Source organism: Theobroma cacao, chromosome 9, assembly GCF_053813885.1.
Source record: "Theobroma cacao isolate CCN51 chromosome 9, ASM5381388v1, whole genome shotgun sequence".
In the NCBI taxonomy this organism is placed as follows: Eukaryota; Viridiplantae; Streptophyta; class Magnoliopsida; order Malvales; family Malvaceae; genus Theobroma; species Theobroma cacao.
In genome coordinates, this window is record NC_142647.1 from 49,623,399 (window position 1) to 49,761,403 (window position 138,005).

Sequence of the window (138,005 nt, forward strand, 5' to 3'; positions counted from 1 at the left end):
TACGATTTAATGACTTATAAAACAAAAGCTGTGGTTCCGAGGCTGACATAGAAATATATGTGAAGGAAGAAGCTGGGTCGGGGTTTGGTGGGAGGTGGGGGGAGGGGAGGAAGTGTCACGTGGGAAGCACGGTGGTTCCCATGGTGAAAACTGAGGAAGGGGCATGGAAACCGTACGGAAGGGGCCACCACTCCACGTGACAATGGGGGCTGCTGGCTGGTGGAAGGTGACAGCGTGCCGACGACGACGACAGTCTCTGTCTTGGTCCCTTTCACGTATTCCCTCCCCCTTTGGCCCTTTGCTTTTTCATACACCATTGAGGTTGAACTTGGAACAAACTTGGCCAAGTTTTCTTTCTTTTTCTTTTTTCTTTTTAATTTAAAGAAAAGATGAGCTATTTTTGTCATTAAAGTTTCTTAATTTGCTGGTGGAAAAGGAGATGGGCAATCTATATATATATATATATATATGTGTGTGTGAATGCGAGGTAAGGCAAAGTGTAGCATTTAAAACCTTTGAAAAGGATGGTGCATAGATTTGTTGACTTTTCCAAATTCTAAGCTATACCAATTGTGGATGTCATCGTCTTGTCAAAGAGCAAATGAGTGGTACTTGGTCCCATTCATCAATCTTTTGTACCCATCATCATCACCAAGCCAAAGCCAATAAGAGACTCAAATATTTATGTAGATGCTATCTACTCCTCCAGAAGGTGTAATACTTCAATTTTCCCTTAAAATAATAAATAAAGTTGACCAGATTGTAATAAAAATTAAAAATAATAGAAATTGATTTATTTCAATCAGAATTATGTCAATTTAAATTAAAGTATTTTTTAGATATAGTTTTAAAAAAATTAATTATCGATTTTTTAATTGATTTAGTCAAAAAAATTTTATACCAAAAAAATTAATTGAAATAATCATATCAATTATCCCTTTTAATCTATTCATACCAAAATAAAAAAAAATCAATTCGAATTAACCGAATTCAATTAATTTTGATCAATTTTTTTATTTTGAATCTATTAATTCTCATTCTTACTCTATTCCTATACATACATAATATATATCCTCTCCCAAAAGTAATATATATCTATATATATTATAGAGATAATTAGATTTAAAGAATATATTACTTAATTAGGAAATCATCATATAATAAATCGCCCATGCACTAAAAAATAAAAGGTGAACCGATTTGGGATTGGTCAATGAACAAGCATTTAATCGATCCCACATGCTACGCTTGGTGTGTGTATATATATATATATTCTTGCCTGATCAATCCCCTCCTTTTGGATTTTATGGTGCAGATGAAGACGCAAATTATTTATAATATTACTTGGAAACTACAAAGGACGGTGACTATTTAGTAGCAAATTATGTAAAGAATCAAAAGAATGAGTTTTATATTAGAAAGCATACACAATATAGACAAACTTCTTGCCTACACTAGTTTAATCCCTTTCATTCTCCTAATCCCAGGTGCCATAATTTATGAATCCTATACGTGACAGGAGGTTGGGTGAAAGTTGCTAAAGTTTTTAATGGATTGGCACCTATAGCCAGCTATAGGAGCCTGATAGTCTGACCATTTGACTGCAGTTCAGGCAGCCAGATAGCCCATATCCAGGGTGAGGGGGTGGATATTGGCTGTAGGTGCCTCATAGTCTGACCATTTGCTTGCAGTTCAGGCAGCCAGATAGCCCATATCCAGGGTGAGGATGAGGGTCAGTTGGTCAACATTTATGCGCTCCTGCTGCTGTTGGTTTTCTGACAAATCATCTGTTTCAAGCTCTGACACCCTGAAATGCATGAGGAATAGAAGTCCCTACCATGTTCCCAACAACACAAGTTGAGATCTTCTTTGTTTTCTGTATAGCAACTTGTACAGTGTAAGCATTCAAAAATTTTCTTGGGATATTATTTGATCATCGTAGGCTTCCAAAAGGAGGCATTCGACCTGGAAACCAGTTCGAAGGCAGAAGACAATGCATGTATATCATTCTTGGATTGTGGAATCAAACAATGGTGGGAGATTGGGAAATCATCAAACCTCAAAAATGGGATGTCAATGGTCAATTAAAATCATTAAATGCATATGTTGACAACAAAAAAATAAATAAAGAAAAACCTTGCAAATTTTTTACTTTTAAAAATCTATATCTTTATATATGAGGTTCTCTTATAATATCACATGGACACATCAATAATAAAATATTTTAAATCAAAATAAGTGAACATATTTTTTACGTAAAATCATAAAAAAAATTATTACAAAATTTGATTTTAAACGAATCGCCATCATGACTTGGTGGGTCATCATCATTAGTAAGAGTTGCCAAGTAAAATTTTAGTAAATAAATAAAAAAAAATCTATGCACCAACAAATGTTGGCCATTCAGTGTTGCCCACGTGGCATCCTTTAGGTCACTCTTAAACAAAGCCGGAGCAAAGCCACGTGAAAGCCATTTTAAATGCATGGGCTGGACCCATGCTTGGGCTATGGTCACGTGCCCAACATTGGGAAAGCTAGGTCATTTGATCTTATTAGGTAATATTTTTATTGGCAATCAATTTAAAAATAGTCACAAAAAATAAATATTCGAACTCAATTTTTCCAGAAAAAAATAGCTTCACTTAATATAGAATCAAATGATTGAATATTCATGTACGACTAAATTTAATAAAACACGATTGTTATTAAAAGGTAAAATGAAATGATTTTTCTAAGTTATAGATTTATTTTTTATAATTAATATTTATATTAAAAAATAAAAATCAAAATTTATACATCAAAGAAACAATTTTTATATGTTGGCCACGTGTCGGAAGGGTAATGGATATACGTGGATTATTAAGATCCCTTAAAATGTGAAAAGGAGGTGGCAGACCTTTGTGTCAGCAAGAGGTACGTCAACTTGCAGCTTGTGCATGGCGGCCAAGGGGCATTTTGATCTTATGAAAGGGATATACAAAGCCCGCTTTTTGCTATGACTTATGACTCCTAAAGGCAGATTAAAGTCATTATTTTTGTGGGGATCAACCCCTTTTAATTGTCAAATTTATGGAATTCCCAACAATCCAAGAGTAATTTGAAACACGTTTTTTCAGTTTTTCTAGCTTTCAAGACCATAACACAAGCATACACGATGAACAAAGAAATCATACACCAATAAAAGTAAAAGCTAAAATATTGTATTTTACTCTTTTCATATTTAAATATTTGTTATTTTTATGAAAGTAAAAAAATATCATGTGATTATATAGTCATGTTATGTTATCATTTATTTGAATATATCAACACCATGCAGATAGTGACAAAATCAGAATTTCATGTTTGGAGAGATAAAAACAATATTTATAAAACAGTCATATTAAAAGTTCAATATTTATAAGAATATAATTATAAAATTTAAAAAAATATAAAGACAAAATTATAAATTTTTTTTAAAAAATGAGAATAAAACTATTGGGGAGACGATAGCCCCTACTAAACCCCTCCTTCCGTCTCTGCATGTAGCATAAAATGACAAATAGTGATTTGACTCAAATATTAATTATAAAAATTTATTTAATTTAAAATAAAAATGTAAAAACTTAATTAAATGCATTATAAAAATAAAGATTTTTAAGACATATAATTATTTTCGTTACCTTTGAAATCAACAACTTATACTTAATATTTCTTCACACAACATTTATACAGAATCCTAATTTGTTGATTTTCTTTATATAAATTCCTCATTATTATTTTTTAAATAAATATAAAAAATTAAACCAAACATATACTTAAAGAAGAACAAAATATTGACATAGAGGAAGAAGTAATTATCCATGCTTGGCAGGACAATGCTACCCTATGGGCATCAATTATTGAAGCATTTTTCACCCCAAAATAAAAACAGGACGAGTACATCTCAAACTTAGCTAGGGTTGGTAATTTACACCTTTTATATATATATATATATATATATGTACATATATAAAAACTTAAAATATAGAAGTCGGTCCACTGTATATCTTTGCTCAAATAATAATTGTACATGAAATTATGAAAGTGTGAACAATATCTCGTCTTGAATCGAGTGTGGGAATTACCAAATCCACCATGTGAACTATAGATAGTCTCCATTACCAAATATTTTTCATGGTTTTTAAGTTCTTGGCAAAGCAAGACATCAAATTTTTCTTGGGAATTCTACAAAATTGGCAAAGTCCATTGTCTCTCCTCCACTTGCTATGTACTTAATTCTTCTTTTAAATTTAATGACATGGGGATCTTAAGCAAATTCTTTGACCCATGCTTTGTTAGGAAATAGTGTTATTTTTGCTTTAGACTAATGCTCAATCTTTTAGGTTTGGACGGTCGTCGATTATGTATTTTTGTTTCAGCATATTATCTTCCGTTTATCTTTTTTAACTTTTATGAAAATTAAGATAAATATTTTGATTTTAATATATTTTTACATACAAAATATATATATTTTATTTAATTACATAATGTAGACGCATAAACAAAACAAAAATGTACTGAAAATAAGTTACTAGGACATATTACATGGGGATCTTAATTCTTTGATCCATGTTTTGATAAGAAGTAGTGCTGTTTTCTTTGAACTAATGCCAATTTTCCTTTTGGATGGTCACCGACTATATATATTAATCCGAATTTTCTAACCCATGGAAAAATTAATTTAAATAAAAATAAATAACTAAAAACCCTCATCTTCATGTAGCCTCACGCCCAATAAAAAAGAAACAAAAATTAATTGCCGGCTTCATTAAAATAATTAAACCTTAATTTGTTTCTTCCCACAACATTAGTTCACCCCTTTTCAAGCACATTGATAGAAGCAACAAATATATATATATATATATATTATTTGTTCAGTGTGAGGGACAGAATAAGAGACAAAAAATGAAAGTGTGATAATCGGAAAAGAGCGTGGCAATAGAGGAATTTAATTCCAGCCTTAATCTTATTATAATTCCTACCTATTTTAGGTGATTGCTAGATTAATATGGATTTTTTTATTAGATTCCAAAATGGACATGATTCTTGAACATTTACCCCATGGCTCATGCCATAAGCAATGGAATTTTTATTAATTGTAAATTGAATTAAAGACTTGATCTTATTAATATGTATATATATATATATATATGTATTTTCAGCTGCATGATAAGAAATGATCTTATTTTGTGTCCAATACATCCCATCTTATGTTTTTTAATATATTAAGTTTGAGTTTTCTATATTGAACTTTTAAATTTCCAAATTCAAGAGTACTCAGATAAATAAAAATGCTAAATATATATAAAAAAAAAACATGATCATACGTGCGACTAGAATAGTCTTTGGTTCGTAATTTAATATTTCATTCAATGATTAATTTATGATCCATTTGTTAAAAAATACGATTCAAATCTCTTCTTATTTAAATTGAAATGGTTGGGCCAAAGGAAGGTGGTGAAGTCCAGGTACGAACAAGCTAGCGGAAGCTGGGCTAACCTTAGGCCCAGATCCATCTGCAGTAGATTCGTGTTAAAAGCTGAACTAGCCAATCCGGGCTTGGACTCGTTGCCAGTCTTTCACACCTTTCTTAGGCTTGGGTTATATTTGGAGAAACGAGCTTGGGCTTCAGGGGCCTAAATAATATCTAAGGAGGACTAATCGGGGCCCACCATACTATTACCAATCAAATGACCAAAAACCCAAAATCACAAAAAAGGGAAATTTTTGTTTTTATTGTGTAGTTATCATCACATGCACCGCAACAAATTTAGATTTTAATTACACTTCTTTAAATAATATTTGATTTTTCTTAAAAAATTAATTAATTAAAATTTTAAATACATTTATATTACATTTAGTAATAATATCAAAAGTACAGTCCATATTAACATATACAAATCTTTTTTTCTATAATGCAATTAAACTTACAAAATATAAAATTATTTGAACTTGTTCCAAATTCGGATATAAGATACTAAAATCTTATATAATCGGGTTAGATGTTTGCGGAGGATACTTGTTACCATTTCTAAACATGACAAGAATTAAAAGAAAAAACACACCCAAAGTCAGAAAAATGCCCAATTTTGGTTTGATTATTAGTCATTTTCTAAGATTTGTAAGCAATGATTTTTACCTCTAATGCAATTATTTAATAACGGAGACCTTCATATTTAGCCCCAAGCCGAAAAAGGATAGAAACGTCAATTTCAGAAAAGACAGGGGCAATCACAAAGCCAAAAGGTATCATACAAAAACATTAAAACAAGTTCTGCATGGTCGTGCCTTGCTCTTGCAATTTTAAGCTCCTCCGCCCGGAATTCTTAGTTTATTCAGATCGTATACCCTTTAATCTCTCAATTTTTAATTCATTTATTTTTTTTTTAGAATTTTTCAAGGAAGGAAAGAAAAAGGTTATTAGTGCTAGTTATTATTGCTCTGTTTCCTCTGCTTCTTATTTTTATTTATTGATTCCTTTGTTTATTTATTTTGAATGCTTTATACATGGCAGATTCTCGTGGCGGATTCCCCCACCACTAGCTGGTCTCATAGTTTTTGGGTTCTTCTCCAACAAATACTTGTTTTTTCCCTTTTTCTTTCTTCTGGAAATTTTTTTCTCTTGTTCTCAGGGTAAGCCACACTCTTTCTATACATTTTATTTCTTTCTTCTTCTTTTCTCAACCTGGTTGCTTTGTATTTCTTATTTCTTGAATCCCATTTTGGGTTTTTTTGGGTTTTTTTTAAAATTATATTGAGCTGAATTTTATTTTCTTATAGGTTTTCAGTGAATTTTAGGGGTTTAAATTGTTGGGATTTTTTTTTAATGTGCTGCATTTGATTTAATCTGGGTTTGCTTTAATTTTGCAGGCAAGCTTGGTGAGAGTGAAGAATTATTCAGTTTTTTTTCTTGTAAAGTTTGGTTTTTAAAGGAGAGACGTGGTATTCGGAAGCTGGGGTTTTGGTGATTGAAGGGGATTGGGCCACAATTAAATCGGGTCAGTCTCTTGTTTACTGTTATTTGACAAATTAATTTCTCTGACTTTAATGTTGCTTTTATTTTCTGTAAGTAATTTTGTTTCTTCTTTTTTAGCTTTGTGTGGAACTTTAGCTTGTCTCTGTTGTTTCTTTTATTGCTTTAATTGAGTTGAATTCTTTGGGTTCGAATAAGGTATGTGGATTATGATGTGAAAAGCTTTGCATTGTACGCTTGGAAGAGATTTATGTTTTCATTGTTATGGTCGCTGCTGTTATAAAGATTAGATATTGCTATGAATTCTAGGGGTATTTGGTTGGAGAATGGCCCTAAGAGTGCGTGTGTGGGAGCTAGTTTATGAGTTGCTCAGAATTGTTGCTTCACAGAATTGTGGGGATATTGTTGCCCATCATGCTATGAAATTGAATAGGACAATTTCAATAGATTATATAAACAGTACCTTATTAGTCCCACTTTGGGGTTTTGGTTGATGCAACAGCCTCAACAGACGCCTCTGATAATGAAATCTTAAGTACAGTCCTATTATTTAGCTGCACAAAGTCTGGCAATGTGGCTGTGATCCTCACTTAATGCCAAAAGATATCTCTCTTGTTACATAGAAATAAAACCAGGATTTGTTTAAATCTGTTTAATTTATCAGAGAGCTCTTCCATCCAAAAACATTTCTTTCTAACATTTTAACATAAGACCTAATTTTGTTGCTTGTATGAAAAATCTTTGAAAGGATTATGAATTTTTTGTACCACTTTGTTGATGATTCCAACTTACAAGCCTTAAAGACAAATCTTTTCTGGATAAAGACTGGGCATCAATGAACAGACAAGGATATGCCTGTTAACAGTGAAGGCATTTTATTTCACAGGTGACCCTGTAAAATGCATTTGAATGTCATACATTTTAATAAATAAGAAGATTCATCTTTGTGATTGTTATCCTTGTCATGTTGCCTGTGGGCAATTTAAAGATGGTTTTACTCATACTCTCTAAATGATTCTTCTTTGAATTTCTCAGACAACTTAAGCTACGTTGCTTGTTCTTGATGTTTTAGTTGAATGGCTTTTGCTCATGCTAGTGATAAAGGCTCTTCTGATTATAATATCTATACCATCACATATGATTCCTCTATCCTCCCCCCTCCTTACTATGAACTGGGACATAGTCTAAGCTTTTTAGCACATTTCTGCTGGTCTTAATGAACTATGCCTTAGTTTTTGTTTTTCCATTTTCGCAGCATCTGTTTTCCCACTTTATCCCATTTTCTGCTGGTCTTAATAAACTATGCCTTAGTTTTTGTTTTTCCATTTTCGCAGCATCTGTTTTCCCACTTTATCCCATTTTCTGCTGGTCTTAATGAACTATGCCTTAGTTTTTGTTTTTCCATTTTCGCAGCATCTGTTTTCCCACTTTCTCCTGTAGTCATCTGAGTTCACATGCTCCATTCACTTACAAGGTGGCCCAGCTGCATTTTGCTGTCTTTTGCACTTGATATGTACAATAGGACAATTTTTTGAGTTTTCTGATTGCTGTGTAGTTTAATTGATGATCTGCATTTTCAGGCTGGCTTGACTACTAATATTTATTTTTCATGAAGAATGAAACCAAAGCTAATTGGTGCTCAAAGAATATTGGATTCTCAGATTTAGATGTGAAGACACTTCTTTGGGAATCCATCAATGAGAATTGTGGTTATCAGATTATGCACTATCCATGTGCTGTTCTCAAATGAAGACTTTGGGACTACTTTTTGGATCTGAGTCTGTGGGGCTAAAACACAAATAAGTTAGATGTTTTCAGATCCACAATAATCAAACATGCTAGTAGCGATTGTAGATTATTTGCATTTTGCATATTGAACTCTGTTGGAGACGGAATGTGTTTTGTAGCCTTTTAGGAAGCAATTCAATACTGAAGATAAGCTTAAAGCGTCATCTTATCATTCTTTGACTGCAAAGAAATGGGGTTTAGTTGGTCTGTGGCAAACTTTCATTTGGATGATAATGTTTTAGTATTGCTCATTCTAGTTTGACTAAGGCTTTCTTGAATTCTGTTTCGTTGCTTTTTTTATTTGTAACATCACAAGTGTTTGTATTTTTCTTTAATTGTTAAAGTTACATGTTCATGTTGCTTGCTTAAACTTTGAAATGCTTACAGTAGAAAAAAATTGCTTTGTTTCAGGCTCACTTGTGTTATAATTTTGCTTTGTTTATGATTTAGCTCTGTTGGCCTCTTGTGTCACTTCTCAGTATGAACAACCAATTCGGTGAAGATCAAGTAAGTCATGGAATATTGGTTATTATTTGGACCATTGAAATTTTGCAGAGTTTACACATGCAGTCTTTTGTGCAGGATGAAGCAACTGTTATGGGGTTTGAAGTACCAAAATCACCTGATTCAAGTTATAATAATGTGTACCCTGGGAATGAAGATGATGCACGTGACCCGCCAGTTGTCCCTGCACACCTGCATCGTACCTTGCTTAGCTACCCCACAAGCATGAATGCTTCTGGGAATCTTCCTTTGCCAGAAAATGTGATTCTAAATCATCTTTACATTGAAAACCGAGAGGCACCAAGATCTGTAGTGGCACTTGGGTTCACTCACCGCTTCCGTTCGAAGTATGTTACTGTTGTGCTATACAAACCAGTTCCAAGAAGGGGTAGTGCCAGTACGTAAAGCATATGAATAGAGAATATACCTTCACTTTGGGTTGGTTGGTTTGCACTTGTGAGGGAATTAGTTTCTATAGACTCAAATACGGAATTAGCAGAAATGATATTTATTTGTTTCACAACAGTTGATGACTTGGGGGGTTGCTTATTGAACCCGAAAGTTAACATTTGACTTGAAATATCAGTTATGTTATGAGGGGTAGAGTTGCTATACATATAAAGCTTTCTCGTTATTCTTTTTAATCAGTATTTGTGGCATCTTGAGCTTGTTTGCTTCCTAGGTACTGTAAACCAAACTTAAAGCTCTTGTATTTGTTGGCATTGGATCGTTTCATTTTGATGGGCATGCCTGGCATCAGGTAGCTTTATGTTATGTTTAACTACCTAGAGAAGACTTTTGTGTTGCTAACCCCTCAATCATCCAAAAACCAGCTATCCACCTGTGTTGATTGAAACAGGTTCTTTGCCCGGTACCATCTAGCTTATCTTCATTGGGCAACTCCTTTTTTGTATTCTGAGATTGCTCAAAATATATGAACTCTGCTTGTTTATTAGGTGATATATGCAAAGAATTAGTTGGGTGAATGAATTCTTAGAAATATTTCAAACAAATGTACTTTGTGTACGGTCGGTACTTATGTTCCTAAGGCAAACGAAAGCATTCAAACAATGGTTTGTTTTTTTCATATATTTTAAGAATGTCAATTAGTCAATGCTATCCCTGCATGGTAATATACAATTCATAGTTCATGCTTTCTGGCCGCTCGAGATAATGTTGAGCTGGACTCTTATGGTTTGTTGCATACTTGGCTTGGCTACCTAGCTTGATGAAATTACCACTTAATTATTTTTAATGCTTAGTTGACTGAAGCCAAGCAATCCCATTTTCCAAATTTGCTCAATTTTAGTAAGGCATTTCTCTTATTCCCAATTTTTATTCGAATTTAAATTACATAAGGAGAGATAATTCTCATTTTTTAAAACTTTTTTTCGAAATACATTTATAAATTATGCGAGTAAATTATAAGTTTCATATGAATTTATGTGCCTTTTTCTAGATCGGTTTTAGCACCAGGTTTTGGAGAAATTAAGTAATATATTAGCCTTAATCAAATTGTAATTAAACCTTAAATTTTAGTCAATAAGGGCTTCATCTATTTTAAATCCTTCCATGACTCCACTCCCAGTGTATGTATGTGTGTATATATATATATATATATATATGAGTTGACATAAAAGGAAATAGGAAATTTTTTAACTTTTAAGAGTGAACTGCTGCACATTTTTTTCTTTTAAAAGCTGGCAATCTTTATCCATTTCCAACTAAGCAATCTGATCAATTAAACATCTTATAATGGACATTTCTCCTCTATATATCTTATCCTACTAAGCAATGATCAGCAAAGGGTCTTATGATGAATGAAAGTATTTTATTTTCTTTTAAGATGCTCGAATCTTTTCATTGTGCTCTTGTTGTATATTTATTCATTGTCAATTAATTTTAAGTTGAACATGCGTTTTAAAAATTTAATAATATATTCAAATTCAACTTCAGCCTTTAAAAAACAAAAATTGCAAACAAATCCCAAGTCATTTCCATTATATCAAGCTCTTAAACAATGCAAGAAAAGTTTTTCAACTAGTGTTACTTCTCCAGCTAATTCATCTCCAACAAATCCGGCCAGAAACCAAGTCATCCTGTCCATATATTCTTCTGAAAATAATACTTTCCAGACGGAAACTCTCAGAGCCTGTGAAAGGGTAAGGATGAGCTATATCATATCATTTCTGTCTTCATCAGTGAATTGGTAAGCAGAATTATGAGGAGAAAAGGAAACTCCAGTCGTCCAGCTTATGCATTAAAGAAAAAGATGTACCATTTGACCTAAGCAGAAGTATGAGATTGTAGGCCATTTTTTTTAATATTTCAAGTAGCAAACGTGACATGTTACCCTTAATGGGAAATGGTTTGAATTGGAAGATTGCAATTGACAAGGCTTTATTATTCCCAAAATTATTTGCCCCCAGTTGACTTGCAAATTGCCAAGGCACTTTGAATTTTGCTGAAGCTAACCAGGGTTTGAGCTTTGCCAAGCTAAGGTCTGCTCAGCTAGTGCTGGGCATATCCTTTTTGCATTATTTTTTTTATTAAGCATTATTGCTCCTGTTTCAAGAATTTAAGCACGTAACTACTTTGTTTATGTATATCCCTTAAGATATTTAAAAACAATAATAAATTAACTTATTATTAAATGAACATATATACCGTCTACTTGTAAAGTTTATAAACTCTACAGTTGATATACAGAGGGCGAAGAATTTTCATATTCTGAAAACTATTGTATAATGATGAACATCAAATGCATTTTTTTCGATATATGTAATCAAATATTTATTCATGATATATGTGATCTAAGGAAATAAAAAAGTCAGAAACAAACGCAGCAAAGATTTACCCAACATGGAGGAGATGAGGTAAGCATGCATGCATACTTCCACTTATTCCAGGAAACAGTGGGGCTGCTATTAGGATTTGGCAAAGCTGTTGCCTCAGGATGATGTATCTGATCTGCCGCAATATCAGCGGAATGATCTTGGTGGGTTAAAACCTATGGTCGACATGTTCAAATCTTCTGAAAGTAAGGCCTGGTGGACCATTTTTCCATTGGAAGATGCCAAGGATCATACACTTCCTTTGTTGTTCTTTTTTTCCTATTTGACAGGAACTCGAAGTTCAGTAGATGTAATGGACAGATCATTTGAAGATACTCTAGCTTTAAAACATACAAAATCTCTTTACATTTTGCAAAGAAACCTTCATTAATCAAGGCTATACTTTTCCTAGTTCATTAGGTTAAACATTGGCATCAGGACCGCAAAACTTTCTTCAATATTTCTTAATTAATTCTGTCTATACTCTGCCCTCGAGTCGGTAGCACTCTACCTCTTCCAGGGCAAATGTTAATGCCCTGCAATGCCCTTAATCTCCGGTGTACATAGAGTCATAAACATCCCATTAAGAATTTGGAAAATGTTAATGATCGTTGATTAGTGCTGATAATCTGAGGTCAGTGTGATAATTAAACAGCTAGTGGGCCCTTTCTACAGAGTTTATTGATCCTTTGGGATATACGACGAGACTTTTTCCTGTTCACAGCCAGATGCGGCGAAGTGGATTCTTTTACATTACTTTTATATTTTCTTAACCGTTGGGAATCTCCATTAGCTCTTTAAACAGCTTCCAATGTCAACGGGAATCCTATATAAATACCAGGCAACTTTCCTTTAGCCTAAACAACAATTGGATACTTTTTCCACTTTCTTTAGAGAGAAAAAAGGAGCAAGCTTCAGAAAAAGAAAGGTAGAAAAATGAGCGACATTGAGGGATCCCCAGGAAGCTCCATGCATGGAGTCACTGGAAGGGAACCAGCTTTTGCCTTATCAGTTGCATCACCGATGGTCCCAACTGATACAACAGCTAACTTTGACCTGCCTGTGGATTCTGAGCACAAAGCCAAGGTTTTCAAGCTTTTCTCTTTTGCTAACCCCCACATGAGAACCTTTCACTTATCCTGGATCTCCTTCTTCACTTGCTTCGTCTCCACCTTTGCTGCCGCACCCCTTGTCCCCATCATCCGTGACAACCTCAATTTAACGAAACAAGATATTGGGAATGCTGGGGTTGCTTCTGTTTCCGGAAGTATATTCTCAAGGCTTGTAATGGGTGCTGTTTGCGACCTTTTGGGGCCCCGTTATGGATGCGCATTTTTGATCATGTTGTCAGCTCCAACTGTCTTTTGCATGTCATTTGTTGCGGATGCTGGAGGTTACATCGCTGTCCGGTTTATGATCGGATTCTCCCTTGCTACGTTCGTGTCTTGCCAGTACTGGATGAGCACAATGTTTAACAGCAAGATTATCGGTCTTGTCAATGGAACTGCAGCCGGATGGGGAAACATGGGAGGAGGTGCTACTCAACTTTTGATGCCCTTAGTTTATGACATTATTCGACGAGCTGGATCAACTCCATTTACTGCCTGGAGAATTGCTTTCTTCATCCCTGGATCGCTCCATGTCATCATGGGGATCATGGTCTTAACCCTTGGCCAGGACTTGCCTGATGGGAACCTTAGCACTCTACAAAAGAAGGGTGATGTTGCCAAAGATAAATTCGGCAAGGTAAGTGATCAAATATATTTTTTGATTTCCCTCTTAGCGACCAAAGCAAATTTCCATGATGTCAATTCTTTACTAACAAAAGATATTATTGTTTCAGGTGCTATGGTATGCCGTCACAAATTACAGGACCTGGATCTTTGTCCTTCTCTATGGCTACTCCATGGGAGTTGAATTGTCAACAGATAATGTCATTGCTGAATATTTCTACGACAGGTGAGTTTTCCTAATTGCAAATAGTTAAAAAAAAAAAACTATCTTTATTTTTTTCTTAAAGAAAACAAACAAACAATAAATTCTACTGTAATCAACAGGTTCAATCTCAAACTCCACACAGCTGGAATAATTGCTGCTACTTTTGGTATGGCAAACCTTGTTGCTCGCCCCTTCGGTGGTTTCGCTTCTGATAGAGCAGCCCGTTTGTTTGGCATGAGAGGCAGGCTATGGGTTCTATGGATCCTGCAAACCTTAGGAGGTGTCTTCTGTATCTGGCTAGGCCGTGCCAACACGCTTCCTATTGCTATCTTGGCAATGATCCTCTTCTCCATTGGAGCTCAAGCTGCATGCGGAGCTACTTTTGGCATCATTCCATTCATTTCACGACGATCTTTGGGAATCATTTCAGGTCTAACAGGGGCAGGTGGGAACTTCGGGTCCGGATTGACACAGCTAATTTTCTTCTCAACCTCAAGATTTTCCACAGCAGCAGGTCTTTCATGGATGGGAGTCATGATTGTGGCTTGCACTCTTCCTGTGACTCTGGTGCATTTCCCACAATGGGGTAGCATGTTCCTTCCACCTTCGAAAGATGTAACAACATCCACCGAAGAACATTACTATTCCTCAGAGTACAACGAGGACGAAAAGAAAAAGGGCATGCACTCAGCAAGTCTCAAGTTTGCCGAGAACAGCCGGTCAGAGCGTGGCAGGCGTGTGGCCTCAGCACCAACCCCGCCAAATACAACACCATCCCATGTTTAGTCCATCAAAAGGCAAGATCACAAAAAAATAGCGTGTCTTGTTGAATAATGACAAGGGTTGTGCTCTCTCTTATGTTTGTATCGTCCTGTTTTCTTCCTTTTTCATCTTCCCTTAAGAAACCTTCTTGTTCACTTTTAACGTTAAGCTTAGTTGTTTAGGTGCAACTTGGATGTAATAATATCCATAAACAGGATTTTCAGATTCATTTTGGTAATTAAGAAAAGAATCAAAACTGGGAATTGTTTATTGATGCCCATACTGAATCATCCACGTAGATCTCAATATATACTGATACTGGATCAGGCTTCATTCTGGGATGGAATGACCCATTGCATGGCAGTTTGTAATTCGATTAATTGGAATTGTAAATTTTTATTATTTATACCGTGGAGGATCTCAATTATTAGCTGGGATTTAATGGAAAAGTTGACTTGTCTTTGATTTTGAAACACAACTAGTATTAAATCCAAGCATACATAAGCAAAAAAAATTGAAAATAGAATACATTTTCAATACCTTATTTGGCATATTACATCAGCAGAAGAATACATTCTCTCTGTTAAGATTTGGTGCAGAAGCCATCCCTTCATCTTTGGAATTAGGTACGACAGTCCTTGGCCGCATTCTGACGTCTCAGCTCCCAAAAGTTCAAAATCCGGGTTGCCACTTGGGAGACCTGAGAGAAATTTTTAGAACATTATAGTATTCAAAGTATACATTGAATAATTGTTTTTGCCTTTTTGTTTAGATTTTGCGAATTGTTTTGTTGTCCATCTTTGGAAGTAAATGACGATCACATCCCCAACTTTTTCATTTATTTTTATTTTAATATAAGACCTTGAAAATCAATGGTAAGGGTAGAATTAAGTGTCATGCTATATCTCCTTGAGTTATATTAATCTTGTACCATGGTTTACATAGAGTTAACTGATGATTTTATCAGACAAATCCTTACATCATAAACTGATGACTCAACCCTTTTGAGATTAGCCATAAAAAGAGATTGAAAACCACCATTTACTGCACCCAAATTCCAAGTTCTTTGGACGGTAAATAATATTTTGAAATGATTGTGTGTGTGTGTGTGTGTGTGTGTGTGTGTGTGTGTGAGAGAGAGAGAGAGAGAGAGAGAGAGAGAGAGAGAGAGAGAGAGAGAGAGGCTGAGATAGAATAAGTAATTTTATATATTGTACAGAAAGGAAATAAAGATAGAATACGATTCAACAAAGCTGACAGTCATGAATGAGAGAAACAATATGCAAGAAGGTGGTAAAAGAATTATTAGTTAGTCTTAACTCTTTCAAAATTTTTTAATTTCTTTTAATTACTAGGCATGTATTTCTAAAAGCAAATTAACAGGTATGCAGCTTCATCCAATGATGAGAATATTTCTGAATTAATGTCCTTAGTCATAGACAAAGAGACAACCTGCTTTCTTGACAATCTTAACTACTAGTTATCATTGGCTTTGTTACAACAGCATTCAAAAACTCGATGCATATTCGAAGTTATGAAAAGAAATTCAGAGTTGGATCAAACTATTTCAATGACAAAGCAAGTTATATGTTTATAATCTTTCCATTCTAAAGAACTGACTATTCCCTCAGATTCTGAATATCAATTTATGATGTAATATTTCTTATAGTTACAATTTCGTTTCTAACTTACCAGCATATCTGTGCTTGCAAACCTTACTTTCCACGTTACCCCTAAGATTAGTTGTGCATAAATATCAGAAAACTAGCTTTTTATATATCAACAGATGATTTCTGAATTGATATGAACAGTATTGCACCCTTCTAGTTCAAGTCATGGCCCTCAGTTTGTTCGTCTTGGTTCCAAAAAATGTCTGCTGCTGCTATAATAACTTATATGGTCCTTCCATATAAATCAAATGGCAATGAGGATAGTCAAATTCCTCCACCAATTTAGATATTATCAGGCAATGCATATGTTATTACCTTGCCTTGTGTCCTTATTGGACCACAGATTGATAGTCAAACATGCTTATAATAAAAATACTTAAAAAAAAAAACATGCTTATAATGACCATCTAACAACAGCAGAATAGTGGGAACGCTGTTTCATTAGAAAAATCATAAAATTAAGGTTGGTCTTAGTAGTTTACAAGTTTGAAGGGCCATGATGAAAGGGCAACGTGATCCTTTGGGATCTACGATGAGGCCTTCCCCCCCACCAAGGTCATGTCTAACTGGATGAGGGGTGAGGGGTTTCTTTTGTTTATTCAAATTTCAAGTATCACAATGGCTAGGAATCTCCACTGGCTCCCTCGGCGTTTTGACAATTGCAATCGACCAACTCCATTACAAACTCTATAGTTCTGATCTCTTGTTACACAACACAAACACTTCCTCCCAAACATATCTACCTCCATTCCTATCACAAACCAATCTCTTTCAAGAGACACAGAAATGGCTGATATTGAAGGTTCACCAGGAAGCTCCATGCATGGAGTGACTGGCAGAGAACCAGTTCTAGCCCTCTCAGTTGCTTCACCAATCGTCCCACCTGATACAACAGCAAAGTTTGATTTACCTGTAGATTTAGAGCATAAGGCAAAAGTTTTCAAGCTTTTCTCTTTTTCCAATCCTCACATGAGAACCTTTCACTTATCTTGGATCTCCTTCTTCACTTGCTTTATCTCCACGTTTGCTGCTGCACCCCTTTGTTCCTACAATTCGTGACAATTTGAACTTAAAGAGACAAGATATCGGTAACGCTGGGGTTTCTGGTGGTATATTTTCTTGGCTTGTAAAGGGTGCAGTTTGTGACCTACTGGGGCCTCGTTACAGAGACGCGTTTCTGATTATGTTATCAGCTCCAACTGTCTTCTGCATGTCATTTGTTTCAGATGCTGGAGGTTACATTGCTGTCCTGTTTATGATTGGATTCTCGCTTGCTACATTTGTCTCTTGCCAGTATTGGATGAGCAGAATGTTTAAATGCAAGATTATTGGCCTTGTCAATGGAACTGCAGCAGCATGGGGTAACATGGGAGGAGGTGCCACTCAACTTCTGATGCCCTTAGTTTTTGACATTATTCGACAAGCTGGAGCTACTCCATTCACTGCCTGGAGAATTGCCTTCTTCGTACCAGGGTGGTTTCACGTCATCAGGGGCATCTTGGTCCTTTAGTACCCTGCAGAAGAAGGTTGATGTTGCAAAAGATAAATTCTCCAAGGTAAGTTTCTTTAGACACTTTAATTTTATCTTTCTCATAATGCTGAAACATCTGATATGTCAATTCCTTACTAAAAATAATGCCAAAACATTATTCAGGTGATGTGGTTTGCCATCACAAATTACCGGACCTGGATCTTTGTCCTCCTCTATGATTACTCCATGGGAGTTGAATTGTCCACTGATAATGTTGTTGCCGAGTACTTCTATGATAAGTGAGTTTCTCTCTAGCATTAATTAGTCATCAAAGTCATTGAACCTCTTATAACATAAAACAGGAGTGTCCAGAAACAAAACATTATTTTCTATTGTAACCACAGGGTTGATCTTAAACTCCGCACCGCGGGAACAATCGCTGCTACCTTTGGAATGGCAAATCTTCTTGCTCGTCCCTTTGGTGGCTTTGCTTCTGATAGAGCAGCTCGATATTTTGGCATGAGGGGCAGACTGTGGGTCTTGTGGATCCTCCAAACCTTAGGAGGTGTATTCTGTATCTGGCTCGGCCGTGCCAATACACTTCCCATTGCTATCTTGGCAATGATCCTCCTCTCCATTGGAGCTCAGGCTGCATGTGGAGCCACTTTTGGCATCATCCCATTCATTTCTCGGCGATCTTTGGGAATCATTTCAGGCCTAACAGGAGCAAGAGGGGACTTTGGGTCCGGATTGACGGAGCTGATAGTCTTCTCTACTACAACATTCTCCACAGCGCAGGGTCTTACTTGGATGGGGGTCATGATTGTGGCTTGCACCCTTCCCGTGACATTGGTTCACTTTCCACAGTGGGGTAGTATGTTCCTTCCTCCTTCAAAGGATGTGATAAAAGGTACTGAGGAGCACTACTATGGTTCTGAATGGAACGAGGAGGAGAAGCAGAAAGGGTTGCGTCAGGGAAGTCTCAAATTTGCAGAGAACAGTCGGTCCGAACGGGGCAGGAAGGTTGCCTCATCTCCTACTCCACCAAATTCCACACCAGTCCACGTTTAGGCATTGTATAAGATTAAAGCCATGTAATTTGGATTTCAGAATATGATCAGTTCTTTACCTTAATGATGAATTAGAAGCTCACTCTATCCAGGAGAATGATTCTGGGTCCTGTTGTTAATGAGGAATCTCAAGCATATAGAATAATTCAAGCCTAGTATCTCCATGGAAAACAGATTTTTTTTATCATTATTTTACTAATTTCAGCTCCATTATTGGTTGACTCGTGTAGATTAATGAATAGTATATATAGTTGTCAAACTTCAACTTAGCAAAGAACAATACGGAGATGGCATTATCAGATTGGGTGGAAATTAAAAGTTTGATTTAATATTAAGGGAATCCTCAATTATTTTCCTGAGATTCAGGAGACGTTAGACTTAACCTTGCCAAATCAAAGAAAGAACCAAACAAAAATCAATAAACAAAGTGTTGCTTAGTTTTTTTCTTTCCAGAGAATTTCTTGGGCCTTAGCATCACCTAACTAAAGGAGTTCTACATGGGCCAATCAAGCTCATTGGATAGCCTCAGATCCAACTACTTCCACCACCAGGCTCAACATCAGGTCCTGGGCTAGTCTAGATCCTAGAACATACATCTCCAGGCCTCAGCATGGTCATGGTAAAGGTTAGGTGACAAGCCCACAATCCCTGTCTCAGATCAGTCCAACCTATCTAGTTCTATTTGCTGCCTTGCAAAAATTCTCACCCAAATCTATGTTGCTCCAACTTTTTGTTTTTCTTAAAAGTAGGTATATGTTCCATGTATCTAAACCATTTGATTTGCACATCTAATTGTGGGATATGATCCCTTCAATATAAAGATAAACTTTAGAAGAACTGAATATCCTTGTTTTGGATGCCTTTTCCATGTTTGACTTTAGAACTTGAGATAACAGCAGTTAAACGGTATTCATAAACCGGGTCCAGTAGGTTAACATCTTTTAAAGTCAAATTCAGCCTACTCGAATCCCTTCGTTTTAATTCCATTTATATTAAAAAAAAGTTATTCAAAATCTAATTCGAATCGGGTAATACTTATAAGCTTAGCAGACTACTTGACCGTGGATAGATCTAGAAGCGACATAGTTTGCTATCATTTTTCCACTGTTGTCTTCGGAAATTTGTAGGAAGCCTGCCCAAGGGTGCCATGTTTGTTATATCTTTGCATTAGATTGTGAGAAAAAATGGTTATAGGAATTAAGAAACAAGAGAAGGCTACTTGGTGTCATGAACTCCAAAACTTGAGTTCATGCCCATCAAAACAAGCAAAAGGATTCCATTCTGTCTTCTTTATAAACTTGGATAAATTCTGAGGTATTGTCAAATCTGATCCTAGCTGTCAAAAAAGAAAGGTGGAGACAAAAAGCAGCAAGTCAAGCCTTGCAAAGATTTCAATATGATGAAGAAGGATAAATCAAAATAGATCAAGGAGATCCATGTCATAATGACGTTGGTCAAGAATCCATGGTAGCAACTTGCCATGTGAAAATATGAGGATGAATATAGCAAAAATTAAAATAGTTTCAACTTGGCCATGTTTAATTAATGATGAGAAAAGATTTTTTTAAATTAAGTAAAAAATATTATTATTATTATTATAATTACAAAACCCATCAAACGATTATGTTCCTCAACTAAAACAGAAAAATTTTATTCATCTAATTTAATGATATAAATAAGATTGATCATAAAATTTACATAACAGACATATATAGTACTATGTTGATTTTAATCAATCTGATTAAAAAATCGATATAAAAACTTTATTAAACCAAGAAATGAAAACCCAAATAAAAACAACTCTTCTCTTATTCATTATCCCATGAAAATTGAGCTATGAAAACATCATTATCTCCACCCTCCAATATGCATGGAAATAAAGCAATCTTGCTTTTGAACCAAAAACACAAAGGAACTTTCCTCCAAGAGTAGTAGTTGATGTGTCTCCTTATTGTCATCACACTAAGGTTAATGGAAAAACAAACAAATATGTTGTTTTCCTTTTCTTTTGTGCATTAAAATAATGGTCGAAGTCATTGTCTCATAGGCTTGCTTGCGTGCAAGAAGGAAGACGACAACCACTAATAAACAAAAGAAAAGAAGAGAAGTCGTGATCAGTCCGGTTATATATAATAAATGTACGGTCACTTTTACAGTAACTTGTAATCATTTTTAATATTATTTTCTAAATCTTAGGTGAATAGAATATACTAAATTTTATTATTTTTGTTTTTGTTTTTTCTTTTTAATATATATATTAATGGGGGGGAAGCTAGAGAAATTGTTTATAGGTTTAGCCCACGGTGGGCGTACGTGATGCACGGCGCAATCCAATGGGCAAAGTCAGCTGGTAAGAAGGCACTGTCTCTCCATGGCCGAATCGCAGCCAAAACCAAACTTGATTTGCTGCTTCTTTTTTCCTTCTTCTTCGTTCTTTGTTTAGTTTATTCAGCATGTCATAGCTTTCTTTAAGTCATAGTTTCGATCTTTTTACGCATTTCATGATAAATTTTTTTATATACCTTACAAATGACAAGTTATGTTACTTTTGAAAATAACACTCGTAAGAATTTATTTATTGATTAAGTATAGAACGATGTTATAAAAATTGATTCATTAATATTTAAATATATTGATTTAATTTAATTTTAAATATGCATGTAAAAATGGTTTTCCTCATATAATATGCACGTTACGACTCAAATACAAACATCTTTTCTTGATATAGTCTGGATATATCAATTAATCTATTATTAATTATAGTTACATAAAATTTTATATCACGTATGTTTTTGTTTTTCAAAAAATATTTGGAACATTGGATCGATAATCCAAAATTCATCATTAACACACATAAATTATATTGAAAAAACAAAAAGGATGACAAAAGCAGTTGAGTTTGATGAGATGATCATGGTAATTAAGAGTACAAAGTACAATTCAACGGCTGATAAAATTTGAAAGTGACACATGAAATTATATATATTAATTTAATTTGTTGTTAAACATGTAAAAATGTTTACGTAACTAGACATAATTTCGACCTTTACTCAATTCCTAATAAATTTTTATATATTTCACGAATGAAATGTTACATTCAAAAACGAAATTCATAAAACTATATTTTGTTGATGTAGTTATTGATTAGGTACACATCCTTAGAAATTAATATCGATTTAACCAATTATTAACAATATATAGAAATGTTTCTCATTACGTAATATGCATGAATTAAATATAGTTACATAAATCTTCATATCATGTACCTTCTTGTCCAAGAAATGTTCAGGGCATTGGATCGATAACCCAAAAATTCATCCATGAACACATTAAAATATATGGGGAAAGGCAGAAAGGTCGAGGAAGGTGGTTGAGTTTGATGAGATCATTGAAATGAAGGGTACACCGTACGTATATAGTACATATTCAACAGCTGATGGAGAGGCCGCACCAAACTTAGAAGAAAAATAATGTCATTGACTGGTGAGTAGTTGGGAATCTTCATCAGAATAATCCAGGTTTTCGTTTTTCCAAGTCTATTGTCAACGGTTTGTGTGTGTGTGTATATATATATATATAAAATAAGAACATTTAATTTGACTGACAATGGGCAGCCATTGTGCAAAGGTTAGAAATTGCATTGTTTGACTTTGCCATGTATCTTCACATGTCTGGTTTGTTTGATCCTTTTCATCGTCTTGCATTATATTTTGGAGTCAGTTTTCTCCATTTTTAAGTTGACCGTATACCTGGCAATCTCCCATTATTTTGTTCTTATCTGACTGCTATGTATTGACTTGTTTTTATGACTCTGATATGACGCACTATCATTTTCTTTTTTGTATATCTCATTTCCTCTGCCAATCCCTTGTCAGATATAGAAAATATATGGAGTACCCAAAGCTTCAAAACCTTTTCCATTTGATGGTAGTGTGTCTAAAAGTTCATTAATTCCCTTCCTTGGAAATAGGAATCATCAGTTCTAAATAACCCCAAAACATGTTTGATTCTTTAGGAAGTATCAGTTTTGGTATTAAAACTTCATATTTCCTTCCATGCAGGTCAAGGAAATTCATATCATATATGAAAAAAAGATAAATTTATTATATTTTTCGGATTGTTAATGAGTTGATTAATGATCTTATTAAAACATATTGTACACATAAATTTTTTGTCAAATATTTTAGACTTGAAAAATTACATAGAGTTTATAATCTCTGGTATTCTTTTACATTAAAGAATTTCCTCTGATTAATTTCTTCAATCTTCTTTTTGTATTTTGATTCAAGGGTTTTTTGACTTGTTCATGAGCTTTGAACAATATGGAGATTTCGCTTCAAGAGTACTTGATCTTGAATTAGCTTCAAGGGTTCACGACTTGATCTCGACTATCGACCTCAAGGGTCCATGATTTGATATCGACCCCTCCACCTTAAAAGTCTTATGACTTAATATTAACCCCTCAACCTCAAAGGTCTTATGTTTTGATCTTAAATTAATGGTCCATGACTCGACATCGACCTCATGGCCTTAAGGGTCTTATGACTTGATATCGACCTTGACCTCAAGGTTTTTATGACTCAACCTCGAGCTTGAGGGTCTTAGACTGTAGATTGGAAATTTGGAAAGGCTTTGTTTTTCAGAAGAGGATTTGATTTTCAGAATCTTCCTTTGATCTTTGTAATCTTAGGCTTTGTGGAACTTTGGAGGTTTTGATCTTCATAATCTTGCCTTCCTTCGATCTTCATAATCTTGCTTCAAGGCTTTGTGGAACTTTAGAGGCTTCGATTTTTAGAATCTTTCTTTCGAGGCATTGTGGAATTTTGGAGCCTTTAATCTTCAATATCTTTCTTTGATACTTAGAATCTTCCTTTCAAGGTTTTGTGAAACTTTGGAGGTGGGTCTTATGACTTGCTATCGACTTCAACCTCAAGGGTCTTATGACTTGATATTGACCTTGACCATGTATGACTTCGCTTCAAAGATCTCTGACTTAATCTTGAAAACAAACAATTTGGATCACTTGGACTTGTACATTGGAAATCTAGAAAGGCTTTGTTCTTCAAAAAAGGATTTGATTTTCAAGTATTTGATTTTCAGAATCTTCCTTCGAGGCTTTGTGAAACTTTGGATGCTTTGATCTTCATTGCCTTCCTTCGATCTTCATAATCTTGCCTTCCTTCAATCTTCATAATCTTGTCTCGAGGCTTGAACTTTGCAGGTTTTGATCTTCAAAATCTTCCTTCAATCCTCAGAATCTTTCTTTCAAGGTTTTGTGGAACTTTGGAAGATTGATGGAACTTTAGAGATTTTGATCTTTAAAATCTTCCTTCAAGGTTTTATGGAACTTTGGAGGCCTTAATCTTCCAGAATCTTCCTTCGAGGCTTTGATCTTTAGAGTCATTGATCTTCTAAAGTGTTTCAAAATCTTCCAGAATTTAGGCTTTGGAGACCTCGATCTTCCAGAATCTTCCTTCGAGGCTTTGATCTTAGGCTTTAAAGGGGCTTTGATCTTTAGAATCTTCCGTTGATCTTCAGAATCTTCATCTTTCTCCTTTGTTCTCATGTGGTTCATCAAATGGCTTGGATTTCTCTCTAAATTATTTTAATTTAATTAAAGATTAATAATGATGACTCACAAATGATGTTTTGATTGGCCAAACTTTGAGTTTTTGAGTTTTAATTGGTCGAATTTGAGTATTATCTCTAAATTATTTTAATTTATTTGGAGATAAATTAGATTATCAAATTTGAATTTTATCTCTATATTATCTTGATTTATTTAGAGATAAATTAGATAACCAATAAGTGAATTTTAATTGATCAAATTTAAATATTATCTCTAAATTGTTTTCATTTATTTAGTGATAACTTGGATGATTAATAGCTGAATTTTTATTGGTTCAATTAATATATTATCTCTAAATTATCTCAAAAGATAAATACATGACACATAAGAAAATTTTAATTGATCCAATTATATGTGTTCAAGATAATTAGCCCATAAATTAATTATTTTGTAATTAATTAAATGGCTGTTTTGATTGATGTCTTCGAATCTACACACATATACTTTTAATCTGTTGAGAAAATATAGAAATTTTCTAATGATATACTTTTACTTACTTTAAGATGATGATCTAAGAATGTATTGTCCTCAAGTGAACTGCCTTACATCAATAATTTTCCTAGTCCATTTAGTTCTTTGTCTTAATCTTTTTACACTTTTGTCTGATTTTAACAGCCATAGAACCTTTTTAAGGACACTGTCGGTTTCTTGCCTATTCATATATACATGGGTCGCATTCAAGCAGGTGGGTGCTTAAGTCAGCCATTTGCAAAATTGATTCGAAAGTAGATGATCTCAAAATGAAAATAGATCATTAATTACTTCAAAGTAAAAGAATCGGGATGCGTGTTTGACCGTGATTAAAGAAATTAATTAAGAAATTATATTTAATGCGTGTTAATTGATCAGAGTTTTATTTCAATGATAATCTAATGCATCAATTATAAACCCGATCAACGCTTTTTAAAACTTACCAGTTAAAAGAATATTATATTACAAACGTTTTCTATACATTTTGTCAAAAAAGAAACGTTATGATGCATATAATCAATTTTTGGTTGAAATGATGAACTTGTGATTTTATTAATAAATATTTTATTCATTTCATTGTTATTTTAAGTGTATATTCTAATCCACCAATGCCACACCATGTGCAGGGTCCTTGGGCAGTTCAACTATAAATAATCATACCACCCCACCATCGATAGAGCAACAGCAAGGGACTTTCTATTATTTTCGTTGCGTACTTTTGTAAAACAGTCCTCTTCTAAAACATAGAAAAATGGCTGACAATGAAGGTTCCTTTGGGACTTCCATGCATGGAGTAACAGGTAGAGAACAAACCTTTGCCCTCTCAGCTGCATCAGCTGATATCCCAACTGATACCACGGCAAAATTTGCTCTTCCTGTTGATTCAGAGCACAGAGCCCAAGTTTTCAAAGTCTTTTCCTTCGCTAAACCTCACATGAGAACATTTCACCTAGCTTGGATCTCATTTTTCACCTGTTTCATCTCTACTTTTGCTGCGGCACCCCTTGTTCCTATCATCCGTGATAATCTTGATTTAAAACAAGCCGATATAGGCAATGCCGGGGTTGCTTCTGTGTCTGGAAGCATATTCTCCAGGCTAGTGATGGGTGCAGTTTGTGACCTAATTGGTCCAAGATATGGGACTGCATTTCTTCTAATGCTGTCTGCCCCAACTGTGTTCTGCATGTCTTTTGTGTCTGATGCCCAGGGCTACTTAGCCGTCCGATTCATGATCGGATTTTGCCTTGCAACCTTTGTGTCATGCCAGTACTGGACGACAATAATGTTCAATGGCAAGATTATAGGGCTTGTTAATGGATGTGCAGGTGGGTGGGGTGACATGGGTGGTGGAGTCACTCAACTCTTGATGCCCTTAGCTTATCATTTAATCAGGCTAGCCGGTGCAACTCCCTTCACTGCCTGGAGGATTGCCTTTTTCATTCCGGGTTGGTTTCATGTCATTATGGGCATCTTGGTTCTAACTCTTGGCCAAGACTTGCCTGATGGAAACCTTAGAACCCTACAGAAGAAGGGTGAGGTGGCCAAAGATAAGTTCTCCAAGGTAAGGTTTTCTGAATACCATTTTTTCTCTTACTAACTTGAGCTTGCTATGACTATGATCCAACAAATATGGGGCTGATTTGCTTTTCTTGTTCAGGTTTTTCGGTATGCAGTCACCAACTACCGAACATGGATATTTTTCCTCCTTTACGGGTTTTCTATGGGCATTGAATTGACTATCAACAATGTCATCTCAGGATATTTTTATGACAGGTACTATCCCGACCATCTTCTGGCCCTTTTATGTCACAAAATGATGAACCAACCATAACCATACGAATTATTATGTGTGCAACAGATTTAATCTTAAACTCCACACTGCTGGGACTATAGCTGCTAGCTTCGGCATGGCCAACTTCTTTGCTCGTCCCTTTGGCGGTTATGCATCTGATGTAGCAGCAAGATTGTTGGGCATGAGAGGCAGGCTATGGATCCTTTGGCTCTTCCAAACGCTAGGGGGTGTCTTCTGTATCTGGCTTGGTCTGGCTGATTCACTTCCAATTGCTGTCTTGGCAATGATCCTTTTCTCTCTCGGGACCCAAGCTGCATGTGGAGCAACTTTTGGGGTAGTCCCATTTGTTTCACGACGATCCCTGGGATTGATATCGGGCCTAACTGGCGCAGGAGGGAACTTCGGTTCCGGACTGACACAGCTTGTATTTTTCTCAGGCTCAAGATTCTCTACAGCCACAGGTCTTTCTTTGATGGGTGCTACGGCTGTGGTTTGCACAATTCCTGTAGCCCTGTTGCACTTCCCACAGTGGGGAAGCATGTTCTTTCCTCCTTCTAAAGACCCTGTTAAATCTACTGAAGAATACTATTACATGTCGGAATGGACAGAGGACGAGAAACAGCAGGGTTTGCATGAAGGAAGCGTCAAGTTTGCTGAGAACAGCCGGTCCGAACGTGGCAAACGGGTTGGCAATGAGGTTTCCTCCACTGCAACCCCTCCAACTTCCACACCAGCCCATGTTTAATCAGTGTACAAGTTATTAGTTAAAATCAACATAATTTTTGGCTGGAATTGAGGGAAAAGAGCTGCTTGTGTATGGTATATATATATTAACCACAAATTCATTCTCTCAATTTCCTCCAAATTACTTTTTACTGTGTATTGCAAGTTATCTGCAGTAGCAGATGAGTTATGATGGAAGTAGAAACCTATACCAGCAAGCCAGTGAATACTAATAATTGGCTCTTTTGTACTTTGATTGCTAATGAAGAATACACTTGCATCTGCACTGAAATTTTGGTTTCTCTCAGAAAAATTGGGAGGATGAGTCTTCCTGAATACGAATTCGGCTTTCTGTACCTTGATTGCTACTCTAGAATAGACACGTATCTGCATTGAAAACTTGGTTCTCTCTCAATAAAAATGGGAGGATGAGATCTTGTTGATGATTGCTTATGCATTAGTTGACCCCTGAAACAAGAAAAGATAACGTGACAAAACAACAAAATACTGTGAACTTGAGCATTTGCCGGAGAAGTTGACTTAATTTATGATAAGCTATATCAGTTCAAACGAAAGGCACACTTTCTTCTTTCCGTACAGATGTACCAAAATGATAAGTGACCTGGCTTCCTGTAAGCAAAATTATAAAGAATTTGACTCTAACCCTGCTTTTCCTTGTGGTTGAAGGGATATAGAGTTCTCCCCACACCAAGATTAAAGAAAGGCAACTGTTAGTCTTTGCTGGTTTAACTACTTAACTATCAGAAAACAAAAAAAATAGGAAGGCTAATATAATAAGAGCAACTAGTATTATGTAAAATGCCCATCAAACAGCTAAATTTGCAGACTTTCTTGAGTTTAAAGAAGGAAAAATTGGAGCTATGGAGAAAAGTTTAACATCTCAGATTAAGTAAAACATTGATGACAGGGAAAACTACTTTAAGCTTAGTACTAAGAAGAAACTAATTTTAAATAGTGCTAGTAATGTGTTTCTTCAATTATCAACTATATGAGATATATACTGTAATACCCCTCACAAAATATTTATTATAAAAACATTTAGACTTATTAAGCTATGATTTTATAAAGATAATAAGTAGATATTATTTTAGCATTTTATATATTTACAATTATAACCTTTGGTGTCTTAATAATTAGAAAATAAAAGAAAGGTTTTTAAGTAAATGAAGAAGTTTTATTAAAGTCAGTTTACTTATCACGTTTAAGTTAGTAGAGTTAAGGTCAGTTTATTATTACGTTTAAGTTAGTAGGGTTAGGTAGTTTATAAGTTTTAAAAGAACAGACAATAACTTACGTTAGTTTATTAAGGTATATTTGGGATTATATTTTCATAGTTTGGGTACAAAAACCCTAAATTAGTTACATTTTTTATTTTTTATTTAAATCTGGTACTTTTTCGATGACTTTCCGGTGGCATGATGGGTACCAATGGAAAGGTCTTGAAAAGATCTTTCCAATGGTTTTCGTAGCATCCTGTTTGGCCTTGTGGTTAGAAAGATGTGAATTTTTAAAGTTAATTAGAAATCTATTTTTCAACAGTTTTGACAGCCCGACTTTGGGTCACCGGAACTCCATATTCCGGCAACGTTTTTGGTCGTTTCTTTGAGGACTTTTGTAGTATGAAATTAGATGTTTAATTTGGAGTCAATGGCTCAGTTAGAAGCTTCCTGTGTTAAGAGAATTGAAGCCTCAAAATAGGCTCGTTGGTACTAAAAACCCATAAAGTTGGGTATTTTTGTGACGATTTTGAAAAATTTGACTTTCGAAACTTGAGAACTTTGTGTTCTTTTTAATCGAAACAAATTTTGGTATTGTAGTATGATATGAATACTTCATATTGGTATTGATTTCATAACTGGAAAATTTTCGAGTTAAAAGTTACAAGTTCATAAATTAGGCCAAATGGCCATCTGGATTCTGAAAATTCAAAAAAAAAAATTCTTTTAATCTTTTTATTTTTTTTTTCGATGTTAATTAATATATGATAAATTCTGTTGAAAACTTAAAAAAATACTAGATATGTGATTTCTATATCTAAAAATATATATATTTACATTTTTATAAATTTATTTCTTAAATTAGTAAATTTTATAAAAATATCAAAAATTTATGAAAAATTATAAATATGATTTTTTACAAGTGAAATTAGTGTTATTTCTCTCTCTGAAATTAAAATCCTTATTGATTTTATAATTTAAGTTTAATTCTCAACCTTATTGAAAATTTTGTTTAATTCAAAAATATATATAATATAATATATTATCTTATTAACCAAAAATATTTCTAAATTGTAATAGAAGTCGCTACACACCCTAAGTACTTAGAATGGTCAACAAAAAGTCATCTTGTAAGATCTATTTGCAAACTCAGTTCTGATTTTTGTATGTATGTGTTTCTCGAAATGTTATGCTACTAAGAGGATTTTCAGATTTGCTACTTGAAAGTGAAATTAACGAGATCAAGTAAGTGACTGATATCCCTTCGGTGTTATCACACCTTAAAAATTAGCTTCAATCTGAATTTGTACATGAGATATAATATTCTATCCTATGATTTATTAAAATCGGGTTGAGCATGCAAAATGTATATGTATATGAGAGTATATGTTGGATTTAGAATGTGGTTTATGCAAAATATGATTTCTGATTTTGAAATTTGTTCATGACTTTATATAATGTATGCGTATATGATTTCGCAAATATAAACACAAATATTTAGTCTGAAACAAATATACTTTTGTGGTGTATGAGATATGCTTGAGAAATTTGATATACTGTTTTATGAACTTTGGATAATTTAAAAATATATATTTTTGTTTTGTCTCCTAGTATGGCTATGTTCTGACCCTGCCAATGGGGGTTAAATGTTGGCCATGTCGACATGTATTCTGTTATTAGAGATCGATCTCCCAATTGCACCACCGGTTACAGAATAGTGGTATTTGTGATATCTGTTCAGTACAGCCAATAATTACTTTTGATATGCTTCTGACCCGTGCCATCGGGGTTAATTGTGATTTTATTTCTGACCTATGCCACAGGGGTTAAGTGTGGTCGTAGCATGTTATGGGAGACCATTAAAAGTTAAATATTGTGAATATATTTGTTCTGTTATTTAAATGTGTAAATTTTGAAATATATGATTCCAAATAAGATTACCCAATATTTTGTCTCGGCATTTGTAAATGATATTTTGGCCTAAATGTTTTAAGCATGCTTAATCCGGCTGAAGGGATGTTAGTTACTTGCTGAGTAGTTGGACTCACTCCTTCCTTCAATTTTTTTTTTCAAGTTGTGATTTGGTCAATCATGCGAAAATTTTGGGGAATGATGTTTAATCTAGTAGTATTTAAATTGTCTAGGATTTATTTAAATATTATGAATATCGAACTATCTTAATTAGTATTCAGATTTTTATCTTGACTTAGTAGCTTTGTGGTTTTGGAGATTTAATTTTGAATATTGTCGAGTTATGATATTTGGAAAGTCTATCGACAAATATAGTTTATAAATTACTAAATTCTTCAGGTATATCAGTCTTTTTTAGTAATGGTTTAAGATATATATTTTAGAACCTTGCATGTCTGTAGGATTATACCTTACAGGTATGCGGACTCTGTCATGTCTCGGGTCTGGGGCGTGACATATACATTTCTTGAAATGATGGGACATGCTGCTTGAATTCTACGAATTCACCAGATGCAAGTCTTCATGCAACTCGGCCTAGCTAATAATGTGAATATTCGGATTTAAAATGCTGAACATGACTTGTTTAGCAAACAAGTCCTATACCAGATGTCTGTGAACCTACCTGATGATCAATTCATAAGTTTCAGAGAAGTCGAAGTTCCAAATTCGAAAGATTGGGGGTGAAGCTCATATATATATATCTCTTTCTGTATCTATGTATCTTCTCAGTCCACACCCAAGGCTCTAGGTTCTGTTTAGAAACCTCTTGAATCTTAACCAAAGTAGTTAAAAACTTTCACTGGTGGCTCTGAACATTCATCAACATTTTTCATATGAAAATGACATACAAATTTAAAAGAGTTGGTGAGCAACTCATCAGGCCCTTATCCAGAATCTTTGAATTTTTTTTTTCTCTCTAGAACTTGTTTCTTTATTAAAAGTGTCTCTGGCATTTCTGATTAATCTATAACATCCTATGTTAGTTCATAAGTCTACCAGCAGCTTCTTTTTCTGTCCTTGAAACTATGAGGTCCATTTAACCCTCAAAATGCATAATAGAGGACTCTTGCATAAACCTGTAAAATTAAGAACATATCGATCCATTCTGGTGTGAGATGGAACAGAAAATTATATTTATGGTAACAAAATTTCACTTAATTTTCAGTTTAAGTGCACGAAGCAAGGCATATATGATCTTTGAAAGAGACAATATTATTTATATCATCCATCAATTTATAGACATATAAAAGAGTCAGCTCACTCATAATCTTAGGCAAAATTTGATACTATCCTTCCATGGAGCAGCAAAATTGTGGGCAAGAACAACATTGTCTGAAGCAGCAAAATGGTTAGTAGCTTAACTTTCCACTGCCTCCACAAGTACTACAAGACCGGGAAGAAGAACACCTCGTGCAATAGCTCCATTTCTTGGGAAGCCTGAAATGATTAAGAGCAAATGCTCAACAGAACATCTAGGAAGGCCAATATATAATATAGACATAGATAACGAATGGCAGGGGAAGAAAGAATGAGGGACATTCACTGAGGAAATATACCCAGCTGTGTATCGAGTGGCCATGTTCTTTGCAGTCATTCTTGCCTTTTCTGCACTATCTTCTGACATTTTCTTCAATACAAAGCCTTCACCTTTACACTCTGAACATATCCCAGAACCCTCACAATCTTCACATGGTCTCAAGGGAACCTTCAAATTTTTGAAAGGGAAAAATGCAGCTAGGTTGATGGTCTAGGAGGGGAAATATTGTATTGAGGCATTTTTTATGTAATGGAAATAAAACTAAGTAGTAGTACATGCTTTGACATAATGTTCCCAAAAAAATTATTTCTAATTTAAGAATGAAATAGGAAGAGAGATGTTTTAGGAAATATTCTTGGAAATTTTATGGAATCCAACTACTTTTTTTAAGTTTGAATGATGGCATCAATACTGTGGTGAGTTAAGGCAACCATAAAATCTATCCCATCTCAAATATATACTTGCAGAATCATAAAGAAACATCTTAAGAAATTAAATGTATTCTTTTCATCTTTCGGACTACGATTCAATCGAAACAGAGAAGGAGATTGATCAAGAATTAAAGGAGGTGGGGGGGGGGGGGGGGGGGGGGGGGGAGGGTGGGGAGGGAAAGAAGCACTCACCTCAGTTGCATCAGAAGATTTAGTTCTCCTAACAAGGAATGTAGCAGCTGCACCCACAACTGTTGCAGCAATTGCCACAGAAGCAGCTGTTTCTGGCAGTGCAGAAGATAGTATGGATAATTTTCTCCTATGTTCTTTTGATTTCGCATCAACCAAAGAACAGACTCTATAGTCTAGCACACTCTGGACTTTTGGCCAGGAGTCTCCAAATGCTTCACAACATCAAAAAGAAAAGATCAGAAAAGCACCTTCCAAGTCAACAAGACTGTAACATCATCTATAAATTGCTTAAGGATTATGTGGCCTTTGAAGTGGTTGGCCGAAGCCTTTTTGCTTTCTAACATTCAGATGTTTATTAGTCTAACCAATATCATCATCCAGCATAACTCTCCAACAAAACAGGTAAACTGCCTTTGTGTGAGATAATATAAAATGAAAATAATGCTTTGATCAAAGATTTATAATCAAAACATAAATCCAATTTTAGAAAACAGGAGCAGACAGGAAACCAGAACCCAATACGCAGTGAAAATGAAACTTGTTTCCAGCTAACTCAAAGCAATTAAGAACCTCAATTTTTCCAGCAGCGAGTTAAAATGACAATGAATTCAGTGTTACAAAAGCAATATGTGAAAAGGAGTTGGGGCATATCAAAGGGTTTTAGCTTATTTTGCTTTTAATAATCCATTAAGATATCAAGTGACGTTAGTTTTTAACAAAACTAATCTATTTTAGCTTCAATAATGAAAGTAGTCAGAATGGAACAGAAGATTCCATAACAAGGCTAAACTGAGAGCATAATAAACTTGTCTAGTAGGCAATAGCCCAGAATTAGTTGATCACAATCCAATTCCAACAAAGGGTCTGAATTCTAACCTGATAATAACCACAATCAGCAAAGCTGCAACAAGGAAATCCTTATCCCTAACAAACAGAATGGGTTTTACACTTTCCAATTCAAAGTCAAATCCTAAACCCAAAATCTTACTTTGCTGCTCACATTCCACCATGCATTCCAACAGAAGATTTGCCATTAACCAGAGATATAAAATTCTGAACCACCCAAGGACCAGAAAAAATTAATTTTCAGAAAGATTCAAACCAAAGCATTCACTCCACCCATCCAATAGCAGAACTCTCATTGAAACCATAATCTTCAACTAACATTAACTCTAGTGTTCCCCCCCATTGTTATGGTTCCCTTCACCAGCCACAACCATCATCAGCTTGGAGAAAACAGGTGCAAGCAACCATCTTTACCTTAAGTAATTGCACCATTAAATAACAAACCTTTCTTCATAAAGATTACAATGAATGGCCAGTGGAGGTTTCATTAAAAGAAAAACAAGAAACCCACCAGCAGCTGGCCTTTTACAAATTCATACACTCAGATAAAACAACCAGCCGGTAGAGATCCAGGCCTAAACTTTAATGGCAATTTGCCATTACAGGGATTTTCATTGTTTCAAAATTTATGTGCATCTACAACAACTAGAACTACTTTCTAGTTAGTTTCATAAAGCTTGGGAGCTTGGGTGGTTATGTTCATAATTAAATTCTATCTCAAATTCTATGTATATCAAATAAATGAGAGTTTTAGAGTTCGTTGAGACTTACTCTTGGAGTAGGATGCAAACGTTAAAGAGTGAACTGAGAGCTCCATTCTGAAAAGGGTCTTTCGTAGCTAAACAGAATTAGCTGTTTCTTTTCCTAGTCTCATGTCCCTTATCTTCGCTGTCGGGTAAAATTTCAAGTTAGCCCTCAATCATCAATACAATTTCATAAGTGCCATTGAGTGTGCACCTATAGTTCACAGAAGATATCCAGCAACAACAGCAATTAATCATCCAGACCTCAACCTGCTGACTGTTCTTTTCCATGTTATGGCTAATTTAACTAATTCTCAAAGATTTTTGTTCATGAATTTCTTATGTTAATCACAGCTGTGTCATCTTTAAGGCATGATAAAACCCAAATTTTACCAACACTTGAAAGGATATGAAACCCCATAGCCTAGAGAGTTTAGTATATATGTAATTTGCCTTCTGTCTAACAATGGTTCTCGAATTTGGGTTCATAATGGCAGCAATAAAAAACTACAAAAGGTTTGTTTTTTTGTTTTTTACTGCATATAATTTTTTATATTACTATACCAATGGTTTCAAATCTTGATGAGCATTTATTTTGAAGGGCCACAAAATTCTGGATGGCTATTCAATGTTTATTGGCACGACGCTTAAAGATGCATAGACAAAACGTGAAACGAGTCTCTCCCAATTTGCACCGTGGGAAAATTACAGGACTGGTTGGAGCTATTACTCCACAATATTCAATGCATATCTAAATAAATGTCAACACCTCCAAAACATAAATGGTTTTAAATTTTGATATTAAACACCCTCTTCTTCTCACACTTATTTTGTTAGGAAACTTGCCAACCAGCCTCCATAGATAACCCAGTTTTACAGGGGACACAGTTGAGTTATTGCTACATTGGTTGGAGCCAATGAAGATTGTCATGAAATGAAGGGGACAGGTGGGATTATGATCTTCAGAACTTTAGGAGAACAACCCTTTTGCGTAGGTCAGCTTGGATTTACCTATCAACTACATTTGACAAGTTGCCTACATTTGGTAGAGCAAGAAAGATATTTGAAGTTGACTTCAGAAAGTTCTTTCTTTGGAGTTTTTCAGCTTTTCCTAAAAGGTCTGTTTAGACGACTTGAGAAAGCAACACAGTCAAGCTTTACGTCTACATCTCCTCTCTCAGCTTTGCAGCCCTTTGAGATTCAATGCTTGTCATGGTACGTATTTGAGCATTACCATCACACGTTTGGGTGAGGCTTTATTTGATGTTTCAATTCCATAGCAAAATTGATCAAATCGCTTTTTCTTGTAAATTCGAGCCAGGGATGGAGGGACAGGATTGATAAATGCCCTGACAAATATTAAACAACTGGTGTATAAATGGATCTAAATGGTGCTTAATAATGACATTTAACAACATGAAGATGCAATAATCAATATTAGAAGTTGGTAAGAAACTTTAGCTTAGCTCTAAACTATCGATCTGTTTTTGAAATATTGATAATATAAGATACCGAATATAACGTCAAAATTATAAAATAGAACATCAAGTAAGTATTAAACGAAATAAAAAATTTTATTCTATTAATAGTTGTTTATCAGTAATTGTGTACAATTAACAGACCAAATCAACTTTGATCAAAGCTCTATTGTAGTCCCAAATCAAAATTAAACTCTTAATGAACATACATCCAATGAGCTATATCTTTGGTTTTTCTTATAATCTGTCAACACAATGTTGATTAGTACTGCAAACATTATTTTAAGGAGTTTTTCCCAAATATTTTACTATTCCAAGAAAGCGGTCGCCATGGAGATTCAAAAAAATTTTAGGTAAAGAAGTTGCCATGGATGTGGAGCTGCATTTGAAGCAAGGGATTTTGATTTGATTGCGTAATAAAAGAAGCTCACGGGCATTTCAATAGCTTCCACAGTGGGAAAAAGAACAGTACAAAGGAAAGGGCACCCACCTCACCCTTCGAAAACTAATGCTATAGCATTTTCGGCCTACTCACGAGCCTATTTAAGACCACCCCCTTTGGCACTTTCCTTTCGCCACCCTCTTTAAAAACCCTCACCCTCCCTAAAAACCCTTTCAAAAACCTCTATCCATTCACAAGGAAACCAACCATTACCAAAGGAAGAGAAGAAGAAGAAACAGGTGGAAACCCTCCTCCTAAAAATTATGTCTGCCACAGTATATTGCATTATTTCCATATATCTCCTCCTCTTGTTTTCATCTTCTCCACATGTTGCCATGGCCGGTCGGGAAATCCCATCCAGTGTTCCTAGCACGATGAGGCCTGCGTCCGTGGATTACGTGAAGATGAACCCGCAAGTGATGAACCATAAGCACAAGGCTTTCAATGAGAAGGAAGCTAAGGGTTGCATGCCCAAAGGATCTACGCATTCATCAGCTCCAAGCCGCTACGTTAACTATCAAACTCTTGGTTCTTTTTGTGGGTCTAAAACGCACCCCGACAAAAAACCTTGATGCATATGCATGCATGCTCTTTTTTTGGTTGGCATTAGACAGAAATATGTGAGGTGCATGATGTATGTATGATAATATAAGAATTTCGACTATTTAATTGTTTTTTTCATTATTTTTTTTTTTTTTTGCTTCTTTTGGGGGCATAAGGCTATATGTCCTCCACCTTCAATGTATGGTTTCACCATCATGTTTTGGATTGTCGTATACTTTTGAATGAAGCTTATAAATTTTGATTGAAATGAATGTGTTTGTAGTTCTTGATTTATTATTATTTTTATAATTTTACATCACGTGTTTTATTAAAATAAGTAATTTTAAAAATAAGAGTAACCTTAACATAAAAAATTTATTAAAAGTGATCTTAAATTACAAAAAAAGTATGAAACAGATAACTTAATAGAGACAAAACATTTTTGTTCATGAGGAGGAGGTAATTTTCTTCTTATTATTGACATTACCCTGGCCAGTCCATTAGGAATTGATGAACTTTTAAGGTATGCCAAAATTTAGTATGATGCAGGGTTGGGGGGAATGGCCAATCGGAAAGAACCCCACAGGGATGGGGTCACGCGTCACACCACGCAGCAGGCACCAGGGATTCTCCAAAAGCATGTGAAACTAAGCAATGTAGTAGGGCCTACAACCCCATAGCCATTCAATGGGGAAAACATAGGCTAGAATGATGGGGCCAAACCTGACCCAGAACTTTTCCACACTAATCTAGTTTGGTAGCTATTTGCAACTCGATAATGCTTTACCGACTAACTTAAAACGTACGTATCACATATTGGTGGTAGCCAAAGAGATTAAAAGAGAAAAGACTTTTTAAGTTTGAAGTAATTATCCATGAAAAACATTAAAAAGTATAACTAGATTCAGGCTTAACGTGCCCAAATCCAAAATAAAAAAAGCAATAACCAGATATGAAAATTCAGTTGCTAAACCTACATAACCTAGCTATACAAATCATCCTCGTCTGCCCCAGCTGCGGAAGTTGAAAAAGGATCAGGAGCAGCCGTGGTTCCGGTCTCTGAAAATCTGAATTCAGATCCAAAACCCCTAGACTGCTGCAGAGTCTGGGCAAATGCCTGATATTTGCGAATATCGGCATCGCTGACGCTCCGACGAGCAAACTTCATGGACTCTTCAAAGTGTGCAGCGTTAATCTCTGCAACATCTTCTTCAACGTCCTCATCCATTGCTTCAGGATTCTCACTCCTCCTTCTTTCCCTCTCTATGTCCTGCAGATCATTCCAATTTAGGTTTACTGTTAAGTTATGGAGTTGTTTTAAAGAATTGAAGATGTCATTAAGTAGTAATTGGATTTTAAAAACTACAACAGGACTGCAATCAACCAGGAAACCCACAAAGCATGTAACCACATGAAAAATAAGCCAACAATAACATCGTAGATGAGATGATGAATATCAGGGAAAAGAGCCAGTTAGGAGCACCTCAATCATACATTTTAAAACGTGCAATATAAAATACAGGATTAACTTTCTAAACCATTAAATAATGTAGTTGATAGTACAAGCAGCAGAAGCGTACCTTTTCAATGTTCTCCCTGATGGCATACTTGCATGCTCGCTGGCAAATCTCAGTAATATCAGCACCACTAAAACCCTGGGTATACCTAGCCAGTGCCCTCAAATCAACATCTTTAGAGATGGGTGATTTTCTCAAACAGGCCTTGAAGATCTGATGACGGGATTCCTCATCCGGTAGAGGAATATAAATTAACTGATCAAGCCGGCCAGGCCTCAAAAGGGCTGGGTCAATAATGTCAGGTCTGTTGGTGGCCCCAATGATAAAAACAGTCTTTTTAGCTGACATGCCATCCATTTCAGTTAAAAGTTGGTTTAGAACCCTATCAGCTGCTCCACCTGCATCCCCAACACTGCTTCCTCTCTGCAACAATCACAACATGCCATCAAATGAGTAAAAATAACTATACGGTATTCACATCTTAATATATTACCAAAACAGATGCATATATTGATATTTAAAACATTGATGGAGCAAAAATAAAACCTGTGTAGCAATGGAATCAAGCTCATCAAAGAAAAGGACACAAGGTGCAGACTGCCGGGCTTTGTCAAATATTTCTCTAACATTGGCTTCACTCTCACCAAACCACATGGTGAGCAGCTCAGGGCCTTTGACGCTGATGAAGTTTGCTTGGCACTCATTTGCAATAGCCTTAGCAAGGAGAGTTTTGCCACATCCAGGAGGACCATAGAAAAGGACCCCTTTTGAAGGTGACATGCCAAATTTCTCGAACTTCTCTGGGTGCTCCACAGGATATTGAACAGTCTGCACAACCAAACAGAAACAAAAAGCTAGAAGTTTTAGCAACAAGCTTAAAACAAATTAAAAGCATTATGGCTATAAACTGGTCAAGTAATAACAATCACCTCTTGAAGTTCTCGCTTAACATTCTCAAGGCCTCCAATATCCTCCCAGCTAACATTAGGCACTTCAACCACCTGGATGACCAAGAAAAAAGCAAGCAATTTAAGACAATTGAGAAATATTCATTGATCTTTAGATAGAAATTGATCACATATGCACATCATGATGAAAGTTCAAAGGAAAGTAAATCACTTACTGTTTCACGCAGAGCAGATGGATTGCTAGTTCCAAGGGCAGTTTGGAAGTGCTCATTTGTAACTGCCATTGAATTAAGTATCTCTGCATCAATAGACTCATCCTCCAAGTCAATGACGTCCATCTTCTCTCTTATGCACTGCAGTGCAGCTTCAGTGCATAAAGCAGCAAGGTCAGCACCAACATAACCATGAGTGTCTTTTGAAATCCTTTCTAGATCAACCTGAAAAGAAAGAGAAAAGTTAACCAACAGTGAACATAAAAGAGAGCAAGACATGGAGACATTCAGACACAGAATGCAAGCTAATTTGAGGGCCAACATACAACCAAACTTGCAACCATCATTAAAGTTAGTGGCTTAAGTCGTTAAATCCATGGCCATGAATGTCATTAGCTAGATATTATAACTACCAAATAGAAGAATAAATAATGCAGATTTCAAACTCACATCATCAGAAAGCTTCATGTTCTTGGTATGGATGCGAAGGACTTCAAGGCGACCAACTTCATCCGGAACCCCAATGTCTATCTCCCTATCAAACCTCCCAAACCTTCTCAAAGCAGGATCAATAGTATTTGGACGATTAGTAGCCCCAATAACAATCACATGAGCCCTTGATTTCAGTCCATCCATGAGAGTCAAAAGCTGTGAAACAATCCTTCTCTCAACTTCACCATGGGTCTTCTCACGCTTAGGAGCAATTGAATCAATCTCATCAATAAATATGATAGATGGAGCATTCTTCTCGGCTTCTTCAAAAGCCTTCCTAAGATTGCTTTCACTCTCTCCAGCCAACTTGGACATAATCTCTGGTCCATTAATACAGAAGAAGAAAGCACCGGTTTCATTAGCAACAGCTCTGGCTATTAATGTCTTACCAGAACCCGGTGGTCCGTAAAGCAAAATTCCTTTGGGTGGTTTAACACCGATTGATTTGAAAAGTTGAGGATGCCTTAGTGGCAATTCCACCAACTCACGAATTTGAGCCATCTGCTTCCTAACACCACCTACATCATCATAACCAACTTCATCCAACCTATCCTCATCTTCCCTCCTCACAGGTTCCCCCTCGCAGAAAATTTCAGTATCTGGGGCAACTACACAATACTCCCCTGGGTCAGTCTCAATGACCTTGAACTCCACACTCCTCATCCCTCCTCTAACAAGGAATAGATCTCCTTTCCTCACAGGACGATAAGCCTCCAAGAAATAAGCTGCAGACAACAAACAAACATTAAAAAACACAATCCAACAACACCAAAACAAAAAAAAAATAACACAAAAAAGAAAGTCAAACCAACAAAAATAGATATTATCTACATGTTCAGAAAAAGCTAGCAAACAATTATTAACAATCAATTTAGAGGAGACAGATTAAAAAAACTTACGCTTCAAGTAAGCATCAAACAGATTCCCAGTAACACCTTCGATGGTATCATCAATGGGAAGAATGTGAACACGCTTCCCATACTTCACATCAGGGCACTGGTGCACAGACACAACATCTCCAAGTCGAACCCTCAGATTTGACCGAACAACTTTGTTCATCCTAATCTTCGCCGTCTCACATGTTTCATCAGCAAGAGCAATGCAGATTGTGTCCTTTCGCTTCTTTCCCTACGCCAACCAAACCCTCAAATAAGAACAACAGCATCGAAAACTTAAACAGAGGGAACCCTAAAACTTCAAAATTTAGCTTTTCAACCAATTTTCATCTAATCTCCAGTAATCATAGAATCTAAATCTTATCGCATCAGAATTGAAGCTCTAAAGCTTCGAAACACAGTCTTTGAACCCCGAAAATAAATTAAAAAAAAAAAACAAAATATAACCAAACCCTAGCATAAATATCCAAAATTTAACCTAAATAATTTAAAAACAAATCAAATTGGTTTCCTTTTACCTTGATGAGAATAGTATCACCGCGAAAGAGCTGCAACTTCTCCATTGTGTCTGGGTGCATAGACACAACGGAATTATCATCGTTGACCGTTTCGTCAACGACCAATCGATTTGGTGATTTTTTTCTTTCCAAAATCGCAGTTGAAAAGTCTTTTTTCCCCGATTTCCTGAATCAAAATGAGCAAACTTTTAAAATTGAACCGAACAACATGAAAGATCAAAAAATCGTAAAAACAAAAAAGAACGGAGCATGTAAACAAAAACCGAAGAGGAGTGACTCACGAGTCGGAAGATTCAGCAGAGTGACTCATGATTGGTAAACCGAAATAGAGAGAATAAAAGCAGAGAACAGAAGAGGAAAAAAAAATCAAACGGATTAATCAAAAGAAATTGTTGGTAAAAGGCTTCAATTGATATTTATAGTCTTTCATCTCTTTATTCATTTATCTTGCTCGACAAGAATACGTATTTCATTTTTAATTGGGGATTTCCAGTTTCAGTTTAAGTTAGAGTCTTTTTCTTTTTTTAATCAGATTTTTTTTTATCAATGAGACAAGTAAAATCAAAAATAAATTTTATTATTTGATAAATTTTGTAATATAATTTTAAATACTTTAAAATATTTTTGGTAAATTTTAATATGGGAAAAAATATTTTGATTTATAACAAAAATAATTAAAAATTCTTTCAATTTTAATTCTGGGCTTGGCAACATCCAAAAACAAGCAAAGGCCCACCCACTTAAACTAGTGTTTCCGGGCTCAAGGCACAATGGCCTAAAACTCTTCTAAAGTTGACGTCGAAAACAATCCTAATTTTAAAATATTCGTGTTTAAATTTAATTAAAATATTTAATATTTATATCTACTCGAATCTAATTAATAATATTTATTTAGTAAAAAACAATGTGAATACCAGTTACATAATTTGACCCGATTTGAATTCAATAATTAAAAAAAAAGAATTTCATTGTTTTTCAATATTATTAGTTAAAATTAAATTAATAAATTTAAAATAAAATTTATTGCTAGATAAATTATATATTTGAATGAACAATTTATTAATTATAGATGGTACATGCATTAAATTATATAAATATTAAACTAAATAGTAAAAAACTCATTATTTATAATAAAGTTCGAATAACGAATATTAATTCAAGACATATATCAATATTTACTCTATCTATTAAGCAAAGCACTTAAAACATGACAAGTCACTGGTGAACAAACTTGAAAATATCATTAACCAGTAATTGAAAACACCTCTCTAATGAGATGAATGATATCTCAATATGTAACTTTTATTTAATTTATGTTTGTTTACTAATTTATTTAATTTATTAATTAATTTTAATATTAAAAATAATTAATAATAGTATCATATTTAATTGTAATGTAATTTTGAATTGTGAATATAATATATAAATTATATATATTTGTGAGGATTGGTTAAGCCAATCTTTGCCAACTATTGAAATAATGAAATATTAAAGATTATGATTTTTTAAATATTACTTCATCTTTTTCTTTTTCCCCTTAAATTATATACACAAATTTATATATTTGATTTAATGATGAACTTTTATAATGGTGTGCCATGTTAATATGTATATGATTATATAAAATAATACAAAATCAATTATTTTACATAAATTTTGAGTAAGCAGCTATTTGGACATGAAATGTAAAAAAAAAAAAAATTCATACATTTGTTATGGACAAAAAAACAGCATACTTCTCGGCTATTCAAACCATAAGTTTTTCATGACAAAAACTCAATTCTTACATGATTTTTGTTTATAAAGCATGGATTTGAACTTTGAAAATGTATAAATCGTTACAAGCACGAGGTATTAGAGCAAATTAATCTGTCTATACAAATCATATTCTTCAACTCCGGCAGAAAAAGTTGAAAAGCAGTCTTTGAAAACCCGAATTAAACTCTAAAACCTTAGATTGCTACAAAGTCTAAGCAAATGCCTGATGAGAATAGTGTGAAGAGTTGCAACTTCTCTGTGGTCGGGGCTGCATACAAATGGCAGAGTTGTCATCGTTGATTGCCTCGTCAACTACTAACTGATTCGACAACTTTTTTTTTTTCAAAATCAAGAATCATTCTTTCTCGATTTCCTTAATCGAATTAAAATATTTAATATTCATATGTACTTGAATCTGATTAACAATATTTTTTAAAAAATTTATTAAAATTCAAACTTATTTATTTAGTTATAAACGATGTGATAACTTGCTACATAACTCGGTCCTATTCAAATTAAATAAAAAAATTAATCATTTTTCTATTTTATTAGTCAAACTTATATTAATAAATTTAAAGAGAATTTATATTTAGACAAATTATATATTAGTATAAATAATTTATCAATTACAAGTAAATTTATAAGTAACTCATGTACTAAATTAAAATAAATAGTAAAAATTTTACTATCTATAATCAAGTTAAAATAATAAATATCAATTAATTCTTTATCCAAAACTATTTATAAAATACAATAATCCTATTTAATTGAGCCGAATTATATCGGAAATCTTATTACATATCCAAAAGTGCAATACTTTAATAAATTAGAAGGTGGTTATGTTCTTGTGTAAGAGTAAAGACAAGATTAAAGTTTTTAGTTAAAATTAAAAAAAATATATGTGGTAAAAAATACCCTAAAACAGGCCAAGATTAGTTGTATCAAACAAGTTAATATCCTTCCTCTTTTGTTTTGCAATCATTGCATACGACGTTTGGAAATGAGGAGGGCCAGCAAAAAATGGCTATTTTTCTTATATCACAAGTCATATATAAAAAATGTGATTAATATTTTAAAATATAAAATTAAAAAATGACCGAAATAATATTTTGTTTATGTTCAATTTTTAATCATAATTTGATTGATTTTGATTAATTTTAAAAAATTAAAATTAATTAAATTTTTAAAATTTTTAAAATCAAATCGACCAAATATTTATCTCAATTTATTTAATTGAACCATGATAGGTCATTGGTGAACAAAGTCGAAGAGATCATTACCCAGGAGATCAATGATGCCACGATATTTAACTTCTATTTAGTTTATGTTTTTTTATTAATTTATTAATTAATTTTTATATTAAATATAATTAATAATAATATCAGATATAATTTTGAGCTGTGAATATAATATATAAATTAAACTATTGAAATAATGAAATATTAAAGATTATTATTTTTTAGATATTATTTCATCTCTTTTTTTTTCCTTCAATTAAACACACACTTATATATTTTATTGAATGATGAACTTTATAATGGTGTGCGATGTATTATATAAATAACACAAAATCAATTCTTTTACAAGTAACTATTCAAAAATGAAATGCAAAAAAAAGGAATCCATACATTTATTATTAACAAAAAGACAACATATTTTTCTGTTATTCAAACCATAAGATTTTCATGACAAAAAACTCAATTATTGCATGATTTTTGTTTATAAAGCATGGGTTTGACCTTTGAAAATGTAACTATGAAATATTGGAGCAAATCGTTATTGTAATATGATATTTTGAAAACTTTAGTGATTCAATTTCTTTTGTTTTATTTTTTAATGTATAAAATAAACATTACAAGGATGAGGTATTGGAGCAAATTAATCTAATTATACAAATCATTTTCATTGGATATGGGAGCGGAAGTTGAAAATATATCATGGTTTCAAACTCGCAAATTTCAAATTCAATTATAAAACCTTAGATTGTTGTAAAGTCTGAGCAAATGCCTAGCATCCGCGAGTATCAACGTCACTAACACTCCTTCGAGCAAACTTCATGACTCATCAAAATGAGTCGTCATCATCTTTGTGACTTCTTTCTCTTTGCTGCTGTGACTTTATTCTCAATCTAACGACTCATGATTCTCTATTCTCCTTCTTTATGATTATTAGTCTTTGGCCTTTGAATTTTAGCCTTTCGTTTTGGAATTTCAATTCTTCAATCATTTTTATTATTAAGTTTGATATTAGATTCTTTATGGTTAAGATTCTTTGCTTTTTAAATTTTACCCTTTAAATTTGTACTTTTAGCTTTGCATTTTGAGTTTTTCCATTATACATGTAACCTTCATAAGTTCGTTTGTTAATTTATTTAATTTATTAATTAATTTTTCATATTGAATATAATTAATAATATCATATTTAATTGTGACATAATTTTCAGTTATAAATATAATATATAATTATCATTTTTGAAATATTACTTTAAATATGTAATTATATAAATAATACAAAATCATAATATGTCATCGTAAAAATTATTTTATAATAAAATGCATACATTTATTATTGATTGAAAGACACCAAACTTAATCATATACTTCCCATGACCAAAAAATACAAATGATTTCATAACCAAAAAAGCTCAAATTACTGTTTAATTTTATTTTAAGCAAATAATTCATTTATTACATCTCGAATTATTACAATATTTTATAAAATATATATATATATATATATTTTTGTAAAGATTTATTTTTATTTTTTTGCATAAACCAAAGAAAATTCTATTGTGCTATTTATTAATACAAAATATTGCAAGTATATAACAAAAATAATTAAATTCTTCAATTTTATCTATGGGCTATGGCCCACTAAACTTCAATTTTGTGCCATCCAAAAACACTCAAAAAGCCCAATTAAACCAGTGGTTTGGGCTAGAAAACAATGGCCTACAACTCTTCTAAAACGTGTCCAGAATAAACTACGTTGATTTTGAAATATTTGTATTTAATTAAAATATTTACTATTTATATCTACTCGAGGGTGATTAACAATATTTTTTAAACACTTGATTAAAATCCGAACGTGTTTATTTAGTTAGAAACGATGTGGACACTCGCTACGTAACTCGACTCTATTCAAATTAAGTAAAAAAAATTCATCATTTTTCTATTTTATTAGTCAAAATTAAATTAATAAATTTATATTTAGACAAAATTATATATTAAAATAAATGATTTATCAATTATAAGTGAATTTATAAGTAACATATGCATTACTTTTTTTGTAAAAAAGTATTACATGTACTAAATCAAAATAAATATTAAAAAATTATTATTTATAATCGAATTCAAATAACAGATATCAATTAATATTTTATTTAAAATCATTTATAAAATATAATAATCCTACCCATATAAGTCGAAATATACTAAAAATTTAATTATGTATTTTCATCCCTACCCAATTATGCTGGAAGAAAAAAAAAAGTAAAAAAAGTGCAATCCTTTAAGAAATTAGTCTAAGAGTAAAAGACAAGATTAAATTGTTTTGGTCAAAATTAACAAATAAAGTATGCGGTAAAAATAACCCTAAACAGGTCAAGATTAGTTGTATCAAACAAGTTAACAGATATCCTTCATCATTATAGTCTTTTGTTTTGCAATCATTGCAAATTACATTTCTCAGTCAAATCATGAGGGGGCAGCCCACATCACTTTGTTATTCCTATTTCTTATATATCACAAGTCAATAAATATTTTATATATATTAAAAATATTATTAATATTTTAAAATTTAAAAATTAACCGAATCCATCGAAATAAATACAATCCTTTTATCTTTGAATTTTTATTATAATTTGATTGATTTTGATTATTTATAAAAGAATTTGATTAATTTGATTTTTTTAATTTTAAAATCGAATTAATTGATGGTTATCTATATTTATTATAATTTTGAATATTATGAAAAATATAGATAATAAATATTTTTTTGAATTTGTAATAAGTAATTATAATCACTTGCTGGAACCTATCAATTTTCCACATGGGAAAAAGCTGCCCAATGAATAATGCATTTATTTATGCTTGAACTACAAGTAATTCAATTCTTTTTATTTTTTTTAAAGTAAAAGTAATTCAATTTTTTAATTAAAAGCAACTTTCATTATTGTAAATAATGTACCATGGCATGGAGCTGATATCATGGTATACTCTCCAATTTAAATTTGGAGCTTCTAGATATGGATTTATACAATTGTTTTACATATTTAATAAACATTGGCTTAAATAAATAATTAAAATTACATTAATACTTAAAATCATTATATTTATTTTTAAATATTGTTTTTTTAGTTTTTTTTTTCATTATTAAATCAATAGTTTGGTAGGAAAATTGAAGATTTAGAGAAGAAAATAATTTATTCTATGAATTTTTTAAGAAAATGAATTAAGTTGTGGCAGGTAAAGATCGCCCTTTTTTTTTTTCCAGCAACTATTTATTACATCACCTACACCCTTATTACATTTTTCATCTTTGATAAATTTTTTAAAAGTTTAAAAATTTGGTTAATTTATAAAACTTGAAAAAACCATACATCCACGTGCTAAAACATTAATCGAAAATTCATTTGCGAATAAAAGCAAAATTACTATTATATTATTGACAAAATAACTCAAAAAATGATTATATCGTTAATTTCATCTTATAAAATTATTAAAATATCTACAATTTAAAGGATAATTTATTTGTTTCGATTCAAAGATTTTGATAATTTTATTATAAAAATAACTATGTAACTTTTTTTACAAACAAAACATTGAGAGTTAAATAGGGAAAAAACACACACATACACACGCGTTTAAAAAAAAAAAAAGCAACTATATAAAATTATAAATAAATGTTAGTACTAACCTTTAGTCAAATCCTAAATTAAGTTCAAAATCATATCTCTTTGTTTGGACATTTCTCAAACAAGTCTTTGGATGATTATTGGGTAAGGACAAAGGTCTCAAATGTTCACATGTGTGACCCACACGTTTTCAAATATTTTTTTTCCCTATCATATCAACCCTTACTAGTCAAGAAAAACACTAATGAATCATTGACACACAACCCATTGGCCTTCCAAAAAAGCAAACCCCAAATTTCCAAAATGATTGATGAAGTATGGAAGACAACAAAATAGAAATATGGCAACATCTCGTGGACATAAGTTTCTTCCCAAGGGATTACAGATTTTTCTACAAGGCAAGCCTTTTAGTATATATAATTAGAATGACATGTCATTATTATCATGACATGTAAGCATATAATGACAATGTCATGCATGTGGCATATAATGACAAACCACATTTTAATTAAGAATAATTAGTCAATCATTCGTCATTAAAGTTTATTTAATTCAAAATAAATGTATAAAATTTTGATTTAATTTTTTAATAATTTAGGGATTTTTTTATAATATTATTTAATTATTTTCCTTAGTTGCTAAATCAAGCATAGGTTATTTTGTTAATGTGACATAACAATAACTCATAGTGGTTTTGAAATTAAAATTTTTGATTTTGTTGTTATTAGAGATGCATTGTATTTAAAAATTAATGGGTTTTAATTAATTGCTATCTTCTTTTAAGAGGATTAAGGTTCAGGTTGGTTCAATAATTTTAATATTAAAATCTTCAATAATAAAAATGTGGGTTTTTTAGCCTATTTTGATAAATTTCTTTTAACAATTGAGTAATAATTTTTTTTTGTTTATAATACTAGCTTTATTGGTTGTGTTATGGAACATATTTGACCCACATTGATCAAAATAGAACAATAATAATAAATAATAAATAAATAAGAAAGAGAAGGGACAATAAATCATGCTAAAAGTAATGAAGAGGAAGCGCTTTTGCAATGGTGTGTTGGCAAACTAACATCATTACATTCTTCCTCAGAATAAATTAAAGTGACCCCTTGAAAAAGAGCAAGACCCAAAGACAAAAATTAAAAAAAATAAAATAAAATAAAAAGGGTTTAGTGTAGACACAGGGATGCCAAGCAACGAAGCAAAGCAAAGATGGTACTATCAACCAACAAAAGACACAGACCCGGTAAAAGCGGGTCAAATAATCCAACAACATTTGCCCAGTTTTAGATTCTTTGTATTGGTGAGGAGTGTGTTAAAACCCAAGGCCTTTCTTTCCTTCACTCACTTCACTACACTCTTTGCTTTCACATTCAACTCTCTCTCTCTCTCTCTCTCTCTCTCTCTTTGAAGTTTCTTTCTTAACTCAGATCCAGGTTTGTCTCTTCCTCACACTTCTGTTTAGCTTTTAATTCTTCTCCTTATTTTTTAGTTTAGTTTGTTTGACATGGGATCTTAGCTTGTTTTGTCTGCTGTTGGGCACTTGAGTTACTAAGACAAGACAAAAGAAGTTGAAGGTTTGAGGCTGTTGCTTGCTGGCTATTTATGTAACTCAGCTCAGCTTCCTTCAGATGAAAATTCAGTTCTTTTTACAAGAAATGATCGTTTCTGTTCAAAGTTTTCATTTTTGTAAACCAGTCAGAGTATGCGTTTCTTTTATTTACTAGAAAGTTCAGTTTTTTTATGTTGAAGTTTTCATTTTTTGAGTATTATCCTGATTTATTTTGTTTTGGTAATGAAATGGAGCATTGGGTAGTTTGAGTTGTGTATTAAGTAAACAGATAATATGTGGTCAGGAGGGAAGGTCAAATGGATTGGTTTTTTGCTTTGATATGCTGGAAAATAGATTAAATTTCTGTGGATTGGTGGATTATTGGTAATTTTGAGCTATTGGATTTTTTGTCTTTGAACTCGATCGTGTTAGATTTCAGTTATTATCTCCATGAAGTTGAGGTTCTCCAGCATTTGTTTGAAAGCATAGACAATCTTTTGTTTATGAATTCCATAATAATAATAATAATAATAATAAATACAGGATGAGTTTATTATTCTGAGGAAATTAAATTCAAATGCCTAATAGTTAGAATTCAAACACTTTAATTTTCTACAGTACCTTAGTACGAATTTCAGAATCATTTGTTAATTCTATTAAATTTCATTTAACAGGTGATATGATGTTTTATTAAGGGGTCGTGAGAGCATTGAAATAGTGGATGGTACAATCATCTGCAATTATAAATTAGTCTGATCCCTTAATTATTTAAGGGGGGTACTAGGAAGTTTCCCAATTCATTTCAAGTGCTGTTTTCTACTATTGGAACTTTTAGAGATCACGAGTGATAAATGGAAGAAATACAGTCTCAATCTGAGCATTATAGGTCTTCATCCTCTTCAGCCAGTAGTCCAGCAAGTAGGGTTCCCTCGAGTAACTTTTTCTATTTGCGGAAGCCTGGTTCTCTCAGACAACCTATCTCATTTGAGGATTCACCTGAGTGGGAGGACACAGATGTTGATGTCAGGGTGGAGGAAGGAGGTGACTCCATCAATGCTGCAACCACACCAGTCTCCCCATCGCTGTCAAAGCTCAATAGTGGGTCATTGCCATCACCACAGCTGCCAGAGGGTGCAGCTGTTGCAAGAAAAATTGCGGGTGCATCAGTCGTGTGGAAAGACTTGACTGTAACTATAAAGGGGAAAAGGAAATATTCTGATAAGGTTGTGAAGAGTTCAAATGGCTGTGCATTACCTGGCACAATGACAGTGATCATGGGTCCTGCAAAATCTGGGAAGTCCACACTTCTGAAGGCTATTGCAGGTCTTTTAACATGCCACCCATGTTGGCTACTTATTGAATAATGAGTCTTTAATGTTTGTTCCCTGTTTAATTGTAGATGTTTAAGACTAAAATCGTCTTTCCTCTTGAATTTAGGAAGATTACATCCTTCGGCCAAAATGTATGGTGAAGTATTCATAAATGGAGCAAAAACCCACATGCCTTATGGATCATATGTGAGTTTCAGTTACATTTTCACAAAGGATGAAACTTTTAGATGTTACTTTTGATTTTTCCTATGGTTCTTATGCTGATAGGGTTTTTCTCTGCTGGTAAAGTGATTACTTATTTATTTATTTTTGTGTGTGAGCAAATTGATGTACATTCTGTTTTTGCATTTTCTCCCATGTCTTTTTGGATTTGGCATCTTGCAATTATAATATATCCAGCTGACCTTATAGAAGTTGAGATATACTTGATATTGTCAACAAGAGTCTCGATCTAGTTTTGTATCCTAGATTATAGGAAAATCTCTGATGAGCAATCATCTTATCTAATGCTTAGACCCTTATTTCCTTTGTTTCTCTCATTATGTGAATCCTCCTAAGTGATTAGTCCTTTAGTACTGTGCCCACCTAGTTTTCCAATTTAGCAAGCATCATGGTTGGATTCTATGAGCTCCCTTATTTTAAACTGATAGTGTTTCTTATACCTTTCCTAACTCCATATTATTTATGTCCAAATCATGCTAATTTTTCTTATTGTCAAAATGCTAGTTTGAATCTTTTCCTTTTCAAAATAAATTAAATTTTAGTTAAACAGAAATTGCAAGGAAGCAAAGGAATCAGAACTTCAAGGTTGGTTTTTTGACTTTGAAGCATCCAATGTGCAGGGTTTTGTTGACAGGGAAACTACTTTAATCGGTTCACTCACAGTGCGAGAATATCTATACTACTCAGCTTTGCTCCAACTTCCTGGTTTTTTCTGTCAGAAAAAGAGTGTGGTAGAGGAAGCCATCCATGCCATGTCCTTGGGTGACTATGCAAACAAACTGATTGGTGGTCACTGCTATATGAAAGGCCTTCCTAGTGGTGAAAGAAGGCGTGTTAGCATTGCTCGGGAACTTGTGATGAGGCCACGTATCTTGTTTATAGACGAGCCTCTTTATCATCTGGACAGGTAGGTTATTTATTTGTTTTCCTTAATTTTATTCATAAAAGTTTTCTTATTCACTGTGTCTTGCATGCTCTACATTCCTGAGTGCTGACTGTATGATGGGTGTGCCATCTACTTTCCAGAGAATCAAGATGATTTATGATGCTATAGCTAAATTTTAATATTTTATTTTATTCAGTGTCTCTGCCCTTTTGATGATGGTAACATTGAAGAAACTTGCGAGCACAGGATGCACTCTTATTTTCACCATTTACCAGAGCAGTACAGAAGTGTTTGGTCTCTTTGATCGTATCTGTCTGCTTTCAAATGGAAACACCCTGTTTTTTGGGGAAACATTAGCTTGCTTGCAGGTAAGTGATAACATGAATACAATTCTTTTGCTACTCTTGTCTTTGTTTTAATTTTATTTGTAGTGACTTCATCATTTAAGCGTCATTTGATATGGAAGGAAAGAAGTTCCATTTAAAGATTTTGTGGTATGCTTACTTGGTTCCTGTAACGGAGAGCGAGGAAAAGAAAATTGAATTTATGTATAAAGATCCAAATTTCTTTTCTTTCCTTTTACCTTATGAGTACTTGGTTTGCCTTCTGGATATTCTAATTTCACCCTTTTCTTATGAAGCACTTCTCAAATGCTGGATTCCCTTGTCCAATTATGCAAAGTCCTTCTGATCACTTTCTACGTGCCATAAATACCGATTTTGACAGGATTATTGCGATGTGCAAAAATTGGCAGGTATTTAATCATTCTCATTCTGTATATTTTAGTTCAAAGCCTCAGTTGGTACTTGGAGAGAACAAAATGTCAAAAATAAAAGAGAAGGCAAAGAGCCTATAAAACATTTGAGTTGGATCTTACAAGCTACCGGATCATTTTGAATTGATGGTAAATTAAGAGGATTAAAGATGCTTATATAGTGCTTTAGGTTATTTTGTTCTATAACATAGTATATTTGGTGTTAAACCCCGCAAACTACAACTTGTCCAGCATTTTTGGCTGTGCCTTTTCTGTCTCTTAAATTACAAGAAATAGTCATTACCTAGTTATGATCCTACCAGAATGGAGGTCTTGTCAATCTAAACTGTTTCTATGTTTTAGCATTTTACCTTTGAACAATGGCTTCTACTCTTTAATGCTTGCTTCAATTTGAATAATTTAATTTATATGAACTGGGAAATTGTGACAGGATGACAATGGGGACTTTTCATCTGTGAATATGGATACTGCTGTTGCAATTCGTACTCTTGAGGCAACATATAAATCATCGGCTGATGCTGCTGCAGTTGAAACTATAATACTGAGACTCACAGAGAAGGCACGATATGTAATTTTATTTGTGTTGAACCATTTCTAATTTCTGGGCCTCTACCCCTAGGGTTATTGGAAGCTTTAATCACATGTATGATCGTGTATGACTGGTTCTTATACTGTTTGATTATACATTGCAAGGAATAGTATAATATATGTCACCTGTAAACATTAAGGGTTAGAATGAGCAATGGTAATTGGATGATAGGGTATACCTGGCTGTAATCTGTTTACCATATTAAGCATTTTTCTTGCATGACTTCCTCAAGACTTATGGTGGCAATAAGTCAGCCTTTGTAATTTTTGTTCACTTATGTTGCATTCTACAGGAAGGCCCACTTCTAAAAAGCAAGGGAAAGGCTAGCGATGCTACACGAATTGCAGTATTAACTTGGAGATCATTATTGATTATGTCAAGGGAATGGAAATACTACTGGCTTCGTCTTATTCTTTATATGCTTCTTACACTGTGTGTTGGTACGGTATTTTCAGGCTTGGGACATTCTTTGTCCTCTGTTGTGGTGAGTAAAACCATTTGTGCATGAGTTCAGATATACGTCTTTGCTCTTTTGTTTTTGGTGAATTTGACTTAATATGATCTCAACTGATTTGATAAGTATTTGGTACCAATATGATGCATATATCTGTAGTTGTTGTGGTTGTATCTTGTTTATTCTCTGTACAATATTGTTATTATGGAACATGTTTTGCTTACTGCTTCTATGGCGGTTTGTCATAGTCAGCATATGGTAATTTCATGATTTTATGGTATGTCACCAATGTTCTTTAGCTGCAACGGCTCACTTCTACTAGCTTTCTTTTGTGAATGTGAAATTTTCTCAAGTAACTAAATTACAAACTGTACCCCTATAGTACCAAACAATTTTTCTTGTATTTGCTTCATCCAATTGATAGTGATAGTCCTAGGATGCATTTCATGGGGATGTTTGCAGCAAATTTACAGTAGGACCTTGTTGTGATAAGCAAATAGAAAATGTAGTTTGATTAACACATATGCAATAGTTCATCATAGATTCCTGCTTCTTCCAGCCTGGTATAAGTGCTTGTTCTATCCTGCTTTTTGAAGTTTGACTTAATTTTTCAATTTTTATTTCTGAAGAATAACTGATAACACTCATGAAGCGTAGGTGTGTTTCTAACTTTTTATCTTTTCTCATTACAGACAAGAGTTGCAGCAATTTTTGTATTTGTATCATTTACTTCACTTTTAAGCATCGCTGGAGTACCCGCACTAATGAAAGAAATCAAGGTGATTATACTTGTTTTCTGGATTTTGCTTGATCAAATTTTGGGGTTTTTCCCCCCCCATTTGCAAAGTTGTATGATTGGTCCCTGTCTATCTTTCATGCTCAAAACTGCTTTTCTATTTTGCAGATATATGCCAGTGAGGAGTCAAACCAGCATTCAGGAGCTTTAGTCTTTTTGTTTGGGCAACTTCTCTCCAGCATTCCATTCCTGTTCCTCATCACCATATCATCAAGTCTTGTTTTCTATTTCTTGATAGGATTGCGAGATGAATTCAGCTTGCTGATGTACTTTGTGCTGAATTTCTTCATGTGCCTTTTAGTAAACGAAGGATTGATGCTGGCTGTTGCTTCTTTGTGGCAAAATGTTTTCTGGAGTGTCTTAACCCTTGTAACCATACATGTTAGTTCACTATCTACAAAACATGTTCTTGCTTCACCTGAAGCTAGTTGTTCTTAATTTCTCTTACTTTTTAAAATTACTTTCATTTCCAATCTTTACTTTTTACCTAGACTTTTGCTAATCTTATGATTAAAATGCATGATGTTTCAGGTGGTAATGATGCTTGCTGCAGGCTACTTCAGAATCAGAAATGAGTTGCCTGGACCTGTGTGGACATATCCATTATCTTACATTGCTTTCCACACTTATTCCATTCAGGTGTGTGCATCTTATAACATTAGTTTCCTTATATCAAACTGGATTGATCAGCATCTTGTTGTTTTCTCTATATCAAATTGTCGTTGCTCATATTGACTTTCTGTATGTATTGGAGAAACCATTTGTGGCAATTTTACCTTCGCTGAATGGATCTTTAATTTTGTGACCTGTGTTTTTTTCCATAGGGGCTTTTGGAGAATGAGTACCTAGGGACCAATTTTGCCGTTGGACAGGTGAGGACGATATCAGGGTTTCAGGCACTCCATAGTGCTTATGATATCTCACCTAGCAGTAACTCCAAGTGGGAGAATTTACTGGTATTGTTTCTCATGGCAGTTGGATATAGAATTCTTGTTTTCTTTTTGCTACATTTTCGTGTAAGGAAAAATGTATCCCTGCATAGACTTTGCCAGTGTAATCGCAATTCAACAACCTGAGATGAATGCAAAGTGGTACTATCTTGTCAGCCATTCAAATTGTATAATATCTTTCCTTCTAGCTTTGCTTGTGCAATCGAAAATTGTCGTTCATGAATTCGCCTTTGAATGTGATCCATGAAAGGAATGCCATACTTTTGATGCATCAGTCATTGGGAAAGATCTAATCTGAGCCTAATGCTAGATTGTCACACAAAAACCCAAAGTTTCTTAGTGCACATCTTGCTGTCTTAGAATCTCTGAGTAGGTCTGTTGAATTTCTATTTTTCCAAAGAAAGCAGCGGGAGCTCCTAAGTTTGTTTCAACCTTCAAATCTAATGTTATTTCATGGATGATGCTAAGTAACACTCACACATTACATTAGAAATTACAGCAGTCCTGGTTTCATGGTTTGAAACTGTGGAACATCAGCAACATGTTTGTATTTGAACAATGAGCACTGCAAAATCTATTGGGAGGAGATGGGTTTGATTTGAACCTTGGCCTTGAGTGCCTTGATGAACTGGTCCATGTTTTTCTCTGATGATCCATTGGGTGTCAGTGCATTTTCTAATGTTTCTTTCACCTCCTTGACCTTACTCCTATACTGATCCCCTGATTTTCCACTCATCAAACGGTTGATATTGTCGGAAACTTCCTCCCTGGTGATGGGATTTTTATTGCTCAAATTAATCCCAGCCTTCCAGTCATGAACTACTAATTTCCTGTTAGTGAATTGATCAGTTAGCAAAGGATAACTCAACAAGGGAACTCCACACCATGCACTCTCCAGTATTGAATTCCATCCACAATGAGTCAAGAACCCTCCTACCGCTGGGTGGGCCAGCACTGCAATTTGACAACACCAAGGTATGATCATCGCACGGTCACCAACCTCCTCCTTGAATCCAACGGGCAGCGGATCAGCATCATCGGAGCTCACAATGTCAGGCCGAAGCACCCAAAGAAAGTTTACTTTGCTAAGCAGAAGACCATCAGCTATCACTGTCAGGTCAGTTTTTCTAACATGGGCATAGCTACCAAAAGACACGTACAGAACCGAGCCATGAGGCTGTTTATCGAGCCATTGGGTGCAATCAGACTCGGACCAAAGGCTTGTAGCCACAATGCTCTTGGTGAACCCAGATGGGAAAATGGGTCCAATGGCATAAAACGGGACTGTGGCACGTAGAGCTGATATGGTCACAGGTTCAAGTTCTTGGACTGTGTTACATAGAACAAAATCTGCATTCTTAGCATCTTCAAATGCATTGAAAATTATTTGGTGGCACACTGTAGTTACATCAGTTTCTTGAAGGTAGGACATCAAATCCCTCGGTTCAATTGCTTGAACTCCCGGTATGTAATCTATGGAGTCTTCACGACAATCTGGTAAAAAAAATTCAATAAAAAATCATCTTTGTTTATTTTATAAATAAAATAAGAAGATGTGCATAAAATAAGCAAAACAACGTTTTTATAAATTCAAAATGCAAAAGCATGTGGAGACGTTTCAAGCACAGAAGTGTCCAAGGACATTCCAAACTAGATACACAGATCATGTATTACACTTACCTTGAAGACCAAAATGACCATTCATCCTAAGAAGATCCAGGTGATAGTACAATGTAAACACCAAAGCTGGTTCTGTCCAATAAGAGATATAAAGCAACCCAAACTTCTTGGCAATCTTTGAAGGCCACACGAAGAAAGTATCAGCAATCAGGCAATGAACCCTGTCCCCTGATTTTACTATTTGGCTCACCACCTCCTCTACGTGGGCGGAGAACACATGCAGCAAAGCTGCCATGAACTGGTCATGGTTCAATGACCGATCGAACCCAAGGGGTAGCCCGTCAGACACGGTGGTGTAACGTATGTCCAGCCCTGATTCACGTACCGAAGCGAAGATGTCAGGCCCTTTCCCAGGCTCGGCCTCGGAGGTCTGGTGGTGGATGGAGTGGGTGTTGATGAAGGTGATGGTGAAACCTTTCGATGCTAGCTTGATGGCTAGGTGCACGGATGGGATTACATGGCCTTGAAGAGGGTAAGGTATGAAGATTGCATGAGGCTTTTGGGCTGTGTCTGCCATTGTTGGGAGCAAGAGAGAGAGAGAGGGGTGGAGTTTTTTGAATGTTTTTCTCATCATTCATGGCTAACCCCAAACTTAGTCTATGACTGACCGACTTTGCCTCATCTGCGGATATGCATGGATGGATGGTAATTGTCTTCGTATTTTCTTTTGTCAATGGTAATTGGCAGAGAGACAATGATAAGCATTTTATACTGTGATGAAAGGTTCAATATCTTACCAGCAAAAATGGCAAGCGGTTCCTGTGTCTTTCCTTCCTCAAATCGTGGAGATTTAACAGCAGATAGCCCATGCAAATTTGGATTAAGCATAAGAGGAACTTTGCATTTGGTTAATGGCTCCAAAGTCATGACCTACTGTATTCACAGGAAAAATCGTCGGGTTTCAAGATCGTGACATAACACGAACATATTATTAATTTAAAAACTATGTTCAGAATAATATGTCATTTCTTGATATAACACGGTCATTTTAAACATAACACAACCATTTTATATGATTAAGACATCATTTATAGCATCATATCCTATACTTAATAGTTAACTACATCCCTACAAGCTAGTTTGCTCAAAGATTCCAGCTTTGTATTGATATTCTATCACAGACAATATTAAATTGATTTGATCATTAGTGATATTAGATTATTAAGTTACGATGATGAAATTTACTTTTTTAGATGATATTTAAATCACTTTGCAATGTAGTGATTTTATTAGTGATCTAAAATCACTATTATGAAAAATCTTCAAATTACTATCAAAGATGGATATTTAATCATCATGAATCAATTATTTAGATTAAATTTTAAATAATAGTATAATATTTTGGAAATCACTCTCCTTTGATAATAATTTTTTTTTAATGACATTTATATCATCTCGTGAAATAGTGATTTAATCATTTTCGATAATTTAAAATCAGTATCACAAAAGATCTTCAAATCACTACCAAACATGAAGATTTAATCACAGTGAATAATTCAGTGAGATTAAACACCAACCCTTTGTTGATTTTTTTTAGATGTCTCAAAATATTTTTTTAATATTTAATACTCTTACTTTTTTATATTATAAATTTATTTTTCATATTAAAAGTATTAAAAATTTATATTATACATTTTAAAAATTCAAATATAAAATACATTAAAATTCAAATATTTATCTTAATTTTTTTGTTAAGATAATAATAATAAGTAAGAAAATGTGTGAAAATGGACTAAAATAAAAACCATGGATTACTTATAAGAAAAAAAAAAGGGAATATTCTAAAAACGCGGGACCCATGGTGCAGGCGCCAAGTCCAACGAACTTCCGCGTCGACCCAAATCCCATGGGCAAATGCCACTGGATTTCCAAATTCTGATAAGTCAGAGATAATCCTTCCCGCGTAATATCCTCTGCCGATCACCATGGCGTTCTCGCCGTTGAAGGTGATGAACGGAGAAAGAGCCGTGGTTCTACTCTTCGTCTTCCGTGTTCTCTTCTCTCTACCCCTCTCTCTCCTCCCCCACGCCCTCTCCTTCTCTCTCCTCTCCCTCTTCTCTCTCTTCGTCGAGATCCGCGCCGACGATTCCGTCTCCCTCTTCAAAACCAGGTAAGTAAAGAAAATGAAAAATTGAAAAAAAAGGGACAAAATTTCATTTTCATTGGGAGAGTTAGGGTTTTAGAGAATCTCAATTCGTTAAATTCTGTTACTTTTTAATGTGAAATTTTGAAGTTTTCGTTTGTTTTAATAGGCCAGGTGCTTCATCGGGAATAATGTTGGGAGCAGTTACGTTGCCGACTGTAATGCTCTCGAAATTGATTCAGCTTTCAAGAGCTTTCTCTTTGCAACAAATTGAGCTTGGAGGTACTCATTTATATATTCAAAAATGAATTGAACAAAGAATTGTAGAGTTTATAAGAGAATTATGGATTTATGTTTGATGTTTGTGTGTTTCGAATTCTGTTGGTAGAGCTTGAACATATGACAATGCAATTTTGGGCCACATCGGCTTGTTGCTGTGGTGTGCTTATATTCCTCTCCATAGTTATGTGGTGCGCGGCCAACAATAAGAACCCCCATTTCTCCTGTAGTGTTTGGGATGCTAAGTTTAGCTTAAGCTGTGTCATCTTATATTCGGTGATTTGCTGTATATCGCTTGCTACAATATCTCATACTGGTAAGTCAGTTGTTCTGTTATTATTGTGTTGTTGTTTGTGGTTTCTTGCATTTAGTAAGCTTGAATATGAAAAATTAGCATTAGCTTCTTGTAACAGCATAATCAATAGTTTCATTTGTCTGCATACAGGCTTTAACACAGCTTTAAAGTTATTGTGGTTGCTATGTCATGGATTTGCAGCAGTGAAATTAATTCAACATCTTCTCAACACGTTTCCCTGTTGTGCTTCAGTTGGTTTGTTTTGTGCTACTGTTCCTACCTCAACTTTTATCACCCAAATATTTCTTACTGAGCAGTGAAAAGATTTTTTATTTCCCTCCTTTTTTGCAGGGGAAGCACTTTTGGTGACTTCAGGTCTTGTACTCTACTTTGGTGACATGTTGGCATGTACCATTTCAAAGGTTAGTGTTGCTTTTTCACGCCAGATACAGGCTGTTATGACAGAAAAATCCAGCAGAATTAGCATTTTAATGTTAATGTCATTTTTTTAACAGGTCTGTAGACTCTTGATCTCACCAGAGTTGGTGTCCATACGATATGGAATTAAAAGAAGTGAGATAGGTATCGTTATTCAGGTATGAATCTTCAAGTGATGAAATTCTTTGTAAATGGTCTAGCTGGATAGTGAAAGTTGTTCTCTTCTATGCAGGGTGTGCTGCTTGGCCTTCTTATTTTTTCAGCAGTCTTTAAATTTGTAATCCGCTTATGGGAATACTTCTGGGGAGCTGACAACTCTGAATCAAGAAAAAACAAAGAGATTGGGAGATCTCTTATATTCTTTACTTCCCTTGGATTCACCATGATTGCGGTTGCCCCATCTTGGATGATGATCGTCCTAGATTTTGATGTGCATCCTGTATTATGGTATATCTTTGCTCAAAGACATTTTCAATTTGACTTCTATTTATAATGATGTTTATCAGCATCTCTTTGCTTTGACTTTTATATACATTTGGTTTTGTAATCTAACCTGTTGTGGAGGTAAGTAGGTGTTTATCAAGAGGTTTAGTGACTTTAAAAGATTCAGCTCTTTGGTGATGGATATAGATATTATTGGTGTAATGGATGGCTTGCTTTCTCTAGTATTTGATAATCCTATGTTACTTCTCTGGTGTTGCTATTAGAATACTTATAGCTTAGGGTTGCAAGCTATTTTTGCTACAGTCCTTTTGTTGGGCATTCTGGAGATAAAAGTTGTGCAGCAGAGGAAAAACTGATTTATGTTTTCACGTGACTTCAAAGGCATTGTTTGTTACAGAAAATGATGGTTTTCTTCCTATGCTAGCATTATGTGGTTTTTCTCATGCTGTCCTCTGTTTTCCTCCTATTTTTTCAAGTGTCTTACCTTTACATCATACATTTGTAACAGGATATTCCAGTTTGTTTTTTCAGAACCATACAAAAGACTGTCACTATGTATCTACTGGTTGGGTTTGATATATGCATCTGTCTTGAGGTTCTACAAGATTTCTAAGAATAGTAAGATTGAGAGGATTCTTCTTCGAAAATACTACCATCTACTGGCTGTTTCAATGTTTCTGCCCGCTCTTATATACCAGGTGATTTCTTGAGTATCATGTATCAATTATTTAGCAACCTTTTTTGCTCTTTCATTCTAGTAATGGTTTGCTTAGATATTATATTGATTTTGTAATTATTTTTGCAGCCAAAATTTCTTGATCTAGCATTTGGTGCAGCTTTGGCAGTTTTCTTGGTATTAGAGATTATTCGAGTAAGTTCATCAAACTTGCACATTTTGTAGATGTAGACAGTATATCAAGTAAGTGTGTCGTGTAAAGTTGCTCTACTTTCTGTCCAAATGTTCACCAGCTAAGGTTTTTGAAGGGTGGTATATTTACAAGTATCACAAATTAACAATTCATATCCTAGTGTTTACGACTTACAAGCAAGGTCTATGTTTTGTAATGTGATGGTTGATGTTGCATAACTCTCCCTTTGTCACCAGGTTTGGAGAATTTGGCCTTTAGGGCAACTTGTACATCAATTTATGAGTGCCTTTACAGATCATCGTGACTCAGATCTTCTTATTGTCAGGTATGGCATGTTATGATTACTGGAAACTAAAATGCATATACTCGTTGCAAGCAATTTTATATAAGGTCCCTTTTGATTCATGTAGCCACTTTTCTCTCTTATTGGGATGTGCACTTCCTATCTGGATGTCCTCTGGGTTCAATGATCGACCTCTTACCCCGTTTGCTGGAGTTTTAAGCCTTGGCATCGGAGATACAATGGTAAGTGTGCTTATTGATGCCACTGGGGCCTTCAATTTATTGCCATTTCAAATTTCTCACTTTTGTATTACTTGAGAATTTCTAGATATTTTGAAAATGATGTGCTCGGATATATCACTAGCACTTTGTTTTTAAACTAAACTTCAAGTCCCACACTTTCCCTCTCCCCCACCTGAAAATTTTGCTGGCAGGCTTTTTGCTTCTCAGTTTAATAAAAAAAAAAAAAAAGTAGCATCACATTCAAAATTGTTATTGCTTGTTGATATTGTACCACATGTCACAATGGTTATGATTTTGTCACTTGTTGCTCTATAGCTTTTCTTTGATATTCACTTTGGCTCTTGAACTAAAATTTTATGTAATCTTCCACTTGAATTTGCTCAAGATCAAATGATGAACAGTGTTAACATTCCATATGAATGTGCCAAAGTTGTTAAAACTAGACATGTATTCTACTCCAAACCAATCCCAAAAGAGAGAGAAAGGGAAAGTCTTAGCCATCTTTATTAAGGGTTACAAAGGCCACCATAACTCTACAGCCACTAGCGCCACACTTATAAACTAACCACAGAGAGTCCAACTTATTATGGCTATATAACAAAACAATTGGCTAATTCATGAACAATAATGTGAAACAATGTGGATAATCAACAACTAATGGAGGTATAAAATATGAAGAGGTCTACAAATTAATCAAATTGGCTGCCTGCCAATTGCTCCTTCTGAGTTGATCATTAAGTTGTAATTGTTTTGCTTTTATGCTTAGGCATCAATGGTTGGCCACAAGTATGGTGTCCTTAGGTGGAGCAAAACTGGCAGTAAGATTTTTCTTTCTTTCTCTCTTCTTCCTCTTTTACTTATTTTTAATGGTTAAGCCTTTTTAGGGGCTGTATGATGTGCTTGCTAACTCTAGCAAATTTTTTATGCTACAGAGAAAACCATCGAAGGAACTGCAGCTGGTATAACATCTGTCCTTGCTGCTTGCTCTGTTCTGCTTCCACTTTTGGCTTCTAAAGGATACGTTCTAACTCAGGTCTCTCTCTCTCTCTCTCTCTCTCACACACACACACACACACACACACGGATACATACACGCCCATGTTGACACATTCTTCATATGCACATTTTTGGTAACTTAGCCACGAATGAATTTTTTCAGTGAAGCATCCAATCTGGCTTTTTGTTTCTGTTTTATTAAACAAACTCATGCTAAAGTTCTTTGAATTGTTGCAATAAATGTAGACTTGACTCCTGCATGAGTCAATTCAGCTTGGGACCTACATGGTGCCGTGGACCTAATTGATTTTTTGGGTCATTGATCTTTTTTTCCAATTTCCACAGCATTGGTTCCCTCTTCTCATAGCCGTGACTACAAGTGGTTTGTTGGAGGCCTACACAGCGCAACTTGATAATGCTTTTATACCACTGGTCTTCTACAGCCTTCTCTGTTTGTAAATGCTAATCTCAACCTTTCAAAAAGACAAGTATACACTGATAGTTACAAAGAAATTCTTTCCCATGTGATTCCCTTCAGCATCTCCTTTTTTTTGGTAGATATCCTAACCAACTTTTATAGAATCCAAAAGTTCCTGTTGTACACCATACGATTTGTAGTTTCAGAATAATCTAGAACTAGTTTTAGGATCAGCCTACTTTTTATACTGTATTCGGTGTTCTGAGCCATCAGAAAGGCACGAGCCTCCAAATAGGATGATTGATTCATAGAGAGTTAGGATGGTTTTGTGTAGTTTATCAACATCATACGTTAATCATTCGAAAATTTTTTCCAACATTAATACTAGTATTCATCTTTGGTTAATCATGTTGGTATCTGCAATCATTTGAAAATTCAAGAAAAACAGTGATGGTGTGATTTCATGCTTAACAATCTTTGAAGTTCTGTTGTACTTATTTCATTTATTGTACGACTTTGACTGTACCTCGTGTCTTGTCTCCTATCTTATCAAACTTAAACTGCCCATTTCTGTGGATAAATGATTGATTATATTTATCCAAGAAGCAGGATTAACCAACAACAGCAAAAGGTTTGCCATTTTCTGATTGAGTGCCTGCTTCACTTAAATTATTGGATCAGAAATGATTGATATCGTCCATGTTCTTCGAAAGGGTGAAGGGAGGGGGCCGGGGTCTTCGTTGCCTTCAGGCTTGTCCTGCCAGCATGTCCTTATGTCTTTGCCTCTGCATTCGGAGATAAGTCTTTAAAGATTATCTTCAAGGTAATCAAAGATATTGACCGTCCATGTGACAGGCTAGACTTGTACATTAAATGCAGAAGAAACCAATTATGCTACTGTTAGACGAAGAAATCCGAAGATAAAGTCTTTAAAGATTATCTTAAAGGTAATTAAGACATTGACCTGTCGTATTGTCACGGTTTCAAAGGGAAATTATGAATCTTATATTAGTTATGTATTAGAGTATAATTGAAATTTTAAGTATTCATATTATTTTTAACTCACAAGATGTTTTTTGTAGGATAAAATTGAGAGATTCAATGGGTTAAAGCGGATAATGCTTTGCAAGTTATTATAGACCGTGACACATGTGATAGGCGGCCAAACTTGTACATTAAACTATTTGTTAAAAGAAGAAACATATGCCAAATAGTATCCTGAAAAAAAAAATTCAAGAACTCCAGAAATTTTAATTTCTCCCCCACATGATTATTTGAGAAATAATACAAAAGAACCCCGTAAATTCTCACACGTTGTTGGCATGTCTGTCCGAGAAAGAGAAGAATCTATTTCAAATCTAAGATCTTTCTCAAATTAAATATTGCTGACACAGATGAACTTAATTATTACTTCTAACACAATATAAAATTCTAAATTCCAATGAAAAAATCTAATTGAAAAGTAGTTTCGGCCCTTTCTTTTTTGTGTATTGTTTTATCCCATATATGTGTGTAATTAATGAAGAAAGTTTGGTCAACATACCAGGCAGGAGCCCCCTTCTTTCCCTTTTTCTCCGTTCACAAGAATGGAAGGGTGAAAACAGTTACACTAGAAAATGAACTCTCAACAAACTTAAAACTAGCCTTCGGCGCAGACAGGCGGACTGTCTCGACGTGGGCCATTTGCAATAATACTGTTGTCTCGTCAGGAAATGGGGTTTCCATGTTCAACTCTAAAAATATCTGGTGAGTGATGACAGACAGCTAGATCCGATCTCTCTTTCCCCCCATGGACCCTGCCAAATGGTTCTATCATTACCTTTTTAGCTTATCTACACAACCATCTCCTAAAGGTAGGACATAGCTACATGTGTCTTTTTGTTTTCACTTGGTAGAACAAAGTATTGGGTTAATTAACTTCTTTCCTTCAAATGGTTGAAAGCATTATTAGGATATGTATCCAATGATCCTTCCAAAAGCACTACATACTACCACTTCTGTTGCTGTACAATGGAAATGGACAGGACAGCGGAAATTGCGGAGGAGAGTCTCCCATCGTTCCCAATAATTGAAATAAGTCTCTTACGAAGTTTGAGATAACACTGTACTACATAGGCATCGATATGTTTTTTACTTAATCTTGGGTTTTCGAGTTCTGCAATAAGGTTAAAATGAGTTAATAAATTGATTTACACGTGCGGAATAGTATGATAAGAGTTTCGAAGATTAGATCGGAATCAAATTAAGACGGTACTGACAAAAGCGCCCATTATTGACATGACTAGGCAGAAGATGTAATGAGCAAGGCCGTCAAGGGAAAAGGACGTTTCATGGTGATTGCAAAGGGTCGACCCGAATCACCCACATGTTCTGTTCTCCAAAACTGGCTCTCAACCCTGTCTGAACTAGCTCATAAGTACTTAAACTGTACAATGTGTACATATTATGCAGAAACCAAAGTTTCTAACAAGCTCCGGAAGAAAAGAAATGGCTAAGCTCAAGACTGTTGCAATGAAGCTAAGAAAGACGGAAAGAAATCGGATTCAGACACTGATGATCAATCAGCCAATGTGCCTGACGATGTTAAGGAAGGGCATTTCGCTGTGATTGCCATGGACAAAGGTGACCAGAAAAGATTTGTTGATACTTTGAATCATCCGAACAACGCCATATTTTTGAGGCTCTTGGAACAAGCTGCAGAAGAGTATGATTTTGTTCATGAAGGTGCAGTGACAGTCCCATGTCAACCAAGGGAGCTTGAGCGGCTATTGACTTGACGAAGGGTGAGTGGCATTTAATGGTGTAATTAAGTTTCATGATTCATGGTCTAATTATCATCATTTCCAAGTTTTCTAACGTGGACAATCTTCATCTCGATTGTATAATTCTCCTTCAATCTCTGTGGAAATTATGGCATGCCAATCAGGTTCAATACCCTCCACGGACCTGGGTCCTGGGACCTCTTTGTGATGGTTCAGGGGTAATTAGTGATCTTTACTGTTAAAAATCGAGTTTAATTAAAACAGGGAAGTATAATTCGCACTTGTCCAAACTCGATGGATTTTCAAATGAGGCATTAATTTGGCATTTTAAAGCCAATATCGACTTAGATCTAATTAGAATAATCGTTTTTCTTATATAATAAGATCTTTAATTATATTATATATTTCTAATGTTTTGCTTGTAATGTAATTGGGCTACAACTAAAGAAACAGGTAAGTCGGGCTTTCTGCAGCTGGCTAGAGTTTTGAAACCTAATACAAACCCAAACCCAGTTTCTATTTTTCTCTTTAGGCAAGAAAACCCCAAGCATCGATTTTCCTCAACCTAATTAAGTTCTATCTTATACATTGATTCTAATTTTAGCATAGTGTCATCGCAAATCAATTTGATTTCTACGAGCAAGCAAAACTGAATAAAAATCCTCTATCCTCATTTGATAATTTTTTTTATAATTTTACGTTACGTATTTAATTTTATATTATTAATAAAAAGTTTTAACTTTTAAATCTTAAACGTTAATAACAGAAACAAATAATTTAACGACAACGAATCCTGTGCACTTATTATTTTGTGAACAGGCTGATGAAATTCCTCATCTTCATTAAAATCCCTATAGCAAAAGATCACAAGGTAAAATGCTAGTAGGTAGTGAGGTACAATCTTGAACTCATATCATACAGCACATGTGATAATGCCATGGGAGGTAGCTGCCAGAAATATCCATTCCAACAGTAAATGTTGTCGAGCCTCTTAATTTGCTCACTAATGTTTGTTAGCATATTTCTTTCTTTAGCATAGTACTTCACTCCTTTGGAACAAGTACGAAGGCTAGCTATCAGTTTCACTCCTCTACTTTTCATTTTTCATACCAAATCCTTCCTCTCTTTTATATTTTCTTTACACGCCTTTTTGCCTTCCTACCAAAAACATAGTGTAAAAAGGCCCAGAATCTGAAAAGTTAATGGGAACCATTCTTGCAAAATCCAATTTTAGCTATCTATTGAGTGTACTATCGATTCCTGTGGGCCAACTTTAATAGTGGTAGATGTTGCTATGGAGTCTTGACTAGAATGCTAGCAGACAAGTCATAGCCCATAAATATCTAAAAACAGCAGGATGTACAGTGATAATGATCCTAATGGAGTCTACCTGTCATGTTATATATGTATATGTCGATGAACTTTTGCAGTTTTCCCTTCCATCTCATCTTTATGTGGGATCACAAAACACTTTAAATCTAATCTGACGAAGCAATGGAGGTACGGTTAAACACTTTCATGTGCAAAATCTGTCATGGACCCTCCCCTCCAATTACCAGCTAGCTGAGGGGGAGCCCAGTGATTCCCAATTAAATCAAATTTTAATACAGTGGAAAGCAACATATTCTTCCCAAGATGATTGAAATGTATTTTGAATCTGATATATATATATATATATATATATTTCTTTTACATTGCCTTGAGTCTTGTTCCATCATCTACATGCTTGAATAATTTTAATATGCAGAGACAACCTTTTTGTGGTAAAGTGGTGGGCTAGCCTAGCTCGTAAGCTATGTTGAACGAGAAGAATGTTGGGTTGAATGTTTTGGAAAGGTTATAGAAGTATGTAATGTTTCATTCTGTAGTCTATGATAAGTCTTTTCACTATAATTATCTATGGGATATGGCCATATGGGAACCCATTTTCAAGACTCAAGACAACATTACATGCAGTTGCAAGGCCTGTATTCGATTGCCACTGGAAAGAATCAGAGAATTTCGGTTTTGTGCATATCTACCAGGAAACAAATGCTTTTACAGTCTAATTACTTGTCAAATTTAGACTGAACAGAATCAAAATATCTTTTGCATGGTGATAGGAAGTGATGAATTTGGATGAGTTTGTATATTTCTTTTATTTGACCTGTTAAATCTTTGCTTTTTTCTAGTATTATTCTCAAATCTGGTAGTCTTGATCATGGTCTCGATTATGTATCACTTCCAGCTACCTACTAAAATTCGTATGATTAATTGAGAAAAAGAAATCCAATCAACAAAAATACCATCCTATCTCAAGCTTATCTCGTGCATGTGATTAAAGGGAGGGCAGGGCCAGGAAAGGTATGCATAGATTTTCCTGCAGGTTTGAGTTGTACTGCAATATTCCTCTTCCGATAAATGGGTAATGAGTGTCCTGATTAGGACTTAGAACACATGTTATGATACTAATTTCAGAAAGACTCTCACAGTTGATTCAGTTATTAGCTATAATATTGGATAAAGGGTATTTCTTTCAGTAGTAAGTTCTTAATTTTCCAATTTATACCAGGGAGTTGAGCAAAGCTGAGTAATCATATGATCATGGTTTCAACAGGAGGTGCACATCATTGGGTTTCCTTTACATTTTCTGCAAGTGGAACCTACCAGGAACAAGGTCACAATGATACTACGTTAACTTTGGTGAAAGAATCCAAGTTTAATTCATGGCATGTTGTCTGTCATCTTCGGAAGCTGTGTATCATCTGATTAGTCTGCAACTTACAGCCAGTAATCACGAAGCCTGTCAAAGTAACGAGTTAAAGCATATGCTTTAAACAATCGAACTTTGATTCATCGTCCTTCCTCCATTCCCATTAATGGAAATGACTCTCATCTATTTTTGATCAATTGGGTAATTGATCTTTTATCAGAATTGGTTCCTGATCTCATCAAGTTTTTTGACTGTGGAGACATTGGCCTCATTGCTAGTCCTCGTTTTCTTCTGAAATGAAGTGGTTTTAAGTTCAAATCTTCACTCCCCAATTTATTACAAGACAAAAATACACCACTTTTGTTCTTTCAAAATGTCATTGATTAGGCTCTTACAGATCTTATATTCAGTTCCCTTCGCCCTATGAGGCGAAAGAATTGCTCGAGAGCTTGCCTGTAAGAAGGTACTACTACTTTCCTAACGAATGAATGCGTAAGATTAATAAACACAAGAAGCCGGATTTTGTTTTCCATTTCATTTAGTTGCCCCAAACATGAATTGCAAAATATAGATAAGAAAACAATTCATGCGGTCTACAAGGAAGACCAAGTAACAACAGGTGATGGACAAATTCATCAAGTTATATATAACCAGCTAGGGTCTCTCCTTTCCTTGTTTCAATAGCTTTGTATCATGGCTTCACAGGAATTCCAGCTGACATTAGCATTCGAGTCCCCTTCTTGCCATTGCTCAGCTAGTATCCTCTCAAGTTCACTTGGACGGCAAGGGATCGCCAGGGCTCCCTCGCGGTCGAATCCGTACTCCTCCGCTGCTTGCTCCAAGAGCATTAAGAACCTCGGATGTGTCAAGTAACTCAAGGGAACTACGAATCTCCTCGGTTCCTCACCACACTCCGCAACCACAGCAAAGTGTCCTTCCTTGACGTCTTCAGGCACATGGGCTGAGTTCCATTTCCTTCCTAATGAAAGACTCTTGTGCAGCTTCTCTGCAACAATTTTGAACTTCAAAATCCCATTCTTCTTCTTGCTGCTGCTCCTAAGCTTAGCCATGACAATGTTGTGGGATCTTCTAGCATCCTAACTCCATCTATTTATAGACGGGCATAGACTTCACACGGTCTTTCCAGGCCACCAGGGTGAGAGATAAAGATTGGATGGTTGCTAATAGCATTCCACTGACAGAGCTAGAGGAAAAACTAAAAATTGACAAGGACATGTTTTCTCGTCCAACTTGGGAGTAAATTGGAAGACCACTCATGTGAGTGAGAGACTTCCTAGCTTCAAGAGCCGGTCCTTTTCACTTAGACATGTTTGTTTACCTTCAGAATTATTGAGACACCGTCACCCTGATTTACCTTAGCATGTTTCCCCATTTAACTTCTTTTTGCTACCTAAATTTCTTTGATCATCATCAGTTCCAGTATACAATTCCTGCCCTCAACAAAGCTTTATGCAAACATTTCTATGAGAAATGATTCAGTTGGAATTTTGAACAAGCTTTAAGGTACTACAGTAACTACACTACAGTCTTACCCCCACATGATGCAATTTCCTTTATATGTGGATATCGAGCTAAGATCAGTTTGAAGCCTTAAGATTTGGATCCCTTTTCTTTTATCGGATCAAATCTGATTGTTTCCCTTGTATAGCAGCCCCAACCTCAAATGGAAATTGCAGCTTTTCAAAGCAATTCCATGTTAGTTTTAAGGGTCTTTTCAGTTTTGTCTCCAATAAAAGTAACAAACAAATCCCAAGAGCATTTCATTCATTCTCTTGCCGAAAGACCATGATCAGTCGTCATCCATAGAACATTTTTGATGTCGACTAAACATCTTATCTTTCCAGCACCAACCTATATAATAATTTCAGTGACAAAAAGGTATTCTCATGTTCCTAGAGTCCAGTAGCTGATTAGACCCTTCAAATTTCATTCTATGCAATATAAAACATTGAGATATGTATTACTTATCCTTCTAGTCAAAATATGTCTATAAAATTTTTATTTTGGGGTCTGTGGATTAAATATTTAAAAGTAATTATTTCTTGAATATGTAATAAGAAGTTAAGATTACGAGATAAATAATACATCTTTAATAAAATTATTAGTTTACGAATAAATGTTGGCAATATTTTTTTTTATATATACTTTTAGAGAAGTTAATGTTTGTAGGGATTCTTTATCTAAATTTGTTGAGATTTGTGTTTTTTTTTATTTGCAGAATAATTTTTTTTATATAAAAAAAAAAGACAATATATACCCCAAGATACCAGTGATATCACAGATGTCCGCACTGAAATCTTGATTGCTTTCTCACGTTTTACTCAATGCATTTGTGAAGTTATGGAACCTGACCTACATCACCTGTAATCCATTAATGAAAGCAAACGGCCATGGCTGCCATTATCAGGAAATAACATATATTTGTTCACAAACTGACAAAGAAGAATACGGTGGATGTACAATTAACATGTTCAAGGAAAATGGATCAAATTTTGTTCCATGGTTTCGATCACAAAAAATTTGTTTTCCCTCCGTAACTAAAACATGGTTCAAAAAGTTCGAGCCATGCATCTATGGGGAAACTCCAGTTAAACCTTAAAATGGCGAAAAGCCAGATTCAATACTAGTTTATTCATTTGTGAAGAGGGTGTAACTGAATATTTTCACAAGCTAGGCTTAAGGCTCAAATGCTTAATTAAGGAATTTACGAAACTTGTTTATAATTAAGAAAGTATTTACATGTCTTTCTATCATAAACTTTTTTTATTTTTGAAAAGAACAAACTAAATATCCATTGACAATTATTAACTATTAAAAAAAAAAGATTTTTACTTATAATAAAATGGCTACATACATAATTCAAGATATAATTTATTTGTCATACTCACTTTGTTTCTTTTTTCTTAAATTAAATCATGTAAAGTTTGAATTGAAAGAATTATAACGTGAGCATCAAGGTTGAGGTAAGGAGGTTTAAAAGTCCAAATGTTTAATTAAGGAATCCATACGATTCATTTATAATTGAAGAAGCTGACTTCAATAATAAACTCCACATGTTTCTGTAAAAGACAGACTAAATATCCCTTGACAATTGTGAAGAGAAGGATTTCCTAGTTATAATAGGATAGATCCGTGCATGATTCAAGGTATAGCTTATTCTTCACATTCACTTTGTTACTCCCTTCTCTTAAGAGAGTAGGGAAGCGAGAAGGAACAAAAATGGAGATGGAAGGAAAGTGTTTTACTTTCCGAAAACAGAATCCGACATGCCTCTAACGTCAAGGGAGACTAGCTAAGTCTATGAATGCACGTATAGATGTCCTATTGTTCCAATAATGCAAACTCTTTCCCATTTCCTCATGAAAAGAAGATTTTAAAGCTTTAGATATGAAAGAATCAATGTTTATACTTGTTGGACTAAGTTTGTGGTAGCAGTTTTCCATGGACCCCAAACCCAAAAACTAATGTTAAAAAAACAGATAAAAAACCAATATATTCGAATTCAGGATAACTCAAGTACAACATAGGATTTGAATATATGATGCAACAACTCACTGGCGCGAAGCCTCACATCTTAGAGTTAAAGAAATATCGCTAAGTAAGGCCTCGGTGAACAAACCAAGGTTTAAAAGCAATGACAACAAATACCACCTACTAACCCCAACAGAGGATATGGAAACCCGATAGCTTCAAACAATAACAAAGCTCTCGTTATCCTCTGTTCTATAGATACTTATCATCTTAATCCACCACAGGAGGAGACTCATCCTGGGTTTGGTAACCATAAGTTGGAAGTTATAATAATTAATGCTTGCTTCAATCAGACAAACCAGCTTTACTCTTGAGATGCTCCTTGAAGTCCATAATGTCACCCTCCCACCGTGTTACGGTTTGATTTTCACACACCCAGATCTCCTCCGCTACCTGGTTTATAAGCCTGAAATCATGGCTGACAAGTACCAAGCCACCATCCCACTCATTCAATGCCTCAGCCAGTGAATCTATTGTCTCAATATCCAAGTGGTTAGTGGGCTCATCCAGCAGCAGTAAGTGGGGTTGTCTAAATGCTAACCAGGCAAAGATGACCCGACTCCTTTGTCCATCAGACAGATTCCTCATCGGCATCACTTGTGCTTTCCCTGACAATCCAAACTTCCCAATTGCAGCTCTCATCCTCTCTTCCTCATTTCCAGGGTACTCTTTTATCATATACTGGAGGGCAGACATTTCCAAGTCAAGTTTCTCAGCCAAGTGCTGATGGAATTGTGCAATTCGCAGATGATTATGCCGTCGGACCATACCATCAATAGGACCTAAGTCCCCTGTCATCAGCTTCAGCAGTGTACTCTTCCCTGCACCATTAGGTCCCACTAGTGCTATCCTAGAGTCTAAGTCTACTCCAAAGTCCAGGTCCTTGTAAATGAGATTATCAGGTGTATATCCAAATGTAACTTCCACAAACTGCAGTACTGGTGGAGGAAGTTTTCCAACATCAACAAATCGGAAGACCAGAACCTTGTCTCTCACTACCTTCTCTGTGAGTCCACCCCGCTCCATCTTTGCCAATGTCTTTTCTTTACTCTGAGCCTGTCGGGCTAGTTTGGCTGACCCATGACCGAAGCGAGCAATGTACTCCTTCATTGAAGCAATCTGTTCCTGCTCCCACTTGTACTGTTTCATCTGGTTCTCTTCCAATTCAGCACGGGTTTGAACATACTGATCATAGTTGCCAGTGTACAGCTTAAGTTTTTTGTTCTGCATGTGGATAATATTTGTACAGACTCCATTCAGGAAATCCTGGGAATGTGATACCACAACGAGGATACGATCAAATTTCTTCAAATTTTCTTCCAACCAGACACAAGCTTCTAAATCTGTTTCAAATTAAGACAATGTATTACATCAGAGTCGAGAAGCATAGTGAAAAAGTTCTCAATGTCAAACAGCTGTCAGATGTGAAATAGAAAAAACCATATAAAGTGGTATCTTCCTAGACTGATGATAAACAAAAGTAACCAATAAAGACCTACCTAAATGATTGGTAGGCTCATCAAGCAACAGAATTGTGGGATTCATGAATAGAGCCCGTGCTAAAGCAATCCTCATTCTCCAGCCACCAGAGAAATCTCGGGTTTTCTTTGCTTGCATCTTCTTGTTGAAACCAAGACCAAATAAAATTTCAGCAGCACGTTTCTCAGCAGTTGATGCATCCATGGCTTCCAATCGCTCATAGATACGTTCAAGTTGCTCTCCACCACCATCATCCTAAAAGAAAATTTAATTTAAATAGAAAAAAGAAAAAGGTCAGAATGTACGTTTCTGAAGAAAAAGCCTCTATAGCATAATCACTTGGTTAGCTGAACAAACCTGTCCGGCCAAGGTTTCTGCTTCTTTCTCCAATTTCAACCTCTCCTCATCACAACTTATGACAGCCTCCAATGCAGACATGTCAGAAGCTTCAATCTCCCTGGTCAGATGATAGATATCCATGTGCTCTGGAATTGGAAGTTCACGCAATCCTATTGCAGTAAGCAGTGTGGATTTGCCACAACCATTTAATCCAAGCAACCCATACCGTCTGCAAAGAGAATATGAAAAAAGACAATGGTTTCATCAGATAACAAGTCCTGTAGAAAATTACTACAAATATCCCCAAGTGATATAGGTAAGGCCAACAAACCTGCCATAATTAAGCTCCAATATTGAATCAACAATAAGATCATGTCCGTGGAAAGTAACCGATAAGGACTCTATCTGCAACAAAGAGAAAAAACCAATTCACCATCAATATAAATTCTTACTTGCTGACTCATCCTCAAGACACACATAAAGCTTCTTTTACCTCCAACAATAGAATCTTTCAAAGATACCAAAATGATAAGCTAACTTGTCTATATTTCATACAAGGAAAATCCCAGACTAATTAACCCCTCCAATATAGTTGGTGCGATGCATACGTGGCATACCTAGCACACGTTCCACCGCATTACGCTAGCAAGATAAGCAAACAAAACAGCTTTACAAAGACAGAAATTCAACAACAAAAAACAGAATATTAAAAATATTCCTTTTTTTTTTCTATCATACAATTTAGCATAAAAAACAGAGTTAAAGGCATCAACTTGCAAACAGAAATATTCAAAAACGAATCAAAACCTAACATTTCCAACAATAATCACTCAAAAATGAAAATAAAATCACGTTTAAGCACACAAAGCAAGAACCTTTTCGACTTACACGAATATCTCTCGAAAGAGGATGCGAGCAGAGAACGCCGGTACAAGTCCGATCGGATATCTGGAGCGCACTAACTCCATCGGAAACCTTATCCACTCCGGTATCGGACGCCGCCGCAGCAGCCGCCGCCTTGGAAGATGCAGCAGCTGCAGCTGCCTTCCCTCCTCTCTTCGCAGCGGCAGCTGCCTTCTTCTGCGCTGCCTTCTTCTTGCTCGCGTCCGACACCATCTTCAATCCTAACCACCAAAGCAGATCCACAAAAAACGGAAATTATCAAAAAATAAAATAAAAGCTAAATCTAAAAAAATTAAATATCTGGATTTAGAGTTACCTGAGGGAAGATCGCAGAAGGTGAAGGTGGATCTAGGGTTTAGAGGTACAGAGTTTAGGTGCTACAGAGTGCCGCTGGAGAGAAACAATTGGGTGAACTCCGAAAAATAGGGTTCTGAGACGAAGGGTTTTGGGAAAGGGGGAGGTTCTAAGTATTTATAAGGAAGAGGGAAGGAGAAGGTGACACGTGTACGGTGATATCGCCACCCAGTTCGTTTTTAAACGGACCTGAATCTTCCCCCTTCCAGGCTTCCGTATCCGAATCAGATTGTAATTGTCTGGTCTTTAATTAAGCATAAAAGTCGGTTCTGAACGAACGATGTCGTTTAATGTTATAAATTCCAGCACGTTTCTTTTTCTTGGCTTTTGGATCGGGCATTTTGGCCCGGCCCGTTTCTCTGTTTCTCTTGTACTCTGTCTCTGCAGAAGACTTGAAACACAAGCTTTCTTGCATTTGCTGTCTCTCAGTGGCATAGATTTACCTCTGTGGATTCTTGTCTGGGTGGTGCTTTCCTTTTTTGGTAAGTTAAATTCCTTTATTTTTTTTTTCAGTTTGGGTTTGAAGTTAAATTCAATTTGAGGTGCTGTTCTTGTCTCTATTGGCTGAATTTGTTGAATGTAAAATGTTTGATCATTTGCCTCAGTGAACTGAAAAATGGACTTTGTGTTTCTTGTAACTTGTTTAAATTTCAATGTATGAGAACTTTTGAATCTTTAGTGATTGTGGGTTGCTGCTGAAGGGACTGTCAAGTTGGTGCTTTTCTTTTTGCCGGTAAAATTTTGAACTTGAATTTCTGCTGAAGTTAAGCTTTTTCTTTTTTTTTGCTTTTTTGAAGATAAAGACAGTAATGGAAAATCAATAGATTAATTTTAGTTGGAATATTAGATGCTTTTTAGTTTCTTCTCTTTGTTTTTGTTTATAGTTCTCTGTCTTGTGTGAATTTTATAGACTTCCCAATGGATGTAGGTGTAGAAGATTTCAAAACCATAGTGGCATTGCATGAAAGAATTGAGCAACTACTACTTAGCACATAAGCTAAAAAAAAATTAAGCCAAACAGACACTTAGTCTGCGTAGAGAGCTTAATTGAATTGGCTATATGTATTTCTTTTATTCTGTCATTTTGAGTCTTACGGTGAAGGCAAACTATTGGAGATAAAGATGGTAGTTCAATAGTCTATAATAAAGCTTTTCCGTCTGTTGTCTTCCTCTATATTGACTTGAGAATTTAGACCGAGGTACTTGTGTTGTATGACATGACAAGGAATATGCAGTGCAACACATCCTTGAGAATTCGGGTTCAGCTCCTCTGCACCAACTGAGTTCAAACACCTTTGCTTATCATTTTTTCATATAAAAAACACCCATTTGATGAGTGAAATGGGGGAGAGAAGAATAAAAGAAGAGAGACAAAGACGGGAGGGGGATAGATTTGGTAGGAAAAGAAAAGAATTGCATAAGGTCAGACCCCTATTTGATTTGGTGTCTGAGGAAGGAGTGATTAGTAGGAGGCAAGCTCATTTATCTGAGCGCTGAAGGAGTGGAGACTAAGCGAGCAATGCAAGGAGTGGAGAAGGAAATGATCTGCAAGAAAGTTTGGGTGACCTTAGAAAAGGGGGAAAAGGTAGCGCTTGATTACCTTTTAGTGTTGGGTCAATGAGTGTTTCTGAAATGACTGGGCTTATGTCTTGGGCTCTGAATACATATGGGCCACTAAATTTCTAGCTTTGGAAATCAAAGCCCAAAAATCAATAGCAAAGTGATAAAATAGCACCGTAAATGTTTCATTTTGACATCTAGACCAACAGTAACGGCATTTTGTCTTCATGCTTAAGCATAGACATGGTAGTACAAAAAGATAATTGAAAACCTAGAATTACACAAGTTAAACACCCAAGTCTAAGGCTAGTTAACATACATTATCATCATGTAAGTAGCATATCTTAGACTGAAGGTACTCATTCTGGGAATTTTAAAGCTTTTTGGAAACCTGAATGACTTTGAGGATGGCAGTTTGAGGAATTCATTCTACTTGTGTGTCAACAAGTAGAGTCTTCCAAATCTTTAGGTCTCTATTACTATGAAGCTCAGTTGACATGATTGTTTCACCAAATTCTTAGTGTGGTCTTAAAGCCCTAAAGCTCACGATTTTTCTGTTTCTCCCGTGCATTATCTTACCAGTTCAGGCTAATGGAACAAATTCATACGAAAGTTTGATTATCTGTATCTACTACAACTGTAGTTTATCACTGTCCTTGGTTTGTTCTAATAGTTCTTAATTCTTTGAACTGCTATATAATGTCTTAACCCCTTTCAGCATTTTACATCACCATGTTGCATATTATGAGAAACTTTTGTTATGTCTATAATTGCTGAAAGAGCAAAATAGCTAGATTAAATTATTAGCTGTTTATCATTTACACATACATTTATTTTTGACAAGAGTATTTTATTGACTGTGTAAGTAGATGCAAAACTTTACTGATTGCGAGTTAGGTCTATGTAAATCTGATCTGAACAGTTCTTGGGGTCAGAGATCTGCCAGAAATGGCAGAGGCAGACAATGGGATTATGAAATTTCCTTACATTATTCGAACTTGTACTGAACTATCAATTATGGTGCCAGCAAATGCTAGATATGGGTCTTAACATCAACAGCCACATTACCTTGAATTGACATTGACATCCATCCAACTTTTCTGGTAGTTGAGGATGCAGAAGAGTTGCTATAATACTTCATCACGTTCTCCCACTTTCTGTTTAGCAGCAGGGAATCTGCAGCTATTGAAGTTCCAAGAGAACAATCATTCAGGTCCAATCATGTAAAAGTACAACTTCCCAAGTTGTTCACTAGATGTTCCTTTGTCATGATGCCTTGATTGATTGTGAGACAGTTCCTAAAGTTTTCTCGAAAATTAGCTATGGTGTTTCTAGAAGGCTTAAGATATAGAATATATCATCCATTGTTGAAGCTCATTTAATTGCTATTAATTAACTATAATGATTGCTAGTTAAAAGAGGAGAAAACACAATTTATCATTTCCAGTTGAAATCTTATAGCCAAAATTCTAGGTTCCCATGTAAAAAGAAGTAAAACAATGAATATGTTGTTGGACTTGGTCAATATGCCATTAAAGGGAGATGAGAAAAGGAAATGTTAGGTTATTAGGTGTTCTGTAAAGGTAGTAATAACAAAATGACTCGGAAAGAAGTTTAAAATTAAGCATTTTTAAATCAAGTCTATGGAGTAACTTTAGAAATGATGAAATGCTTTAGCATAAATATCAGTATTACGGTAGTCTTGTGGGCTATACTTCAGTTTGGCCTGCAAAAGAAAAAATGAAGTACTACGTTGTTATTACCTACTGCTATAACCAACGAAACTTTGAAACTGATTATGTTTATTATGTCAAACAGAATGTTAGGGAGCTCAAAGGATGACTGTACTGAAGAGATATGTGCTGAGATTGTTCATATCACTTAAGTACATCACAGCAAATGTTGTAGACCGAAACAACGGACGGATTGTTGCAACATCATCAACAGTTGAACATGCCATCAAGAACTCATTAGAGTGTGGCCGGTCTTGCAATGCCAAGGCAGCAACCATCGTTGGAGAGGTGTTAGCTATGCGACTCAAGGTGGAGGGTCTTGAGCAAGGACAGGGAAGAGGGATTCACGTTGATGTAAACAAGGAGGTTGAGAAGAAAGGCTTTAAGAACAGGACCAAGGTCTGGGCTGTTGTCAATGCCCTTAAGAACAATGGAGTCAAGGTCGTTCTTGAAGATAATGAAGATAATCCATCCCAGCCAAGTTACTGATATATAATACATCTCTTCCTTTTTTATAGTTTGACACTGAGTACAAGGAAAACAAAAGTAAGCCTGTCGAATCGACCTTATGGATGCATGCAGTTGTTTCTCATTCTTAATTCATTTTCAGCGGTCATCCCTTCTTCATAATTATCTGCATCCATCTGCTTGCATTGCAGCAACCAACATGCCCTTCCGGGCAACAGATGCCTGAATAGAATCAGGAGCCGCATTGATTAATCTCATTTAAAATCTTCCAGGATCTCTTTCGTTTATGTTTGGCTTACTTTGTAGGATAATAGTGCCTTCTTTTACATGTCAAGCATCATCCTGGTAATGTCCATACAGTTACATGCAATTTAGCAGTCAGGGAAAAATATGATCGAATACTTATTCCTAAAACACACTCTGGATAGTTGTCTACCCTCTTAGTAGTAATCTTTTTTTTTTCGTAGTATATTTCACAGTAAAATTATCCTGGAAAATGTAAGCAGATATGTATATCAAGATGTTACCTAAGTGCCTGATTTCTGAAGTAATGATGGGATCGTGATAGCTATACACCTAACACTCCATGACAGTCAAACCTTATCGACAATGTACTTGAATTGGCAGACTTCTTTGACAGTTCTGTATTTCTTTAGACGACTTGGTTCTTGTGGACCTTAATTTCACCTCAGATTCAAGGGGGGGCTCCAGGTTCCAGTCAATTTGCTCCTTCCATTATGCTGCTTTGACAGTAACGTTTGGCTCTGAAATTTCTACCAGATGAGAAGAGAAGTTTGACCTAAAGTCCTAAAACCTTTTAACACGTTTTTCCAATGTACTTGTCTTCCTTTGGAATCATTTTTGATTGCCTTGACTTAGCTAAGTCGGCATAAGGGTAAATCCAACATATGGTATATATTTCTACGGCACGTTGTAAATTTCACTTACACTCGTGTGTCACGTGAAAACAAAGAAGAAGGATTCACATTGATGTAAACACGGCACCTCATAAGTTTTCTTACTAAAAATAAGAAAACCTTTGAGAATTCAATACAAATCTAAGCCATTTCCATCATGAATTTAACCTCATACAAATTACTATGGAGAGCATAGTAACATAATCATTTCACTCCCCCCCAACCTTAAAAGGTCTTAAACTCCATGATTGTACATAGACTTTCTATCCACGTTGCGGAGAAGAAACTTGTTTTCTCATCATGTAAGGACTTTTCCTAGGCATGGTGGGATGGAAAGGAAAATAAAGGTGACAACAAGCTTTGGAAAAATGCCTCCCCAAAAGTCTCTTTCGTTGCATGACTTTCCAAAACATTATTATCCCAACACCTTAGGCTACTAGTTGTTTGTTTAGATGCACATCAATCAAATCTCTAGCTCAATAATTCATAATCTAATAATGACAATCTCATTTAATAACTTCAAAATCATATTCTCCGTACTAATAATATTATTAAAAAAAATTCCTGATAATGTATCAATTTTTTTTAAAAAAATAAGACCTATTCGATACATATTTTTTTTTAAAAAGCCAAAGCTCGAAATTTAATTTTAGGTATTATTAGAAAAAAAATTTTATTATAAAACTTTTATGATAATGGGTATCTTGTAATTTTGCAGTACTCGATTTATAATTGAATTTGAGTAGAATTTGAGTAGAATTTGATTATTTGAATAGTAAAATTAATACTATCACCAGCTCGGAAAAAACTAAATAGTAATTTTGGAATATTATAATGTGAGCTATATATATATATTCTATTTTGGAAAAAGAAAACATGAAATTTCTTTAAGGAATTAACCTGAGAGAGACCAGCCCTGTGATAAAGTTTCTTGAATCATCAGGACCAAAAGATTCTTCCACGTACAAAGGGAATTGTTGCCATTTGCCATCGAAAAATCATCATGAATATATGAATATGCAGATTCTGCCTTGGGAACAAACTACAAATCCATGCAAAATATTAGTAATAATTCTAGTACTTATTCATTTGGAATTTACAAAAGGACTTTTCATGCATGAAAGAAACCCTTCTTTATCTCTTTAATCTACTTCTCTGCTCACATGGGGTTGAGCTCATGCAATCATCACATCCTTCAAAAGGATTCAAAAAGACCCTTTGATCACATGGATTTGGAATCTTATCTTAACATAATTAAATATATATATATATATATGTATATATATTGCTTTTGTCCTGTTGAAAATACAAGGAAGAACACCCTCCATTCATCCATGAAAGCAAACCACTCTTTTTCCTTTCTTTTACAATGCCAAAGAATCTTCATCAGAAAGATGGACGTAGACAATTGTAATTTATACATAAATCCCAATTTCTTTTTAGTCAACAGGTTCTTTTCCCCATTAATCAAATGATGTGTAGAGGACCTGTTGGGTTTTCTTGGTAGGTAGTTGCAATATTCTTTCATTTTCTTTCTTTCTTTCTTTCTTTTCTTTATTTTCCCCTTATACCTGCTGGCACATGTCATTTTCCTCTTGATTAGCAGACAAAGAAAAATTTGGCATTACTGCTATAACAATACTAAGCTTGCAAAAGAAAAAAGCTTTGTTACCAAAAATATTTGATATTGAAAAGTGGCTTTGGTGTTGTTTGTGGCTTTGTTCACTGCCTTTTCTCCCACTCCTTGTGGAAAGTTCCCGTCAATTTTACGAAGGGAGATGGAAGGGGGATTGGGAAAATGGTGTGCGGGTACATGAATGGCACATTGAGGCATCATCATGATGGGATTTTTTTTCCATGTACATGCACACCACCCACATCATGATTTTACAGGTGCACATGCAGAAGGGTACGGAACGTTTTTTTGGTTTTGGCTTGAGGAAAAGGGTTAGGTTACAAGACACTGAATGATGGGTTTCATTGAAAGGGGAGTGAGAAGGAATTTGTTTGCACAAGGAAACTATTTGGAAAATGGGAGACAATGACTGAAGGAATAGGGGTCTGATCAAGGGCAACAAACAAATGTAGTCTCTGTTTATAGTCCAAAGAAAGAATAGATTTTAAACTAATAATTAACCCTTCTTTTCTCTCTTAATTATAGAATCAAAGGGTAGATATTGATTTTTTGAAAGCTAAGTTATCAATCAATTCAGTTGAATTCGTAAATATTCTGCAAAACAGTAACCTCAATCAGTAAGTGACTTATGGGACAAATCTCAAATCAGTCTGATCATAGAAGATTAAATAAAAAAGAAGGGTATAATGAAAGGAATAAGATCTGGAATATGTTGATCATCTCAATCCTTCCAGTAGTCAAACTTAGAAGGATAAAGCATTCACCAAGCCAATCACAAGCATGACAAGAATTCTGTGAAGAAATTGATTTAAAAAGAAATCAAGTATCAGTCTAATAAGTTTAAGAGCTGTGAAGCTGCTCGGTATAGCCAAGCAAACAATTGATTAAAGGAAAAAGAAAAACTACTTGCTCATCATGAACTTGTCTTTCCCATAGCTTCTATTGCCAGTTTTTTATTTTTTATTTTTTAGGTGCCAATTATTCAAAGCCCTACAACAAGGGTGATGGCAACATCCGACATGAAAATTTGGCATCTGGTACACTGCCCGTGTCCCTTTTCCTAAGGTGTAAACACCCTCCAACCACAGGGAAATGCTGGGAAGAGGCTGGGTACATTCCAGGAAAATGCTGCATTTGCTCATCCTGTCTTTGATAACAGGACAAAAGCAAAGCCCTTTGCTATATCCTAACGATGACAGCAAAGGAATTGGCTAACCAATGCCTTCAAGGCTGCTTCAGGACACCTAATAAGGACACACACAAAGTTAAAGGCGTGTATCGCAGGGTTTCATTGGCCAATTCTGTCCCTTCGATTTAAACTCTTTTTCATGTTATTTTTATGCTTGTGGACCACAAAAGAAAATATATATATATATATATATATATTTTTTTTTTAACTACTCCATCAGCAGCAGCAGCAAAGAGGGGGCTGCTGCTAATTCATTTGCCTGTTGTCATCACTTTACCAACCATTTGTTGATTCCATTGTGGGCAATCACTAAAATCATAAAAAGTGCATTCTCTCATGGTTTTCCAACTTTCAGCTTTCCATTTACAAGATCAAAATTGCGCAATCCTGACCCTTTCTCATTCGAATAACTCTCATTACATGTACATATATGCATGGATATGGCAGCATTTTCCATGGAAAATGAAGACAATGCTTCACCTGATTTGGCAACTTACATGTTTATGTTACCTGATGTATACATTAGCAAGCAAGTTTTTTCTCCCAAAAACTATGGAAAACCTGATAGGATAAATCCTGAAGCTGGTGTATGATGTATGATCAAAGAAGACAGCCTCATCAGAGTGCATGCATTGAGTGCTAACTGCAAACTAGAAAAAGGTGAAAAGAACCTTAAATATTTGTTCAGTTCCAACACATTCAATGGGGTGAAGGGTAGGTGTGTGTTTGACACCAGGTATTTAAAAACAAGAGAATCTTCCAGGTCATGCATGCATTCAAATATATATATAAGTATCTCTAATCATTTAAAAAGGTTTTCCTTCCCCCCTTCCTCCCCTCCCTCCTTTTCCTTTGGGGTTAGATCGGAAATAAAACAGTGAATATGACTTGTGTGCCAATGTCCACATCCTAGCGGTTATACATCACACAAAAACTAAACCCCACCCCCCTCCAACCTTGGGTCATCTTTCTTTCACATTTATTGAGTGGCACCAGCCTGTGATCTTTCCCTTTAGTGTCTCACAGAAAGTAGAATTCCCAGCTGCATATTAAAACATGACAAATCCCACACTTAAAATTACATAGCAGTAATTGTAGTAAGAAACAATTGAAGAGAACAAAAATAAGCACCACATAGCAAAATACCACTAATCACATTAAAAATGCCAAACATTCAAACTTCTTTTTAACAAGAAAACAAAAGATCAAAACACTAGAATCCAAATATATATAAAAAAACCCAAACAGACTTTGGTGGGAGCTCCAAGTTTAAACTCAAAATTTTTTTTCCCTTTCTCTTCTTCTCTATTTCTTATTTACACTTTTCCATTTACCATAACCTAAAGACACTAGTATACCATGAACCCCCCATTCCTCCTCACAAAATGGTACAAGCATTAGGATTCTCATCATTAAACATCTGGTGTGGTGGATGAACAGAGACCGGGTAGCCCGGCACGTACCCGGGATAACCATGCCCGTGCTGGAGGGGGTAAGGGTGCGGGTGCCCGTATCCATACCCGTATCCAGGATAACCGGCCATGTATCCAGGGTAACCAGGCATGTATCCCGATTCGGGTTGAACGATAGACTCCATTCTGCTCCCTTCCATCTTAGGACCACCATTACCATCTCCACCACCATTGCCACCTTTGTTGTTGTTGGTTTTGTTCTTCCCGCCGCCATCACCCTTCTCGCCACCCTCCTTGTTGCCATCTTTCTCTTTCTTAGGCGGCACAATCTCAACATTCTTCTTGAGTTTGCCCTTCAAAGCCTCAGCCAGGGCCTTAACATCCATAGTCCCCTTTACTGTCACCAGCCCCTTCTGCTTATCTATCTTCGACTCTTGCACCCCTGCAACGCCGTCGAAAATGGGAAAAAGTCACAAACTAAAACAAAGATTTCAACGCCGTAATGGTAACGGAACGGTAAAAAATATGTGCTAGTAGTAAAGGCAGATGACAAAATCCTCACCTTTGGTTTCAGAGACAATCTTGTTAACCTTATCTCTGCATCCCTGGCACTGGCATTTCATTTGCACCTTCAAATCCGCCGTCGTTACAGGGGCCTGAACAGAGGTAATAAATAACCAACTTAAGAATTTAAATTATTTTGAAATACTTAATTTTTTATAACTTAAACAACAAGAAAGTTAACAATAAATTCTTGACAGAGAGATGTTGATTTGAAAGCACATCAAAACCAACATGCAAAACACAGATATTTGGCTGTTGGAATGGAAATTTAAATTTGAGAATGGGAAATGGAAACATTACCTCTTTGGGTTTCTTCTCTTGTTTATTATTGGAATCTGGGTTTTTCTCTTTGTCAGCTTTTTTCTCTTTCTTCTCTTCTTTGTTATCATCTTTCTTCGGCTGAGGAGAAATGAGGTCAACTTTCTTCTTGGTTTTCTTCTCGAGTTTCTCTTTAATGGCCGCCGGATCCACAGCTCCAACCACTGTCACTTTGTTTGAGCTGCTATCTGCTTGCACTGTCTCCACCCCTGCAAAAATAAAAAACAGAGCAAAACAGAGTAAACAACAAATGCTGCACAGGTTTCAAAAATCTGAGCTGAAAAAAAAGGGTAATCAAGAAAGCTTAAACGTAAGAACTTGATTATACCTTCAAATCCACGAATATGTTTGGTGATTTTTTCGGCACAACCGTCACAAAGACAATCCACTTTCAGAACAACCGAAACCTTTTCCTTCTTCTCTCCATCTCCTCCTTTCTTGTTTCCATTCTTCTTCTGTAACATGGACAAAGAACAACCCATATAAGATACAGTACTATCAACCAAAAAAGAAAATAAAAGGGCAGAAAGAGAAACAAAAATGGGGAAGATTTTGCTAACCGACCTCTCCCATAGTGAATCAATATCCGTTATGGTTTCTGCTTTTGTTGATGAGAGGAAATAGGAGGAAATAAAGGGGCAGAGAGAGTGGAGAATTTATAGAGGGGGGAGAAGCTAGCATGGTACAGTTTGAATGCTGATGCTTATGATGATGATAGATGGTGGATGATGGATGATGATGATGATGATGATGTATGGGATGCATGGGATGGTTTTCAACGCGTGAAATGAGGGGGAAGGCAGAAGTGGTGGGGTTAAAACAGGGTACGGTTTTGAGTGAAAGGGCATTGGAGGTTCTTGGCTGTTTCTTTCTTTCTGTCCATTATGCAGCGGTTGGGTTCTTCCCCTCGAAGGAGTTATTACTCTCACTACCAACCTGCCTCGAAGGTGCTGGGCTCTCTAGGACACTGTACCCCCTTTCTTCATAATTTAATTAAAAACCCCTTTTGCCATGAAATTTTAAAGGCACACAAAGTCATTATAACTTTCTAGCTAAGAGAAGTGGTCCAAGAGGGATGTGTAAATCTTGCATAGGATCAACAATTTTAACCTTAATTTCGCCAAACTTTATGAATATGCTAATACCAAAAGAAGAATAATCTCTAAGTGATTAACTTCGATGCTGCAAGATTCATGCTTCGAAGATTTGGTCATTTGTGAACGTTATTGGTGTAAGATTAAAGATTTAAGATTGAGTCATTTGTAAATTTCAATGGTGTAAGATTCATGATTTGAAGATTGGATTATTGTGGTTATTTGGTTTTTTTTTTTTTTTTAGTTTGGATAAAAGATATTCAAACTTAATTTTGCCAAACTTTATTAATGTGCTATTATTGTGGTCTTGATTCTAAAAATCCTTTAATAAAGGAAAAAAAAATCCTTATGTGATTAACTTCGATGCTATAAGATTCATGATTCAAAGAATTGAATCACTCACCTTAGTGATGTAAGATTCATTATATAAAGATAGGGTCACTCGTAAAATTTGAAATAATTTTTTTCTTTGATTTGGAAAAAAGATATTTAAACCAAACTCGTTAAATTTTATGAATCTACTGTAAACGTGGTCTCGATTCTAAAAATATTTGATGAAGGAGAAATATCTATGTAAGATTATGATTTGAAGATTGGTCCCTAGTAAAGTTTGTAGTAAATTTTTTTATTAAAAATTTTAAACTTATTTTATAAATAAAAAACTATATATTACTCTTTGAATCAAATACTCAAAAGCTATTGTAATCATTTTAATGGATTGTCTAAAGGTCATGACCCATGAGCATTGAATTTTACACTAGAGGTGGCCTCCTTAAGTTTTATGGAGAAGCCACCCAACTCCCAACTATGAGTGGTATCTGGACTCATGATTACTGACCCAAACAATTATTGCTAGCAGTAGTATCTCTGACATTAGCATTGGCCCAACAGGAAACCTAACCCAAGGCCGGATGCCTGAAAATATTGTTTGAGTAAAACACTGGGCTTGAGCTTCTCATGTTGGGCAGTTATTGGGTCTCCTCATTGTCAAAGGCAGAGGGTGAAGAGGTGAATAAAACTTTTATTTTTTAAAAATTTTAATTATTTTAAAATTATAAATTATAAATTTTTTTAAAAATTAAATAAATTAAAATCAAAACAATTTTTAATTCTAGTACGTAATCAAAATTTAAAATTCAAGTTTTAATAGGTTTCAGGATTTTCAATCTGGGTTTATTTTGCTTTCCATCATAATAGTATAACTTTTGGATGTTGTGATAAAGATATATTGAACTCCCCAATCAATACGAGAAAGAAAACCATGGTCTCCTAGTCCTAGAATGCTTTATCTAGCTACTATATACTTTATCAAATTTGTTTCTTGTGTCAATGGCTAAAGATGATTAGGCCAACACACACACCCTCGAAATCATGCTTTATGGCATCTAATTCACAAGTTTTCAACGACAACAGATGAAAAATATCAAAGGGTTAACAGATTGATCCGAAGATCTTCGGAAAAAGAGATAAACAAGAAAGGTAGTTGTCAAAGGGCGGCTGCAAAGTTGAACATAGAACAAAAAAGAAGTCAGGGGTTATATCATTTTCAAAGGAATACGTTTTCAAAGCTGATGTAAACTAAATATCAGAATCCCAGCAATCAATTAGGAAAATTGAAGCTCAGGACTGTGGTTTTTTGTGGACCAGAAACATATGGCTACTAGCTCTAGCTAAGCTAGTAGGCTTTTCCCTTGAACGCAGCTACATGGCTTGGATTTTTTGCTTTTTAAACATATCTTTCCGTATCTGATTTCCCGAGTATCTGAAGCCTGGTTGGTTTCCAGGATTCATCCGAGGCCCATGGAAATTTATCATCCATGGAAAAAAAAATTTCCTGGAGAGAGTACGTGAGGCCCTGGTGGCATCCGAAACCTGTAAATGTTGTTAGTTTCCAGGATTTAAACCACTGTTTGAGGGGTAGTTGCACGTGCAGGGATTGGAAAATTCCAGGAGGGTGCAGGGGGGCTAGCTGGAATTTGTTTGAGGGTTCCAGGGCCCATATGTGGGAGATCTATTATGGCAAATATCGGCTTTATTCAACCATATTTTCTCCATTATCATCAGTTTTTCTCTACCTGCTTGATTCACACTTTCAGGGCGGGGGCCCCTGGAAAGCCTAATTGGTCCCTGGGGCACCATGAACACTTTGAATTATGGGGTCACGACAGAATATCAAAAAAGGACAAGCATAGCTAGCAGTGCTTATTTTCTCCTTATTTCATCTCAACAAACAATCCCAAAATCTTTTGCACGTAATAGTTTAGTTACAGTACTTTATTTTCATTCATTTAGGGTGGAGAATTTAAAACTGTTCTATTTAATTTGTTGCACAATGATAGAAATGAATACTTTAAAACTCCACGCCAAATATTTAAAGTTAGCAATTTCTTTTTATCTCTTCAATCACTTTTTCTGTATCTCTTTTAACTTTTGCAGAGATTATAATAAAAATTTTGATTTTAATATTATTTTATATTGAAATTTAAAAAATATATATATATAATATAAACATCCGATACTTTACGGACCAAAGAAACATTATTTTCATCTACATTCATCTAGGATTAAGAAATATCATATCGCTGCCGACCTGATTAGATAGGTGGTCTGTGGGTTATTACATGATTCAGTCTAAAACAAGTTGTACTATACATGAAACAATGCCTTTTTGTGGTGAAGTGCTACCAAATTCAATCCAAAACCAACCCGTAATTTGTGCTTATTTGATCTGAAAGCATGATTAAGTCTTTACCTTAAAGGAACCAATCAATCCAAAACAACTTGTTCTATCAAATAACATCTTATCTTGCATTCATTGTAATTGTAAATTAAATCCGAAACAACTTGTAATCGCATGTATTAACACGTTTAATATAAGGGTTTTCATTTGTTTTATTAGAATTCATTACATTATAGGGAAAAGTGGAAAATGCATCCTCATTAGGATAAGTAAATCACCGAAGTCCTAACCATTTTGGTAATTGATTTCCTGTTGTGATGGCTTCAATAATGGTTAAATTGGTAGGTATTTGGAATTTCACTAAATTTCCAACCTAATGAAAGACAAGACATATTTTTGTTTTCTTCAAAATCTCAACTCAAAGAAAGGCCTGACAATTCACATTGAAAGTAGGGGGAAGATGTCGGCTATATCTTAGTAAAATTTCTGTAGTGAAGATTCGGAAGGGGTTCAATGAAAGGACAGAGAGGGATCCCAAAAAGAATAAAAAATAGTTACTAATTGGAGATGTTAAATATTGTATATATCTCAATGCATACACAATCCTATATTAACTTTTAGTGGTTATGTTATTATAAGGGGAAGAGTCAAAGATTATGCAGATATTTTAGATGTAAATTTCCACTTTTGCCTCCTACTTATGCTTAAAAAACAATGCAAAAAATTGGGATTTAACTTGACATATAGCCTGCAAATGAAGATTATGTTTTGCCCTTAGATATATTTTTACACAACAAATATAATATATTTTAATTGAAAAGTAGGAAAGACAAGCACTACAAGAAATTTAACCTAAAAATATATATTCTTTTAAACGTGTTATTAAAAATATTTTTAACAACACTTTTGTAGATTTAATTGTGTTATATACTTTTTAACAATAATATAAATAAAGTGTAATTATAGAAATTATATATATGAATAAAGATTGCACTTTTGATACTGTTATTAAATATAAAAAAAGTGCAACTAATAGGTTAAATTACTATTGTTTTAAAAAGATTTCCATTATTAAAAGGATATGTTTCCTAAAAAAAATGTAATTAAAACTCGATATTTGTTTTAGTGAATTTAAATCTAAATATGAAGTAAATCCCCGGACAAGATTGAAAAAATAATTTTCTAACTAATTGTTTTGATTGTATTCGAGCATAAATTACATTGCGAACTACTACTTAATTTTTTTTTTTGTTTTTTATATCATCCATTAAATTCATTCCACTAGACATTATATCAGAAGCCTAAATTGCATTTGGAACCACAACTTAGAAATTTGGGTTCATGTGCTGCATCCATGGTATACCTCAGCACGTTTTTGGAAAAACATGTTGTCCAACTAGAGTAAGCCAAAATTGTATGTTGCCTTTTCATCCTTCAAAGCATTTCCACCGCTAAAATATGCCTATAATAGGCAATGCCCATGGGGGAAGAAAAAGAAGAGAAAAGAAGGGGTAGTGAAGCAGCCATACAACAAGAGAACATAGAAAATTAGTAAGAAAATGATTGGAAACAATAAAAAACAGAGAGGAAAGGGCATCAATACACCAATAGGAAAGAAGATAGAAAATTGTAACTTGACCTCGGCTTGGCTTCCCACAAATTCAGGTGAGCGAAGGAGGGGGGCGTGTCTCCGTCAGACAAAGAAAGAGGGAGAAGGGGTCCTACTGACAGGCTAGCTGGCTTCCTAGTCGTAGTTTCCATTGCCATTGGTGATGTCTTTGCAAGTGAACGAGCGAATATTTGTGGAAGATCTCGACTCTCTCCCAAATGCCTTTCCTTTTTTTTTTTTGGGTATCCCATGTCCAAAACTCAAGCCCACGAGGCACCGGTTCCCATTCAAGTGAACTGCCAGACGTGTCGTACACGTGGCACCTCATGATAGGGAGGGACCCCAAAGCCCACGTGCTCTCATGGCTTTCATCACGTGGGCTTGGAAGAACACCCCCCAGCTGGTTCATAGGACAGACATAAATATAGTTTGCTGCCCGCTTTTTTTCACACAAAGACAATAAATAATGGAGGCTTGGCTTGTCAAATCTTTATCCATTTGTAATTATTTCCCCCTTAATAGTTCTCTTTTTGGTTTAAACGATCAAATTGGCCTTTGGCCCTTTGGGTCATTGGCTCTTTCCGTGCTCCTTTTTCTTCTCTCTCTATCCCTCACTCTTAAGCAGGAGTTTGAAGTTTGAAGCCTCCAACTTCTCTAGAAATACTTGAGAGGATTTTTGTCAGAGAGGTGCTAGATGGCTAACTTTGTGTGGGTGGTGTCAGTATTTCCGCAGCAGCCAAGCCATGCTAAGATGTAGCCTTTATCTGCATTTGCACCTGCACCTTCTTGTTTTTATTTGGTTCACTTCAGCACCCTTCTGCTTTAGAAACCAAAGCTTGGGCAGATGTGTTTGTGGTGGAGGAAGATAAGGGCCAAGCAAAGAGGTGCAGGGGCAGCTGCAGGTGAATGCCATTTTGGCTTCTGTTTTCAGACACGTATCCCTGCTCCCCTCCTTACTTCTAACTTGGTATCCAGCTTCAGCTTCTGATATGTCAGGTTTCAAAAATGGTTTTCCTGTTTTACTTTTTTGTCTGTTTCACAGTTGCTGTAATCTCTATATCTGTTTTTCACTTGCCAAAATCTTTCACAACTCCTTGGTTTTTCATTGTGTGATTTTATAAGGGCCGACAGGGTCTTTCAGTTTCAGGTCTTCTTTGGATACAGATCCCAGCAGCCATCGATATACTACTAGGTTAGGATCCTAGCTAGCTGCTAATGAAGCTTTGAAGATGTTCCCAGTAGACATCGTCAGGGCTTCTCAAGGTAACAAGAATATTCCCTCTTTCTCTCTCTTAATGTCTGTCTCTTTCCCTCCTAGGACACCATTTGCTTTGATTTTATTGGAGAATAAATTAAGGTAAGGAAGAAAAGTTGATTTACAGATAAGGGCTGGGTGACCAAAGATTAGTATCAAAATTTAACATTAATGTCATATAACTTAAACTGATTTTCCTAAGTTTCTTAATGGGTATTTCCCTGTCTCTCTCTATCTCTTTCTCTTTTTCCTAAGCTTTTGCATCTCGAACAAGGTCCCATCTTCTTATAAATATCATATATGAGTTCAGAATTATCTGATCAGTCTTTCTCTGTAGGCCCCCACGAACTTCTGAAAACGGCAACATTGATAGGTTTTGGATAGTAGTAGTACTTAGTATCACTCCTTAAGGAAGAATACCATCTTCTCTTTGTGGAGATGATCTTGTTTCTTCTTTGTTGGAGAGTGGAAAGCTGTGGATCTACCTGTGGTGCAAGTCATCAAGTAGAACCCTAGATAAGTCCTTGATCAGGATAACTAAAATTATCAAGATGAATCAGATTCAATTAACATAACTTTGAAATTATACTCTACTCAAAATTTCATCACCTAATTAGTTATGTATGCTGAGTAAACATGTCTTGAGATAGTATTAAATTGTCTGCAGGCTCAATTGAAAAGCTATATGTAGGAAGCCTGGTTGTACCCATTTCTGCAAAAGTGCCCAACCTCTTTCCTGGTAAGCTTCTTCACCCAAACTTTCAGCAGTTTCTCTCTCACTTTACTGCATTTGGTGGAAGTTGCCACTTTTCAGAGAACCGCTAATGACTTCTACTAGAGAGATGTGGCTGGCAATCTGTGCTGTAGAATGCTTTTTCCAGATGAGCTTGCTAAACTAGTTGTGTTTGCCAGCTTAGTTTCTAAAGTAAGAACTTTGAATGGTGATTAATAGGGATATGTGACGGTGGAGGATAGGACCATGAAAGATGAGCAGCTACAATTCCATCTGATTTTAAATGATGTCTGCAAACAAGAAGGATTGCTACAATCCCATCTGATTTGGAAAATGCACATGATCAGGTTTCTGACAGTCTTTTGCTTTGGAAATACTAACTCCTGTAATGAGGATTTACTGTCTGATCAACTCTCAAAATTTTCAGTTATGAATATGTGTCACTTGGCAGGCTTCTCAGTTCTTTCTTCTTATTAACATTTCGAGCAAATCTGTAGATCATTTCAAGCAGGTACAGGAGACTTAAATTGGGCTTAATTTGTATGAAAAAAAAATAAACTTTAGGGTAGAAAAACAAAAAATGGGGATGAACTTATTTCATTTATCACATTTTATTCATATTAGCATACTCTCCTGTTAATTGGAAATGGACTGAGGTGCTTAAAGACTTTTGTCACATTAAAGAGGTGAATACACTCCAACCCTAGTTAATTTCTTGTGACTGAATTGGCAAATTCGAGTTCGATTCTACTTAATCAAGCTCAATAGTTACAATTTTCCCATCAAGGAAGGATTACTTTGAATTGGTGGTAGTATGAATCGAGTGTCCGTGTATATTTTGTTGGTTGTATCCTGTTTAAGATTATGACATTTGGTTTTATTTTTTTAAATAGCAGTCATATGATATTAATAAAACTCTGCGAGTTACAGCTCTTTGGATAATAAAATAATCAAGGTGAAATACATAACTAAAAGCATATTTCAAAATTACAGCTTGATATTGATAAATTTCAGAGACTACTTGTTGATCAAAGTGAATGAAAATTATGAAAATTAGAACCGAAATTTTTTGTGATTAAAACATATTTTAAATCAATAGAAAACCCTTAATTTATATGATGATTGAGGGATTCAATCAAGCAAGGTAATGATAGAATTGAAAAGAGAAAGAAAGAAAGTAAGAAAACAGGCAGAAAACAGTAAACTAAACCAGTTTTGTCCTCAAATGTTTTCTGAATTTTTCATTTTCACCATGTAGACCTTTTAATCATTCATCATGTAAGGCCATAAACCTATGCATTTTGCAACCCTTTTTTGTTCTTATTCTGCACTCATGTCCTATAAACATATATATGGCACTTAGCAAAATCCATCGCCTTCTTGATGTTCATATAATGGTAGTGGAGATCGTATTCATAAAGCAATATGCTTGTGGAAATTTATCATGCATAATTTAAGGTGTTGAAGAGAAAATTGATGTTATTAATTTAAAAATAGATTGAAATCTATTCAAAATATAAGGAAATTTTGTAATAAAGAGTTTTACGTCACGTTACGTTGTAATGTCTACCTACGAATGAAATTTCTGTTCATTGTTTAGCCATCCACACTTCTCTCTGATGTAAGGAACTAAATATCAATGTCTTTCGAAAACAATCTATCATGTTAAAAGCTCTGAAACAAGAACACTGGTGAGACACAATTTTATTGGCTCCTTCTGTTATTTTTGGGGTCTGTCAGAATTATCATCATTGATTGAAAATTACTGGAAAGGAGCTGTTCGAGGAAATCATTTTCACTTATTGTAGATTTTTGGGGAACTTTTTCCATGGATTATGGCTTAGAACCTTCGACTCCCAGAACCTGAATCCTTCGTATGCAACAGTATGAGCACTTGGTGGCTAGAAGAATCAGTTTTCTTTCTACAATATGCTCAATTAGTTAGCTTGCTTGCTGAAGTAATTTGATCTGCAAGAAACAATGGAAGCTACCTTTGTCCCTTCTAAAGAAAACCCAACTCTTAAAATTTGAAATAACCTTTAATGATGGGTGAAGTGATATGCTCAAATGTTATATTTATCCATCTCCTTGTTAATGATCATGTACTTCCATGACATTAATACTAAGGAGAAAACAGTTTTCTGCCTGAAACTTTCCCAAGGATATGAGAAAATTGAATTCTTTCCAGGATGATTGGAAGCAAAAGGAATGTCCACGTACAACCTGCTTTAATCACTCAAACCTGCACCATGCATCCAGGATGCTGCTCTGAGTGTATACCAAATTCCCTATCTGCAAATCTTTTCAAGTTGTTGGAATGAAAATTTACGGTTTGGAGCTATGTAATCCATGCTCTAAACTCTTGCTTTTCCATGCTGCATCGGGTTATTTAGCTCTAGTCTAATTTTTTTTTCAGGTGAAAAAGATCAAAGAATAATTTCTTCATTGACGTTTGACCCGAAGACGAAACCATATTGTTGTAATCAGTCAGTTGCCAGTGCTGCTTGTTCTTATCATAATTCATAAATAACTGAGGCTCAGATGTTGCCTATGATCTGCAAAAAGACATATTTGTGGATGTGGTCAAGTTTAGATGTCCGAACTTGAATTATATACCACAATAGGCCAACATCATGTAGCATTAATTAGAGTCTCATTCCAAGCAAACACGAGCAAAGAATGGATAATACAAGTAAGAAAAAAAAATGAATGCAATAAATGCTGGCCCTATTTGATGTAGAAGCTATCCATAGTCTAATTTTTTATAGTTTCTGTCGTACTCGAACAATCAAATCAATCAATGAAAAAATTAAAACGGGTGTACTTAAAATTTATAAAAATATTTTTTTTCAAAAGATATACACAAATACCATATCACCAATCAATTTACTTAAATTATCATTTTCATTAAAAATATATCACGTTATTTCATTTATGGATTGCAACCATAGGCTTAGTATTTAGTAGACCACATTATAATACGGTCCCAACAGCCAATCCCATCTGAGAAAGCTTGGATAAGGCTAGTGCCAACTCCCAGTAGCTATCAGCTACCTGATTCTTGTTTCTATGTAATAATTTATAGTTGCTTGCAGAATATGGAGTTCGAAACAACTAAGAATTAATCTATGACTGCCATTAATTTTCTTGCTGATTATAGGTACTAGTAAAGCAAGCCTATATCTGTACTACAGCGGAAACAACCAAAGGACTAGAAATGCGTAGAGCAGGTACCCTGGAGCCATGATCTAGCTATGGGGATTTTTTGACCCTTCCACTGAAACGATTGGGGCTGTGTTTTGCTACCTCATGTACATGCTAATCTGTGCATTGAAGGAGTTTGATGCTGAATTGGAAGAAGATACTACATGCACATGCTAATAAAGTCATGGTTTTTGTTTGCTTTGGACTTCAGAGTAACCACTACCAAGCAGCTACATCTTCCCTGCAAGAAAGTATAGGGTCTAGAATCCCCATCTTCCACATTTACGTATCAAACCAAGAGAAATAGCAATTCTAATCGGTATTACATATCATGACATAATGCTCAAAGGATAATGGATTAATGGTAATTGAATACAAGGATACTTTGGGGGCACGGAAACATTTATTGTCCCAGCCATCATGATAATTTTTAGCAACAATCTGTTCTTCATTGTAATAGGATTGTTGCATTAACTTAATCACTAGTTTGTGTTCATGTTATGTGGAAAGCAGAATCACAGAATTTTCACATCTTGGATCGTACTTTCTCTATAAGTTCTCTCCTCAGGATTTTTCCTGAAGCTGACTTTGGGACACTGCTTATAAATGTCACCCTCCGTAATCTTTTGAAAGGCGCCACCTGTGAAGATAAACGTATTCAATTTTATAAGCAAGGTAAAAAAATAATGACGAAAGGATTACTAGTTCAAGACAAATCACCTATTAACAATCACAAAACCGAAGATAAAGGTCACTTGCTTCAAGAGGAGAGACCTAAGCTATCGATTTATATGGCTAACTTACTTGTTTAGCAATAAAATTTTGGACATCTACTTCAGTCAGTGAACTGCTGGGGGAGCGAACAACGTATGCAACTGGGACCTCGCCAGCTTCAGCATCAGGATATCTGTAGTGTCGAAATGTCTTTTAACTCTCAACGGTGACTTTACAAGGCAGAAGTCCACATAGATATATCCCAGATTTAAATGATGCAAACAGTTATAAATTTTCAGGTATAACTTACGGGATGACAACCGCGTCCAATATTTCAGGGTGAGATACAAGGAGTCCTTCAAGTTCTGCTGGTGCAACCTGGTGAGTATTATGAAGCAAATGAAAATGCTTTAGTTTAAAAGCAAAGCCATTAAATGATGCACATTACCTTTTGGACCACCAGAAATATAAATAATTAAAACCAGAATATTACAGCATAGAAACCATCTTTTCTACCCAAAAGTCAATCTAACACTTGCATAGAGATTGCAACCCTGGGGACATTAGTCATAAAATTCTCAAGTAAGTTTCAAAAGTTAAGTATATTGAATGAATGATAACATTAATCCATGATTTACAAATACCAGAGAGGAGATTCCATCTCTGTACACCAACAACATTACCCATAGAGTAAGATATGATCAACAAAATTAAGAGATTCTCCCAGATGAGTAGTATAAAAGCAAAGACGAAAAATCAACAGACAGGACATCGCACAACAACAGCTGAGGAAGAAACAATTATGTGAATCAACCATATTCTAGGAAATACTGCTGAGGAAGAAAAATTAACGAGGAAAAACCATAAACAAGAAACTCATCAGTTATTTTTCTGCAACATATTTTATTAATATTGTTCCCAAAGGAATAGAGGATGATTTAACCAAATCTTGCATGTACAAACTATCATATTTGTATCCTTGTTGACATTTATTGTTATTCATTCTTTTCACCAAACTTTTATTTGATAGAAAAAGAAAAGTAACCATATAAATTATTTACAACAAATGGGATAAAATTAAGTCACCTGGAAACCTTTGTACTTGATCAACTCCTTAATTCTGTCAACAACATAAAGATTCCCATCCTCATCAAAGTATCCAAGATCTCCTGTATGCACCCAACCCTTTCCATCTATTGTAAGTTTTGTTGCCTGTGGATTGTTGAAGTAACCTGAAAATGGTTATTGAAAATGAAGTGTCACATAAAAACAGCAGAAGATGCCAGAGCTTACTGATTGCAAAACTACCAATCTGGAGATAACTGACCAAATATTATTTAATAGTGCCTAACTAATTAATTGTTCGCATAGTATATAATTTGACTACATAAAATCAACCTCAACCACAATAAATGAGGATCATTATTAAGAATTTTACTGATCTATATATGAGATTCATAGCTTGCAGTTACAATAAAGAGGCAAAAGAATTAGCATTTACAGTGTGCAATTGTTGTGCATATGATCAAATTCAAATGTATCAGATAACTGGTTAACAACCAGGATAGAAAACCTGCTAACATTTCCCTGAAGTCATACTAATCAAATTGAAGAAAGGAAGTCATTCAATGTCTCATTGAGACCAAAGCAGAACATCGGTAACATAACAGTTTAAATGGCATGTAGTACTTTGGCAAGAGCTTGTTATAGATCAGCAGCTCCGCAGAAAGTGCTCTTTTCAAAGACCCTGCCTATCACCGTTTGGGGGGTGGGAGAAGCATAAAGTACGAGGACAAAACTATGCTCACCCCTTACTGTGCCCATCACTTTAAGCAGAGAAGCATAAGGGGGACCATGGGGATCGAATTTCAGAGAGAATCAAACATAGTATCTGCTGAAATTAAGTTACTAATCTAAGAGTAATTTAGAAGTCGGAGCAAGAATTGACAGTTTGAATAGCTATTTGGACTGTTGTTCATACCAAAGAATCAATCTTCTTTCAATTCCTTGGGAAGAAAGAAGCAAACAATATTACCTTGCATCATATTAGGCCCTCGAACCCATATTTCTCCTAACTGATTAGGAGGAAGAGGCTTTAGAGTCTCTGTTCTGACTATTTGGGCTTCAACGCTTGAAGCAAGCATTCCAGTTGAAGCAGTATGACGGGCACCAACATTAGGATTCTCCACTGAGACAATGCCACAAGTTTCAGTCATTCCATAGCCCTGAAACCACAGAAAGCTTAATAATGATAAGGCAACTTCTCTGAAAATTCACAAAGCATGAATTGTAACACAATTTGGACGTTTACTGCAATTTTTTAAGCTTACAAAGGACCATAACAGCAGGGAATTTAGCTTTCTTTTCTTTCTTCCCCCTTCATCAAAATTATACTTTTCAGTATAACTTGTGAACAAGTCTAAATTCTTTCTCACTTTAAATCAATAATTGCCTACTAAAGTACCTGAAGCACCACAGCCTGAGGAAAATTCCTTGCGCACTCCTCCATCAACTCCTTCCCCAGAGGCGCAGCACCAGAACCAATCTGCCTCAATGAGGAAAGGTCAAAGTTCTTAACCACACTCTGCTTCGCCATGGCTAGCACAATTGGAGGCACAACCCACAAATGTGTTGCTCTGTACTTCTCCACATTCCTCAAAAACAAACCAAAATCGAACTTTGCCATTGACACCAAAGCATTTCCCTTCTGCAGCTGCCCGTACGTGATAACCGCCAATCCAAACACATGAAACATAGGCAAAACACACAAGAAAACCCGGTGCATATCCCCAGCAAGTTCTTGATCCACAGTCACCATCAAAGACGCTGCAATGAAGTTCCTATGTGTCAAAACAACACCCTTACTGACCCCTGTCGTGCCTGAGGAGTACAAAAGCGATGCTGTATCAGTCTGCTTAACAGAAACCGCGGGAAACTCCGTTACATTTCCCGCTAAACCGAGAAGATCATGAAAAGACAGGATTTTTGGGATATCTTTTGGATCATATGGCTGTTGGTTCCGTTTGGAACCAAGGAAGATTACAGGGAGCTTGAAATCTTTAACTTTGTCAAACAATTCAGGAACAGTTACAACAAGCTTCGGAATGGAATCTTTGATTTGTTTAGAGAGTTCATTGACAGTGTAAATGGGGTTGGCAGTCGTAGCAATAGCGCCAATAGCGGTTACAGCAAAGAAACAAAGAGGGTACTGGATTGAATTGGGTGCAAAGATCAAGACTCGGTCGTTTTTGCTGATACCCAGATTGAGAAAGGCATGAGAGAGCTTGATGACAGCGGATTTAAACTGAGAGAAAGAGAGAGTTTCTTCGGTGTCAGCATCAATGAGCGCCGGTTTGTCAGGGTAAGAAGAAACGTTTCTGAAGAGAAATGAAACCATAGAAAGATTTGGATCCTTGGGAAGAACTAGAGGTGGCCTTAAAGACCTGAAAATCCCATCTCTTCCATACCCAGACTTCTCCATTAGAAAATCTTCTTCTTTTCTTTCTGGTGCTTCTTTGAGATAATGATAAAAATATAACTGAAAGCTTGGACAGAGTTAAATTCACTAGGTTAGCCAATATGGGAAGGCTTTGTTTGAAGACGACAACGCAAGACGACAATGCCAAAAAGGGCAATACGTTCCACTACGGAAAACATGTAGGAAAACCCCAACAGACAAGATAAGAATCAGACGGCTGGATTCACACTTGCCTTCCTCGTATAGTTCCTGAAAAGTCAATAGCTTTCCAATAAAGAAAAAAGAAAATGTCAATGCCTTTATTACTATTATGTCCAATTTAATTTTGATCACTCTAAATATTATATAAAATTAAATTTTGTAAATTTTGTAAATCTAATTTTAAATTTTTAAAAATTTATAATTTTATTAAAAATAATAATCAAATTTAACTTTATTTAACAAAAAATCAATAAAAAGCATACATAATGAGACCAAAAAGGTATCTATTACCATAATATCCTATAAAATTACTTTCAAAAAAATCCTATAAAATTAGTCTCTATAAATTTAGTTTTAGTCGATGACGAAAAGTACATATGAAATTTGTAACATCTCATCTCTCCATGGTAGTTAACAAGGTCAAATAAATAAGATTAAACGTTTAAATTGGAGCTAAATATTTAAATACTTTTTAAATTAAAAGTTAAACATTTTAATTGTAACAATCAATGATCAAATGTTTTCAATTTTATATAATTAAGGGTTAAATTGACAATAATATTATGGAATTATTTTATACAGTGATTTTAAGGCATTATACTACTATTAAAAAACAAAAAAAAAAATATTTTTTATTTCATATCAACATAACATTACCGTACGTAATCATAAATAAAATTTATCACATAATTATATTATCATGTCACTATCTTTTTTTTTAAAAAAAAACATTAAGAGATTTCATTGATAAGAATGGAAAGAAGACTTCCCCTTTACAATTATCATGGCAGACTTCCATAGTAAAAAACAAAAAGAGTATTAGTTAGTATGTCCATTCCCATCAAGGGTATACTTTCCCAATACACCCATTCAAAGACAAGAATCAAAGGACTGAACATCATGAACACAAAATCAAACAAAAAGACCTTAGTAATTCCCGATCATCAAGACGCAAAAAGAGCAGAAAAACGGTTCAGGAACCAGGACAGAATCGTCGCATTAAAACACACATAACAACCAGCATAACGCATCATCCTCTAAGGCCACTTTGCCTTTCCGTAAAATAAAAAAGGGGGGGTGACCTTCCTCATCCGGGCCCCATCGAAACATCATGAGCTGAGTTCTCAAAAAATACCTGCCTTGAAACGAATAAAGAAGGAACACAGTGGACGTCCAAGAGATATGCTCTTCATCATAGATATCCATGAAAGCAGCCCAAAAACCAGGGAAACAAAAATACCAATCCATTCAGTGCCAGAAACCATAAAGAAAACAAAGATGAGCCACCCAAAGGTGATGACACAGGAAAAGCAGAATCACAAACATGAATACAAAATTCACCCTTAACTGGCGAGAGGAACATGAAGACATCTGCCCAGCAAGCAACAAACTTACCTAGGGTAGTATAATTCAACAAGGTCAACTTCTCTACCCACTCCCTCCTTGGCCAAAAGATCGGCTCCTTTGTTCCCTTCCCTTAACGTATGTCTTATCTGCCAGTCATTCACTCTTTTCTTTAAAACTTCGATGTGCAGCATCCATTTCCTCAACCTCCAAGGCGTTTTGGAAGGTTCTTTAATCCATCTAATGACATTTTGGGGGTCACTTTCAATCGATAAAGAATGACTGCTAGCCCAAACTGAATTAGAGAACAAAATGAAAGCTTCCCTGATACCCAAATATTCTGCCAGGTTAGAGTCACCCCTGCCAAAAGCTTTGGAGAATTTGATGAGAACCTCTCCGTTTTCATCCCTAAGTAATCCACCAATCCCCGCTTCACCGGGCATCCATCAACAACACCATCGACGTTGAATTTGACCGTACCAGCTCTAGGTCTCTCCCATATTGTTAGAGGTCTTGTGTTCCCATTCCTCTGTTGAGAAATACCCACTGCAAGAAATCTATATAAGTCAGTAATAGAGTCAGCATTGTCATTCCATCCAGCATTGACCCACATTGCCACTCTCAATTTAATGAGTTCCCATATAAGCTCTTTGTCTCATATTTTATTGTGAAAAACCACCTTATTTCTGCCGATCCATACGGTCCAAGTAATAGCGAAAATTGTTGTTTTCCATATTTTGTCACAATTGTGCGCCATCTTGATGGTATTCCATATGACCATCAGCTCTTTGAATCTTGCTAGCATGACCCAAGCTAAGCCCCATTCATTACATCAATCATACCAAAGACTTGTCACCCTTTTACACCCTATGAATAAATGATCAACCATTTCCATAGAATCGTTACACAATGGGCACAAAGCATCAGCATTGTTGATGATTCCTCTCTTCACTAAGTCCTATTTGACTGCAGCTTTTCCATGTAAGAGTTGTCATACCAACACTTTCGTTTTATGCGGAGCTATACCCCCCAAACCCATTTCCATTCCCTTTGAATAATTCCTCTCTTATCAGCATTCTTTTGATAGAAGGATTTATCTGAAAAGGCACCACTCATTTTTTTCCATGCAAACTCATCTCTCATGTTTTCACAAAGAAAAAACTCACTGATTATCTTAATGAAAGAGTTGTACTGCCACTATTTATTATAACATATTAACATAATGCATTCGATCACATGACTGTTCTAGATAGAGATTTTAAAATTTTATGTTTATATTAAAAGACGAAGAAAGTATGATATTTATTTTTTTTACATATACATTTAACGTATGATTGATCAAATCAAACTTACATATTTATACTAAAATTACATTTTTAAGCACTTATTATCTCACATACTTGACATCAAATTACTACCAATTGGTTTAAACTCCATAAAAATTAAGTTTTATACCAATAGTTTTTCATATATAAAAAAAAATTATTTGAAATATTTAAATACCAAATAATATGACCTTGAAATAAAAAAATAAATATATATATATATATATAAAGAAAAGCTTTAGTATTGGATAATCCAGCATCTATAAATCCATTGAGCAAAGCATAGCCACAGCCCACTCCTTCACTCTCACCAACTCATAAAAATTCGAAGGTAAAAAAATGTCTTTGTTAATGTCAAAAAATATGGCTTTGTTTTCGATCACCGCCGCATTATCTCGATGTTCTCTGCTTCATCTAACCAGACAACCTTGCTTATCACCTTCTTTACTTTCATTTTCTTTCATTTCAAAACAAACCCATCAACCAAAGGTTTTAACTTTTTTAAAACAAGCAAAATGATCATTGACAGTGTCATTTAACATCTGAACTGTAGAACCCAACTCTTAAAACATCTTCTTTTTAGTAATTTGATCGAAAAGTTTGGATTTTTATTTTGTAGGATCGAAACCGATTTAGGTTGTATTCAATGGCATCATCGGACTCGAAAGAATCAGCTGCTAATAACCCTGGACTTCAATCTACCCCTGATGAAGCCACCAAAGGCTATTTCATGCAGCAAACTGTAAGTTTTTTTTTTTTTGGGTTTGAATATGATTTTAAGGAATTTATGTTCATGGGGTTTGTTTTCTTATTGCAGATGCTTCGAATTAAGGATCCAAAAGTCAGTCTTGATTTTTACTCTCGTGTATTAGGCATGTCGTAAGTTATTCTTCACTTTCCCTTTACTTTTTTTTTTTTAATTTGATGTAAATTCTGTTGGTATTTGTTCTCCTTTGTTATATAATTTGATTGAATTGATTCTTGTACTCGTGCTTTGGTTTGTCATGTAATCTATTAAAGCTTAATATGAGCTTATAGTTTTTACGTTTTATCTTTTCAGGTTGCTTAAGAGGATAGATGTTCCAGAATTGAAGTTTACCTTGTACTTTTTGGGCTACGAGGTAAAATCCATATAATTACATTGCAAGAAGTAATCTTGTATAAGTCTTTGCTCTTAGTGGCGTATTGTAGTATTTTTTCTATTCATTCTTCGTATTAGGCCTCACCATTTTGGTAATAATAATGATGTTGATTCTAGATGCATATTTCCTTTGCTATAGGATGTTGCATCAGCTCCAAGGGACCCAATTGATAGAACAGTTTGGACCTTTGGAAAACCAGCAACAGTTGAACTGACGCAGTAAGAACACATTATTATTATCATTATAGTTTTTAATCAAGTCCTCTTTTTGTGTTTATAAAGTCATCATTCTTGTGCCTTATCATGTTTAACAGTTTAATGCTTCCTACAGTAATTGGGGTACAGAAAGCGACCCTGACTTCAAAGGATATCACAATGGCAATTCAGATCCTCGTGGCTTTGGTATGAATAGATTTTCCTCCTTTGTAATGTTTATTTCTTCTAATATTTGGTTCAGAAATCAGAGAATTAGACAATTTTGATGGCATATACCATTCATTTGTTGTGCCTTATAAAACCCCAAAAGGCTCTTATTCGGTGATACTGATGGGGAAAAACAATATATCTTCATACTGTGGTACTAATCTTCATTGAGGTGCATTTGTTTAGGTTTATCTCATATGTGGACACCATCTTGTGTTGTTATTGCAATATTGGTTTTTATTGGTTAGGATTAACTGAATTTATTCACCCATGGATTTCTTATGATTTGTCAACCCTACACAGTAGGAAAGGCTTTGTTTGGTGTTTGTTATTGTAATGTCTTATGATTTTCTACTTCAAATAAGTGTAGTTTAAAATATCCCCATTTGGTTTCAATTAACCGGCTGGCTTGTCTTAACAACCATGCTGTAATTGATCAAGCAGTTGCTGCTTCTGGGTGGATTCACTTCCCAATCTGATAGAAGAAAAGAGTGTTGACTTTTATCTGTTCTAAATGTGTGGGTTCTTTAGATGAGGAGTTTTTGGGATATTTAGGTACTAACTGTGCTTTTTTCCTTTTCAGGGCATATTGGCATTACCGTGGATGATACACGCAAGGCATGTGAGAGATTTGAACGCCTTGGAGTAGAGTTTGTCAAAAAACCGGATGATGGTAAGCCATTTCACTTAGATTATAGAATTTATTAAGAATAATACGATGCCTCGATGGATATTATGATTTCCGTATAAGTTTTGGGTGGGGGTTGCTGGTATTGAGAGCTGGTAGTTTGCTAGACAAATTGTGACATTGTCTTTTGAGGAAATTAATAAATTGTTAAGGTAACTCATCACATCAGCATAACTTAGGTGATTTGAAGCTTGAGGTTGGATAGAGATTTTGAGTTTGAGCCGAAGTGCCCACACTTAGTCCCCAAAGGAGAAAAACTAATGAGGGATGATAATTTAGGTCTAAAATGATCTGTAAGTCTTCAGATAATGTGAGAACAGGACAGAGAGAAAAAGTAAAAATGCAAAAACAGTTATGCATATATCTCTTTGTAACCAAAATTATTCATAATGTACTCAAACAAATGTAGAGAGACATAGCTCACCAAAAGGACAGTTAAAGTGCTCATTGTCTTCAAGGAATGATAAAGAATCAGAAGGGAGCGTTCTCTACTTATGCAGCTAAAATCCTCTTCTTGACCTGCCAAATAGGATAGTTCTCTGAACAGGCTTGGGCTGTGTGCAGTTTGCCTATTTTCTTTGATAACATTCTTGTATCCTTCAATTGACACACAAGTCAAACGGTCACCCTACCAGTGGTATCCTTTTCATGCTAAGAACAATTACTAGTGTTATTCTTACACATGATGCAATTGGTTATGGTGTATTTGTATGTATCAACTTACTTATATAATCCAGCATTACTCCAAGGTTCAATTCTTTGCTTACCCAGATTGAGGAGCATTGTTTACTTACTTGGAAGCAGATATTTACTCAATTTATAGTAGGATTACACTTTCCCACATTTTGATTTCTTGGATAGCGGGAGCCCCTGTTGAGGTGCTACTGCTATCAAAATACTAGGAATATGTGTCACCCTGTGCACTCATTTTATCAGTCATTTAAAGTTACTTTAATGAGATGTCTGAATTAGTTGCAAACTTGTATTTGGTTTCGTGAAGTAAAAGCACTGGTTGGCATTGAAAGGGTCTATTTTGAGCAATATTAACCTGTACTTACAAGGCATGAATGAGAACAGCAAAAGCCTCCAAAATATTTCTTTTGAGTTTTAACCTTTTAAAATTGCTTCTACTCATGCCTAATCTATCAATCTGTTATGCAGGCAAGATGAAAGGAATTGCATTCATTAAGGATCCTGATGGTTACTGGATTGAAATCTTTGATTTGAAAACTATTGGAGAAGTAGTTAGGGGTTGGGCTTGAGTTAATGCATCAGAAACTTCAGGTAGCTTTTAAGTTTTTGCTCTGTCTCTTCTGTCAAAACTAGGTCCACTTATGATTGACTTAATAATCTCAGTGAAAGCTATGATTAGTTTGATTCTTGTCAGCCACTGCCTTTATATGATGGACGTTGTGACTTGTTCTCAAAGCCATACTGCTTGAGTGTCTGTGACAATATTTACATTTTACAATTTTGGTAAAAGCAAAGATATATTTCTGATTTTCAAGTTGATTAATTGTGTTTGGTGTGTCGGAATCCATTAAGTATCAGTTTGCAAGGAGAATATTTCCAGAGAGAGTCAACAAAGTTCTTTGATGCTGGAATATGTATTTCTGCTATCTGGGGGCATGCATTAAGTTATAGGGCATGGGATATGGGGTCTTACCCATGGGAAATAAGAGTTACCAAATGGTATTTGATTGTTTACCACATATGATGTGCAAGTTTTATTCGTTTGAAGATATATGGTCCCTATTGCTGTATTTAAATTAAGTTTTTATTTTAGCTTTAAATTCAGATGACATAACGTTATAGGAAATCATCTTAATGGTTTGGCCAGAAAGAATCACCATAATGAAGCTAGCATGAATGGAAATTCATACCTAAAACCTTTCTTAACAACTGAAGAATTTATTTTTTTGGCCAATTCTGAAAAGATACCACTTGATATTTCTCTTCCACTACTTTTACCCTGGTGCGGCTCATCCATATGTCACCCACACCTGATTGAAATCAACAGTTATGGTACTGCACCTGGTGACCCCCCTCCGGATTTCTTTCTTGATCTTGAACTTTGTAGGCATAAATAGTGAAATGGGGGGTGGTATGAATGGTTGTTCCTATTGCTTAGTATTTCTCTCTGTAGATCATTGCAAGTCAATCTGATACATATCGGTGTTGATGCAGGAAACAGGGTTCCACATTGTCTCAGTTTCAGTCTGTATCCCAAGACATCATTTCTTCTGCTTTTCCAGATCATCTCCAGCGTGGACCTCTGCCCCCCCCCCCCCCCCCCCCCCCCCCCCCCCCCCCTCCCCCCCATCCATGGAAATCTCAATAAAAGCAACAGTGTGTTTCCGGCGTGTTTTCTCCTGCTTGTCATTGTCAACTACTTCAAACAGAATACTGGGAATTCTTTTTTTTTTTGAAAAGTAGAATAATGGGAATTCTTAACTGTGGCTTTTTAAATTGTTGGTTTTCTGAAACCAGAGTGAACTTTTTAGACTATTCTAGCCGTTTTGTATGAACTGTTTCAAGCATTACCATAAAGCTCAGGTCAATCTCTCCAGGCCTTTTTCAAACTTAAGTTTGAACAATGTGACCATGGGAAAGTTAGTGTTTGCCAAGTCAAGCCATGAAAGCAGATAAACAGAGTGGGGGATAGTACAAAAACTTCAACCATTGAATCATGCATGATGGGTTTTCTTTGGTTTTTTCAAAACTTGGATTCAAGGATTGGTACTTCAGGTTTCAAACATCATTTGCAATATCGAGGAAAATGGAATTCTATAGTATAATCTCGTTGAAATATGAAGGTTAGTTTAGTTGTAAACATCAACCCTGCCTGCTATAATCTTCCAACGCTCACACTTCAAAAAAAGTGATGGCTCCATTTGGCTCATGGTTTCCAATTCAAGAGTTGTTTAACGTGGAGTTGGTTTGGTTCTTTTGCATGCAATAAAGTATTCCCATGACTCATTATAATTTGCACTAGTTAATCCATATATTTCATTGTCAATGATAGAAAAAGTGAATGCAAAAAACGGGATAAATGGGTAACAAAACAATTATAAATAGCATAGATTCAACTTGTTAACACTGATAGAAAAAATAAATGTAAAAAACCTGACAAACAGGTAATTGCATGGAGACTGGATTGAAACGAAACAGGATGGCCTTAAATAATGTGGATTTAACTAAAATGGATCAAGATAATCTTAAACAACACAAAACATACAAACCCAAACAAAATAAACAACTTGATCAAAAGTTAACCCATCCAAATTGGGCTTTTTCCTTGAATGTTTTCATCATTGATAATGGTGAGATTACCAAGATTCAATTATTAATTCAATCATTGTTAAAGTAACTTTATCAACTAAACTAGTTGACACTAGAAAGAGGGAAACTGTTTAAACCTCTTACTAGTTGTAATCTTAGCATCAACAACGGGGAGGTTAAGTTCTAAAGCAGCTGTAAAGCCATATATTGCCATCTTTCCAAGGCCATATCCAAAGAAGAAAGAAAGGGGGAAAAGAGAATTCTTTTATACGTTGACAACAGATCATCTATTCATTTGAAAAAAACAAAGGTTGCAAAAATGAAAAATTAATTGTTTTTTGAGTGTCAGTCTGTCAGTAGGTACCACACTCTTTTGACCGTCACTAGAAAAGACATTCCTGGAAATGCTTTTCCACCACTGCTTTAAAAACAAAGGTATACCCTAAAGAAACCATGGTTACTAGTTCCAATTTATTAAGCCAAGATATAGCTGGCAACCCAGTTTATCTTAACCCTAGAAATCATATTCATTATTATATATATACACACACATAAGTTTCAGATTTGAGCAGAATTTATATATATATATATATTATTTATTCATAAATAAAAAACAAGGCTGGATCTCATGACACAGTGATGCAGCCTGACAGAGATCTTGTGATCATGCAATTTTGGAGTCCTTGGGACTGTTTCCCAATGGGGATTCCCTGTCAATCAATTACACAATGTCAAATTTTATAAACTTCAATCTTTCTAGATTTAATTTATTGACAAATATGTAAAGATTAATGTTAAGCATTACCATGAGTATATGTATAAGATAATCAAGCTCTAGGTAGAGTATATAGGTTGATTCAACAGAAAATTTTTGAATAATTTATGAATTTTTTATTAAATTGATCTTGCTAAGCCAATTGCAGTGTCACCTACCAACAAATAATATTGAAAAAAGAACAATTTAATTATTACAAACTATAATTAGAGGAGAGATAGTGTAAGCATCCATGCAAATAATTAAATTATTTCCTATAATAATCTCTTACTATCCCAAAGGAGATAAAATGACCCAATTTAGCAAAAACAAACATGCTAACTTATGTCATTGCATCTGCAAAAGATTGATAAAAGAGAATGATGATTAACTTCTTATTGCATTTAATTAATGCATTATATAAATTGCATGCTACTAATTTGCATATATGTAGTATAGAGTTTATTCAACCTTTAATAATTGAGTGTTTAATCTATGTTTGAGAGAAGGAAATCATCAATTGGTTCAATAATCATTTTCATTTGGTTTAGCTTTCCAACTGTCTTGTAGTTACTTAATTCAGTTTATTTGAAATTAATTAGTATATTATCAAAATTTTCATCTTAATTTTCATGAAAATCAAAGAAGAAGGGACAGAAAGAGTAGTATTTATAATTCATATGTAACCCTAAATTGCAAATGAGCAATATCGAGAGACTTAGGTCTTTGTGTTGAATCCAGAATGCTACCAACAAAAAGTCTTACTTATGTTTATATTTTCAAATGGTGATTGGATCAAACCAACTTCCAAACAAACATTGTGAATTGTTTAATGTTATCACATTGAACACTTATGCAAAGAGTTGATGGCCCTTATCAATTGTTTAAAACAGGTAGATATAGATAATCAAAGAGGATTCTGTTAGAAAAAACTGAGATTATGTTTGCAAGTGTGAGTCATTTTCTTGAGCTTTTGCTCCCTCCATAAACTTCCAAAATTTTCCAGCATCATCCCTTGTGTTTTTAATATACATGGGGAAACAAGTTTCCGCCTTCAAGTCTGACTTAGTTCATTGAAGAAAAGTAAAGGGTCCTGGAACAACTGAAAAAGACCCAACTGCCCTTTCCACTGGGGGGACAGAATATCGTTTTCTGAGGGCTGTAATTGCCTTTTCAGTTGGAACTGCAATCGCATTAAATTACTGGCCAGTGTCATTGAAATTCAGAAAGGAAAGTGCAGAGCAAAAAACAAGATGGGGGAAATTAAGAACAGGAAAAACAGTGCATGCTTGGTTTATCTTGACAACAGGATTGTTGTTCTTAGAATGATGATTACTTGTCTAGTTTTCATAAACATTGATTTCTGATTGGGGGGGTTGCCAGTGGGGGTCCGTACAGAAATGACATCATCATCACCTCCCAAAAAGAAATGCACAAAATAAAAAGCTTTACCATGTACTGTCAAAAGAAGAAATGTTTCATTTCATCAGAACACAAAACCCCAGAAACTGAAAGTCTTTTTTATCTGAATCTCTCCACTATCAATCCATCTATCCATCCATCCATCCATCCACATCCCAAACCCTTTCCCTCCCCCACACCCCCCTCACCCCCTCACCTTTGCCCCTTACCCCATCAAATCTTTCTGATTTTACTTGCAGTCAGTCCATCAGTAGTAGTAATACATGACTTTCTCTTGTGTCTTGTTTTCATCAATGAAGAAGTTGTTGTTGTTGTTGTTGTTGTTGTTACAGCAATTATTAGTACTGCTAGAGCTAATCAGTCGCTTAACATCTTCAAGATCATAGTCTAATGAGCATTCTCCATAGTACCCACTTGGCTTCTCAGTCCATTGGTTAACATTTGCACCTCCATTATTGGTGCCATAATCTAACATGAACTTGTGATTATCTTCATACCCAGTAGAGGCACCAAAACCCTGAAAACTCATGTCTTCTTGCTTGATCTCTCTGCCATAGCTGATCTGGCTACAGCTACCATCAGAAGAACTGCAGCTTGGTTCACTCCCAAACATGAGAAAATTTTCTTTCACCGGATAATACTGCATGTGACTCACCAAACTCTGTGGGGTGTGAATAAGAGAAGAATTGGTAGCAAAATTAGTAGTGTTGCTGTTGTTCAAAAGATCAGATTGAACTGATGACATGGGTTCAAAGGCTGTGAAAGATCTGTTTGGGGTACCGCAATAAGAAGTACTGCAGTCTTTGTACAGTGATGATAAGGATTGAGATGAAACAGGTGGAGTGTGATGAGAAGAGGGGAATGGAGGTGGTTTTCTCTGGGATTGAGCGGTCATGGCCATGAGCTTCTTCTTAAGCTTGGTGTTCCAGTAGTTCTTGATATCATTGTCTGTCCTTCCTGGTAACTGAGCAGCTATTATTGACCATCTGCAAATTACATGTTAGAAAAGAAAACGTTCCACAAGAAGCAAAATCCGTAATCTTTGTTAACAGTTGTAAGTAGGTGATGGTGTTGAATCTAAACTTGGCATGCATGCAGAAGAATTATCCCAAAATAGCAGATTCTTGATGTAAACAAGTTTCTGAAATTTACTCTTTTTTTATACAAACAGCTTAAAAATCAATTTCTTTGTTTTCTTTGTCACCCTTTTAGGTAGATTTCATTAATATTCCTTCATCAAGGCAACTGATAATTTTGGTAAAAAGGAAAAGATTGATACCCTTACAAATTTGGATATTTTTTCCTTTGAAATCACGAGCCAATAGGAGAGAGAGAGAGAAGAAGAAGAAGAAGAAGAAGAAACCCTCAAATATGGAAAGTAGCTAGGAGTACCTGCTTCCAATGCTAGCAAACAGGCTGCAGATAATCCTATCTTCCTCATCAGTGAATTCACCATGTTTAATGTTAGGCCTGAGGTAGTTTAGCCATCTCAATCTGCAGCTCTTCCCACATCTTTTCAGACCTGATTCAAAGACAACAACAAATTAGCTATGAAAAGTATACTACATAGATAGATAGATAGATAGATAAAGAGAGAGAGAGGCATCTTTGTTTCTGATTATCTTTTACCAGCTTTCTGTGGGAGAGCGATCCAATTTCCACCAGTTCCATATTTCTCTATGTACTCCTTAAGCTTTGAGTCTTCTTCAGGAGACCATGGCCCTTTCTTCACATTTGCCTTGTCACAGCAAGGAGCCCTCCCCATCTCGCTCTTTCTTTCTCTCTCTCTCTCTCTCTCTCTCTCTCTCCCTCTCCAGCAGAAGTCTTGTGATCCCTTAGATATCTGCTGACCGCTTTAAGAACCCAAAGGTCTCCCTTTCTAATAAACTTTGGTGGGGGGATAAATGTGGTGCCTGCACCCTTTTTATTAAGAAAAAAAAAACTATTTTCACTTAATTTATTCAGAGTTACATTAAGTCAAACTGATAGACAAGTTATATCAGTTTCTAACTCCTATGCTCAATTAGCTAAGCTAATAGAACTTTCCATCTCAACAAAATACTTTTGGTGCCTTTGCGTAAAAACCCTTTGCTTTTTATTTGTCTTCCTTCTTTCGAAGGTATCCAAAGTCCATGCTAAGTAGAAATATGCAAAATGGCTATATCCCATGAAGTAATTAGAACTACAGAAACACATGACCTAGCTAGATTTTGAGACAATTTTTCCAAACCCCAGACCATTTCTCCAGGTAGACAATCATTAATTACTATAACTAACTAACTGGCCTCAACTTCATTGATGGTAAACGTTTGGTTACCAAAAATTAAACAATGAAGACTATGCAGGCTATTCGATCAATCTTTCTATGACTAGATATTCATTAATTATTAGTAGTAGTAACCTTTGACCACATGCTCGATGTATACAGAAACATCAGTATCCCTTGAAATCAGACCAGCTGATAAAAGAATCAAAGCTAATCCATATGTATGTATGTATGTGAGCATCTCACGAAAGGACAAAAATGCACACTGTGTGTTAGAGTTTCAGATACCATTTGAATTTACTTGCCGAGTTAATGATAAATATTGGAACACATTGAAACTAGAAAGGGCGCCCATTTGTTAGATTCTTTGTCCTCAATTTCACCTGATCAGGTGTTTTCCGACTGACTCATCAAAGCTACCTTTTGAGCTGTTGACGCATCATATATATATATAGCTATAGGGCCACAGTGTAGAAAGTGAAAACAGTAGGCAAGCAATTGTTGCAGATTTTGTTTCTGGAACATTGTAACATTTCCGAACTAGGGAGCCCTCGTTTTGTTGCTATGTGACGCAAGGGAAGAGAGGACCTGAGGGACCCCTGAGGAATGAGCCTAAACCATGGGACATGTCTAGGTCGTAAAAAACACACTACAACTTTGTTTGCCTTGGTCGTGCTGTAATTAGACTTTCCCCTGGGGTTGTAATATGCATTCCAAAAAGAGAAATGTTTACTCATTTATGGTGAACATTGCACTTACACATTTAGGGCATGTGTATGACAGATAAAACACAGATGCTTGCATTGAGGGTTATTCCTCGTCTAGTCTATTGCCCAATACAGGTGTTTGTCTGACTTTCTCTTTTCATGAAAAATAAAATTTTAAAGAAGAGAAGAAGATTAACCCATGATAAAAGATTCGTCGACGAAATTGTTTGTCTCTCTGAATAAATGCTTGAGAGACAAGTTAAGACGGATGACTAATTGAAACCCATGATCATGAAAACTAAAGGAAAGCTTACTATACCTAGAAGAATAACCATGGGTGATGAGACTTATGAGTCATAAAAAAGATCCAATTACTTCAAATTAGAAAATCATTGAAGTGAAATCTTTTTAAGCAACTTGATCACATAATTATGAAAAGAATTGCCTCATTGGGGAAGAAGGAAGCTATAAATTATTGCCATAAAAGGGAAGTATTAATTTGTTTCAAGTAAGTAAATGTGGGGCACAGGGGAGACATGACAGTATGTATTAAACAAAGCATATAACATAGCAAAAAGGTGGAAAAAACTTCCACGGCTCTTTGCTTCTGCTTTCTTCAATATTACTCAAAATATATATTAGTAATAAGCAGAAATTTCCTCCCAAGCACTGCTTGGTTTGAATTTGACTCCTTATTAGTAAGCACAAAGCAATTTACCCCCATATAATTTGGTCCATCAAAAAAAAAAATTAAAGAAAACCCCAACAACCATGTGATCCATGGCAAAGAAAATTAAACATGAACAAAACAAAATTTAATTTAGGAAAGAGGAGAATGATCTTATGCATTGAAAAGCTAGATACCTTAAATATCCGTAAATTGATTTGATAGACAAATTTCTTAATTCACGGGTTAGCAAAAATATATAAGAGTATTCAGTGATAAGGAGCTTTACACTACGTTGTAATGCTCGTTCTAATAGGCGAAATTCTCTTTCATTGTCTTATCAGTTTGTATTTCTCTTTGATATAATAGATTTAAAAATTCCTATTAATGAACTATTCTATGCCTTTAAAAAAAAAAGATTTTGATAGTTAAGAGACTAGGTTAATTAGAGCTATAAATACAACATTTTGAAGCTACACATATATTAATTTTGTAATTAATTACTAGAAGAAGGATTCTAAGTTTTGAACAAAAAAATATTTTCTTAGTAAGCTTGATTGTGTCACTGGGGACGTATGTTTTCATGCAATTTTTATATGGATAATATACTCGGCAAGATATTAATTAATGAATAAAAGCGAATTATACATATAATAATCTTGTACTAGCTAGTATTATTTTTTAAAATTTTTGACAGCACATCATGCTATACATTTATAAATATATATATACAAACACACCTTCCCTGATATAGAAATTAGCATGTCGTCCTACTATAACTGGCTTTGTAATTAATTAATTTGTTTGTTGCAGTGAGATGTGACCAAGGAACTTGGAGAAAGTAGATCAAGATTGGCTCCCAACAAATTCAAATTACTTTAATTTGTTTAATATAATTAATTGATTCATACATTGCATACCATAGATAGGGACAGTACTCCTTTGGTTTGGAATTACAAGCTAATTAATTTCATCTCATGTCAAATCAATGGCAATTCGTACTATCAGTGAATTAAATGTTGTTTACATATGGATGTAATGAAACAAGACATGTACATGCCATGCACATGACACTTCATGTGTGTTTGTCCTTTCAATTACATTTGCAAGCATACATTGGCAGCTGTTTTAAGAGAAATGAAAGATATGGGAGCAGAGATGTGCTGGCTTGAATGTTCCTCTTCTTATGCCTCTGCCTGTTACCTAGAGTGCAAGCAAGCTCATTACACCAAATTCTACCTCAATTTTCAATGTGAAAGTGTTGTGTATTGTTAGGTGTTAACCCTTCTCGTTGACCTCTAACCCATAAAGCCAATTGTCTTTTTTCTTTTTTTGGGATTAAGGTCAGATTTACCATTATACCATGAGTTAATGTCAAATTTTGTCAATATCCTATCAATTTTGTTGATTCTTGGACTTAAAGTGACGAAATTGATTACTTTTATTAACAGAATATCTTGTATAATATTTAATTTTCATTACTTTTTATCAAAAATCAAAAAAATTAAATAGATATCAAAAAAATTCAATCAAATATGCTCATAAAATTGATCAATATTATATTTGATCATAATATAATAGCACATTTCACCTTAATTCCCTTTTTTTTTTAAATATACTTTCAATAAAGAGTTCCTTTTCTTTTTTAAAACAAAAAAAAAATCCTTAAGTACATAACTTTCTAAATAAGGATTAAAAGGGATATCCTCCACCCAAACTCTTTTTCCCTCTTCTCCTCCTTTAGACTCTTTTAACCTTATATATAACATGACTAATATGAGTCAAAGAATGCATTAATTTTGATTGTTTAATTAATAATCTTGTTTTATTATGTTTGCTTTCTACTTTAGTCTTTTTGTCAGTATACATACTTAATTATTGCCTTCACATGTAACTATACAGTTATAAACCACCGACATATGGTTTATGTTTGTTTGTATGCATAAGTATATATACCATGCATGCAGACCAAGCATATGATTGCAAAAACACCTAAATCCAAATCTTATTTGTAAAAGGATACTTAATCATTAAACCCAAATCTTATTAATATATACTTATACGTTATCACTTAATCGTAAAATATGATCATATTAAATTTTTTTAATGAATATTTATATTTTAGGGTTTTTAACAAAATGTTAACGATTGGTTCACTAATAGTATATGAAATTTATAAACCGATGACAGATTAATTGAGATTTTAATTGATTAAACAAAAGGGCTTCTCTAGAAAATGAATCTTTGTAGCTCTGTCTTTTCTTTCTCAACGGAATCTTTAGAGGGTTTTGGTTCTAAAAGATTTCACTGTCAAGATAACAAAACAGATGGTTAATTTAATCAAATCAATCCATGATTGGATATAATAAAAAACAGCATTAAAAATTAAGAAAATAAAAAAAAAAACAAGTGTCATCATCTGCATTGACTCTTGGACAAGAAAGAGAGATCACTTTCTTTTTTCTTCTACCCTTTCTCAACGGTTGGCAAACTAAGCTAGAAAATTTTGCATGCTGTACCCGCTTCATTATTATTATAATCCTAAATTATAATTTGAAATATTATATATTATATTATGAACTAATTAATAAGACTTTCGTTTATTTTCATCTTTTGCACCTCTGCCCCTAATTTTCTAAATGCATCTCCAAGTTTGACATTTTTATATATTTGCACATTTGAATTTGAGGTTATTGGACATAGATAAAAAAATTAAAATTAAAACTATAATGTATTTGTTTTATACCAACTTGCACATTTAATTTTATATATCTAGTCTTGAATAGAAGATGAGCAAGATTTTCGTAACGGTTTCATGAAAAATTGACTTAGATAACGCTTTGCGTTCTTCAAACTAGTAATTATTATAATCAACAAACGAGAAAAACATAGTAATATGATGATACTTTAAGTTATAATCAATGAATGGGAGAAATGGAGTTACGGTGATATTTTAAGCATTTGATTATTAAACTTAATTTTTTAAAGAATAATTATGAGATCACCAAAATTTTATGAAAAAATTAAAAATTTGTCCCTCGATAAACATTAAAAAGCTAAAAAAAAAAGGAAGAAAACTTACTCAGTCTCCTTTGTCCAATACTTAGACACATAACAGTAACTAAATTATAAGACATTGAAGGATTGAAATCCATGAGAACAAGATCAAATAGTCCTAATTGAGAAAATTGAAGAAGAGTTGAGGGAGCAAAGGGAAAATTATGATAAATAGAGGGTCTTCAACCAAAATAAGAAAAAAGAATGGAAACTTGAGAACACCCACCCATGAGGCAAAAGTCAAACAGAAGTCCTCTCACTCAAGGCTTCAAATGAAAAAATTACAAAAAAAAAAAAAAGAAAACTGGGATTCTGAGTGGACAAAAGACAAAATCACTTTTCTCACTAGCTGTCTCCAATGACGTAACATGTTGCGTACGCCATGTTACAACCCCAAAAAAACATAAATAAATAGTTGTTAATTAAAATTAAATATAAGAATTTTTATTTTAAATATAATCAGTTTCAAGATTCGTGCTTGTTATTGCTCGAAACGTGTCCGTTTCTGCCTCGACCTTCGTGTACCCTTTTTTTTACCTTCGGTCTCTTTCCGTGGTCCCCACGTGCGGGTGGTTTCACTCGCGCGTGGTTAAGGGTCAGTTTTATCCCTTTCTCCTCCCAAAATCAGACGTGGCGAATTAATAAAGCGAGTAATACCTGTTTTCGTACTCGGCTGAGGACTTACGTGGCGGGTTTTGTTGGCTGAGAGGTGGCTCAGATCAGACGGTAAACTATCAATCAATCAATCAACCAACTCGTGCAATTGCACGCTTTAATTAAATCATTTCCTTTCCCTCTTTTTTATCCATTTTACAGAAAAAATAAAAAATATTCAAATTTTATTTTAATTAATTAATTTATTTTTTAGACATGAGACTTTGATTCCTGTCATGTCTCCCATCCTTACAAGATCTATGCATTTGATCTGGTTGGTAAGAAAATTTGGTTTAAAAATTATATCAATTTCTTGCAAAATATATTTGGATTTGAGCTAGAGAAGTAAGTCCTAGTAGTAGGCATGCAGACACTTTTTTTTGGTAAGTAATTATCAAAAATAAAAATAACTTTATAAAAAAACCAAAAATATTTTTAATATAAAAAATAAAAAAATTTAGAAAAACAAATTTATAATTAAGTAAATAAAAGTATTATATAGTCGAAAAAAATTTCATTTTAAGACATCTCGAAACGGAAAGATGAATAAAGGAAAAAAAATCGATATTTTGATAGTAATTATTAGTTACCAATAAATTCATAAAAAAATTTCACTTAAATTTTTTTCAAAAAAGAAAATAAAATTTTCACTTAATTAAAAAAAAAAAAGAGTATCAACAAGATAAAAAGAAAGTTAATAATGGCATATACTACTACTTATGGTATATTCCCTCTCAACCAACCAATCAAAAAGGAAAATAAAAGGAATATTCTGTTTCCTCAAATAAAGATAGTACTTGTAATTTCGATTGGTAGTTTAGTACTATTTGACGTTAAAATTCTTTTATTCCACGAAAAATTGATAAAATTATGTTTAATTTAATAAATTTCTACTAAGTAATTTTGACTTTGGGTTGTGCCCTCTTTGCCTTGCCAAGCCTAGAACTAAAGCTGTCAATATAGGCTAATCTGGTTCAAGTTCTTGTAGATTAAAAAAATATGAGTTGAGTCGAGTCAGTCCATTTTTGATATAGGTCATTAAAACCTCAATTCAGGCCACCTTTTGCTAGCTCATGGATTGAGTTGAGCCAGTTTAATTTTTTAAAAAAATTTATTTTTATAATTTTACTTAAAAAAATTTTTGTTAATAAAATAATTTTATAATTTAATTCATAAATTAAAATTATTAATTTGATAAGTAAAAATTAAATATATTAAAATATATAAAATAAATAATATTATTAGTAATTAAATTATTAATTTTATATAATTAAATATATAAATTTATAAATTAATTAAAATTACTAATTTTTTTGTCATAGGGTTGGCCTGCTCCAATCCACCCCAACCCTCTGATTTGGTGAGCTGACCTATTTAAGCTCGATTGTAATATGAACTTAAATTTTTAAACCCAGCTCACCATATATTTTATAAAAAATAAACCAATCAAATGAATCAGGTCCATTTTAACAGGTATACTTACAACTAACCTCATGGTGGGCTTTGGTTCGTGTGGTTAACTACGTTTGGATAGATATAAGCCCAATCCTTAGCCCAAAGCTTCTGGCCAGAGGCCTTTAGCCCATTACAATGTGGAATGTCCATGACCATGTTTAGAGATGGCAACGGAATGTATGTGAATAAGTATTTAACAAAATTTAATCCGTTAAATTAAGATTAGGGTATTTTATAAATGGGTTTGGATGGAGTTATATTCTAAGGTCCTTATTCATAAGTGTAATTGTATAAATGGGTTTGGATAGAGTACGAGTAATGATTTTAGAGGGTTCGTTATTTGAATTTGATTATAAATAATAAAATTTTAATATATATTTTTAAAAATTTTTATATTATATTTTAATAGATGTATTATTTATAATTAAAAAATTATTTGAATATAAAATAAAAAAATAAAAATTATTTTTTATTACTAAAATTAAATTTTATAATCGAATTTAGATATGATTATCTCATAATTAACTAGTAACTTATTTATTACTATTCCTATCTTATTTGGTTGCTCTTTTCCTTTCTTCCAAGTTCATCCTTTGCCAATTCGTAAAGCGTCTTACATTTTGATGATAAGCTCGAATCGACTTCTTGTTTTGGTGAACATATGCGTTATAATGAAAGCCATTCCTCCTTTCTCCATGACAATGGCCCGAGCTGGCAGTAGCAGCCGCCCGTGGGTAGCTATCTCGAAAGCAAAGGAAATGCGATGTTTAAGCTCGAAGGCAATCTTAGCTTAAAAGCATGGCGACGCTCCCAACATCCAATTGCATCAAAATTCTAAATCCTCGTTGCCAAGCCTTTGATTAGAACTTGGAAAATGTTGCAGCAAACTCCATTTTTACAGTTCTAGCCTCGCTGGAAAGATTTATCGTTAAAACTATTCGAATATGGAAGGTATTAATACGTACATTTGATCTAATAAATTTTGACTTGACCGGTTCATTTTATCCAAGAAATACAGTCATAGTCTCATACCATACCATGCCAAGCATTTCCCTGCACGTGGCCCCGTGTAATTGTCAGCAACAACCCCTGGTTTCTTTCTTTGGTCAAATCTCGAAAGGAAGGCTCGGCAATCTTGAAAGGAGGATGAAGCACAGCATTGAATCCTGGGAACTGAAGAGTATCAATGCGAAGAACAGAAAGTCGTTCTCGCAGATTTAACACTTTCGGTTTTGAAACTGAAACATCCACTTTTCAGCCTTCATCTTACTCCTCTCCTTCCTGCCTTTCACCATGAACACAGACAGCAGCAACAGCAAGGACAATAACATCAGAAACATCAACAGGCGAACTCAAGCCTTAAATTCTACAAATCCCATTTCGCTACGCGCTTTGACAATCCTGATCATCTTGTTTTTCACCTTCATTCCCCATACCGCCCTCAAAACGCCACCCCCTTTGCCCATTTTACCCCTCCCTTCTGCTCCTCAGCTCCAATGGCAACTCTCTTCGATGGCGCTCTTTCTCCACTTTGGACCCAACACCTTCACTGACTCGGAGTGGGGCACAGGGCATGCCAGCCCGTCTGTATTCAACCCTACCCGACTAAATGCTTCCCAGTGGGTGCATGTAGCCGAGGAAGCTGGGTTTTCCAGGGTGATCCTTACAGCAAAGCACCATGATGGCTTCTGCTTGTGGCCAAGTGAATACACGGATTATTCTGTGAAGGCGAGTCCTTGGAGAAATGGGAAGGGCGATGTTGTTGCTGAGCTGGCTATGGCTGCTAAGGAAGCTGGGGTAGCTTTGGGGCTTTATTTGTCTCCATGGGATAGGCATGAGAATTGCTATGGGAAGACTGTGGAGTACAATGAATTCTATATGGGGCAGATGGCTGAGTTGTTGTCTAGGTAAGTGATTGTTTTGTTTGGTTTTTTAAGTTTTCTCTTGATCTTGTTTCTAATGTTTGGTATGTTTTTCTCATTTTTGTGCTTGTTGATATTGTTCATTTTCTCAATTTAGTACTTAGGTAATCTTTATTCTCTACATTGGCCTTGTCTTACTTTCTTTCGTGCTTAATCCTCTCTACATTTAAGGAAATTGTGCTCTGAATTGTTCATTGATTTATGTTCATCTGAACTAGTCGTTTGCTTATGGGACTTAAAAGTTTTATAACTATTGCATTACATTCTACTTCTACATAGCTGATTGTAAGATTAAATTTCAACTAAATTGAAGCTTGGTTTTTCTTTGAAATTTCAAGGTTTCTTTTTGGTTAATTTCTGCCAATTCAAGTAATTTTGGTATTTAGAGACTCCTATATTCATAGTGATTTTGTTCCATTTTGGGTTTTTCTGAGTTGAGAATTGAGGAGTGAAATTTCTCTTTTCAAATTTAAGCAGGTGTGGAGATATCAAGGAAGTATGGTTGGATGGAGCAAAAGGGGAGGGGGAAAAAGATATGGAGTATTATTTTGATGCTTGGTTTAGTCTTATTCGTCAGCTCCAACCAGGGGCTGTTATCTTCTCTGATGCTGGTCCTGACACCAGGTGGATTGGCGATGAGGCTGGCGTTGCTGGTTCTAGTTGTTGGTCTCTTTTCAATCGAAGCAATGCAGAAATTGGTGGAACTGATCCTCAGTAAGCATATTTTCTTGTCTCACCTGTTTGAAGTGATAATTTAGATTTATGTCCAGCTGAAGATGATTTGTATGCTTACAACCATCTGCTACCTGGTGCTTACGCCATCCTAATTCCCTCGGATGCCATGAAGTCATGCTCCTGCTTGGTGCTTGCTTCAAATCATTAACAAGCCAGTTTCCCTTTTTTGTTCTTTTCATTCTTTTTGGAGTCAAACTATCAGAGTGTCATGAAATTATGTTTGATTAACAGATACTCTCAAGGAGGAGACCCTCATGGTCATGACTGGGTACCTGCGGAGTGTGATGTCTCAATCAGGCCTGGTTGGTTTTGGCATGCATCTGAAGTTCCAAAGTCAGCATTGAAGCTTCTTGACATATACTACAGGTCAGCTGGTCGAAATTGTCTTTTGCTGCTAAATGTGCCTCCAAATTCATCAGGTCTTATTTCGGATGAAGATATTCAAGTGCTCCAAGAATTCAAGGAGCTTCGGAGGTCCATATTCTCAGATAATTTGGCCAAGACTGCTATCCTAAATGCCAGCAGTATACGTGGAGGCAATGATAATTCTCAATTCAGCCCCTATAATGTACTTGAAGAAGGTATTTACACCTATTGGGCTCCTGAAGAGGATCAATCTGATTGGGTCTTATATTTAAACCTTCAAGAATCAGTATCATTCAATGTCTTGCAAGTTCAAGAGCCAATTCACATGGGACAACGTATCATCGAGTTCAATCTTGAGATCCTGAATGGAGGTGGATGGAAGAAAGTGATTAGTGGCACCACAGTGGGATATAAGAGGTTGCTGCAATTTCCAACAGTTAAATCTCAGTACCTGAAGTTTGTTATCAGCGAGTCTCGGGCAGATCCTCTTATTTCATTTCTGGGGATCCATATGGACCGATTCTCCATTCTCAACCACGCATTTGATACAACCTCACAAGCACACGTCAATGGTAGTCAAGTCCTTCAGCAAGTTGCATACAATCATAACCAAACTGCCACCATATAGTCTATGTAATTTCAAGCTACCACTTTTGTGCAGAGAAGTGTTTAAAACTATAAGCATTTTTTTGTTTCATACAATCATCCCTCCCGATGGTTTAATATGGCCATGTTGTGCTAGTTAGTGTCATGAAAAAGAGGCAATGTTCCAATTATGTTCTATTTTGTTACAGTTGATTGAGGATGTTACTAACTATCTAACAAAAAAAAAATGTTACTGTGGATGCCTTCCTCTTCACCCCCAAGTCTGTCAATGAAGGTCACCCCAGATAAGTAACCAAGTCTCAGTTCAGGTTTACAGCTACCAGAAATGAGATAGGAATTTAGTAGCCAAAGTTGAGGGTAGCATAGGAAATGGAAGGGCATAAAAATACTTCATTTACTTGGCTTTTCTTTTTCTAATTAAAAATATTTTTATGTCAAATTACAAGAAACCCCCAAAGATAAATATTGAGAGGGAGGGGAGAGTCAAACTGTCAAAGAAGGAAGTTAAAAAGGGTGGAGGGGGTGCTTGAAATACGCAGGGTGAGAAAGCAGAAACCCAGAAGGAAAGAGAGAGAAAGGATGGATATTGATAAACCAACAACAGTGATATGCACAGTGCTAGCAATGGATCAATCCAGCTTTTGTTACAAAGCCTGCTCAAATTGTGAAACGCCAATGCCTGACAGCCCTTCCCATACGTTTTGCAACACCTGCGAAGGTCGCCGCTGCCCCTTCAAGCGTCTCTTTCGCCTTCTTGTATGTTCCCCCGTAACCCCCCTCATCTCTTTCTTTTTTCTTGGCTTTTCATTAACTGGGTCATCTCAACTGTAGGCCCTTTTTTTTCTTTCTTTCGTTTTAGTTGGATTTTAAAGGTTCTATCTTTTGTTGATTACTGCTAAGTGTTTCTTTTGCTCTGTTTTTGTTTTTTGTTTTTGGGTGTTTTGGCAGTTCTCAATAGCAACAGACACAAAGGTTTTAAACGTGGTGTGCTTTGATAGGGCTGCTAAGGTCATCTTTGGTTGTTCTGCTCAGCAATTCTTTGACTTTGCGACCCTTCACCCTTATGCTGGTATCTGTTTTGCTTTTAGCAATGTTTATGTGAATTTGCAATGTGGAGCTGGTTGAGAATAAGGATGTAGACCATAAGCCTATGATTGCTTACAACTGATAGTTTTATGGTTTCATTGATTGTCCCCATATTTTCTTGGCAATCAATTTTATGTGCGAAGGAACTGTTTTGATTGAAAGATGGCTAGGTGATTCTTCAAGTGAGCAAGCTTAAACCTTTAAGACTTCCTAATTTATGAGTGATTTTGTTTTGGCTCGTAAAGAACCAAGTATAGGGTAAAGGAGTATGCTTCAGAATTGTTCATTTTGTTAGACTGTTTACTGTTACAAGCCCTCGATTCGGCTTGTTGGCTTGGTGTGCTTGGGGTCAGAGCACTCGAGCCACATGCCCCAGGCTTGACTCCATTTACAATTACTTTCAGAGCTCATTTCATCTTGGAATTTTTTATTCAAAACCACACTTCTCATGATGGGAAGTGGGAACTTGCTTGCCAATTTATGTTCTAAGGTTTTGGCTTGTTTGATGTTTAAACAGCTAAAAATGCTAGTAATGCTTTGGTGGGAGAAATGTTCAGAATCACTTTGAGCAAGCCTAAAAGGGGTAATGCAGAGCATCTGCGAATGACATCAGTTGTTCCTTTGAGGTCTGGTTTTCAGCCAGTGATTGAGACCTTGAAAGATCTATATCGAGTAATATATGGAGCTGAGGGTTCAGGGGGCTTCATGTAATGTTAGAAAGCTGATTGGGAGATGTTTTTTTGGTCTCTATTGAGAATGGTGGGGTTATTCTTTTGTCCAGGATAGAGGGAGCTTGAGTCTTTTGAAGGAGTTTTGGAGAGATATACCAGGCTGAGTGTAGAATTTCACTGGTATATAAACCAAATCTTCATGTTCTCTTGTCATTTTTGTATCTTGTTCAGAAGGAGGAGAAAATGTTATTCCCTCCGGTTGATGAAATTTGCATTGCTCTTAAAAAAAAAAAAAAAGGCCGCTTAGTATTCTTTGTTCAGCACAAAGCTTCAGTGATGTTCTAGACTAGGTTGAGCTAAGGTATTTTGTAAGATTGTTTAATGCGACCATTTGGTGCTTGTGTAGCTTTTGGTTATGGTAATTCTATCAATTTCTGAGAAACGTTGTACTAGAATATTGGGATTTGGAGCTCATTATGAGGTTATTAGAGTGAATAACTTTTCTATCTTGCTTCTTGCTTAATTAAGATGTTTGTCAGTAATAGCAAGCACAATGGTAGGAAAGGAAAGAAAAGAACTGGATCCGTTAGATTAGTCACTGTACTCTCATTTTCTTGGATAATGGCCAATGCTACACAAGAGTGGACTGTTTGGACCAATGAAATGTTTGGAAAATCACAATTGAATTTACAAATGCATTTGTGCCTAAAATCCAGATTGATTGTGTAATTTGGGAGAGACACTCTCAACTGTCAGCTGTCTCGTATGAGGCTAGCTTCCCCTGCATCCAGTTCTGCAGCATCTGTAATGAAGCTTTTGGTTGATCCATTGGAACCATATGACCAGCGTCACGAACCTGCATTTTTGGTTTTTGTTTTTGGGTTTTCCCAGGTTGCAAATGCAAACAGTGAAGGTCATCATCACTTCAAAACTTAAATTATTAGAAAAAGAAATATGAAGGAGGCATGTAGACCTTGAGGAAAGTGAGAGGACCATGGCTTTTCAGTTGTCCTGCTTCTGCACCATCAACTACAAACGGAACGGTGGGAGCTGCCCCAAACTCTTTCTGGCCGGACCATGTCATAGCATGAACCCAATTCGAATTTCCTACCCCAAGTGATTAAAGACATTAGTTTAGCAGGTCACACAATCAATTATTTTCTTCAAAAAGGGCTCTAGCTTGAAGCAAAGAGTCTCACCAAGCCAGTTGCAGATAAGATCGTACTCCCCAGCATATATAAGCACCTTGATGCCATCCTCAAGAAGAGCAGGAATCCCAACTTCAAGATTCTTCATCCAGTCCATGATCATTGCATCATATACTACGCTGCTGCAAGACACAAAGTCCATCTCTCCGACCCCCAGTGCATCCCTGACTGATGTCAGATTCAGGAATGTCTCCATGTCTGAGAAGTCGTAGCACAGGTCTCCTTCGCAATTCTTTCTGATGTCATAGTACTGTAAACCAAAGATATGAGAACTGTAATTTCTTCTTTGGTGTATTTAAACAAGGAGATGTTGTGGTATCTTACTTACATTTACATTACCAGCGATACTCAGGATCTGATTAAAGAGATTGTTGCAGATGGAGAAAGACATCACACAAGCATTTCCACCACTAGAGCCTAACATGGGTTCAACATGAAAACCAAATTCCAAAAGAAAAAAACATAGATATATGATTTTAATCTTTCAGAGATATCAGCAATGAAGAATTACCACATCTTTTGATTGCCTGGACACATGTTGGAACCAGCTTCTTAATTCTGACATATTCAGATTGTGTGATTAAACTTGTGTTCAAAGCATAATCTGGGTACGCTTGGTACTGTATTTCAGGATTTGTTAGCCCGTTACCGATGGCAAAACCCTGTTCAACCATTCAAAACTTAATCTAAATCCAGAACATCAAAATAAAAGGCCTGTATTCAAATGGTATATAGAAGAAGTGAAAGGGTATATATACCTTCAGGTTAACATGAATTCCCTCTTTTGCTTTGTTTCCCTGGTGAACTCGGGCAGCAAAAGCAGGTATGTAATGCCCAGCATAAGATTCTCCGGTTATATAAAAGTCATTCTTAACATACTGAGGATGCTCCTTGAAGAATGCCTAAAAAGTACAGAAGACAGTTTACAGTTAACTGAATTCTGAGAATTGTTTTATTCTGATAAATCCTGAACTGTTTTCAGAACATAAATAAGAAAGAGACAGACCTGCAAGAAGTCATACAAATCGTTGCTGACACCATTTTCATCATGACGAATGTCATCATCATCTGAAGTATAACTGAAACCAGTTCCGGTGGGCTGATCTACATACAGAATGTTTGATGTCTGCAAAGGAACAATGCAACGTGGATTCATAGGAGTATCATAGAAGCGTATCAGAGGAAAGTTTTGGAACTCTTATCAGATACCTTGTCCCAGCCATAGTCATTCCATAAAAGCGACAAGTTTTTAGCAATATGGAAAGGACCATTCTCATAAAACAATGCCAATTCACTGCTGCAGCCAGGACCTCCAGTCAACCAAATCACTACAGGATCATTTTTGCTGTTCCTTGATTCGAAGAAAAAGTAAAACATCCTGCCACGTTAAGAGGAGAGAAAGAATCCGTAATCAGTTAATGAGAAACAAAGAGGGAACTTTTAGCATACAATGATAGAACAGAGGCGAAATCTGAATGGAAATTAAACAGGGTATGTGCGTCAATTTCTCATTAGCAACCAGTTCTAATAGTGCCATGATTTTCCAACTTGTACATGTTTGCAATAGCCAGAAATATAGTTTTCCATTGCAGGACTTGTAATTTATATTTACATACATATGATGTTGATCCAAGGAGAGAGAATTTGTTACATATGATTTAGAACTCATGGCTTACCTTGCAGCTTTAGCATGTGCAAGTTTATAGTACCCAGCATGGTGACCAAACTCCTGAATAGAAGGCCCAGGAGCACCAAGGACAGGGAAACTGAATTGCTTTTCAACAATCTTCGAAGTCTCAACAGCAAGGTCATCGAAACCAGCATTCACACCACCTTGTGGGGACAAGTTGAGTCCCCTTATGAGCTTTTCTGCCTGTTGCTTTGCCAGACTAGAAGTTGGAGACAAGTGAACTTGGTGTTTCCTCAAGGAATCAGCTTTGGCTGGGAATGATGAAGCAAAGAGCAGAAAAAGAGAAAGTAAAAGGATATTCTGGTAGAAATTTGAGGCCATTTTTGTCTGGGAGGTTATCTTGGGAGATGAAAAATGCAGGTCTTGTCTGGTTTATATAGAGTTTGATCAAACCCCACCTGGAGACACAGTCCATATACAAAGAAAAAAGATACTTAACAGTCACCATCATGTTCTTTTTCTCTCTCCTGGCTATTCGTATGAAACCTCTTACTTTTTATCAGTGATTTGCTTTTCTACTCTTTCCTCCACCTTTCCATTATTTTGCATGCTTGAATCTTAATTAATCTTCACACACAGGTGGATATATTTTGACTTTATTAGCAGTACTATCAATGTTGTCAAGAAAATGAAGGGAGACCATGGTTTTAGTCCTACAAAAATATTTTTAGCACAAGAATCTGGCAAATATTAATATAAGGCTATGATTATGAATAATGGTATGAAATTATTGATAAGCAAAGATTGTTTTGTTGACCCAATCATATATATAAATGATTTAGATAAACAGTAACTTAATAATTTGCATTAATATTTTCTCATTAACAAGCAAAGGTAACTATACTAACTCAATAATGCCCTTTAACCTCCTCACACCCTCACTAACCCCACTCTTTCTCCAACTTCTCGAGGAATGTGTGTGTCCGCACGTGTATTTTCTAAATTAAAAAAAAATTGACTCAGAATTATAAAATTCAAAGATTTTTATTTACATCCTAACAATGGTAAGTTTTTTTTAATAGGAATTAAGCTACATTTAGTTTGGGGAAGTCTCTTGGCCTAGTTTTAAAGATTGCCACATTTATTTAAATGTTTCCCTGCATTTAGTTTCATGAATTTGATAAAAGTGAGTTGAATTTAAGATATATATAATCATTCCAAATTTAATTTAAAATTACTTGGATAACTCTTAAAATTATTTAGATGCATCGAATTTTTTTAAAAATTATCATGAATCTTAAGTAGTGATAATCCTTCAAAATCATTCTCTAACAATGAAATAGATAACTACATCGAACAAATGTTAATTAATTTTCATTCATCGAATATAACCCACAAATCGAATTCAAGTTCATTTCCTCAAAAATTTAATTATCCCAACAAATCATCAAAAAATCAATCTTTTACCTCTCTATAGTTTAAACAGATCAGATTTTTCCATTAACCTTCTGATTTTTGTAGCATTGAAATTCATGTCCCCATGATCATTGATCATGCTTGTCTCTATCATGTTATTCAAATGTTTATCTAAAACTTGTAGAAAAGATCACTACCCATCATAATTTATTGTTTCATTAAGCAAAAGGTCGTAGTTCATCTTTAGATATAGGCATGACTTGCCTTGTCGTTTAAGGTTTGCCACTTTTGCTTTTCATCTATGTTTGTCCTTCACCATGACATAATTTGGTTATTTGATTTGTCTTTTAGGAAACTAAAATCCCAAAAATGTAGTAATCATGTTTGTTTGAACTGAATAATGGGAGTTTGTGTACAAGGTTCCTGTTCCCTTCTTTATCCGAAATTCTTGTTTCAGGAACCTAACATGTCTATGCCTATCCTTTCCATCTTGTTCTTCAATTGTTTTTCTAGGAAATTGGCCTTTTAAGACAAGGTTAGAACGACAGTGTTTGCGTACAAGACATCAAAACCAAATAGAAGAAGGACAAAGCATTTGACTTCACTCAAACGTTTGAAGAATAAAACGGAAGGAACATGGGGACCCATTTATTCCCCTAACAAGAATGTGATTGATGGCTCCAATACCAGTAAGACGCCTTTTGCTTTGTACTCTCTTCTTTTTGGGATGGATTCTATATTCCATGATCTCTAATATGGTGGTACAACATTTATCAAGAATCTTAATTACCATCTTTGGCTTGTAAAAGGGTGGGAAAAAGAAATCTTCATCACGCATCTTTCCCATAATTTTTCTTGCAAATTAGATAAGAAAAAACGTGTAATGGAGGCCATGAAACCTAAAGACTTGTTATATATACGTGTCTGTGCACGTGTGTGATATTTGTAAAAAACATGCAGTTTTATGATGGACTTGGGATTTGTTGTTAAGAGATTCTTTCTTGTCCGCAAACTTTTGTTATGCCGTATGATCACATTGTTGTTGGACGACTGGTTCACACCAGAAACATGTAGGAAGCTGATGGTTATGCAGAGAACAACAGGTCTTGCTATTCTTCTTGCAACCCTGGATTGATTCTTTGGCAGAGGATTGCCAGAAACATCATTAAATTTCAAACAACCCTCAATGGAAAGGGAATAACCTCTGTTGATAACTTTCTTTTTCAATTTGACGAATTTCCTGAAATGGTGTTTTCGTGTATGTTGAATATCAGAGGCTATTTCTATAGATTTTGCTCAAGCTGATGTTGATCCTGACCCTGTTCAACAAGAAAGAAGTTCTCATCAATCACATGTTCCATATCAGCTACTTTCCTCAGCTGCATCACCTGACCTTTTCAATCCATAGTAGAAAGATATACTTCACGATGGACTGTAGATAAATCTAATGCATCAAGCATGAACACATGATGATTTGACAATTATTACACTTGATTTTCAAAGAAAAAGAATGATATTCTTTGGCCTCTGGCAAGAAGATAAACTTGGTCCTAGGAAACTTGCTCGAGCTTCATCATTTGGTCAGATGTTCACCTTACAGGTCTGCAAGGTGGGGATGGGCAGAAAGAAGCATGCTGGGTGATAAGCAATTCAAGAGAGGAAAACAGGGCTGATCTTTGCAAAATACTACAGAATGCTGCTCGTGTTCACGATGAATGGGGTACCTTATAATCGAAAAGTACAAAATGCACAACCATGATCATTGTCCGAATAGAAGAATTTGATCAGCTTTTACTGTTGCTCTAGCCACAATACTAACAAATAATTACTTAACAGATATACAACAGATTATAAATTAAAATGGTTTATTCTTGCTCAGTAGAGAGCATAAAGAGTTTCAACACATCAATTCTCCTAGATGTAATACAGATCTTGCCCACAGGAATAACTAAATAGCAATTGTAGGCATTACACGATATTAGCTACAATGTGCCGATTTACAGATATCCTGTTTGTAATATAGTACACAGAAGGCTGCAATCTCTATTAAGCAATCCAACTCAGAGGCAACAAACTAGTCAGCATGATTACCATTTCTCTATTAAGCAAGGAGAATAGGAAAAGACTGAAAGCTTGACTTATGACCGAACTTTTGCAAGTCGAGCCCTTATTTCTTCTAGTTCTTCCTCATCATCAACTCCCTCAGCTATAGCTTCTTCCTGTAAGCATAAAAAGGAAAAACCTTTCAGGTTAGCACCTAGTCAAGATTAGGCAGAAGAACATTAAAAAACATTTGTATCAAACATGCCTCCTGTGGTGTTGTCTGAGCAGGCTGCTTCATCTTCTCCTTCCTTACTGCTTCTGGAAGCTGTGCAGCAGTCTCACCAGCAATAGATGTCAAGACCTTGTCAACTTCTTCTTCTGTCTCCTCTTCTATATCTTCCGAATCCAGTGCGTTGTCAAGAGCATCATCAACAAACTCCTCAATTACCCCTGCCTACAATTTAATGCGGAAAATAAACTATCTGATGAGTACATTGACCATCTCTTTTTAGATAGCAGGCATAATTTATGCATCATGTCTAAGAGATAGTTGGCTGACCACTAGTCCCAAAAGTTTAACCTATCACGAAATGGTCTAACTTTTATATATTTACGTTCAAGTAATGGGAACCACATGCAACCAACAAGGCTAGAGTGGAGAATAAAAGCTCATGTGGACACATAACTTGTAGTTCAGGTTGACAAGTTAGAATTTCAGATATCATTCTCAAATAAAAAATATACAGCCAAAAAAGGTGTTCTGATCAACTGGAAGGTCATCATTTATCCATATTTGCCTTGGTACTTAAGATATAAATAAATAGCAAAGACACCTTAGTCATCTCTTTGCTGAACTCTTGCATTGTGACAGCCACTTCCGGAGCCTTCATGAGGTTATTTACAAGCTTCATAACCTCAGCACTCTTGGACAAATGCCCAACTGTAAGGGCAATTGCTGCAATGTTTCAGAAAAATTCAACCAAATTAATTGATGAACAAAAGCGGTAATAATTCCATTGCTTACAATGATAAAGTGCATATAGGCAAAACAGAAACATAAACTTAGATATGTGAAACATCATACCTACACTTTCCCCAAGGTGCATTGATATTGAATTCATTTGTGCCTTATTTTCATATAGGCGATTGACCGTTCTCCTGGATCTCACAATTTCTTTGGCAAGTGCCTGAAATAGACAAAAGAAATGAAAATAAAAGAAAAAAAATGATTAATTCAACTTTTCAATCAACAATATAATAAGAACTAGATCCAAGAGCCTACTTCTACTCTACAATGCCTTTGACCTTTAATGTATTGAATAATACTTGATAAATTTATGCAGTAATTTCTTGACTTAAACAAGTGAGTGTGACACATTCATGTACTTGTTTATATTTCAGAGATTGAAATGACTTTAGTTCATTGCCAGCATATTTAATGCAGTGAGATATGTAATCAATTTATCATCTTCAAACATTTCCTCTTGAATGCTAGCAACCAAATTAACTTGAAAGTTCATAATCATGTCTGACATTTAAACAAATTTAATTTAAAAAAAAAAAAGGAAAGAAATGAAGTACCTTAGCAGAAACCATGTCATTTCTCTTGGCAGCTTCTCTAATAGCTTTCTGTACATTTCTCTCTTCTCGCTGAATATCTGAACTAACAATTCAATACCCAATTCAACAATTACAAAAACTAAATCCAACCCATCAATCCAAATCCCCAAACCCACCATCTACAAATCCAACAAAATCATAGAACAAAAAGAAAAAAGAAAGAAAAAGGAACTTGCCTCTGATTTGGCGCTCGATGTTACGGCATTCCTGGCGAAGCCTACGCTGCCAATCTCTTAATTGCTGTTGTGGATTCGGTTTTGGCTTAATAATATTCATCACCTTCTCCATTGTTTCTTTCCTTCCGAATTTCTTCTTCGATCTTTTAGATTGATTGATGATATTCCATGACCAGGAAAGACCGTTAAGCGGTCAATTTATTTTCTTTTGTTCTTCTAAGATTTATTTATTTTTTATTTTTTATTACTAATGTACTATTGGGCCCCTTCTATATTTGGGCTCAAATTGTCCAAATTTGAGCTCAAAGATATGGACTAAGAATTCAGAATCCAGATAGCTCTGTTTAATGCTAATTGATACATATTTTTTTTAATTAAAAAAAGGAGATTCGAATTTTATTTTTTTTAAGTAAGAGAATTATATATTAATTAATAAATTAAATATTCAGATGCTTGCTAATTGATATTTAACGTTGGAGATGGAGTTTTAATTGGATTAAAAGATTGATGTTATGTTTTTTTTTTTTTGGTCAATTGGATTAAAACATGAAAATGTAACCTTTAAAGAACCCAAGGTACTTATAGTTGTTATCTGGTAAAGTTATTAGTTTTAGTTATTTTACAATTATTGTTGAATATCTAATTTCATCTTCTTCTATGCCTATGTGAAAGTTACAGAGTTTATTCCCAATAGAATGCTTCTCAAAAAGATACAAATTGGTTATGAGGAAGACCTTCAATTGACAAAAGAAGGACAATTTGTGATAAGGTAAATATTTAGAGCAATTTATCAATTCTATGTAATATATTTTATGCACATGGAATTTGTGTGAAATGTTTGTTTTAATATATTTATAGTTTTTTAATTGAAAGGGGATTATTCTCATATTGATTTCTGATATAAGGAATGAAGTAATTCATCGAAATATATCAAAAAATCATATTCTTGTGAATGAAGAAGATTGACATTCAATTAACTGCTGCACCTCGTTATGCTTACACTTCGGAATTGATAAGAATGACCAAATTGATTCAGTGGTTGTGATCGTGTGCATCAAATCGCTACAGATCTACTCCATTTGATGTCTTACCTTAAAAGTGTGGATTTCTTCTGGTAAGTTGTGGCAAACTTTTTTTGTATTATTTGGATACTAAAGTGAAAAGAAAAGAGGAGCTTTTAAGGTGGATAAATATAACAAAAGAGAGTATGCAAAGGGAAGATAAGACAACACACTTGAAGTGTATGATACTAACTTTGGATTTTGTATAATTGTCCCAGATTTGTTTACTCACATTTATGACTACGAAACAAGTGATGATCTTGCTAATTTTTTAACATGTTTTATATAAATTTTCCATGGAAGAGAGCATCGCAAAGTATAGTGGAAATATGAATATAAATGGGGATAGGTTCCATGTTTTCAGCTTCAAAGCTGAATTTCCATAGGTCAGTTTCTAAAAGTCATGATCCCTTATTTGTTTGACTTAGAGAGACAAGCTTATCAAAATTGAATATTAAAATAATATTCATTGAAAATAATAAGCATTTTCTCATAATTGGTTGAAAACTTTTTCTTTTATTTTTTATATATGGTTGGACATTTCACATGCCTATCTTTGAATTCTAAAGATAATGCATAACTTTCACGGGCAATATGTTTGAATAATCGACATATACTCAAATAATTAAACGTATTCAAAGCAAAATAAAAGTTACAACATTACGGTTTTATAATTTGTAACTCAAAGTTTTAACAGTAATTTTCTATTTCACTTTTTTTTTATCAAATTAGGGTTCTGCCTTCTAGCATTCGATCATCCATTTGTATAAATAATGAGTATATATGTAAAAGTTCAAATTAAATAATGAACTAGACGCAGCTAGCGTAAGTAGGGGTCAAGACATTGTCTTGATTTGATTCGCATCCCGTCGTATCAGTCAAGACTTGTGAAGTCATGAAATCTTGATAAAAGATAGCATGAAAGCAATGTTTTTGGTGGCCAAAATCAAGCCCAAATTCGACCTAATCCTAGCTAGTTAAAAATTATAGTAATTTTTCATGCTTCAAACTCCAAATAAACTGTAACTAAAAGTTCTTGCTTTATTCGGCTTGGGGATTACATATGTCTTCTTTATCTTGTTTATCTGTATAGTTTATCATTCGATTTATATATTATCAATGAATCAAATATAATCTCGTATATATGTATTGTAAGATGATCGATTGCTAGTAGAGATCAATGTATACTCTTTAATGTCAGTATTAAAAAAAAAACCTTAAAGTCAGCTTTAAAATAAATTGAAATTGAAAGATAAAGGATTCAATATGAGAAATCAAGAGTAACAACTATATTAATTCCAAAACACGCATGAAAGCTGACGAAAGATAAGAAGATGTAAGTTAGAAATATTTTTTTTATATATTTAGGGGAAAGAGGAAAATTGTTTTTAAATTTGAAAGAAAAGGGATTCAAATTTTATTTTTATAAAAAAAATTATGTACCAATTAATGAATTAATTACTTGACAAAGTTAGAATTTTATACGGTATTAAGTTAAAATTTTAGGATAAGGAAAGATTACATCTTAACACGTGATGAAAGAAACTGCAATGGAAGGTGAAGCAATGTAATTTTGTAAGAACATCAAGACACATTCGTTGAATTCTCATGTTGTTTAATTCATTCTGTAAATATCAGTAAAACCCTTTGTCCATTTTAAAGCTTCAAAGCACCTGAAAGCAATTTCGGGCCTCTTCCATTGATCAATCTTCTTCAGGACAAAGATTTAAATGCTCTGACACAAGTAGCAGGTACGTTACTTTCATTGTCAGCCAACGATTAGACAGACCAGGAAAGCTGTTACCAGGTTTTGTTTGGAATACGTTAACTTAATGTCTGAAAGATTATCGTAAAAGGTGAGAGATTAGAAAATGATGATCAGTTCGAATCTAACAATACCCAATTACCTGGTTGGCTTTTCCAGACCAGAATTGTTTAATTTGATCACTTAAAACCCAACCCCACAAGAACTGTTCCTTCATCATTTATGCCATTGGTTTTAGTTTTATCCACATTTTCCTTTGTTTTATCTTTCTGGCCATAACTCCTGACATTAAAAGGTTGGAACCGATTTGGTTTTAATGCTAAACTCGCAAAAGTGCCTGGAATTCTTCAACATGCGTAAAATTTCAATGTCTAGAGGGTTTGGATTTGATTAAAGCTTCTGGGTATTGTCGACGGTGATCGAAGAGGTCCCATGCATTCATTCACGTAGGCCACAACCGGCCAAGCGCTCAGAACAGGACTGCTTTGTCAACTTCAGAGGCATAAAATTTTTCAGCCCGATGTCTCGACGTTATTCTCTTCATAATTTTGCGTCCCATATTCAATAAATTTCTTATATTAATATCATAAAATTAAATACATAATGTAAAATTATGAAAAAGATCTTACACGAGAATGATAATTTAAGTCAAGTATTCTCCGACAATGAAATACGTGTCAAGAAAAGGCGTTTGAAAATTATTAGACACCAAATTAATGATTAAAATTGATATCTACCAATCGAAACAGTTAGTAAAGTTAGTAAAGCTATTGGAATTTGCAGGGTGTAACTATCATTTTGATTATGAATGATGTAACAGACCTAAGAAAAATTATTGATTCCTGGAAAATTTGTGTGTTAGACTGTTGTTTTTAGCTATCTACTTCTCTTTACCCCACTCACCTTTTTATCGTCACAAAAGTTTTAATGATGTGACATGGATAAAATGAGCCCTGCCGTTCAACTTCTCTGAAAGAGGAGTGTCAGCAACATATTTCAAATCGAGCCCTGGATTTCATGCCATATGATCTGATTGAATACAGGAACCACTCAACCACCAGGTTTTCCCCGGATGCTGTTACTTTTTCTCCTTAAGGCCAGGAGACAGTTTTTAAGTAGGTAACTTTAACATTGTTTCCAAGTGCTTTAACTGATAAATCATTGCAACCAAGTTGAGTTTGGTTGATGTTCTCTGATTATATCTTTTGTTCATGCTTCCAAGCAACCATGGCATACTTTTTCCCGTCCAAGCGGCAATCAACCCATCTTTTCGGGTTACATCCCCCAGATAAAGAGCTTTGATTATCTATTTCAGGATATTGTTTTAATTTCTTAATTATTAATCCCTTTTGTCAAACTTGAAACTGCCGTTTTACAGGGTAGGTTATGTCTAATAAAGTATAGCAGAGAGAACAATGAAAATAAGATTGATTATTGGCTAGAATGCAGAGAGAACAGGTAGCCTGGAGAAGTTGGTACCTACTGATTAGAGCAAGTATGGAAAAACCTGGAATATTTTATTAACTCAATAATGCCTATTCACTCACAGGTAGTTCACCAAGTTTGAAATTCTCACAAGTTACATCCAAATTTTGACAACTACTTTGCCCCCCTCTGTCCCCTGAAAATCCCGCTTGTATGAGAGAAAAGAAAAATGTCAGAGGAGTTCCTCAGCAACCCCAAACTCAAGCACTCAACTAGTGAATCTAAAGATTCATCATCAAACAAGTAAGAAAACCCATGCACGAGGCTTCTTTCAAAAGAACTATTTTCCTGATGATTTGCAAGCTAGTGTCGGCAAGGCTAACTATTGCAATGACTTTTTTGATCAACGAGGTGTGTGTGATAGAAAGTAAAGAGGTGC

General features: G+C 34.9%; 19 protein-coding genes, 1 long non-coding RNA gene and 1 pseudogene across 30 annotated transcripts; 11 read left to right on the forward strand and 10 right to left on the reverse strand.

Moving 5' to 3' along the window:
* Window positions 1-6,218: 6,218 nt before the first annotated feature.
* Window positions 6,219-10,076, forward strand: LOC18590934 (5'-AMP-activated protein kinase beta-2 subunit protein). The gene is made up of 5 exons (XM_018128158.2): window positions 6,219-6,360; window positions 6,533-6,651; window positions 6,889-7,016; window positions 9,230-9,286; window positions 9,362-10,076. Exons 4-5 carry the CDS (start codon window positions 9,260-9,262, stop codon window positions 9,686-9,688), a joined length of 354 nt encoding a protein of 117 aa, XP_017983647.1. The 5' UTR covers window positions 6,219-6,360; window positions 6,533-6,651; window positions 6,889-7,016; window positions 9,230-9,259; the 3' UTR covers window positions 9,689-10,076.
* A 2,908-nt stretch (window positions 10,077-12,984) lies between these two features.
* LOC18590935 (high-affinity nitrate transporter 2.1-like) lies at window positions 12,985-15,097 on the forward strand. Its single transcript, XM_007016767.3, has 3 exons — window positions 12,985-13,863; window positions 13,961-14,076; window positions 14,175-15,097. The coding sequence occupies exons 1-3, from the start codon at window positions 13,054-13,056 to the stop codon at window positions 14,839-14,841; spliced, it is 1,593 nt and encodes a 530-aa protein (XP_007016829.1). The 5' UTR covers window positions 12,985-13,053; the 3' UTR covers window positions 14,842-15,097.
* A 2,039-nt stretch (window positions 15,098-17,136) lies between these two features.
* Window positions 17,137-19,228, forward strand: LOC18590936 (high-affinity nitrate transporter 2.1-like; annotated as a pseudogene). Its single transcript, XR_016028423.1, has 3 exons — window positions 17,137-18,043; window positions 18,142-18,257; window positions 18,363-19,228. The product of XR_016028423.1 is annotated as a high-affinity nitrate transporter 2.1-like (transcript).
* Window positions 19,229-25,818: 6,590 nt separating this feature from the next.
* Window positions 25,819-27,935, forward strand: LOC18590937 (high affinity nitrate transporter 2.3-like). Its single transcript, XM_007016769.3, has 3 exons — window positions 25,819-26,689; window positions 26,786-26,901; window positions 26,987-27,935. The coding sequence occupies exons 1-3, from the start codon at window positions 25,880-25,882 to the stop codon at window positions 27,663-27,665; spliced, it is 1,605 nt and encodes a 534-aa protein (XP_007016831.3). The 5' UTR covers window positions 25,819-25,879; the 3' UTR covers window positions 27,666-27,935.
* Window positions 27,936-32,043: 4,108 nt separating this feature from the next.
* Window positions 32,044-34,720, reverse strand: LOC18590938 (uncharacterized). The gene is made up of 4 exons (XM_007016770.3): window positions 34,630-34,720; window positions 33,013-33,224; window positions 32,409-32,557; window positions 32,044-32,289 (listed from the first exon to the last, which is right to left on the reverse strand). The coding sequence occupies exons 1-4, from the start codon at window positions 34,673-34,675 to the stop codon at window positions 32,202-32,204; spliced, it is 495 nt and encodes a 164-aa protein (XP_007016832.3). The 5' UTR covers window positions 34,676-34,720; the 3' UTR covers window positions 32,044-32,201.
* A 3,179-nt stretch (window positions 34,721-37,899) lies between these two features.
* Window positions 37,900-42,099, reverse strand: LOC18590940 (cell division cycle protein 48 homolog). The gene is made up of 9 exons (XM_007016772.3): window positions 41,889-42,099; window positions 41,608-41,773; window positions 41,093-41,321; window positions 40,152-40,918; window positions 39,705-39,926; window positions 39,511-39,582; window positions 39,128-39,409; window positions 38,645-39,004; window positions 37,900-38,334 (listed from the first exon to the last, which is right to left on the reverse strand). Exons 1-9 carry the CDS (start codon window positions 41,915-41,917, stop codon window positions 38,047-38,049), a joined length of 2,415 nt encoding a protein of 804 aa, XP_007016834.1. The 5' UTR covers window positions 41,918-42,099; the 3' UTR covers window positions 37,900-38,046.
* Window positions 42,100-49,466: 7,367 nt separating this feature from the next.
* On the forward strand, window positions 49,467-55,937 carry ABCG3 (ABC-2 type transporter family protein). Its single transcript, XM_007016773.3, has 12 exons — window positions 49,467-49,659; window positions 50,450-51,098; window positions 51,213-51,292; window positions 51,949-52,235; window positions 52,411-52,582; window positions 52,855-52,968; window positions 53,420-53,548; window positions 53,871-54,062; window positions 54,725-54,811; window positions 54,937-55,209; window positions 55,360-55,467; window positions 55,653-55,937. Exons 2-12 carry the CDS (start codon window positions 50,627-50,629, stop codon window positions 55,902-55,904), a joined length of 2,166 nt encoding a protein of 721 aa, XP_007016835.3. The 5' UTR covers window positions 49,467-49,659; window positions 50,450-50,626; the 3' UTR covers window positions 55,905-55,937.
* A 396-nt stretch (window positions 55,938-56,333) lies between these two features.
* LOC18590942 (UDP-Glycosyltransferase superfamily protein) lies at window positions 56,334-57,975 on the reverse strand. Its single transcript, XM_007016776.3, has 2 exons — window positions 57,459-57,975; window positions 56,334-57,272 (listed from the first exon to the last, which is right to left on the reverse strand). Exons 1-2 carry the CDS (start codon window positions 57,973-57,975, stop codon window positions 56,353-56,355), a joined length of 1,437 nt encoding a protein of 478 aa, XP_007016838.3. The 3' UTR covers window positions 56,334-56,352.
* Window positions 57,976-59,257: 1,282 nt separating this feature from the next.
* On the forward strand, window positions 59,258-64,210 carry LOC18590943 (phosphatidate cytidylyltransferase family protein). The gene is made up of 14 exons (XM_007016777.3): window positions 59,258-59,568; window positions 59,711-59,823; window positions 59,930-60,136; window positions 60,266-60,370; window positions 60,467-60,537; window positions 60,631-60,711; window positions 60,786-61,000; window positions 61,506-61,695; window positions 61,803-61,868; window positions 62,103-62,191; window positions 62,277-62,391; window positions 63,158-63,209; window positions 63,324-63,424; window positions 63,733-64,210. The coding sequence occupies exons 1-14, from the start codon at window positions 59,384-59,386 to the stop codon at window positions 63,844-63,846; spliced, it is 1,704 nt and encodes a 567-aa protein (XP_007016839.3). The 5' UTR covers window positions 59,258-59,383; the 3' UTR covers window positions 63,847-64,210.
* Window positions 64,211-69,757: 5,547 nt separating this feature from the next.
* On the reverse strand, window positions 69,758-70,329 carry LOC18590945 (SAUR-like auxin-responsive protein family). The gene has a single exon (XM_007016779.3). The coding sequence runs from the start codon at window positions 70,327-70,329 to the stop codon at window positions 69,937-69,939; it is 393 nt and encodes a 130-aa protein (XP_007016841.3). The 3' UTR covers window positions 69,758-69,936.
* Window positions 70,330-72,747: 2,418 nt separating this feature from the next.
* Window positions 72,748-76,008, reverse strand: ABCF1 (ABC transporter family protein). Its single transcript, XM_007016780.3, has 6 exons — window positions 75,849-76,008; window positions 75,518-75,753; window positions 74,961-75,034; window positions 74,648-74,858; window positions 74,311-74,545; window positions 72,748-74,154 (listed from the first exon to the last, which is right to left on the reverse strand). The coding sequence occupies exons 2-6, from the start codon at window positions 75,743-75,745 to the stop codon at window positions 73,097-73,099; spliced, it is 1,806 nt and encodes a 601-aa protein (XP_007016842.1). The 5' UTR covers window positions 75,746-75,753; window positions 75,849-76,008; the 3' UTR covers window positions 72,748-73,096.
* A 193-nt stretch (window positions 76,009-76,201) lies between these two features.
* LOC18590947 (Ribosomal L18p/L5e family protein) lies at window positions 76,202-79,782 on the forward strand. 6 transcript variants are annotated; one of them, XM_088809749.1, is made up of 3 exons: window positions 76,202-76,368; window positions 78,474-78,669; window positions 79,265-79,782. In XM_088809749.1, the coding sequence occupies exon 3, from the start codon at window positions 79,285-79,287 to the stop codon at window positions 79,666-79,668; it is 384 nt and encodes a 127-aa protein (XP_088665875.1). In that variant the 5' UTR covers window positions 76,202-76,368; window positions 78,474-78,669; window positions 79,265-79,284; the 3' UTR covers window positions 79,669-79,782. The 6 variants fall into 6 exon arrangements, with proteins under 6 accessions (XP_088665875.1, XP_017982085.1, XP_088665877.1 ...); XM_018126596.2 differs by having other exon boundaries at window positions 78,474-78,659; XM_088809751.1 differs by having other exon boundaries at window positions 78,554-78,669.
* A 4,742-nt stretch (window positions 79,783-84,524) lies between these two features.
* Window positions 84,525-86,577, reverse strand: LOC18590949 (heavy metal-associated isoprenylated plant protein 3). 2 transcript variants are annotated; one of them, XM_007016786.3, is made up of 5 exons: window positions 86,248-86,577; window positions 86,012-86,138; window positions 85,666-85,892; window positions 85,364-85,457; window positions 84,525-85,243 (listed from the first exon to the last, which is right to left on the reverse strand). In XM_007016786.3, the coding sequence occupies exons 1-5, from the start codon at window positions 86,254-86,256 to the stop codon at window positions 84,768-84,770; spliced, it is 933 nt and encodes a 310-aa protein (XP_007016848.3). In that variant the 5' UTR covers window positions 86,257-86,577; the 3' UTR covers window positions 84,525-84,767. The 2 variants fall into 2 exon arrangements, with proteins under 2 accessions (XP_007016848.3, XP_017983946.2); XM_018128457.2 differs by lacking the exon at window positions 86,248-86,577 and having other exon boundaries at window positions 86,012-86,180.
* A 4,956-nt stretch (window positions 86,578-91,533) lies between these two features.
* LOC108663202 (uncharacterized) lies at window positions 91,534-93,513 on the forward strand. The gene is made up of 2 exons (XR_001929222.2): window positions 91,534-92,329; window positions 92,989-93,513. It is a non-coding gene; the product is annotated as an uncharacterized LOC108663202 (long non-coding RNA).
* Window positions 93,514-96,595: 3,082 nt separating this feature from the next.
* On the reverse strand, window positions 96,596-100,570 carry LOC18590950 (AMP-dependent synthetase and ligase family protein). The gene is made up of 6 exons (XM_007016787.3): window positions 99,437-100,570; window positions 99,008-99,197; window positions 98,059-98,204; window positions 97,283-97,350; window positions 97,063-97,165; window positions 96,596-96,898 (listed from the first exon to the last, which is right to left on the reverse strand). The coding sequence occupies exons 1-6, from the start codon at window positions 100,451-100,453 to the stop codon at window positions 96,785-96,787; spliced, it is 1,638 nt and encodes a 545-aa protein (XP_007016849.3). The 5' UTR covers window positions 100,454-100,570; the 3' UTR covers window positions 96,596-96,784.
* Window positions 100,571-103,550: 2,980 nt separating this feature from the next.
* Window positions 103,551-108,154, forward strand: LOC18590952 (lactoylglutathione lyase family protein / glyoxalase I family protein). Of its 3 annotated transcripts, none has more exons than XM_007016792.3 (9): window positions 103,551-103,651; window positions 103,940-104,062; window positions 104,138-104,199; window positions 104,381-104,441; window positions 104,601-104,680; window positions 104,793-104,863; window positions 105,468-105,557; window positions 106,734-106,856; window positions 107,760-108,154. In XM_007016792.3, exons 2-8 carry the CDS (start codon window positions 103,967-103,969, stop codon window positions 106,832-106,834), a joined length of 561 nt encoding a protein of 186 aa, XP_007016854.1. In that variant the 5' UTR covers window positions 103,551-103,651; window positions 103,940-103,966; the 3' UTR covers window positions 106,835-106,856; window positions 107,760-108,154. The 3 variants fall into 3 exon arrangements, 2 of the variants coding, with proteins under 2 accessions (XP_007016854.1, XP_017984012.1); XR_016028385.1 differs by lacking the exon at window positions 103,551-103,651 and adding an exon at window positions 103,665-103,809 and having other exon boundaries at window positions 104,776-104,863; XM_018128523.2 differs by lacking the exon at window positions 103,551-103,651 and adding an exon at window positions 103,665-103,809.
* A 2,960-nt stretch (window positions 108,155-111,114) lies between these two features.
* Window positions 111,115-112,917, reverse strand: LOC18590840 (uncharacterized). The gene is made up of 3 exons (XM_018126732.2): window positions 112,660-112,917; window positions 112,423-112,552; window positions 111,115-112,016 (listed from the first exon to the last, which is right to left on the reverse strand). The coding sequence occupies exons 1-3, from the start codon at window positions 112,793-112,795 to the stop codon at window positions 111,278-111,280; spliced, it is 1,005 nt and encodes a 334-aa protein (XP_017982221.2). The 5' UTR covers window positions 112,796-112,917; the 3' UTR covers window positions 111,115-111,277.
* Window positions 112,918-120,863: 7,946 nt separating this feature from the next.
* On the forward strand, window positions 120,864-123,635 carry FUC1 (alpha-L-fucosidase 1). 2 transcript variants are annotated; one of them, XM_088809776.1, is made up of 3 exons: window positions 120,864-121,743; window positions 122,233-122,472; window positions 122,725-123,635. In XM_088809776.1, the coding sequence occupies exons 1-3, from the start codon at window positions 121,130-121,132 to the stop codon at window positions 123,485-123,487; spliced, it is 1,617 nt and encodes a 538-aa protein (XP_088665902.1). In that variant the 5' UTR covers window positions 120,864-121,129; the 3' UTR covers window positions 123,488-123,635. The 2 variants fall into 2 exon arrangements, with proteins under 2 accessions (XP_088665902.1, XP_017981957.2); XM_018126468.2 differs by having other exon boundaries at window positions 120,869-121,743; window positions 122,236-122,472.
* A 140-nt stretch (window positions 123,636-123,775) lies between these two features.
* On the forward strand, window positions 123,776-125,728 carry LOC108663466 (replication factor-A carboxy-terminal domain protein). The gene is made up of 3 exons (XM_018127683.2): window positions 123,776-124,221; window positions 124,414-124,534; window positions 125,069-125,728. Exons 1-3 carry the CDS (start codon window positions 124,045-124,047, stop codon window positions 125,260-125,262), a joined length of 492 nt encoding a protein of 163 aa, XP_017983172.1. The 5' UTR covers window positions 123,776-124,044; the 3' UTR covers window positions 125,263-125,728.
* An 80-nt stretch (window positions 125,729-125,808) lies between these two features.
* Window positions 125,809-128,479, reverse strand: LOC18590956 (serine carboxypeptidase-like). Its single transcript, XM_018127682.2, is given in 10 exon segments — window positions 125,809-126,051; window positions 126,054-126,078; window positions 126,196-126,329; window positions 126,422-126,680; window positions 126,759-126,847; window positions 126,942-127,092; window positions 127,189-127,332; window positions 127,437-127,556; window positions 127,640-127,808; window positions 128,107-128,479. Coding segments are annotated over 10 exon segments (1,503 nt in total). The 5' UTR covers window positions 128,442-128,479; the 3' UTR covers window positions 125,809-125,974.
* A 2,845-nt stretch (window positions 128,480-131,324) lies between these two features.
* Window positions 131,325-133,518, reverse strand: LOC18590957 (vacuolar protein sorting-associated protein 24 homolog 1). The gene is made up of 6 exons (XM_007016800.3): window positions 133,316-133,518; window positions 133,101-133,177; window positions 132,604-132,706; window positions 132,353-132,474; window positions 131,785-131,973; window positions 131,325-131,695 (listed from the first exon to the last, which is right to left on the reverse strand). Exons 1-6 carry the CDS (start codon window positions 133,425-133,427, stop codon window positions 131,615-131,617), a joined length of 684 nt encoding a protein of 227 aa, XP_007016862.2. The 5' UTR covers window positions 133,428-133,518; the 3' UTR covers window positions 131,325-131,614.
* Window positions 133,519-138,005: the final 4,487 nt, after the last annotated feature.

Coding starts and splice junctions, on each gene's coding strand:
- LOC18590934 (XM_018128158.2), top strand. CDS start 9,260: ATGAACAACCAATTCGGTGAAGATCAA. Junction 9,287..9,361: donor ACCAATTCGGTGAAGATCAA/GTAAGTCATGGA, acceptor TCTTTTGTGCAG/GATGAAGCAACTGTTATGGG.
- LOC18590935 (XM_007016767.3), top strand. CDS start 13,054: ATGAGCGACATTGAGGGATCCCCAGGAAGCTCCATGCATGGAGTCACT. Junction 13,864..13,960: donor CCAAAGATAAATTCGGCAAG/GTAAGTGATCAA, acceptor TTATTGTTTCAG/GTGCTATGGTATGCCGTCAC. Junction 14,077..14,174: donor GCTGAATATTTCTACGACAG/GTGAGTTTTCCT, acceptor TGTAATCAACAG/GTTCAATCTCAAACTCCACA.
- LOC18590937 (XM_007016769.3), top strand. CDS start 25,880: ATGGCTGACAATGAAGGTTCCTTTGGGACTTCCATGCATGGAGTAACA. Junction 26,690..26,785: donor CCAAAGATAAGTTCTCCAAG/GTAAGGTTTTCT, acceptor TTTCTTGTTCAG/GTTTTTCGGTATGCAGTCAC. Junction 26,902..26,986: donor TCAGGATATTTTTATGACAG/GTACTATCCCGA, acceptor TGTGTGCAACAG/ATTTAATCTTAAACTCCACA.
- LOC18590938 (XM_007016770.3), bottom strand. CDS start 34,675: ATGGAGCTCTCAGTTCACTCTTTAACGTTTGCATCCTACTCCAAGA. Junction 33,225..34,629: donor GTTTGCATCCTACTCCAAGA/GTAAGTCTCAAC, acceptor GATGTTGTGAAG/CATTTGGAGACTCCTGGCCA. Junction 32,290..32,408: donor GCCACTCGATACACAGCTGG/GTATATTTCCTC, acceptor TAATCATTTCAG/GCTTCCCAAGAAATGGAGCT.
- LOC18590940 (XM_007016772.3), bottom strand. CDS start 41,917: ATGAGTCACTCTGCTGAATCTTCCGACTC. Junction 41,774..41,888: donor TCTGCTGAATCTTCCGACTC/GTGAGTCACTCC, acceptor ATTTTGATTCAG/GAAATCGGGGAAAAAAGACT. Junction 39,005..39,127: donor TTGATTCCATTGCTACACAG/GTTTTATTTTTG, acceptor TGATTGTTGCAG/AGAGGAAGCAGTGTTGGGGA.
- ABCG3 (XM_007016773.3), top strand. CDS start 50,627: ATGGAAGAAATACAGTCTCAATCTGAGCATTATAGGTCTTCATCCTCT. Junction 52,236..52,410: donor CCTCTTTATCATCTGGACAG/GTAGGTTATTTA, acceptor TATTTTATTCAG/TGTCTCTGCCCTTTTGATGA. Junction 54,812..54,936: donor CACTAATGAAAGAAATCAAG/GTGATTATACTT, acceptor TCTATTTTGCAG/ATATATGCCAGTGAGGAGTC.
- LOC18590942 (XM_007016776.3), bottom strand. CDS start 57,975: ATGGCAGACACAGCCCAAAAGCCTCATGCAATCTTCATACCTTACCCT. Junction 57,273..57,458: donor TGGTCATTTTGGTCTTCAAG/GTAAGTGTAATA, acceptor TTTTTTTACCAG/ATTGTCGTGAAGACTCCATA.
- LOC18590943 (XM_007016777.3), top strand. CDS start 59,384: ATGGCGTTCTCGCCGTTGAAGGTGATGAACGGAGAAAGAGCCGTGGTT. Junction 60,712..60,785: donor AGATAGGTATCGTTATTCAG/GTATGAATCTTC, acceptor TCTTCTATGCAG/GGTGTGCTGCTTGGCCTTCT. Junction 61,696..61,802: donor TGCCCGCTCTTATATACCAG/GTGATTTCTTGA, acceptor TTATTTTTGCAG/CCAAAATTTCTTGATCTAGC.
- LOC18590945 (XM_007016779.3), bottom strand. CDS start 70,329: ATGGCTAAGCTTAGGAGCAGCAGCAAGAAGAAGAATGGGATTTTGAAG.
- ABCF1 (XM_007016780.3), bottom strand. CDS start 75,745: ATGGTGTCGGACGCGAGCAAGAAGAAGGCAGCGCAGAAGAAGGCAGCT. Junction 74,859..74,960: donor TTGGAGCTTAATTATGGCAG/GTTTGTTGGCCT, acceptor TTCTCTTTGCAG/ACGGTATGGGTTGCTTGGAT. Junction 74,546..74,647: donor CAGAAACCTTGGCCGGACAG/GTTTGTTCAGCT, acceptor ATTTTCTTTTAG/GATGATGGTGGTGGAGAGCA.
- LOC18590947 (XM_088809749.1), top strand. CDS start 79,285: ATGACTGTACTGAAGAGATATGTGCTGAGATTGTTCATATCACTTAAG.
- LOC18590949 (XM_018128457.2), bottom strand. CDS start 86,165: ATGGGTTGTTCTTTGTCCATGTTACAGAAGAAGAATGGAAACAAGAAA. Junction 85,458..85,665: donor AAGAGAAGAAACCCAAAGAG/GTAATGTTTCCA, acceptor ACCTCTGTTCAG/GCCCCTGTAACGACGGCGGA. Junction 85,244..85,363: donor GATTGTCTCTGAAACCAAAG/GTGAGGATTTTG, acceptor ACGGCGTTGCAG/GGGTGCAAGAGTCGAAGATA.
- LOC18590950 (XM_007016787.3), bottom strand. CDS start 100,453: ATGGAGAAGTCTGGGTATGGAAGAGATGGGATTTTCAGGTCTTTAAGG. Junction 99,198..99,436: donor CTCAGGCTGTGGTGCTTCAG/GTACTTTAGTAG, acceptor CTGTGGTTTCAG/GGCTATGGAATGACTGAAAC. Junction 97,351..98,058: donor TCAAGTACAAAGGTTTCCAG/GTGACTTAATTT, acceptor AATACTCACCAG/GTTGCACCAGCAGAACTTGA.
- LOC18590952 (XM_018128523.2), top strand. CDS start 103,672: ATGTCAAAAAATATGGCTTTGTTTTCGATCACCGCCGCATTATCTCGA. Junction 104,864..105,467: donor TTCAGATCCTCGTGGCTTTG/GTATGAATAGAT, acceptor TTTCCTTTTCAG/GGCATATTGGCATTACCGTG. Junction 105,558..106,733: donor TGTCAAAAAACCGGATGATG/GTAAGCCATTTC, acceptor TCTGTTATGCAG/GCAAGATGAAAGGAATTGCA.
- LOC18590840 (XM_018126732.2), bottom strand. CDS start 112,795: ATGGGGAGGGCTCCTTGCTGTGACAAGGCAAATGTGAAGAAAGGGCCA. Junction 112,553..112,659: donor CGCTCTCCCACAGAAAGCTG/GTAAAAGATAAT, acceptor TCTTTGAATCAG/GTCTGAAAAGATGTGGGAAG. Junction 112,017..112,422: donor TTTGCTAGCATTGGAAGCAG/GTACTCCTAGCT, acceptor TGTAATTTGCAG/ATGGTCAATAATAGCTGCTC.
- FUC1 (XM_088809776.1), top strand. CDS start 121,130: ATGAACACAGACAGCAGCAACAGCAAGGACAATAACATCAGAAACATC. Junction 121,744..122,232: donor ATGGCTGAGTTGTTGTCTAG/GTAAGTGATTGT, acceptor TTCAAATTTAAG/CAGGTGTGGAGATATCAAGG. Junction 122,473..122,724: donor ATTGGTGGAACTGATCCTCA/GTAAGCATATTT, acceptor TTTGATTAACAG/ATACTCTCAAGGAGGAGACC.
- LOC108663466 (XM_018127683.2), top strand. CDS start 124,045: ATGGATATTGATAAACCAACAACAGTGATATGCACAGTGCTAGCAATG. Junction 124,222..124,413: donor AGCGTCTCTTTCGCCTTCTT/GTATGTTCCCCC, acceptor GTGTTTTGGCAG/TTCTCAATAGCAACAGACAC. Junction 124,535..125,068: donor GACCCTTCACCCTTATGCTG/GTATCTGTTTTG, acceptor ATGTTTAAACAG/CTAAAAATGCTAGTAATGCT.
- LOC18590957 (XM_007016800.3), bottom strand. CDS start 133,427: ATGGAGAAGGTGATGAATATTATTAAGCCAAAACCGAATCCACAACAG. Junction 132,475..132,603: donor GCACCTTGGGGAAAGTGTAG/GTATGATGTTTC, acceptor GAAACATTGCAG/CAATTGCCCTTACAGTTGGG. Junction 131,696..131,784: donor CTCAGACAACACCACAGGAG/GCATGTTTGATA, acceptor TTATGCTTACAG/GAAGAAGCTATAGCTGAGGG.